The following is a 144,179-nucleotide window of genomic DNA, read 5'->3' on the forward strand; positions in this document are numbered from 1 at the left end:
CTAAAAAGTTAGAGCTAGACTTTTTGGGAATGAAATTGGAGAACAATTCTTCATGCATAGGCTGATAGAGGTTTAGATCCTGTGTTCTTAATTTCCTAATATTGTGTAAGGTTTAATTTGAATTTATTAGAGACAAAAATAACTGAAATTGGCATTTAAATTTGCTTAATTATTCCTGTACTGAGTAGGGTGCCTTGATCACTCTCTAGGAAATACAATGGTTCTTACAAACACTTTGAATGGTTTGTGAGGTGCATTCCACAAAACACAATGGCAGAAACAACTTATGGTATGTTATGGTTCGAGCTGATGGTACTAGTGGTCAAGTCAGAACCCAAAGTAAAACCAAATCAAATCTTTTGCTTTTGTTTAATTAATTAGCATGGCGATTAGTCATTGAAACATATTCACACTGGACTCCAGAAATTCTTTCACAACAGCACAGACGTTTATTACACAAAAGAAAAAAGAACAAATGATATAAATACAGACGTTAGTTGAAATTATATTAAAACACGCAAAACAAATGTATTTCCAAACATGATGCAATATAGAGACTCAAAAAAATTACATCTCTATCTCAAATATAAGTTTCCACTGACTTATTATCGCTTCTTTGAAATGGACTGTGGAGACAATCTGATGAGACCTTCCCAAGTCTGCTAGCATGAACTTTTCAGAAATCTGAGCACCTAAACTTTCTCAGTTTCTAATAACCTGTAGATTTCTAACCAAACACTTCTAGTTCAGAAACTTCACAAATCAGCCCTTGCCTGAGGTAACTGGTTCCCTGATCTGCCCAGTACTCCTCCCATAGAGAAAGTAAACTTGCTTCTGAACTCGACTCTGGTATTTTCTAAACTGAATTGAAAAGTTTGCTCTATCCTAGATTCTTCTCAACTGAAAACAAAGCAAATGATCTCTAGCTAACACAAACCAACATGTTTCCATTAGTATCACAGGGGTCTGCAGTCATTACCTTTTTAACAAAGACAGGTTTAGATCACTATTCTGAAAAGATTTTCTGACTTTTTTTTAATCTGTATCTATTTTGAAACCAAATTCAAAAACTGCAATTAGTATATATAAATTACGCATTTTTATCACAAATGCCTTTGGCATACTAGACCATAATTCATGTTCTCTATCAGATGTTCCTACGAGATGCAATGTTTTGTGACCAGCAAAAAGAGAATTTAAAAAATCTAACATATTCTGGTACAAATATGTTATAACTTTGAAGGGGCTCACTTTCAAGGTAGAAGCACATGAAAGGGTGCATTTTCCTCACTACTAAAACCTCTGACTTTACGAGCAATAGGTCAGGAAATCAATGAAATTATCTTTACAGGTTACTCCCAGAAAGAGTTAATTAAAAGTCAAGCCACAATTTGGTATTCAACGAGCTAAACTGAAGTTTTGCATGTATGGTGATTTTTACTTATAAAGTAAATCAGTTTTATTGGAAATCATACAGACAGGAGAATTCTTTTAAGAATTCCAGGTTCACACATGTATCTTTATGACAGCAAAGGTAACAGCAAATTTTCACATACAAAAAAATTAAAACATTAATATAAAATTTGAATATGTTGATGCACAAAACTGAAATGTAGGTGATCAGGTTTACTTTATTTGAGATGCATATTTCCTATCATATTTTTGTCAAGAGATATTTATCATTATTTACTTTTGAGGAATTATATTGGTTGTAAGTGTGTGAAGGACCAGTTCATAATTAAAAAGAGGAATGCCTACTTACTTCTTTTGAGATCTTAACTTAGAGAGAAACTATTATAAAAATAATTCAGCTGTCATCCATCCTTCAAAGTCTGGAAATAGGATTAACATTATCATAACCAAGCATAAATATTTAATGAAATCTTATTCAGTTGTCATGTTGGGGCAGCATGGTGGCTTAGTATTTAGCACTGCTGCCTCACAGCTCTCAGGACCTGGGTTCGAATTCCACCTAGGGTGACTGCTTGTTTGGAGTTTGCACATTCACCCAGTGTCTGTGTGGGTTTCCTCCAGATGCTCTGGTTTCCTCCCACAGTCCACTGGTTACAAAGGCACAACAATATCTCTTCTTCCTCAGGCAGCTGTGGAAATTTGGCATGACAGCGAATACTCTTGCCAACCTTTATAGGTGCACCATTGAGAACATTCTGTCTGGATGTATCACTACCTGATATGACAACTGTACCATTCAAGATCGGAGACGGTTATAGAGAGTGGTGAACTCTGCCCGGACAATCACAAAGGCCAACCTCCCATCTATCGAATCCATCTACCAGGCCCGCTGTCAAGGAAAGGCCACCAGCATTCTCAAAGATCCTTCCCATCCTGACAATGTTTTTCTACAACCTCTACCATCAAGGAGAAGGTACAGAAGCCTGAACACACACACACACCAGCTGGTTTCGAAACAGTTTCTACCCTACTGTTGTTAGAATACTGAATGGACTCAAACTCTTAATATTCGCCTGTATCCATGTTTTTGGTTTTGCCGCTGCTTATCCATTTACTTATCTATGCTACTTAACTCTGTGATCTGCCTGTATTGCTTGCAAGACAAAGCTTTTCACTGTACTTTGGTACACGTGACAATAAATTCAATTCATGTGTAGGTTTGGTGGATTGGCCATGGTAAATTGCCCCAGAGTTTCCAGGGATGTGCAAGCTATGTGGATTAGCTATGGGAAATGCATGGTTACAGGGGGATGGGCTGCTCTTTGGAGGATCGGTGTGGACGATGGGCCGAATGGCCTGCGTTCACACTGTAGGGATTCTATGATGTCCTTGGACGTATTTTTCAGTGTGCAAAAAAGGAAAAAAGCAATGGTCTTCCATCAAAACTTAACAGGTCTGATGTACAAGAATCAGATGCTGAGTAAAGTATCTTTGTTTATTACAATAACAGGAAAGAAAACCTAAAACATCAGTGCAGTAATGTTCTATTTCTGACGTTAGCCTCTTTTGACTGACATTTCCAATTTATTTGTTGAATACAGATCACTTTTTGAACGGTACCCATTCTCAATAAGTACTAGATTGGTACTTCCCAAATACTTTAATATTAAAATAATGAAAGTGTTCATTATATTTAGAGACTTAATATTTTGTGTTAAGGTCTAGAGATGTCTCGTTCAGCATTAAAAGTGTTATTGCTTTAGTATCTTAGATTTTGATATTTTACATTTTTCCAGTATATAGCTTTCATTGATCTGCTCAAGTTACAGGGGCCAACAAGTCATGTGAGAATACTACGTAAAATTTTCACGTTGGTACAAAATTAGAAAGTATTCCTCTTGTACAATGTAAACAATTTGGAGTATATTAAATTTGGGCAATATTAAAAAGGAATTATGTTGTTGAATTGCTGCATAATCAAAACTAAATGCAACAAAATGCTTGTACAATTATTAACATCAATTAACAATCCCTTGTCACTCTTATTTTGATTCACAAATTTGAGTTTGCGACCTCCTGAAATAAATACTCTCTGTAGAACTTCCTCCTCTGCAACATTAAAAACTTCGATCAGCTGTTATCATCAACGGAAAAGGTTCCCACTGGGATTTTTTATGAAATCAGGGAATGATACAGTACAGAAGAAGGAGGCCATTCAGCCCATTGTGTCACACCAGTTCTTTCAAGGAACTCTCTAGTTAGTCCATACCCTTTACCCATATTTCTCATGTATTTATCCTATGCCCTTTGAATCCTACTACAGACTCAGCATCTATCACCCTTTCAAACTGTGCATTTCTAATTCCTAACTTCCGTACTTAGTGCATAGTAAATGTTTATTTTGTCTCTGATTCTTTTGCTAATACTTTAAACTGTTCTATTTTACAACCAACCTTTGAGCTACCACGAACAGTTTGTCTTCATATAGCCTACCTAAACCAGACAAAATTTCTCCTTTCTCTGGTTTAAGGATTTTTTTTGGCGTAAATTTAATCCCTTGAATCATTCCAGTAAATTTCTTCTCTAACCTTTCAAAACCTTACCAACTTTCCTGAAGTATGATGTCCAATTGGGATGGAAGTAGTATTCATGTTGTCATAGAAGAAACTCTACATGCTATTTGCTCCTAAGGTAGATTAAACCGAATTAATCATCAAAAAATTGAGCAAAATAAAGGATTAATGAATACCAGTTGCTGTATGATTATCTCCCTTACTTGATTTAAAATTATAGGGCATTTCAGTCAAACGTATTCCCTTCTGAAAGAACAATAAAGTAACTGGATTGATCATGCACATAATCATTTTGTAACAATTAACTTTCTATTATGACTGCATTGAAACAATGGTTTGACTTACCTCATTGTAAAGATTTGAAGTTAAATCTACTTAGTATACCAATATACTGTATCGCAGAATAGGACACTCTAGGTTTACATCTGGTTTCAGCAAGTCTGCATGACACAGTTGGAGATAATGAATGGCCTTCACATTCTTCTTGGCAGCTGCTTATAGAGAACAGTATTTGTAAAATTCTAATAAAAAATAAAACACATCTGTGCAAGACTCAGGAAGATGTGAGAGGTAGCTTTTGTAATGCAGCAGTCACTTACAATGAACTTGGATTAACGACTCATTTAGTCAAGATTAAAGTAATGCCTTAGTAACTGTAGTAAAATATATACTAGATCTCAGAAATGTAGCATAAAACATGCACAGTGCAGAGGAGCATTGATTTTTCAGGGAAAATACCCAAAAATGTTTCTGTTGCAAACCTTTGTTATAGTCAATAACCAACTCAGCGGCAAGTACAGGCTTACATCACAAAGATCAAGAATTCTGTTATGATCCATGAATGTTAGCTGTGTAATTCAGAGAATTGCAAGCACTACAAATTAATGCCATCATCAAAAGCTTTTTCTGAATCTTGACTTAATGTAGATCCATGCTGATCATATTCAAGTTCACAGCTTTCCTTAACGTCAACAGTATGAAGAGACACCACAAGATTATCAACCTCTGTCAAATCTGTTGTTTCATCAAGATCAGTGCAACAGTCGGGGGAATTGTATGGATGGTCCACAGACTGTAAATCATCAGGGTTTTCTTCACTATTTGTAAACAGGCAATGATCTTGTTCTGTGTGTAAAACATCCTGGATTTGCTCTCCATAAATTGCATCAAGGTATGTGGTTCCAGCAATGCTACGGTCGTAACAAATACTTGCACTAGAATTCCCAAGCACTCTATGATTCCATGATTCTTCATTTTCATTGTCAATTGAAAGGTTAACAATAGTACCAGTATCTTCCTTCCAATTCTGTGCAAACTTAGGATTTTCCAAAGAATCAGATATTTTTAATTCTAACAGTTTAGTATTTGTTAATACTGGTTCACAACCACTGGTCCTCCAGTCTTTTTCTGGTTTAAAGCCCAAATCTTCTTTTAAAGCATCCAGCATATGACGTAATTTCTGCTGCAAAATTAAGACAAAGAAGTAGATTATCAATTTTAGTATTGAAAAATTTTAGATCTGTTTAATTTAGTAAAATAAACACATTAGCATCTATATGGGGTGGGATTTTATTGGGATGATGCTGGTCCTGACAAGCTAGAGTTCAAAAAAAACAATTCCTAGCAATTTCTGCTTTTGAAGCTGGAGTTAATCCTGCCTCAGCTGTTTGGAGAGCACCAGTAACATCTTATATCCATTTTCCAGCTGAGTTGCTGTCAGATTCCTGACCTTCAAGAGCTGCAAGTCAATCAGAAGGCTAGCAGCTCTTCAGTCCCAGTTGTGTCGTTAGGAGCAGTAAAGCAAATGGAGTCAGAGGCCACTGTGCTCAGATAAAGAGGTCTCAGCAACGCTGTATGATGTTTGATGATGACAGGGAGTTGAATTGCCATGGGGCAGTATTTGCCACGGGGTCAGTATTTGCCACAGGAGATTTCTCTGTGAGCCAGAAATCACAAATTAGGAGGCAATAGTCTCATTCCTAAACCCATAGGTAGGCTGCTAGATTTTAAAATGCAGTTTACAAATGTGGCAGAGCACCCATCTGCCACAACAAAAATGCCAACAATGACAGGACAGATCCTTAAGTGGCCACAAACACAATTGGTCACTAGGAAGGAATGCCATTCTTTATGTTCCGTGCTGCTATCAGAATATTGGGGTAGCAGAAAATTGAGGAACATGCAGACTTGCACCCTCTCCCAATTTTTTGTGGTCTTTCCTCCCCCTATATTGCAGCTTTCATAAAAGTCAACCCACTGAATTAGCAGGTATAGGAATGTAATTAAGTGTGTTAAATGTTCCTTGACTAATTCCAGCAATTATAACTTCTAGATTATTACAAGATACTACTGGATGTAGGTTTGCTTGCTGAGCTGGAAGGTTCATTTCCAGACTTTTCATCACCCTAAGTAACATCTTCAGTGCGCCTCCAGGCGAAGCACTGTTCACGATTCCTGCTTTCTATTTATATGTTTGGGTTTCTTTGGGTTGGTGATGTCATTTCCTGTAGTGATTTCATTACCTTTTTTTTCTCTGGGGTGGTAGATGGGGTCTAACTCGATGTGTTTGTAGATAGAGTTCCAGTTGGAATGCCATGCTTCTAGGAATTCTCATGCATGTCTCTGTTTGGCTTGACCTAGGATAGATGTGTTGTCCCAGTCGATGTGGTGTCCTTCCTTATCTGAATGTAAGGATACTAGTGAGAGAGGGTCATGTCGTTTTGTGACTAGTTGGTGTTCATGTATCCTGGTGGCTAGTTTTCTGCCTGTTTGTCCAATGTAGTTTTTGTTACAGTTCTTGCATGGTAATTTGTAAATGACATTAATTTTACTTGTTGTCTGTATAGGGTCTTTCAAGTTCATTAGCTGCTGTTTTAGTGTGTTAGTGGGTCTGTGGGTTACCATGATGCCAAGGGGTCCGAGTAGCATCTGTAAGGGTGATGAAACGTCTGGAAATGAACCTTCCAGTTCAGTGAGCAAACCTACATCCAGATTCTCAACCTGAGCTATAAATCTTCTCAAGACTTAACAAGATACTACTGCTCAGGAAGTAGCATTGTAATATGTTAATTTTTCAATTTGCTTTCAAGAGGTATTACGAAGTGCTGTAAATAAACATCTTTATGAAAATCCAATCAAGAAAGTTTTTTTTAATTAAAAAGAAAACAATTCTGAAGCTATAAAATTACATTCATATATTCAAAATGTAAGTTGGTTTCAATGTGGAGAATTAAAAAGAAAACACCATAAAACATCAGATACATGATCTTTGAATGTTGGTGCTTGTAAGATATATGATGTAAATTTAGTTGTTGTAACAGCACGTTGGCTCAGTGGTTAGCACTGCTGCCTCTCAGCGCCAGGGACCCAAGCTCGATTCCACTCTCGGGCAACTGTCTGTGTGGAGATTGCATTTTCTCTCCATGTCTGCATTAGTTTCCTCTAGGTGGTCTTGTTTCCTCCCATAGTCCAACAATGTGCAGGTTAGGTGAATTGGCCATGTTAAGTTGCCCATAGAGTTCAGGGATATACAGACTACGTGGATTAGCCATGGGAAATACAGGGTTACCGGCATAGGGTGGGGAGATGGGTCTGGAGAGGTGTGGACTCGATGGGTCGAATGGGCTGCTTCCACACAGTAGGGATTCTATGATAAACTTTGTCATTCAGTAATGGCTAAAGTTAGAAAAGTTTGCACCAGGGTTGGGTTACATTAACAAATGAGCAATTGCATTCCATCAAATGTTTCATAGAATCAGCTTGGAACATTGACAAAATTCGAGCTTAACCTTAAGATCTGAATTTCCTTGATTTTTTGAACTAAAAATGGGAGTTAGGTCATTCTCATACCACTCAAATAATGCAAATGTTCAGTGAATAAAAAGAACAAAGTAAAGCAACGGTATGACCAAAGTATATTGTGCATTGTGAAGAAATTATCTGATTTGCCCTCACATTCTGCTGTAAATGCAGTGAAGGGCAATACTAACATTAGCTCCCTTAACATATGAACTAGATGTGGTTACATAGTACTGAAAGATTTAAAATTATTCCAGCTATGGTATCTACACATATATTGATATCACAGGCACTGCTGTATCTAGGCTAGTACTGAGCAATCCAATGACCAACTGTGTTGCATGTTTTCCTCGGCAGGTCATATTGCACATGCCCCTAGTGCAAAGGGGACTAAGACCTTTATACCTTCTGGTCACATGTTATGATACTGCGTTTGATATCAAGATCAAGTCTCTTAAAGGTATGTTCCATACTTGCTGTGAGACATGACCTTCTGTTATAAACAACTGATAGGGAATGCAGACGATTGGAAAATTGCAAATGTATATACCCTTCTTCAAAATGTGAAGGAATCAAAAAAATGCTAACAAAAAGCCAGTTAGCTTAACATCTGGCATTAGGAAAATGTTAGAGTCTATTATAAGGGATGCAATAGGTCTACATTTAGAAATACAAATTGTAATCAAGCAGAAGCAACATACCTGACAAATTTATTAGAACTCCTTGACGAAGTAACATGCAGGATAGGTAAAGGTGTAATATATTCAAAAGTCATTTGATAAAGTATTAGACAGAAAATTATTTAAGATGATAAGAAGGTATTGGAGGTCTTATATTGTCATGGATAGAGTACTATTCAGAATGGAAACGTGTAAGTAGTAGAGTGCCTTAGGGATCAGTGCAGAGGCCACAAATATATGCAATATATACATTAATGACTTCACACTGAAAGTGAACATATTGTATCCAAATGTGTGGACAACATAAAAATAGGTTGGAAAGCAAGTAGTAAGGATGCCACAAAGAATCTGCTGAGGGATTTAGACAGTGAGTGAGTGGGCAAAAGTCTGGCAGAGGGAATGTGGGAAAATGTGAGTTTATGCATTTGACAGGAAGAATAAAGAGGTGAATATTATTTAATGAGGAAAGATTGCAGAAAACTGCAGCACAGAGAGATTTGGTGAGTTCATACATGAATCATAAAACGCTAGTAAATAAGTTTAGTAGGTAATAGGGAAGGCAAGTGGACTACTGGCTTTTATTTCAAAGGGAATTGAGTATAAAACAAGGAAGCTCTCGCTAAAATAAAAATCAGAATTGTGGATGCTGGAAATCTGAAACAAACAGATTGCTGGCAAAACTCAGCACATCTGACAGCATCTGTGGGGACAGTGGAGTTCACATCTTGGGTCCGGTGACTTTTCATCAAAATCTTACAAAAACTGCATAAGTATGGTTTTGATGAAGAGTCATCAGACCAAAGATGTAAACTCCACTTTCTTCCCACAGATGGTGCCAGACCATACTTAGAATATTGTGAACAGTTTTGGTCCTTTTATCCAAAACAAAATTTATTGGTATCAGATGCAATCCAGAGAAGGATCATTAGATTGATTGTAGGTATGGGGGTTTTACTTATGAGGAGAGATTGAGTAGGCTGGATTTGTATGCAATGGAGTTTAGAAGAATGAGGGAAGATCTTAATAAAATACAAAGGTTCTTAGGGACTTGACAAGGTAGAAGTGGAGAGGTTGTTTCTCCTTGAGGGACAGTCTAGGACCAGAGAGCATAATCTCAGATTAAGGGGTTGCCTATTTAAAACAGATATGAGGAGGAATTTCTTTTTTCAGAGGGAAATCTGTGGAATTCATTATCGTATAGAGCTGGGAAAGTTAGTTTTTTTAAGTGTATTCAAGGCTGAGATGGACAGATTTTTAATTAGTATGGGTATCAAAGATTATGAGGACAAGTCAAGGATTATCAGATCAACCATAATCTCACTGAATGACTCAACGGCCCTAACAGGTTATTTCTGCTCTGTGTCTTTTGGTCTTACTTTTTCTTTACTTGATTTCTTCTTTCCTTAAACAGGACAAGCTTTTGATTTTGTAGGGATTGGCAGATTTTGTAATGAAATTAGTTATTAGCTACTTTGACATAGTGATACTTATTTCTCTAAACGGAAATACAGATAATTAAACAAAAAGGGGGTAGAAATTGGTTTCCTTTGCACCCTATCTTTGAGTTTCGAATGTACACAAGCACACCAGTTAAGCAGTGAGTGGCCTGTTACTGCTATTCCCAGGGATTGGTCCTAATACTAAAATTGCAGCACAGAGTTTTCAGGTATTTAGTGTAAGCGTCTAAAGGTAGTTATTAACATATTCAAAGAGCTCAAAGCCCATTCAAAAACAGCTTTAGGTATTTTAGGCCTCGGGATTCTTCATCAGCAGCCAATTAAAGGCAAATCTTTTCTTTAAGAAATATCCAGCAGAATCAGGAGGAGAACTCCCAACTTCATAGACATAAGAAAAATGCAACAAACATTACCCACTGCTATATACAGCTTTATTTTGACTTCACAAAAGCCTTTGACTCTAAACAGCAAAATCTTTGGAATATTTGCTTCAAATTTGGCTTTCAATAGTTTTTTTTGCCATTCTCATCTTCTCCTCAATGTCTTGCAAGGCATGATCCTCACCAACATGAACAGCACAGACCCATTACAATGAACTGAGCCTATTCTCCACAGTTTCAAAAAGTTAGAGGAGATCTCACTGAAACTTACAAAATTCGTACAGGGCTGAATAGAATAGATGTGTAATAAATCTTTCCCTTGGATGGTGAACCTAGAACTAGGTGTCCCACTTTAAAGATAAGGAAAGGCTATTTAAGATTGAGATGAGAAGGAATTTCTTCTGACGGGGTGGTGAACCTTTCAGAATTCTCTCCCTTCAAGACCTGTACAAGCCTAATCTTTGAACATGTTCAAGGCAGAAATCAATAAGATTTCTGCATACTAATAACATTGAATAATTTCGGTATACAGAGGCTGAATGGATTACACCTGCTCCTATAACCTATGCTTTTTCTCAGAAAAAATAAGAAAATGAACAAACTGCTGAGAAAGCTATGGTCCTTGTTCAACCTACTCTCACAGCACAAAACCTCTCTATTGACCAACATCAATGATGAGATCTTGCAAAACAGACCATTTTCCATATACTGGGAGCTTCTTTTTAACAAAGGTGAATATAGTGAATATATACCCTGTGAATATATACCCTGTTTCTTCTCATATGATAACCCTGCCATCCCAGGAAACAGTCTGGAGAATCTTAGCTGCATTTCCTTTCCTTTCCTAGGTATGTAGACCAATACTACATACAATACTTCAGGTAGATGGAAAATAAATTCATTATCATCTCCAAAGTGCTCAGTCTTCAGTTGATTGAGGAAAAGCATTTGAGAGTGAGAATTTCAAACTTTGAGACAGTCATCAAACCATAGAAAATAAAAGTATGGTACATCCCACCATGGCTGATGGTGGAATTTGAAATTCAATAAAATTTGAATTCAATGAATGTGGAATTAAAAGTTAGCCTAATGGCACCAGGTACCCTTTGCCAATTGTCATGAAAACCCATCTAGTTCAATAATGTCCTATAGGGATAAAAATCTAACACTGATACCTGACTTAAGACATAAGTCTTTAGGCCCACAGTAATGTAGTTGATTCGGAACTGCCTTCTGGGTAATTAAGAGTAATAACTGCTGACCTAGCAGCGACACCCATATCCTTTGAATGAATAAAAATTAATTTTTAAAAGTTGGGTATTGGGCTCATTGAGCTGCTCTACCATTCAATATGGTCCTGGTTAAACCTCTATTTCAATGTCATATTCACGCTTTCTCCCTAAATTCAATGACTTGGCCTCCATAGCTTAATATGGTAGTGAATTTCATAGGTTCATCACCTCTGAGCAAAAAAAAGTTCTCCTCCTGAGACTGTGGCCTGTTGTTCTGGACCTCTCCCTCAAAAAGGAAAACATTAGCCTGAATCTAGTATTTAAAGCCTTGCCTGAGTTTGATACATTTCAATAATAGCTACACTTCTAAACTCCAGTGAATATATACCCTGTTTCTTCTCATATGACAACCCTGCCATCCCAGGAAACAGTCTGGAGCATCTTAGTTGCATTCCCTCTATGACAATTATGTCCTTCCTTTCCTAGGTATGTAGACCAATACTGCATACAATACTTCCGGTGCGGTTTGAAGTAAGGCTCTGTGCAGCTTCAGCAAGAAATCCTTGCTTTTGTACTCAAATTCTCTACCAATGAAGATAAATATACTACTTGCCTTCTTAACTGCTTGCCACACCAGCATCTTGCTTTCAGGTGACTGGTGTACAAAGAAAATCAGGTACCTTTACATATCAAAATTTCCTAATCCATCACTATTTAAATAATCCTCTGCCATTCTGTTTTTCCTACTGAAGTGGATAACTTCACACTTATCACACACTGTAAGCAAATTTTGCCACATATTTGTCCTCTCATTCAATTTGTCTAAATTGCCTTCCTGACTCTTTACATCCTCCTCACCATTCATAATCCCATATGTTATCTACAATCTTGGAAACATTTCAGTTGATATTCTCATCCAAATCATTGACATATATTGTGAAAAGTTGGAGCCTAAGCATTGATCTCTAAAGTTACGGTTTACTCTGCACTCCTACATGGATAACTCAGGGGTATAAGAATTTCAGGAACGCAAATTTCAAAGGAATGAGAAATAAATTGACCACAATAGTCTAGACTTAACTGTTAACTATAGAAAACTTTAGACTAACATTAGGATGTATTAAAAAAATTTTGTACCATTGCTACATACTAAGTATACGCTCCTAAAAAGCAAAGTGGACACTTGTAGTTCTGCAGCCATCATTAATAAATGAGGGAAGAGTCAGTAACAAGCTAAAATAACAATAAGTGTAAAAGGAAAGATGCAATCCAGTAGATTAGTAAAGCCATTAAAAAAAAACAAGGGAGGAGAAAATTAAGAAATAAGGTGCAGAAAAAGAACCAAACATAATTTGGTAAAAAGGGTAGCATGGTGGCTCAGCAGTTAGCAGTGTTGCCTCAAAACACCAGGGACCCGAGTTTGATTCCACCCTCGAGCGACTGTTTGTGTGGAGTTTGCACGTTCTCCCCAAGTCTGCATGGGTTAGCCATGGGAAATGCAGGGTTACAGGGATCGGGTAGAGGAGGTAGATCTGGGTGAGATGCTCTTTGGAGGATTCAGTAGGATGAATGGCCTGTTTCTATACAGTAGGGATTATATGAATTCAGACTCTGGCCTTTTTAAATTCCCAGTCTAAATTGTGTGGAGACAGCCTAGGATAGTGTTCCTGGCACACATGTTCAAACCCCATCACAGTTGTTAAAACTTGAATTCATAGAACATAGAACAATACAGTGCAGAACAGGCCCTTCGGCCCTCGATATTGCGTCGACCTGTGAACTATTCTCAGCTCGTCCCCGTACACTATCCCAAAATCATCTATGTGCTTATCTAAGGATTGTTTAAATCTCCCTAGTGTGGCTGAGTTGACTACATTAGCAGGTAAGGCATTCCAAGCTGTTACCACTCTCTGCGTAAAGAACCTGCCTCTGATATCTGTCTTAAATCTATCAATTCATTAATTAAATCTGGAACTATCTGGGCATGGTGTAGAATCTTGCACTGAATAAAACAATGTTTTGCATATATAGAAAATCTGTGCAACCTTTGTAAAATCTCATACCACACATCACACGGAATTACCTCTTCCAGATCTCCTCCTAGACAGCTTTAATAGAATCAAGTTTTTTTAACTTGTAATGAAAACATAAGAGTTGAATAGCATGCTGACAAGTTGTCATGGATCACGTGTGTTTATTTCATTGAAATACAGTGAGTAACTAATAGCTTCTGTAGCCTAGGATTGTCTTAATACTAATAGCTATAGAGGAGAAAGGAAAATAAACAAGCATATGAAACCTACAGATTTTTTGCCCTTTTGATAAAACATCATTGTATGTTTTAAGAATATTGACACCTGGAGGTATATACTCACTTCATTTAGTCGATGTCTATTTTCTTCTATACGTCGTTCAAATATTCTTTCCAAAACACTGAATAAACAATGAAAATACCTTATGTTAATTAAGATCTGTGTTTTATCACCCCTGATTCAATCTGAAATTATTTACAACATTTTAAGTTAAAAGGTGATTTTAACACCAAGTTTTATTTTAAAAATATTAAACTAGCTGAACTAGATGAAAAAATTAATTACTATCCTGTTTTAATATCAATGCTGAATTTTTTTTTCTTTATTCAATCACATGATATGGGTGTCGCTGGCTAGGCCATCCCTAATTGCCCAGAGGGCAGTTGCTAGTCAACCACATTGCTATAGGTCTGGAGTCACATGTATGCCAGACCAGGTTTCCTTCCCAACCAGATGGACTTTTCCTGACAACTGACAATGTCATGGTCATCATTGGGTGCTCAATTCCAGATTTTCATTGAATTCAAATTCCACCATGGCAGGATTCAAACCCAAGTTACCAAAACATTACATGGGTCGCCTGATTAATAGTCTAGTGATAACATCACAAGGCCATTGCCTCCCCATTGTACACATTGGGACATTTTACAAGGAAGCTTCCAGAAATGCTATTGAAACAAAGCTACTTGTTACAAGTTTAATGTTCATTTATCAATAGTGCAGTACTTTTCACTTGATTGATGTCAGAAATGCTGCAATTCATGAGTTGTTGTTTCTCTTAGTCTTACTGCTACATTGGCATAGGCGATGTGGCTGGCTTCAAGTTAAAAGAATTCTATCACCAGGTATCCAAAGTGTCCATCTTATTCAGGCTATCTGTTTAGAAATGGAATTGTGGTCTTATGATTATTTTCGCTGTAAAATTTTACTGCTGTGTATAGCAGTCTTTCCAATACTTGGTACTTCAAGAAGAAGGGTTTATGCCCGAAACGTCGATTCTCCTGTTCCCTGGATGCTGCCTGACCTGCTGCGCTGTTCCAGCAACACATTTTCAGCTATGCTCATACACAGCTTAGCTAAACCCTGCTTTTGATGCAACTTGGAGCACAATTGATGTTTTAGGCTTCAATCAGTTCCATTAGCAATGGAAGAGAATAGGTCTTCTGAAGGCAAATGCATTCTGGTTTTCCAGGAATCACAAAAATAATCTGGATTGCTGTCACTTAAGGAGCCTTGCCCTCCACCATCACAACAATCCAACCTCTTTTCTCATCCCTGTAACTTGCCTTCCAATTCATGAAATGACAAACATAAATTACCTGGTTGTGTACCTATATCTTCCACTGTATTTAGCAATAAACTGAATCAGATGAACCTTGTTCACTATCAAAGGTCTCAAATTTGTTATCTCCTCTTATGGCAGATACCCTTTATGTTTAAAAAAAAATAGAATATTTGCTCCTTGCACTATTTTCCACATAGGCTATTTTATATGTTTATCAACCTCTGCATGAACAGGTTATGCATCTACTTTACTGATGTCCTAGATCTTGTGTTAGTATTGTATATCTTTCTAGTAATTTATCAATTCCCTGCAATAACTCCAATACTTCAGTCGGATGTTCTCAGTTGCATTTTATCAAAATACAAATTCTGAGAATTGTTAAGCATTTCCTCATGGTAGACACGACAATCCTACTTATTAACTTAATTATCCTTAGCCCTCCCTCTCAATGTCTCCTGTAATACAGCACCTAAAACTGTACATTATACAATTTAGCTGACATTTCAATCCATACTGAGGAAGTGCTGCATAGTTAGTGTGTCTTTTCACCTTGGTTGTAAAATGGTCCTGTCAACTGAATGTTAAATATGCCATTGCACTCATTTCATTCAATTTGAAGTATTATGATACATACAGAATAGCTATGACATTCTTTTACACAGGAAGGGGAGATGGTGGTGTTGTGGCGGTATCATTGGATTAGTATTCAAATAAAATTGGAATTATAAGCTAGTATCAGTAATAGTGACTATATCATCAATTGTTGTAAAAGTCAGTCTATTCACTAATGCCCTTTACAGAATGAAAATGTCCTCTTTTTACCTGGTTTGGCCTATATGTAACTCTATATCCACATTGATGTGATTGACTGTTGACTGCCTAGCAAGCCATCAAATTCAAGAACAATTAGGGTTGGGTAATAAATGTTGGCTTTGCCACCAATATCTACGTTCAATAGTAGAATAAATTAAAAATAAGCTGTTAGACTGGACCTGTGGCATGTGGTGAATGAATAAACAAGAGGGGAAAATATACTTGCCCTTACCTTCACCAACCTATCTGCTGAAGCCCCATCATCACATTGATGATACCCTCCATTGTGCTGTGGTACAAAGCTAAAGGTAAAATGCATAGGGCTGCTCTCTCACTAGAGAGACAATGGTGGTGGTTTAACCTGAGGGTTACCATGCCTCAGACAAGGGGACAGGTTCATGTTAACCTCAGCTGGTACTGGAATCGAACTCAAGCTGTTGGTACCACTCTGTATCGCAAACAAACCATCGAGCTAACCGAGCTAAATGGGATATATTGTGAACAGATCTCGTAACTCAAGACTGGTCATCCATGACAAGCTGTGGACCATCAGCAGCAGCATTTTTATACTTCAGTACAATCTGTAACCTCATGGCCTGGAATTTGCCCCATTCTACCTTTACCATCAAGCCAGGAGATCAACATTTATTTAATGAAGAATCCTGAAGCAGCACCAACCATTCTTAATAATGAGGAATCAGTCTGGTGATGCTACAACTCAGGACTACATGCATACATAAAAGCATAAACAACAACTGATATATAGGGCTAAATGATTCCATATCATAGGATCAGATCTAAGCTATGCAATCATTCCACATCCAGTTGTAAGTGGCGGTTGACAATTAAACAACTTACTGGAGAAGGAGGCTCCACAAATATTGCCATGCTTGATGACGGGGAGCCCAGCAGAAGTGCAAAAGATCAGGCTGAAGCAGCTGCAACAATCTTCAGCCAGTAGTGCTGAGTGGATGATCCAACTTGCTCTCCTCCTGAGGATCCCAGCATCACTGCATGATATCAAATGCTAAATGCACTGCACACTGTAAAGGCTAAGCCCTGACAACTTTTTAAAAAAAAAAATTCACTTGTGGGATGTGGATGTCGTTGCCTGGTCATTTATTGCCCATCCCCAACTGCCCTTGAGAAGGTAGTATTGAGTGGCTTTCTTGAATTGCTACAGTCCCCAAGCTGTAGGTTGACCCACAATGCCCTCAGGGAGGGAATTCTAGATTTTGACCAAGCAACAGAGAAGGAATAGCGATATACTTCTAGGTCAAGATGGTGAGTGACTTGGAGGGCATGTTGCAGGTGGTTGTGTTTCCTTGTATCTGCTGCCTTTGTCCTTCTAAATGGAAATGGTCATGATAGAGTTGTCGAAGGATCTTTGGTGAATTTCTAAAGTGCATCTTGTGGTTAGTACACATTGCTACTACGGAGTGGAGGCTTAAGGATGTGGTGCCTATCAAGTGGGCTGCTTTATCATAAATGGTGCCAAGCATCTTGACTATCAACGTCCTGGGGATTACCATTGACTAGAAATTCAACTGGATTTGCAGTATAAACACAGTAGCTTTCAGAGCAGGTCAGAAACTAGGAATACTGTGGCAAGTAACTCACCTCCTGACTCCAAAAAGCCTGTCGACCATCTACAAGGCACAAGTCAGGAGTGTGATGGAATACTCACATGGATGAGTGCAGCTCCAACAACACTCAAGAAGCTTTACATCATCTATGACAAAGCTGCCAGTTTGATAAACACCACACCCACAAACATTCATTCCCTACATCATCAACACAAAGAAGCAGCAGAGTCTACTATCTACAAGATGCATCACACAACTCACTTAGGCTCCTTAGATAGCACCTTCCAAACCCCTGACCACTGCCATCTAGAAGCACTAGGACAGCAGGTAAATGGGAACACTCCTCAGAAATTCCTCTTCAAATCACCCATCATCCTGATAGAAATATATCATGTGTACTTCAGTGTTACTGGGTTAAAATCCTGGAACTCCCTACCTAACAGCAATGTGGACATACCTGCATTGAATAAATAGCAGTTTTCAAGAGGGTGGCTCAACTCAAGGACAACAAGGGATGGGTAGTCAATGATGGCCCAACCAATGAAGCCCAAATTCTATGATGCATCTTATTTCTTTTTTTCAGAGATCAAATGGAGCATCTAAATAAATGCAAATCATTTCAAAATAACTTTCAACTTAGTGACTCTATCAATTTGAAACTACCTACATTTACCTTTAAAATTATTTGAACCTACAGTGCTTTTGATAGAGAGTGAACCTACAGGCTAGCTAAATTATGATAGATTTACCTGTTCGAAAATAATCCTCGAGTCAATATTTCACTGGTAATATCAGAGATGAACTCAAGATACTTCAATTCCTCTTCTCTGCAGGGAAATGCATATGGCAGTAAGTAACCTGTAAGTACAATCTAGTGTGACAGTTTTGGAAGACTAGAGGAACCAGTTAATTATTTATCACTCCAACTTACAAGATTTTGAGAGATTTCAAATTAAGGGGCTAGATACTGAGATCAAACATTATTATTTTTAGTATATTTCGCTCTGAATATTACCTATAAAATGTTAGATTAGATTACTTACAGTGTGGACCAACAAGTCCACACCAACCTGCCGAAGCGCAACCCACCCAGACCCATTCCCCTACATTTACCCCTTCACCTAACACTACGGGCAATTTAGCATGGCCAATTCACCTAACTTGCACATTTTTGGACTGTGGGAGGAAACCCGCGCAGACACAGGGAGAATGTGCAAACTCCACACAGTCAGTCGCCTGAGGCAGGAATTGAACCTGGGTCTCTGGCGCTGTGAGGCAGCAGTGCTAACCACTGTGCTACCGTGCCGCCCACGGTTTGCTAGAAAATTAGCACAGTTTTACATCCCCAAAAGTAGTGTCAACAACCCAAAGGAAAACAATGTAATTAATGCAGCATACATAGCAAGAACAACAAATATGAAAGAAAAACAGAACTCTGACTATGACAGACAGAAAATCAGATGACTTCAAGAATTCTGAGAGTTCTCAGTTTGAATAACTTTGCCATTAATAACAACCATAATGAAATAAAGTACAGTACTTACTCAGCCTTAACTTTCTGCATAATTGATGACTTGATTTTATTTGAAGAAGATAATCTGAAAATAATTGGTTTGAATAGACGATCATAGGGGTTACAATGTAAACAATGGATGTCAAAGTCAACCAAGCAACAAGCAAAATTTGATTACGCTTCTTGAAATATCTTGAGTTGTAGCTACTTGTGAAATTTCTTCATTCCATCACCATCAGTTCTCATGTAACTCATGTTTATTTTGAAAACCCACTCTTACAAGTTTAAAGACTTAATATTGCAGATGTATACTTTCACTCAAGCAGTAATATCTACCATTGTACTTCACTGCATTCCTAGAAACAATCCTTTCGATCATGCGGAATAGAAATGACATTTTTTTCTATGGTGTTCCTGCACATCAAATTATCATTGCACATAAGTTAAACCCAAACACTGGAGTTCTCTACACAATACTAAAAAAAAATCCTGCAACTTTTGCCTTTGCATACGTGTAAGCTAACACAATTTAGTGACCACTACTTGGAAATATTTCCAACTGCATCAGAAAACTGAGATTTGTTTTTATAATTATTGCCAGAGGTTTATGAGCCATGTAATTCAAGATTTAATCAAAAAAACCATAAGACTTATCATAAATATAGACATTTAGCCCCTCAAATTCAATGAGATTATGGCTGATCTAATAATCCACAACTCCATTTTCCTATCTTTTCCCTATAATGCTCGATTTGCATACCGATTAAAAATCAGTCCATTTCAGAATTGAATAAATGTACTTAATGATCCAGTCTTGACAGCCCTATGTGGTAATGAATTCCACAGACTCCCCCTCTGAGAGAAAAAATTATCTTCATCTCTGTCTTAAGTGGGCAACCCCTTACTCTGCCATCTGGACTTAGACACTCCCTCAAGGGGAAATAACCTCTCCATATTTACGCTGTCATACTCCCTAAGAATTCCATTTCCTTCAATAAGGTCTCCTCTCATGCTTCTAAAATCTAATGAGTACAACTTCAGCCTACTCAATCTCCCCTAAGAAAATCCCTCCATACCAGGAATCAATCTAGTCAATCTTCTCTGGACTACCTCCAATATTAGTATATCTTTCCTGAGACAAGGGGACCAAACTTTTTACAGTATTCCAGGTATGACATGAATAATGCTTGATACAGTTTATCAAGACTTTTCCCTATGAAATAAAGGTTAACACTCCATTTGCCTTCTCTATTACTTTGAACTTGGATGCAAGCTTTTTATAATTAATGTACAAGAACCTTTAAATCCCCCTGTGCCGCAGTTTTCTGCAGTCTTTCCATGCTTAAATAATATTCAACTTTTCTACTTTTCTGCCAAAATGCATGACCACACATTTTCCCACATTATATCCCACCTACCAAGTTTTGATCATTCACTTGACCTGTCTCTATCCCTCTGTAGAGCTTTCATCATTCTCACTATCTCTCTTCCCATGTATATCTTGGTATATCTGCAAACTTGGCGATAATACATTTACTCTGCCATTCAAACCATTAATAAGTACTGTAAATAATTATTTCCTCAGTAATGATACCTGTGGCATTAGTTCCAGGTTATCATCCTGAAAATGCCATCTTTACCTCAACTCTCTGTCTCCTATTAATTAGCTAATCCTTTATCCATGCTAATATACCACCTCCAACACAAGGGGCTCTTATTTTACTAAGTAGATTTATGTGAAGTACCTTATCAAATGTGTTTTGGAATCCAAATGAATTACATTTATTGGTTCTCTTTATCTATTCAGTTTGTTACCTCCTCAAAGAACTGTAATAAATTTGTCAGGCATGACTTCCCCTTCCTGAAGCCATTCTAATCCTGCTCCATCATATTTTGCATTTCTAACCAATCTGCTATAATAGTCTTTATAATAGATTCTATCTTTTTGCCAATGTCAGATGTTAGGCTAACTGGCCTACAGATTCCTGTTTTTTTGTCAAGCTCCATTTTAGAACAAGGGTGTTAGACGGATCTTCCATATTACTAGAGCTATTTAATAAAATAAGTAGAAGATAAATAATTAATTTGGATATGAAACCAAATAATAGAAGAGGTATTTCATTGGCAGATGGAAATTAATGTGCCTTAACCTTTTATTTGGAAATGGTGGTTTGTAACTAACATAGCTCTATTTATCAATTTGTTACTGTCATTGCCAAACCTCAGTCAATGTATGTTCTTGTAAATATAATCACTAGTTTTAGCAATATTTTAAATTCCTAACAAAATAATCAGTAGATTCATTGTGACATTAAAATTCGAGAAAGCTTGACTGAAATATAAATATACCAGCCGGGCCAAGGCATGTGTTTCTACACAGTAGGCAGGCTGTAATTCCTATCTGTGAGGAACTATGCATTTATGTATGAAAAGGTCTTATCTTCAAAAGAATATTAACAAGAAAATTAAATGTGTAGATGAAATTCAACATAGCTAAAGAAACCTTGAGATGATGGACACAATGACTGATTACTTCCCATATTAAAGCATGTCTCGTTCTTTGTACGTACACCGAGTGATTTCTATTAATTCACATGGTAACTGCCCATGTACTGTTTGCTTCAGAAAGTTGGCAGTCCATGATTATGATTGTGACAAAGCTATGGCTTTAAGGGGTGTGTTTTGTCCTAATTTTTAAAATGAAGTGTGATTGACTCAGAGGTACCAAGCGTCTTGTTCCAAGCCAATAAAATAAATAGCTCATGAGGCTTGGGCTTTTTTCAAAAAGTTGGAAGAATAGAAGTGGCCTGAATGGGTGGGATCAAACTCCCATAAAACCAGGATAGCATTCAGCAGCAGTTGCTTGAGTCTTGAAGCTGGATGTAGAAGCTTTCTTTCCTCCCACTGTTACAGCTAAAAGCTGTGGTTCTCTTCCTAAATCTAGAATTACATATGAGACAATCTATTTTATTGACTTTGCCTTTGCCAAGGCTGTACCTATGAAATGTTACTATGTTGGAACAGTTAATGATTAGTTTATAATTTTAAGTATTTCGATAGAGTTTTACAGTTAAGTTAATTCTCTTCTTTTATTTTGTCTATATTTTAACTACAGTATATGAATAAAGTGTGTTTTGCTCCAACCCTAGTAGCTTGACCAATTGAATTGCATTCGGAATGCAAAGCCTGGCACTTGTCTTTAAATTAAGAAAAAGTTAGAGTTTAGGCTCTCTCCTGGACATGTTTTTTAGGGGGGGAGGGGGGGGGGTGGTTGACTTCGTCCATAACAGTTGCAAATAGACCTCCACGTGAGACTATTTTTTGTTGTTATCTACAGATAGTTATGAAGTTGTTAATCACTGATAAGTTAAAAGTTGTATACAACTTTGTACTAATGTCACATCTTTGCTGATTGCATTTTTCTTCTGCTCTTAATTGTTTTTACTGTTCTACTCAATACCAACTTCCATTTTCTTGTCTAAATTCTCCTGTTCTTCTGATCATCCTGTTAGTATATTCTTGCAGTTTTGCACATTCCAGTGAATGATTTCCCTTTCTTCTGGCAATATTTGTACAGGTTAGACTTTTGCTTTGCCTAATTTTCAACTTGTTATTGATGCACATGGAATGTTGGTTTAATTGAGCTCTTGCACATACATTTATCGCACATGTTCAACAATATACCTTTAAATGTACTGCAGTTGTATTAAGCTAACATAATATTGATCAACCTTCCTCAATTTAGTTACTTTATTGGTTGCCTCATTCTATTAAATTTAATCCTTTCAGGTATTGGGTCCTGGTTTTGGATGTTCTTGATTCCAAAATTATTTTTATAACTTTATTACTTTAATATCATTATTCACTCAGCACAACTCTGATTTCCAGAACCTGCATGTTTTCTGAGTCTTTAAAAAATGCATATTGCAATAAGAAAGCTGCAAGAGATACTACGCAAAGAAATAGTTATGCTTTATATTCAGTAACACTGACACTAAACCATTTAGATTTTCCCAGTTTATCTTGGGTTGATTAAAATATTCCATTAAAATAATAGGCGTTTCATATACTTTCATTACCTTTTAATTGATCAAACTCCCCAGCCCGCACTCCACTCCACCTCTTTGCTGACTGGGTGGTCAATAGAATAAACCTAGTGATAGCTTGGATTTTTTAGCATCTGATATCAAATTAGGGTAGTTAATTCTCAAGAAAATGAAGACTTTACAATTTCTAGCATTATTGACAAATTTAATCACTTATGGTGATGTTTCTTTTTTCAATTGTGATATAGCCAGGTCTGAACATTAACAGTATTGTGGTTAAGCGAGGGATTGAAAGATTATCAGGCTTGGCAAGAATGTGTATTTAAGTTAAATTAGCTCAGTTATGAAGTCATTGAATTGTAGAGTAGGTCAAAGGGATGAATCACCTAATCCTGCTCCAAATTTATTTGTTTATACAACTTGCTACCAGTCATGGGTACTATGATTGGAACCTTATTTGAAATATGGCATGAACAGGGAAATTGTGCACTGGAGTCAAAGATGATGATAAATGCTAGCATAGGAAGAAGGATGAAGAGCTTTCAGCTAGGGTCCTTATCCATCTAGAGAATTAGGATTTACAGGTAACAACTCTTACATTGCCACCTAAGCCAATAGCACATGCATGTCACCTACACATTATGAAAGTAGTGCTCAGAGAATTCTGCCATCTCTTTAGGCCATAAGCTCAGTCTCAGAACACCCCAAGGAATCTAAAATGTAGAATTTTTATTTTGTGCTGTTGAAAGCATTTGATGATGGTTAGATTTTTAATGATATGGTTAAACATTACTATAATTTGTCCAATCATTTGCATGTGCTCTCAGTAACCACATTTGCCAGCTATGATTCTGGACATCTTGGATGTTTGTTAGATTGAGAAAAGGGAAACAAAAACATAACTTTATGAATGGATTATTTTTGGACAGAAAAATTAATACATAATCAATGACCCAAAACACTGTTATGTGAACTCTAGGGAAAAGATCTGCTTTATGCGAAAGTGAGTACTGCTGGAAATTAGAGTCAAGAGTGTGGTGCTGGAAAAGCACAGCAGGTCAGGCAGCATCCGAGGAGCAGGAAAATCTACGTTTCGGGCAAAAGCCCTTCATCAGGATCTGCTTTAGTCAAACATTTGGTGAGTGGTACTAATAATGACATTTATTTTGAAGACTAGAAAGTTAGAGAGATAACTGAAACAGAAATGGAGAACTAAAGGGAAAGAGAAAGAAATCAAAAACGGCAAATATGACAGTCTAGCCATAACAACAGGAAAGTATCAGAGAAGAACAAAATATGTACAAGACATTTAGACTTTTATTTGTATACATACCTTTCTACACAGTAATCATAAGGGTGTTCAAAACTTTCTTGTAGCTCTTTGCAATGGGAATTGAGAGATAAAACATCCCTGTCCTCTTTATCATCAGAGCGAATCTGTTTATTATAAACAGCCGACCAGAAAAACTTTATACACCTTATCGTTCTACTGAATATACATGATATTTAAAATGTCACCATACTATTCTAATTGACCAGAACTCGATGAATTTACAACTAACATACATCAATATTAAAATTTACAATGATTATCATTTTTAAAATACTCATTCTGTAGATAGCGGCAACATTTGGAAGGCCAATAGCTTTAAAAAACATCCCTAGTTTGAAAAATGATATTGAGCCTTCTTCTCCAGCTATCACTGTGCATGAGATGAAGATAAATAGAGAAACCTAATGAGAATTAAGTAATGGCTATATATTTCCGAGTCAGGGGGGCATTTGAGGGGAAACTTGGGACTGATGGTGTTTTCATGAACTTTTTGCCAGTGTCCTTCAGGTTATGGAAATTGCAGGTTTAAAAAGAGTTTAAAAAAATCTAGGTGAGTTGCTGTAGTGTATTCTGTACATAGTTGACACATAGGGGCTAGTGGTGGAAGAAATCTATAGGTAAACTGATGGATGAGTTCCAAATCAGTGAAACTACTTTGCTCTGAATAAAGTCTAGCTTCTTGAACATTGTTGTGCCTGCACCCATCCAGGAAAGAGAACAATATTTCACCACGCGCTTGACTTCTCTCATGGAGGTGGTGGTAAGGTTTATGGATATCAGGAAATGAACCATTGGTTCCAGGATTCTCAGTGGCTAACATACTAGTAGTGGCAAGATTTGATAGGAAATTCAGCAATATTAAACCACTGGAAATGATTGGGTAAACTTCATGTTGCACCTGTATGGAAATGACTTGACTAAAATCATGAATACTTCTAGATTCTTCAGCAATAAAGCCATGGTACTGTTGGAACTCACACCCTTTGTTGTAACCTGTGTATGCAGCTGTTTCTTTGGTGTTACATGAGGTTCATCAAAATTGCAATCTGTGATGATAAAGGGACCACAAGAAGTGATCACGAAGGATTATCTATCCTGAATTTATGTCTGAATGCGATCCCAAGTGCTTCAGCTTCAGCAATCACACGTCACATTCCAAAACTTATACACATTAATTTACATTGTAATTTCTAAAACTAAAAATTTTAAAAGCATTTGGTCATATGAAGAACATTAATTTTATCATAGAATATGAATTATACTTTGTGTAAAGAATATTCAGTCTCTTTCATTACCACAATACAAAGATTATTCGTTTAGTATATCATTTAAGATTGCCTACAGTAGAAGTGAATTATCACCTAACCTGTGATGAAGTAAACTGTGAAGGATCCTTCTTGTTCTTCAGTGAAGGTGCATCTCGAGAGCTATAAATCATGAATATATCTTTATGAACTATAGTTTTAATTCAACTGCTTGAAGAACATGATAGCATTTCAGTATTGTTTCTAAGAAAAGGAAGAGAATGGTCCTTAATCCACACTTATAAAATATTAATAATTTCTACAATTTTATAGATTATATAAAATGTGCACAATAGTTTTACAGAATGAATTAAAACTCTTCAGTTGATCTTTGAAATTAAGATCTTAAAATTATTGTCACTAACTGACATGTTTCAAACTGAAGCTATGTCTAACAGACTTGCTTCAGATTACCTGCAGGCATAATCTTATATTTTAAACTCTAGGATACTTCAAGATCATTTCTAATTGGTAATTTCAGCAAAGTTCAACAAAAGCATTTAGGCAGGAAACTAAAAGGGGTTATTTTGGCGAGATGGGTGATATGCTAATACCTTACAGGGATGAGAACAGTCAAACCTAAAAGAGAGCATGCATTCTGGGATATACAGCTAAGTTTGGAAATAAATGTCTAAAAATTCCAATATAATGAATTCATGAGTTGATTGAGCAGTTGCTGTTGGGACTGTGTTTCAACGTTAGTAATTTTGAAAAATGTAAATTTCTAAGCTAATACAGGGAAAGAAAGAATCTATAGGCACAGGAGATTGAGTTGATTTGTGAATGATGGTGAAAAATTACTCCTTTAACTAATCTCCAGTTTATTTAGTTAACTGCACAAGAAATAGGATAAAATGTGTTCAACCAATTCAGAATAATGAAAGATAAAGTGATTCTCTCAAATATGTAAGGTCAAGGCATGGCAGAACAAGTTGGCCAAGTGGAATGCTCATCCTGTGGCATTTGGGGAGGCCTGGATGCTTCTCATGATCCAGAAGAGTCTATTTGCAGCAAGAATCACTAGCTGCACAAGGTTGAGCTTCAGTTTTCAAAGGTCAAGCACTAGTTACAGTCACCGGCACATCCACGAAGCAGAGAATTACATGGATAGCATGTTCAGAGAGGTGGTCATACTGCAAGTTAGGGGAAAGCAGTAGATATGACTGCCAGGCAGTCCAAGAGAACTAGAAAGGTAGTACAGAAGTCCCCAGAGCTCCAACTCACTAACCAGTTTTCCATTCCAGATATTGATGAGGGTGATGGATCCTTGGAGAAGTGCAGAAACAGCCAACTCCATGGCATCACCAGTATTCCAGTTGTATAGGGGCGGGAGCAGAAAAGTGTGGAGGGACATTACTGATAGGGGATTCTTTAGTTACAGGACTGGGCAGGTTTTTTCTGCAGCCATCAAAGAGACTCCACAATATCTTGTTGCCTCCCTGATTCTAGGATTAAGATACCATAGATGGCTGCATGGCATTCTTCTGCAGGAGATCAAATGGCCAGAGGTTACGCTCCATTTTGATACTAATGACAGAGGTTAGAAAGATAATGTAATCCTGAAATTGGAATTTAGAAAACCAGGTAGAGAAATTAGAAAAGGTGACCTCTAAAATAGTAATTTTCAGATTATTCCCAGTGCCTCTTGCAAGTGACTACAGAAATAGGAAAATAATACGGGACTGGTAAGATGCTTGGGGGGGCGGGGATGGTGGGCTTTAGATTCATGGGACATTGTGATCTGGGTGTGCAAAGTGCTGGGAGAGATACATAGCACTAAAATAGACAACAACAAGTTAATAGGATGAGTTGGAGTAAGGAGTACTTATTTCGAGTTGGAGTAATTAAAGCATCCCAAATCAGTGTTTTACTGCATGTATATGACTGCACACAGTCTTATTAATACAATTAGGGAGGTACATGCACAGATTGTCTTGTGGAATTATGATGTATGGTGATAATAGAGACCTGGCTTAAGGAAAGGCAAGTCTGCATGTTAAATATTCCTGCTAACTTGTTCAGACAAAATAGACAGGAACCAAAAAAATGAGGAGTGACAATTTCAGGTAAGGAGAACAGTGCAATACAGGAAAAAAGAGCATATTCACAAGGGATCAAGGACAGAATTGGTTACCTAGAGCTAAGGAATAAGGAAAGTGCAGTTACATTGCCAGGTGTAATCTACAGATCAGCAGCTTGTGGGGAGGATATAGTGCAGTAAATCTACAAGGAAGTTAGAGCAAGGTGTTAACATCATAGAATAATAATAATGGAAATATTATTTATCCGTATAAGACTACGATAATCGTAGTGTGAAAGGCAATGAGGGAGAAGTGTTCCTAAACTGCATTCAGGAAAACTTTCTACAGCAGTATGTGACCAATCCATAGCAAAAAAGGAAATTTCAAAGTCCTCTAAAAGCATAGCAATAGTATAGGTGTGTTAAAAGGAAGAAAATGGCTAATTAGGAACCAAAACAGGAATTTACATATTGGAGCACGAGGCATGATGAGATGTTAAATTAGTAGTTTGCTATCTTTGCTAACAAGGCAGATTCAGCCCAGACCTTGGTGACAGGGGAGAAAACTCAGTCACTTGAACGGTTTAAATTTGAAAAGGAGATACCGAATAAGCTGTTGATATGTAAACTTAATAAGGCATCAAGACTGGGTGAGATGCATCCATGGATATTGAAGAAAGTGAACAAACATTGCAGAGACACTGGCTATAATCTTTACTCTTCCCTGAATTTGGGGCAATGCTGGGAGATTGGAGATTTGCAAACATTACGCCCTTGTTCATTAAAAAAAAGTTGTACAGAGAGGCCCATCAACTATAGACCAGTCAATTTAACTTTAGTGGTGGAGATACTTCCAGAGACAATTATTTGACATAGAATTAATAGTCACACAGAAAAATCTGAGTTGATCCGGTAGTGTCAGAATAGATTTGCTAAGGGAAATTTGTGTCTAACTAACTTGAAGTTTTTTAAAGAGGTAACAGAGAGGATTGATGCGGGCAAGGCTGTTGATATGAAGAAGGCCAACAGGACATCTGATACAGATTTTCAAAATCATGAAGAGGCTGGATAGAGTAGATAGTCAGGGAACACAGTTTTAAAGTGTTTGCAAAAGAAGCAAATGCAAGGTGAGAAAAAAACTATTTTATACAGTGAGTGATTAGGGTCTGGGACATGTTTTCTGGAAGCTTGGTGAAGCCTGGTTCAACTAAGTTATTCAAGAGGGCACTGGATGATTACTTAAATAGAAACAATGTGCAGAGTTACAGGGAAAAGGACAAAGATTAGTACCAAGCAACTTCTCAATAACGGAGTCAGAAGGTTCGGGTTCATGGAGATTGCCCAAACAAGCTGATCAAAAGTATTCGTTTCTAAAACCTCAAAGCACCTCTTCCACCATTTCATTATACACTGACATACAGACAACTTACAATATTTTATTATTCACAGGCAACATTCACACCCAAGGTGCATGTCATGTTAGATTAGATTAGATTAATTACAGAGTGGAAACAGGCCCTTCGGCCCAACAAGTCCACACCGCCCCACCGAAGCACAACCCACCCATACCCCTACATTTACCCCTTACCTAACACTAGGGGCAATTTAGCATGGCCAATTCACCTGACCTGCACATCTTTGACTGTGGGAGGAAACCGGAGCACCCGGAGGAAACCCACGCAGACACGGGGAGAACGTGCAAACTCCACACAGACAGTTGCCTGAGGCGGGAATTGAACCCGGGTCTCTGGCGCTGTGAGGCAGCAGTGCTAACCACTGGGCCACCGTGCCACCCATGTGTGGTATGTCTCTCTCTCGCACAAGCGCACAGAAAAGTATGCACATGATCAACTTTCTTCTGTCACAACTCATTGGTTTAGTGTGCTGAAAATCAAGTCACACCACTTCCAGAGCCATCAGCAATCTGAAAAGATTTATTCAAAATATCCAAAGACGCCATTTACCTGACTGACAAACTCGGTTAAAAGTAAATACTCATCAGGTTTTTGTATTTGACCACAAAGTAACTATTTGTTAAGTAAAGGTAAATTTACTGTAGTTCTACAGACCATAGGCTGCTCTCTCATTAGAAAGATGACCGGAAGTGGTTTAATCTGAGGGTCACCTTGCTCAGGCTAGGGTAGAGACTGAGAAAGAAGGTCCTTCATGGTAACCTCAGCCGGTTTGGAAAATGAACCCATGCTGTTGGTCTCACTTTGCATTGCAAACCAGCTATCCTGCCAATTGAGCTAACAAACATCCCCACTTATTATGAACAAATTGTCTTTACCCAATGGCAGAAAAGAAATACAAATTGCGAATTTATAATTCTACAGCTTAAACTTTACCTCTTCTTAAATTCTCCCTTTACAAACTGACACACACAAAGAAAGCCAAGGACATTAAGACCATAAGAATAAGGAACAGGGGTAGCTATTCAATACGATCATGGCTGATCCGCCCAAGGCCTCAACTTCTCAATTTTGCCAGCTCTTCAAAGATCTCAATTCCCCAATATTTAAAAAAATTTATCTACCTCCTCTAAATACTTTCAGTGATCCAACCTCAACTACTCTCTGGGGTAGACAATACCAGACATTCACGACCATCTAGGAGAAAAAATTCCTTTGCATCTTAGTTACAGAATAAAGGGACACTTATGTAAAACTATGTTTCTTAATTTGAGATTCCCCCATGAATTGAAACGTGTCAACATTTATCCTGTTAATCTCCCTGGATTGGGCAAGGTCAAAAATGACACGACACCAGGTTACAGTCCAACAGGTTTATTTGAAAACACAAGCTTTGGGAACTTCGCTCTTTCTTTAGGTGCGAGTCTGAAGAAGGAGCAAAGCTCCAAACCTTGTGTTTTCAAATAAATCTGTTGGACTATAAACTGGCATCGTGTGATTTTTAACCTTTCAACAAGGGAATTTATAAAGAAATAGGCAACAGTTGAATGTTACTGGAGACTTTTTTTATACTTCCACTGAGGAAACAGACACACAAAGAGAGCTTTCTCTTTGCAGGCAAGGTATTTCTGCTGCACTGGCCTCACACATGCCATGGTTACCTGGGGAGATGCCAATCAAAATGTTGTTGTCAAGCAATTGTTTCCTAGTTCAGAATCGATTGGCTCTGTTTTGTTTGCATTTGCTCTCTCAGTTCCAGAAAGAAGCAACATTATATACAGCTCACCATGTGCTCCAAGAAACATGACTTTTAAAACTAAAGCCATCTTTTTGTACAGTTTCCTTGGTTTAAAGCAGCATCTCCATTTTCTAGTCCACAGTCCAAAAATGAAGAGAAGAAAAATATTTAATCTTTATATTTTCTTTCAGGGCTAGTTAGCATCAGGACCAAACTGTAGAGGTCAGGCACACTACACTTTCATTGAAGAAGTATGATCAGAAGGGAAGTGGAAAACCCAGAGGCTAAGGCAGAACTAGAGTAATCAAGATACATGGTTCCTTCAGGTTTCTTACAGATGCACAATTATTTCTGATTCTAATCCACAAAGCTACATTTGTTCCCATGCTTCACATGCTCTCACGAGTTATGGCCTCCTATAGGTTTCAACCTTCAACTTCTAGCTTTATCATTATAAGCTCTCAGGAACAAAAAAATCCACTACACATACTTGGAATAAGAGCAAAATAAGCAACAGCCACCTTGTGCTCCCCAATTCGGAGAGTGAGGACAGCAAAAATAATGGATTGTATAAGTAGCAACCAATTTAGAAACTGGGACAATGCATAACTTACCAGCTAGATCAGAAAGAGTTTACAATGGCGGCATGGTGGCTCAGTGGTTAGCACTGCTGCCTCACAGCACCAGGGACCCAGGTTCGATTCCAGCCTCAGGCAGACTGTCTATGTGGAGTTCACACATTCGCCCAGTGTCTGCATGGGTTTCCTCCGGATGCTCTGGTTTCCTCCCACAGGTCAGGTAGATCGGCCATGCTAAATTGCCCAGAGTGTTAGGTGCGTTAGTCAGAGGGAAATGGGTCTGGGTGGGTTACTCTTTGGATGGTCAGTGTGGACTTGTCGGGCTGAAAGGCCTGTTTCCACACTGTAGGGAATCTAATCATGGGTTCAAGTGGGCAGCAACCACACCATGGCAGGAGTACCATTGACTTAGTTCAGGTCATTGCTGAGGACTAAGTTCGTTTTGTAAAGGAGTCAGACCAGGCCCTCACAGGCTGAGATCCAAAGAAGCCTGAAAAGTGGGAGAAGCCGATAACAATGCTTGGTGCACTGGAGGGTCTGTCTGAAAAGTACAGGTCACATTAAGGGTTTAGAAGAATCTGTATCCATTTTGGTCTTTACTTTTGTGTACAGCTTGGGACTCATTGCCTTTGACATGAAGAAGTTGGCAATCTGTATCTGATGACGGAGGTCACAATTTCTAATAACGTCATTGCAACTTGCACAGAAAATAAAGTGCTGTAATCCAAATGGTAACCTGCAGGAAAAGACTTACACAATACCATTTTTTTTTGTAACTGGCCAAGAAGTTAAAAAAGGCTGCTAAAGTCACCTGACCTTTACCAATGCCAACTTTATAAGTTGCAGAGAGACATATCCAGACATATAAATAAAACTCTTGAACATGACTTAATGAAATTCATTAATGACTTATTATGAGAATTTAAATTGTGCATTGACAAGAACAAATGCTACAAATCCCAGGTGGGAAATGAACTGTCTCCAAGATGCTAATGACATATGGAAAATGACTTAAGTTTTAACAACATAATGTCAGCTAAGAATGATTTAATGATTTCTAGATAAAAAGAGACTCCATCCTCAACCAATCTGGAATAACAAACACCTTTTCAGGTGGAGAGAAGATGAGAAAGAGAGAGAAAAAGTGTGACATCTTAAAATAGCGAGTGGTCCGCTGTAAAGCAATCGGGCAGTTAACAGAGTTACCCCTGCAGAACCTGAAGCTTCTCTCCCAAAATCTGCAGTTCTAAGAAACCGATCTGTACAAAAACATTCATAATCTCAATACAAAAGCCATGCCAGCTGCTAGATCTGATTTCCCACTTTAGAATCTCAGCAGTTATCACCCCCCCCACCACCACCACCCAACTCCCGCCCAATGCACCATGCACATCATATCATGGCTCAAAATGTAAGGGACAAATGAGTGTCTCATTAAAATCAACTCCATGGATACCAGGCATTCAGCATTAGAATTAGGTTTATTGTCACACGCACTCACATGAGGACAATGAAAAGTTTACAAAGTTGCCACTTTTGGCAGCATCTTAGGGACAAAAGGTATCTCGGTACAAAACCTTAGGAATTCTTGATGATCTACAAGTGTTTGCACAAATGCGGCTTCTTGACGGGATAGATTGTTTTCCTCCAAGTTTAAACAAGAACTCATATAGGGCCATGAGCAAATTGCTCCCTGAGCATTGAAAATCCCACAATTCTGAAAAATCCCAATGCTCTCTGCCTCTTGTCTTCTCTGGAGATTCTGGTTTGAGATTCCTCAGAGGGTCAGAAATGCAGGTGCTCAGAGAATCATGACAATAGTATATATGATCCATGGTAATTTCTAGTAATTGGCTCCAGTCAGGGATGGCATGGTGTTGTGACATCAGGGCCAAATAACTGAGCCTGAAGATCGAAGGGGCCCACTCTTCTTGGGTTGGGTATCCGAGCTTCTGCAATTGGGTTGGGGATCGGGTCAGGAGCTGCACGGTGATTTCTGTGCATTAAATATGGGCAAAACCATTATTGCACTCAAGACTTCACTTTGGCCACTTCAGAGGCTTTTTATGCATCTAAAATATCTGGGCAAAACTGATATCAAAATATCATACTAGTGGTATTGAGATTAGGTGTATTTTGTGGCCAGGTAATAGAAAGTCTGGGTGCACAAAGAAGAAAAAAGTACCAATTTCCAGAACTAATTTCTGCTCATCTCGGTGAACAAAAATGTCACCCAAATTACAGTTTCCAACGAACCATGTCCACGTCCTTTGTGCATTTCAGTAGAAATAATCACTTCACAATTTGGAAAGTATCAGCAGGACAGCATGAGTTGGCTAGAGCTCTTTCTTGAGAAAAGACCAAACCAAATGATGCCCTGATAGAAATGTTCTAAAATTACAGAAGAATATGATGTTTCCCCTTGTCAGTGAGACATCTCATTGCCATACGGATTGGACAAAGTAAATAACACAGACATATTTAAGACAAAGTTGGAATTAGCATATTAGGGAAAAAGGAATAGAAGGATTTGATAATGTGGTTAGAAGAAGAAATGTGGAATGATATTGTTCTGGAGCATAAGCAAAGGCATGGATCTATTAGGCCAATTGACCTTGCTGCAATAATTTGTAAAAAAAGGAGTAATTTAAGCTGAAATATAATTCTAATCAACCCAATACATAATTCAATTAAAATCAAAAAAATAAGAAAATTCTTTAGAACTAAAACTTCAGTAACTAGATGTGCACAATATGATTCCTAAATCCAGTAAGACCATTTTTTAAAATGTTTGTGCTAACTTGAATACAAAGATATTGAGTACTGAATTTAAATATTTCTGGAGTTAATCAATCAAAGTATTGTTATAAATAAAATCGGCATGAATTTATAATCTTTCTCTCAGTCCTTCATAGCTGTAAAATTGCATTTGAATTTATACTGAGGGGTATGACTTTTCACACACTCAGATGAACAACCATGGCCTGGAGTTTCTGAAGCCAGAGTCCTTTTTGCAGAGTAGATGGGAGTTTCACACTGGGACCCTGCAGAAACTTCAGCATAGCAGACTCCAAGGGAGCAACCCAGGAAATTGAAGATACCACTGGGCAATTTCCCGATGCCTAAAACCCTCCAAAACGGAGTCTGAGAATCTAAATCAGAGAGGTTGAAGGGTTCCCCTGCAGTTACGTAAATTTACTTAGGAAGTTAGACTATTAATAACTTAATAAAACTTTGTGAGAAGATTTGTAGCTCGGGTGTTCGTTGTTGTGGTTCTGTTCGACGAGCTGGGAATTTGTGTTGCAGACGTTTCGTCCCCTGTCTAGGTGACATCCTCAGTGCTTGGGAGCCTCCTAAGAAGCACTTCTGTGTTGTTTCCTCTGGCATTTATAGTGGTTTGATCTTTGCATTACAGCTTCTGCTATGAGTCCAGAGATGGGTGAGCCCATGGTATGCCGTTGATTTGTTCATATATTTGGTTGTTGAATGTGAAGTGTGTTGTGAGGCACAGGTCCAGTAGTTTGAGTATGCAGTCTTTGTTGATAAGTTCCCTGTCTTGTTGTCTGTTCTGTATGTCCAGCAGGTTGGCTATTGTTTCTCTGGCTAGGGTTTTGTCGATAGAGGTGAACAATGCCGTTACATCGAATGAGGCCATAGTTTCTTCCTTGTCTATGTGTATATTTCTGATGGTGTCCAAGAATTCCTGTGTTGACTGTATAGAGTGTCTGGATCCGCTGATCAGGTGTTTCAGTTTCTGTTGTAGTTCTTTAGCCAGTTTGTGTGATGGTGTCTCTGGTAGAGATACGATGGGTCTGAGTGGGATGTCTGGTTTGTGCACTTTAGGTAGTCCATAGAATCTGGGGGTGGTGTTACTTTCAGGATTCATTCTCTGTAGGTCAAACCTGGTTATCTGTCCATTTTTTTGCAGGTTCCTCAGTGTGTTGTTTATCATATTGGTGAGCTGTGGGGTGGGGTCAAACTCCCTCTTTTGGTAGGTGTTGGTATCTGCAAGTAGTTGTTGCGCTTTCTGGATGACTGTCATTCTGCCTTTGTCTGCTGGTAGTATGATTATGTTCTTATCATTTCTTAGTGTTTTTAGTGCTTTCCTCTCCTTGGTGTTGAGGTTGTGTGTTTGTCTTTTCCTTGTTATCAGGGGTACGATACTTGTCTCACTGTTTGTTGTGTCTCTTCTGTCAGTCCATTGTTTCTGAGTGTGCATTCTAGTGCTGCTAGGAAGTCTGCTGTCTTGGCGTCCCTGTGGTTGTAGTTGAGTCCCTTGGCCAGTATTGTTCCTTCCGTGTCTGTGAGAGAGGTTTCTCACCCAGGTATGTATTGTGGTGTCCTCTCTGTTGTGTGTTAGTTTGGCCATTTTTTCTTTTAGTGCCGTTTTTTTGCGGTGTGTGGTCCTGTTCTGTCCTATGGTGACGGCCTGTTCTATGGTCCGGGTCCATATGTGGCACTTAGGCGGTTGGCACAGGATTCCCATTTCCAGGCTTGTCTTAGCGTCCCTCGCCCGTGGGTGTTCAAAGTTTGTGAGAAGATTTATAGCTCGGGTGTTCGTTGTTGTGGTTCTGTTCGCCGAGCTGGGAATTTGTGTTGCAGACGTTTCGTCCTCTGTCTAGGTGACATCCTCAGTGCTTTGGAGCCTCCTGTGAAGCGCTTTTGTGTTGTTTCCTCCAGCATTTATAGTGGTTTGTTGCTATAAACCACTATAAATGCTGGAGGAAACAACACAGAAGCGCTTCACAGGAGGCTCCAAAGCACTGAGGATGTCAGCTAGACAAGGGACGAAATGTCTGCAACACAAATTCCCAGCTCGGCGAACAGAACCACAACAACTTAATCAAGCTTCTCAGTATCTATTCAATGGGTCCCATAATGTACTTTACACATCCTGATTACACTTCTTAGACACTCCTTACCCCCCCCGACACACACACCCACCCCAGCAAACAGTGGCCCAACACCTCTTCCTTTAGCTCCAGGACCTGACAATCACTGCTACTGGATTCGATACCATCCCCCCCCCACCAATCAATATCCTGTACACACCCCTTTCCCACCAGTCAACCCAAACCAGCTCCCAAACATAGCATTTCCCCCCCCCCCCCCCCCCCCCCCCGCCAAAACTACAGGTAGAGTCATAGAGACATAGAGAGGTACAACATGCAAACAGACCCTTTGGTCCAACCCATCCATGCCGACCAGATATCCCAACCCAATTTAGTCCCACCTGCCGGCACCTGGCCCATATCCCTCCAAACCCTTCCTATTCATATACCCATCCAAATGCCTCTTAAATGTTGTAATTGTACCAGCCTCCACCACATCCTCTGGCAGTTCATTCCATACACGTATCACCCTCTGCGTGAAAAAGTTGCACTATAGGTCTCTTTTATATCTTTCCCCTCTCACCCTAAACCTATGCCCTCTAGTTCTGGACTCCCCGACCCCAGGAAAAAGACCTTGCCTATTTACCCTATCCATGCCAGTACTAACTACCCTTTCCCCTCAGTCCTTCCAGTACCCCTTCCAGAACCTGAACCTCATGTCCTCCATTGTTGATGGACCTGCAAATCCCCACCCACCTCAATCCAATCTGCGCTCTGATCATGACACTGGATCTGACCCTGCCTTTCCCCTGCACACAGACCCAATACCACCCCTTCTCCCGTAACCCAACCCAATAGTATCCCCGTTATCCTGGGACCCCGCTGTCCAGAATCCAACATTCTCAGCCACTCTTGCCTGACTCAATTTCTCCTATTCACCATGACCTAACCTAAAACTTCAATTGCATGCTAATGAACTGGCATCCCACTTGCACATACCTGGCATCATAACTACCTGGCACTCTATCCTCACACTTATCTTATGTACTAACTTTTTCAAAAGAGCTGTCAAAGTAGTTGTCTGTGACGCTGGACCTCTAAATCATAGATTACAGCAATTGATTGCATGAAAAAGGGAGCTTTGCTTGTCTTTGCATGACTGTGCTTCACAATAAAGGATCTACCAGAATGAAAGTATGGCTCTGCATTCCTTAAGGGACTTTTTTCGCTGGAGTATAGGAGGCTGAGGAATGACCTTACAGAGATTTATAAAACCATGACAGGCATACATTGGGTGAATAATCAAGGTCTTTTCTCCAGGGTAGGGAAGTCCAAAACGAGATGGCATAGGTTTAAAGTGAGAGGGGAAAGATTTAAAAGGGACCTGAGGGGCAATGTTTTCACACAGAAATTGGTACATATATGGAACGAACTACCAGAGGAAGTGGTCAAGGAGAGTACAATTACAACATTTAAAAATTATTTGGACAGGTACATGAATAGGAAAGATTTAGAGGGATATGGGGCAAATGCAGACAAATGAGATTAGTTCAGTCTGAGAAACCTGGTCAGAATGGACAAGTTGGACCGAAGAGTCTGTTTCTGTGCTGTATGACTCTATATGCCCTGACTAGAATCTCCTGTCAGAAATGAGAGACTCTTTTGTTTAATTAGAAAGGAGCAGAGTGGCAATATGCATCTGACTGCCACTCCTTGGAAAATCCAGCCCTATATCTCAATGGAGAGCAGACTGTCGATTTTTGTTTGTTCTATTTAAAGATGTACTTTAGCTGAAAGTACTTCTCTCAAGAGAAGTCACCTCATTTATATCAGTATATTACAAATATAACTAAAATTTGGGCAGAGAAAGTCATTGATATTCTACATAGCAATAATTCTGGAAACACAAAGCAAAAATACATTCTTGCAACTCAAAGTACCTGGTGAAATCAGTCTGTGTTTCCTGTGTCATGTGTTTCTTTTTTGAAAGTCTTTTCTTCTTCACAGGAGTATAATAATTGTAATGGATCAAGGAAGACTGTGCTTCTTTCTTTAGAATGCGAGGAGTGAATTGTTGCCCACCTGTAAAACAATGAGCATGTTTCTCCAAAATATCACCACTATATGTCTTCTGACGTGCATCCTGAAATAATTTGTAACAGTGTTGGCTATTTGCAAAGCTAGATGATGAACTGTAGAAAGATCTATAACATTGCCTGGGAGATATAGAAATCCTGGAGCTCAGATCTGAGTAGCAGCGACTGAAGTTTTTCTGAGTTGTTTCGTTATTAATGTCGGCAGCAGAAGTCAACACTGAAAAATTCCCTTTGGGAGTGATAAACGTTTGCTCAGGAGTCATGGATCCATTTGCTAGCTGTCTGGGTTCCTTACTGTGTTGTAGCATAGAAGGATTCTGTTAACCAAAAATGAAAATGCAGTAAGTATGTAAAAATGTTATTTTTAAAGCATTGGAACAAGTCATCGTACCAGAAACTATGTACAAATTCCTGATAAGGAGACACTGAAGAATAATGCTTTCTCATATACAGTTTTCCCTTAGAAGATGCATTCAGGAGAGATCACACATGAATGAGAGCATCTAAAAACCATTCATTCAAAAAGACAACATGCCAATAAAAGTTTACTGATGGGACAGGATTGCAGGATAATGTTTTCAGATGCCTGCACCACAAACATGAATTGAAGACTAAAGCTTCCAAAAATGACAAAGGAAATCAACCAGTTACACTTGGATAGTAATTACTTAAGTAACTAGTTCATTAGGCACTAGCACTCATGAGACACCGAACAGATTTAACCAGAGAGCACCATGGGTATGTAAAACTTAATATCCACTGACAATGATTGAAAACCTTACCAAGAAAAATCTTTAATTGGAAAATAATGCTTAATTAATGCCAAATGATTTAAATGTTGTGTAGCTCAATAGTTTGAAATTAAACAAGGCCAACCTGTACTATGTGGTGATAAGAGGTGGAGACAACACTGATATCCTAAATTTAAAGGAAAATTTCACTACTTATCAATTTTTTTTTTAGCAGGTATAAGAATTAGCATCATAGTTAACTCAAACATAAGGATTGTGACCCATTACTCTGGCAACAGTAAAGGTCAACATTCCTTTATGTGAGCATTGAGCTAGTACTAACATCTTAAGGACTTAGAACATTTAAATACCTCTTCAGCACTAGGTAACTTCAAAGAGCACAGTTTTCGCTAGTTACCTGATGTCCAGTCAAAAGTGCTCAAGACAAAAATGCAGTACTTTCAAAATAGTGTCAGAGGAATGAGGATTACCTTCCACTAGTTTCAATATCAATTTTAACATTCTCAATGTCTGTAAACAAATTACTTATTGCTGAAGTTGTGGCAGGAAGAAATAGATACAGCAAACTTTGTTCTAACTGCCATGTTATCAAACAGCACTCTTAAAAAAAATCAGCAAACATTATATACATTAAATACTGTGACCTACCATAATGTCTGAATATTTATGCTGTAAATAAAATATAACAGTGATGTATATACTCGCTGAGTTACATTTCTATTACATTCTATGTGATTTTACATCAATTTTAGGAGATATGTTGATGTTTTTAATTACATCTTTTGAGGGATCTTGATGTCTTGAAACTTCACTTGGTCAGGGTTTACTGCGAGAAAGTGAGGACTGCAGATGCTGGAGACCAGAGTTGAAAAGTGTGGTGCTGGAAAAGCGTAGCAGGCCAGGCAGCATCCAAGGAGCAGGAGAATCAATGTTTTGGGCATAAGCCCTTCTTCAGGAATGAGGCTGGTGTGCCAAGCGGGCTGAGATAAAATGAGATAAAAGGCTGGGGAGTGGGGGGGGGGGGGGGGGGGCGCGCTGGGAATACGATAGGTGGAAGGAGGTGAGGATGAGGGTGATAGGCCGGAGAGGGGGGGGGGCGGTGGCGGAGAGGTTGGGAAGAAGATTGCAGGTCAAGAGGGCAGTGCTGAATCCGGGGGTTGGGACTGAGATAAGGTGTGGGGAGGGGAAATGAGGAAGCTGGAGAAATCTACATTCATTCCATGTGGTTGGAGGGTTTCTAGGAGGAAGATAAGGCGCTCTTCCTCCAGGCGTTGTGTGGCCAGGATCTGGCGATGGAGGAGGCCAAGGATCTGCATGTCCTTGGCGGAGTGGGAAGGAGAGTTAAAGTGTTCAGCCACGGGGCGGTTGGGTTGGTTGATGCGGGTGTCCCAGAGGTGTTCCTGTCTCCCCAATGTAGAGGAGATCACCGGGTGCAGCGGATAAAGTAAATGACGTGTGTGGAGGTGCAGGTGAATTTACGACAGATATGGAAGGATCCATTGGGGCCTTGGAGGGAGGTGAAGGGGGAGGTGTGGGCGCTTCTTGCGGTTGCAGGGGAAGGTGCCGGGAGTGGAGGTTGGGTTGGTGGGTTTACTGCAGTCAAGAGTGTGGTGCTGGAAAAGCACAGCAGGTCAGGCAGCATCTGAGGAGCAGGAGAGTCGACATTTTGGGCAAAAGCCCCTCATCGAGAATGAGGCTGTGAGCCAAGGGGGTGGTGGGATAAATGGGAAGAGGGTGGGGCTGGGGGTTAGGTAGCTGAGAGTGCGATAGGTAGATGGAGGTGGGGTAATGGTGATAGGTCAGAGGGAAGGGTCGAGCTGATAGATGGGAAGGAAGATGGGCAGGTAGAACAGGTCATGAGGGCGGTGCCGAGTTGGAAGGTTGCATCAATACCCCTCATGATTTTATAAACTTCTCTAAGGTCACTTCTCAGCCTCTGACACTCCAGGGAAAATAGCCCCAGCCTATTCAGCCTTTCACTGTAGCTCAAACCCTACAACCCCGGCAACATCCTTGTAAATCTTACCTGCAACCTTTTAGGTTTAACAAATAAATTTTTTAGGAATCTATGAGATCACCCTGTTATTCTTCTAAACTCCAATGAATATTGTCCTAACCGATCCTGTTCCTCTTCATACATCAGCCCTGCCATCTCACGAATGAATCTGACAAACCTTTCTTATACTCTGTCCACAGCCAGAAGATCTTTCCTCTGATAAGGTGACCAAATCTGCGCACAATACTCCAGCTGTGGTTTCACCAAGGTACTATACAGTTGTAGCAAGATGTCTCTGCTCCTGTACTTGAATCCTTCATTATGAAAGCCAACATACTGTTTGCCTCCTTCACTACCTGCTGCACCTGCATGTTTACTTTCAATGACTGGCGTTCAAAAACACACAGGTCTTGTTACACCACCCTTTTCCCTAGTCTATCATCATTCAGATAATTTGATTTCCTACTTTTCTACCAAAGTGTATAGCCTTATATTTATCCACATTATACTTCTTCTGACATTCATTTGCCCACTCATCCCTATTGTCCAAATCACATGGAACCCTCTCTGCATCCTCCTCACAGTGCACCCTCACCCCCAGCTTTGTCATCTGCAAACTTGGTGATATTACAAAGGCCAGCCATTGAGGGTTGTAATCAAATGGAGGATGGTGTTCATGCTCAGTAAATTGCCTCCGAGGAAAATGAGATGCTGTTTGTCCAGCTTGCCTTGTGCTTCACTGGAATATTTGCATGAGGGCAAGATGGTGCATTGAAATGGCAACAACTGAAAGGTCAGGGTTATTCTTACTGACAAAGAGTAGGTGGTCTGTAAAGCTGTTACTCAATCTGCATTTGGTTTTACCAATATAGAGAAGACCACTTAATGAACAGCAAATACAGTAGGCTAGATTGAAAGTAGTACAACTAAATCAGTGATTCACGTGGAAGGTGTGCTTCGGGCCTTGGACAGTGAAAATACCGGACAAGTGGTACACTTTCTGTGATTGCATGGGAAGATACCATAAGGAAGTGAAGAAGTGTTAGGGGTGATAGTGGAGTGGACCAGGATGTCTTGCAGAGAACAGTTCCTACAGAATACTAACAAGCAGGGGAAGATGAGTTTGGTGGCAGTATCTTGCTGGAGAATAAGTATCAAGGTTATTGCAGGAAGACAATGAATTTTTGTCTTCCCAGTATTGTGGAAATTGGAAGTCCTCCAAGATGGATGCTCTATCGGGTTTCTGGCAATAAAAGAGAATCAAGAAAAACAGTGCAGGAGTAGATCTGAATCCTGTCTAGATGAACGCACAGACTGGGTGTGAGAACAGGAAGATTGCAATTACATTTTAAATGGAACAAAACTTCAGATCTGCTGGATGACGCCAGAAGGGGTGCAGAAGGGATTCACCAGGATGTTACCTGGGTTGGAGCACTTTATTTATGAAGTCAGGCTGAATAGGTTCAGACTGTTTTCTTTAGAGCAGAGAAGTCTTGTGGGGAGGGGGGAGCATGACACCTAACTGACATATAAAATTATGAGAGGCACGAGTGGCTGGATTGGAAGCTGCTTTTCTCCTTAGTTGACGGGTTAATAACAAAGATCATAATTTTAATCTGAAGGGCAGTAGGCTCAGAGAGGATTTGAGGAAAATGTCCTTCACCCTGAGGGTGGTGGGAATCTTGAATGGATTACTTGGGAAGGTGGTATAAGTAGGAATCCTCATAACCTTTAAAAGGTACATGGATGAGCACTTGAAATGTCATAACATTCAAGGTTTTGGGTCAAGTGCTGTAAAGTATGATTACTGTAAGTACATCTGCACAGACTCGATAGGCCGTTGGGCTATGCTGCATGAATCTATAAATCTATGACATTGTATATCACTCCCAATCACAGTTATTTTATAAGCTACCTCAGTTGTTCTGTTTAATTTGGGCAGTTTGTGATTGTGCTCAGAGTATCACAGGATTCTGCCACATTAAAGTAATAAAGCACAGAATACGATTCAGTCTGTTGAACCTCCCTTGGAGTTACAGCAAGACGCTGGCACAATGGCCAAGTAGATTTGATTCCCATTTGGTTTAGTTCAAGAACACTGCTGAAAAATGAAGTATATTGCCTGAAAAAGAAAACTGAATGTTTCAAGATACCTACGTCTAAAAGAAAAAATCATTTTTATTGCTAATTGTAAATCCATTCTCAATTGCAGAACTTCCATATCACAACATTACAATTCTCCAACCAGCAAAGATCTTGCAGTGAATCTGAAACAATTATTAAATAACAACTTTTGCTCCAGAACAGATTTTTTAAAAATCACGTTCACTGCAAACAAATAACATTCAGTAGCTAGAAATATTAAGAGCAGTAAATTTTTGCAGGATGTTTAAAAATAATTGTTCATGGCATGTGAGCACTGGAAGGAAGGCTTGTATTTATACCCAATTCTGAATTACAATTGGTTCTGAGATAATGCCATAGTTCCGTTCTCATGCGATCTTGTGTTATAAGAAAATCATGCAATAGCACGGCATTTAAGCTAATGGGGCTGGAATTGCATTATAGCCAATTCAGTAAGAAAAGTTCATGTTCTGTAAATGACAGTCTAAATTCTTGAATCACGTTAAAGCCAATTCACATTGAAGAAATATGCATTGTAGCAGAACTGACTATACCTTCAAGAACGTGTTGGCGAACTGATTACTGTTATAATGCATGCTGTGTAGATGTACCCAAAATGATAGTAAAGAGTCGCAAGATTTTGAGCCAGTGACAATAAAGGAACAACAATATACTTCCAAGTCAGAATGGTTATGAGACTTGGAGGGAACTTGCAGATGATAGCATTCCTATGAACTGTTGTTCTTCCAGGCAATTAAAGTCAGAGGTTATGGAAGGCAATGCAGGACTGCACACCGCAGACAGGAACACTGCAAACCATGGTATGCTGACGCTGGAGGGAGCTGTGAATTTTTAAAGGTTGACGCTATTTTCCCTGGAGCGTCAGAGGCTGAGGGGTGACCTTATAGAGGTTTGTAAAATAATGAGGGGCATAGATAGGGTAAATAAATAAGGTCTTTTCACCGGGGTGGGGCAGTCAAAAACTAAAGGGCATAGGTTTAAGGTGACAGCTGGAAGGTTTAAGGGGCACCGTTTTCATGCAAAGTTTGTATGTAATGAGTTGTCAGAGGAAGTAGTGGAGGCCTGGTACGATTACATTGAAAAGACATCTGGATGGGTTTACAAATAGGAAGGGTTTAAGAGGAATATGGGTCAAATACTGGCAAGTGGGGCTAGATTTATTTAGCATATCTAGTTGGCATGGACGAGTTGGACCAAAGGATCTGTTTTTGTGCTGTATATCTCTATTCTTATATGAGACTAGGCTGTTTTGTCCTAGATATTGCTGAACTTTTTACGGACGGTTGAATTTGCATTCAATCCAGCAACCAAACGGTGTTCCATCACACTCCTGAGTTGCGCTTTATCGATACTTGAGAGGTTTTAGGGGGTCAGAAGGTGAATCATTTCCCATAGAACCACCCAGCCTCTGACCTGCTGTTATAGCTATAGTATTTATGTGACTGGTGTAGGTCAGGTTTTGGTCAATGCTGACTACTCTACTATCCCAACCTCACAAACTGTTGATGGTGGGGAGAATTCAGTAATGAGAAGGTTGCTGTATGTCATAGGAAAATAGTTGGACTTTAATTGCAGATGATCATTGTCTGGCATATTGTAGTCTAAATGTTATTTGCCACTTGTCCAGGTCCTGAAGTATGCATGCATAAACTTCATTTTCTGAAGAATTGTGAAAAGAATCAAATACTATGCAATAATCAATGGATACCTCAAATTCTGACCTAATGTTAGGGGGAAGGTCATTGATGAAGGAGTTGAAGATGTTTGGGCCTAGGATACTAGCCTGACGAACAATGACATTTGTAAGACTGAAATGAATTGACCTCCAATTGGCATAAAATCTTATATTGTGCTATATAAAGGTCTTCCATGTGGCCAGCTTTCCCAAAATTCCACAAAGTTCAATTTTGCTGGGCTCTTATGCCATACCTGGTCGAATCGCAGTGACTTGCATCTCAGTTCTGGAATTGTTTTTTTGCTCACTTTTGGACATTGTTAGGAGTTGAAAAGTCTTGGTGCAATGCAAGCAGAGCATTGGAGAGCAAGTAAGGAAGGACTGGAGTTTACATCCATAAATCAAGCAGGCCAACCCCACTGCGTGAACATAAAACAGGGTGAGAGAGGTCAGGTCAGCCATCCAACATCATGCCAGTCTCCAAAATTATTGCAGTAGAGTGGGTGCAGAAATTGGCAGGCCATTTGCCATTTTAAAATTAGTAATTAACAAGATTGCTAATGATTCAATTGTCTGAAAATTTTCACGTTCCATTTCATTTCTCGGGCATTGGATGTGAAGAACTTGGGAGTGTTTTACAGCAACTATGCTGTAGTGGGAAGGTGGAGACAAAGAATGTATTGGAAAATTCTGATGGCAAAGGTAACAGCACCTGTATGCTTTAAAAACTCACTTTCTCGCTTTCTGTGCATTCAATGAAAAATAAAAACACAATCAAAGAGCATAAAGCCTTTAAAGCTGAGAATGACTTCCTGTTTGTGGCATGAATTGTCATTCTTAGCCATGATTATATTGAATGGCACAGCTGGTTTGAGGGTTATATGGTTCGTACAGTGTACTCCTGCTCCTATTTCTTATGGTTTAACGTTCTGTAAATGGAGAATGGATGCCTTCATCCTTGGTCCCCTCCACAATCTGCACACCCTTGCTGTAAACTTGATTCCTTTTCTCAGCCACTATCTTAGACTGAATAAAGTATTTACAAGCTTGGTCAATTTGGAGTTTTAAATTGCATGTTGTATCTGTTACCAAAATACTTCTACTACACAACCTTGTTCATCTCAGCCCCTCTACTGCTAAACTTGTGCAATTCCAGAATTAATTTAAATTGCTTCTTCTTAACCTTTAACCTTCTTCAATGATAACTTACGTTTTCCTCAACAACTTAAACACAGAAAAAAGACACCAAACAACTACTGTGTTCATCAAACCTCAGATTGAGTCCTGTTTTCCTGAAATCAATTTTTCATTGAGGGCACGCAAAGCCTAAAATATGTGGCTATTAAAAATGGCAGTCGAGAGTGTGGTGCTGGAAATGCACACCTATCCCAGCTATCTTCCCCCCAGCCCCACCCCCCGCTCCCATTTATCTCTTAGGCCCCCGGCCCACAAGGCTCAATCCTGATGAAGGCTTTATGCCCAAAATGTCAATTCTCCTGCTCCTTGGATGCTGCCTGTCCTGCTGTGCTTTTCCAACACCACACTGTCGACTCTGATCTCCAGTACCTGCAGTCCTCACTCGCCCTATCAAAAATGGCATGCAATTAACATTCTTCAAATACTTCCAAGACCTGCTCTACTCTAAGTATGCATCTTTTTCTAGTCACTTATCTGCTCCCAAAACTCCTCTGAAACTAGCTTTAATGCATCCATCTCTACACTGACTTCATTCCACCTCATGGTCATGGCAATGAGAGCGTTTGTCTTACGCTCTGAAGGTTCCTCCCTCATCCATTCATTTTGAAGTCTCATCCTCCAATTTTAAAAGCATTCTCAAACAAAGTATTACCATAAGTGGAGCTGAATATCATACCACCAGCACCAGTGTTTAGAAGGCTGTGACACTTAGGCAGCTGGAGTTAAATAGCAGAATTGCAGAACTAGCAGAGATTGAAGAGATAGGTGGGATGAGGCTTTTGGACTATAGCACCACAGGCTATTTTAATTTTTAAAAATCTGTCTTCCAACTTCTAATTAAAAAATGCAAACAGATTTTGAGAGCTCAAGGAGGGTCAGTAATTGATTAAAGACTTTAAATTCTATAGTGATGTCTATTGAACCATAAGTAAAATGTTACATCTCTGAAGATGCGTTCACATTTATCAGAAGTGAACATACCTGAATAGATTCTGTTACAGTTAACCTTCCACTGCTACCAGAGCTGGACCAAGATTCTGATCTTGTAGGAATGAATCCTTTTTTGTATTTAGTTTGTAGATTTTGCTTCTTCAGTTGGTCTTTATCTTAAGAACAAAAGAGCAATTTACCATCAGATTGATGCTTTACTATATTTTCATATTCACTTCAAGATGTGAACTTAGAATAAGGTGTGAAGCACTAAGCCAGTCAAATTGCACTCCAACTTGCTTTTTCATTTTCTAGAGTGACCACCTATGTTTATTGGCATTAACTGTCCCAGTTATAGTATTGGTATGGTATCATATTTGTGCCAGTAAACAGAATTAAATCGGGCAGCCAAAATAAACTGGATTTGTTGGATGCTCTGGTTTTCTTTTGAAAGTCAAGATCTATATTAAATACAAAAGAGTAACTATGGAGAGAATAGGACCCCTTAAAGATCAGCAAAGCCACCTATGTGTGGAACCACAGCAGATAGGGGAGATACTAAACGAGTACTTTGAATCAGTGTTTACTGTGGAAAATGACATGGAAAGTAGAGAACATAGGGAAATAAATAGCAACATCTTGAAAAATGCCCATGTTACAGAGGAGGAGGTGCTAGACGTCTTAAAATACAAAGGTGGATAAATCCCCAGGAACTGATCAGGGTACCCATGAAAATGATTGCTGGGCCCCTTGCTGAGATATTTGCATCATAGATGGCCACAGATGAGGTGCCAGAAAACTGGAGGCTGGCTAATGTGGTGCCACATTTAAGAAAGGTGGTAAGAAAAAGCTATTGACTTATACACCAGTGAGCCTGACATCGGTGATGGGCAAGTTGTTGGAGGGAATCCTGAGGGGCAAGATTTACATGTATTAGGAAAGGCAAAGACTGATTAGGGATAGTTAACATGGCTTTGTGTGTGGGAAATCATTTCTCACTAGTTTACTTGAGCTTTTTCAGCAAGAATCAAAGATAATTGATGAGGACAAAGTGGTGGACGTGATCGATATGGTTTTCAGTAACGTTTGACAAGGTTCCTCATGGCAAACTGGTTAGCAAGGTTAGATCACATGGAACACAGGCGGAACTACTCAAGGTAGTTGCTCGAAGGTAGTTGCTCGAAGGTAGAATGCACAGGGTGGTGGGGGAGGATTGTTTTTCAGACTGGAGGCCTGTGACCAGCAGTGTGCCACAAGGATCGGTGCTGGGTTTGGATACGAACATCAGTTCACAAATGGTTAGTAAGGTTGCAGGTGACACCAAAATTAAAGGTATAGCACACAGCATAGAAGGTTACCTCAGAATATAATAGGACCTTGATCAGATGGGCCAAGGAGTGGCGGATGGAGGTTAATTTAGAGAAATGTGAGATGCTGCATTTTGGAAAGGCAAATCAGGGCAGGACTTATTCACTTAATGGTAAGGTCCTGGGGAATGTTAATGAACAAAGACACCTTGGAATGCAGGTTCATAGTTCCTTGGAAGTAGAGACCCAGATAGACAGAATAGTGAAGAACACGTTTGGTATGCTTGCCTTTATTGGTCAGTGCACTGAATTTAAGAAGGATGTTGTGAAACTTGAAGGGGTTCAGGAAAGATTTACAAGTATGTTGCCAGGGTTGGACAGTTTGAGTTATCAAAAGAGGCCGAATAGGCTGGGGCTTTTCTCCTTGCAGCAGTGGAGGCTGAGGGGTGACCTTATAGAGGTTTATAAAATCACGAGGAGCATAGATAGGATAAATAGACAAGGTCATTTCCCTGAAGTGGGCGAGTCCAAAACTAAACAGCATAGGTTTAAAGTGAGAAGGGAAAGATTTAAAAGGGACCTAAGAGGCAACTTCTGCAAAATTGGGTGGTGCGTGGATGGAATGAGCTGCCAGAAGAAGTGATGAAGGCTGGTACAATTACAATATTTAAAAGGCATATGATTAAGAAGGGTTTAGAGAGGTATGGGCCAAATTCTGGCAAATGGGACTAGATTTATTTAGGATATCTGGTCAGCATGGACAAATAGGCGGTTTTGTGGGAACGAGAGAGACTCACGCTTGGTATGTTGCCTCCCAGGTGCAAGGGTACGTGATGTCTGATCGTGTTTTCCGGGTCCTGGAGGGGGAGGGGGAGCAGCCCGAAGTCGTGGTCCATATTGGCACCAACGACATAGGTAGGAGGAGTGCCGAGGATGTTAGACAGGCTTTCAGGGAGCTAGGTTGGAAGCTCATAGTTAGAACGAACAGAGTTGTTGTCTCTGGTTTGTTACCCGTGCCACGTGATCGAGAGTCGAGGAATAGGGAAAGAGAACACTTAAATGCGTGGCTACAGGGATGGTGCAGGAGGGAGGGATTCCGGTTTTTGGATAACTGGGGTTCTTTCTGGGGACGGTGGGACCTCTATAAACAGGATGGTCTACACCTGAACCTGAGGGGCACCAGTATCCTTGGGGGGAGGTTTGCTAGTGCTCTTGGGGGGGGGTTTAAACTAACTCTGCAGGGGCATGGGAACCCAGATTGTAGCTTCAGGGTGCAGGGCCTGGAGTGTAGGGAGGTTAGGAACATGGCATCAATTTCCAAGGAGGGTGTCTGTAAACAGGAAAGTGGCTTGAAGTGTGTATACTTCAATGCAAGAAGTACACGAAATAAGGTAGGTGAACTTGCAGCGTGGGTTGGTACCTGGGACTTCGATGTTGTGGCTATTACGGAGACATGGCTAGAACAGGGACAGGATTGGCTGTTGCAGGTTCCTGGATTTAAATGTTTTAGTAGGGTCAGAGGTGGGGGTAAAAGAGGGGGAGGTGTGGCATTGCTTGTCAAAGATAGTATTACAGTGGTGGAAAGGACGATGGATGAGGACTTGCCATCTGAGGTAGTTTGGGCTGAGGTTAGGAATAGGAAAGGTGAGGTCACCCTGTTAGGAGTCTTTTACAGGCCTCCTAATAGTCCTAGAATCATTGAAGAAAGGATAGGGAAGGTGATTCAGGAGATGAGTGACAGTAATAGGGTGGTTGTTATGGGGGACTTTAACTTTCCTGATATTGATTGGGAAAGCTATAGCTCAAGTTCGTTAGATGGGTCAGTGTTTGTTCAATGTGTGTAGGAGAGTTTCCTGACACAATATGTAGACAGGCCAACAAGAGGTGAGGCCATACTGGATTTGGTTCTGGGTAACGAACCAGGCCAGGTGTTAGAATTAGAGGTAGGTGAGCACTTTGGGGATAGTGACCATAATTCGGTGATTTTTACTCTCGTGATGGAGAGGGATAAGTGTGTACTACAGGGCAAGAGTTATAGCTGGGGTCAGGGAAATTATGATGCGGTGAGGCATGACTTAGGATGTGTGGCTTGGAAAAGTAGACTCCAAGGCAAGAGTGTAAATGATATGTGGAGCTTGTTCAAGGAGCAACTATTGAGTGTCCTTGATAATTATGTACCTGTCAGGCAGGGAGGAAAGGGTCGTGCGAGGGAGCCGTGGTTTAATAAGGAATTGGAATCCCTTGTTAAATGGAAGAGGGCGGCCTATCTCAAGATGAGACGTGAAGGTTCAATTGGGGCGATTGAGAGTTATAGGGTAGCCAGGAAGGACCTGAAGAGAGAGCTAAGAGCAGCAAGGAGGGGACATGAAAGGTCCTTAGTCGGTAGGATTAGGGAAAACCCTAAGGCTTTCTATAGGTATGTTAGGAATAAAAGAATGACTAGGGTAGGAATAGGTCCAGTCAAGGATAGTAGTGGGAAGTTGCGTGTGGAGGCGGAAGAGATTGGGGAGACACTGAATGAATACTTTTCTTCAGTATTTACTCAGGAACAGGGCATTGTCGTCGATGTGAATACTGAGTCACAAATAAGTAGAATGGATGGCTTTGAGGTATGTAGAGAAGAGGTGTTGGAAATCCTGGAAAAGGTGAAAATAGATAAGTCCCCTGGGCCTGATGGCATTTATCCTAGGATTCTCTGGGAAGCAAGGGAGGAGATTGCAGAGCCATTGGCCTTGATTTTTATGTCCTCTTTGTCTACAGGAGTAGTGCCAGAAGACTGGAGGATAGCAAATGTGGTTCCCTTGTTCAAAAAGGGGAGTAGGGATAACCCTAGTAACTATAGGCCGGTGAGTCTCACTTCTGTTGTGGGCAAAGTCTTAGAGAGAATTGTAAGGGATAGGATTTATGCACATCTGGATAGGAATAATGTGATCAAGGATAGTCAGCATGGTTTTGTGAAGGGCAGGTCGTGCCTCACAAACCTTATTGAATTCTTTGAAAAGGTGACGAAGGAGGTTGATGAGGGGAAAGCGGTAGATGTGGTATATATGGATTTTAGTAAGGCGTTTGATAAGGTTCCCCATGGTAGGCTACTGCAGAAAATACGGAGATATGGCATTGAGGGTGAGTTGGAGGTTTGGATTAGGAATTGGCTGGATGGAAGAAGACAGAGGGTAGTAGTCGATGGCAAAGTTTCTTCATGGAGTGCCGTCACTAGCGGTGTTCCGCAAGGATCTGTTTTGGGACCATTGCTGTTTGTCATTTTTATAAATGACCTGGAAGAGGGGTTAGAAGGTTGGGTGAGCAAGTTTGCGGATGATACAAAAGTCGGAGGAGTTGTTGACAGTGAGGAAGGATGTGGCAGGTTACAGCAGGATATAGAGAAGCTGCAGAGCTGGGCAGAAAGGTGGCAAATGGAGTTCAATGTAGCTAAGTGTGAGGTGATTCACTTTGGGAAGAATAACAAAAAGATGGGGTACTGGGCTAATGGTCGGATACTTGGTAGTGTGGATGAGCAGAGGGATCTTGGTGTCCATGTACACAGATCTCTGAAAGTTGCCACCCAGGTAAATAGTGCGGTGAGGAAGGCATATGGCGTACTGGCTTTTATTGGTAGAGGAATTGAGTTCCGGAGTCCTGAGGTCATGATGCAGTTGTATAAGACTCTGGTACGGCCGCATCTGGAATATTGTGTGCAGTTTTGGTCGCCATACTATAGGAAGGATGTGGAGGCACTGGAACGGGTGCAGAGGAGGTTTACCAGGATGTTGCCTGGTATGGAAGGAAGATCGTATGAGGAAAGACTGAGACACTTGGGGCTGTTTTCACTAGAGAAAAGAAGGTTTAGAGGTGACTTGATTGAGGTGTACAAGATGATTAGGGGGTTAGATAGGGTTGACAGTGTGAACCTTTTCCCGCGTATGGAGTCGGGTATTACAAGGGGGCATAGCTTTAAAGAAAGGGGGGGTAGATATAGGACTGAAGTTAGGGGTAGGTTCTTCACTCAGCGAGTCGTAAGTTCATGGAATGCCCTGCCAGTAGCAGTGGTGGACTCTCCCTCTTTATGGGCATTTAAGCGGGCATTGGATAGGTATATGGAGGATAGTGGGTTAGTATAGGTTAGGTGGGCTTGGATCGGCGCAACATCGAGGGCCAAAGGGCCTGTACTGCGCTGTATTCTTCTATGTTCTATGTTCTAAATAGACCGAAGGGTTTGTTTCCGTGCTGTACATCTCTATGTCCCTAAGTTATGCACAAAAGACAATTCCTGCACAAGTGAATTTGACAACAAATTTTAAAAAAATTTAAACATTGCTGACCAAGTGATATTGTCAGTGCAAGCGATCAATACTAGAAATTGGTCTTGGGAGTGGTGCAAATGAGCACTTTTATATATATTTTCTTAAATGGATTTTACTAATTGCACTACAGCTGAATATCTGATGCTGCATATTGGTGGGCAGATAGTTAGCTATCACTTGTTTTGTATTATAACTAAAATCAAGTTTCAACACAACCTTGCTTAATGTTTTGCTATAAACTGCAACAGCATAACTTCTGCATATTCAAATTCCTAGAAAAAGTAGCCCAACATCTCTATTTTCCTCAAAATATTCAAACATTTCTAATTATCATAGATTCTATGCTATATGTTTCCCTGGCTTTACTTATAACAAATGAATTACTTACATTTTATGCTTAACAGCATGCTTTTTGGAACAGAACAATCCACTGAAGCTGAAAGGATAAAAAGTAGTTAACTTTTAAAAGGGATTGAATACTCTTTGAGAAGCAACATTTTAGAATTACACAGAGCCACCAAAAAAGGTCATTTGCACAACTATTCTTTGTTGCCATTGATGCTTTATCACGTTTAATTGTATAAAGATAGCCAACGTTAACTGGTGGTTCATCTGTGCTACTGTAAATAGGAATGTACTGAAACTAAGGTTTTTGGGTGGAGAGGTGGATGGTCATAACGTTTGCCTCTATGAATAGAGTCATAGATATACATAGCAAGGAAGCTTTGAAAAACATGTAGAGCTTAGGGTTCACTTCCATCCTTCACCTAGCATTTTGAAGTATAACAACATTAACTTTGTTTCTTTATTCGCTGAATGCTACCACCTTCTCTTTAATATTTCGGATTTTCCACTAAATAGGAACTCAAGCACCTTATCTGCCACAAAATATTGTGATGCTTGGAAGTATTCACTAATACCAGCAGAACATTATTTGGTCTCACTTAATTGCCAATAAAATTTCCTTTTAAATGTTGCAATTGACAAAATGGTTGGCAAAAATGCTCCTGTCATAATAACAACAGATTATAACTTCTGTGACTGCATTCTTACATCTAAATGATAAGATGCAGTTAAGTCTAAGTCCAGAGACTGTATCTCCAAATCTGAATTCTGGGTTGGAGTCAAGTGAGACAACTCCTCCAATGAAAGCCAACATACAACATTTCTTCTTAACTGCCTGCTGCACCTGGGACTTATAGAGTCATAGAGGTGTACAGCACAGAAACAGACCCTTCAGTCCACCCCGTCCATGCCGACCAGATATCCCAACCCAATCTAGTCCTACCTGCCAGCACCCGGCCCATATCCCTGCAAACCCTTCCTATTTATATACATATCCAGATGCTTTTTAAATTTTGCAAATGTACTTTCAGTCACTGGTGCACAAGGATACCCACGTTTTGTGAAACATATCCTCTCTCAATTTAAACTTAAACAGCCATTCAAATAATAATCTACCCTCTTATTTGTGTTACCAAAGTAGATAACCTCACAATTATCCACATTGTACTGCATCTGCCAAGCATTTGCCCACTCATTAAACCTGTCCAAATAATGCTGCATCCTCCTCACAGCTCACTCTTCCAACCAGCTTTGTGCTTCCTGCAAATTTTCAGACATTGCATTTAGCTCCCTCACCTACATCATTAACATAAATTGTGAATAGCTGGAGTCCTAGCACCAATCTCTTATGCACCCCATGAGTCACTGCCTGCTATTCTGAAACAGATTTATTTCTACTCTTTGTTTCCTGTTTGCTGACCAATTTTCTACCCATCTCAAAACACTACCCCAATCCCATGCATTTTAACTTTACACTTACTCTCTTATGCTGGACTTTGTCGAAAGCCTTCTGAAAATTTAAATAATCCACATCCATTGGCTCCCTGTGATCACCTCTACTAGTTACATTCCTGAAGAATTCCAGTAGATTATTCAAGCATTATTTCCCTTTTGTAAATCTATACTAACTGTGCTTCATTCTACCACTGTATGCTAAGTGTTCTGCTATAAAATTCTTGATAATGGACTCAAGCATCTTCTATCAACATCAGACTCACTGGTCTATAATGCCATATTTTCTCTCTATCTACCTTTTTAAAATAGTGGGGTTACATTAGCTATCCTCCAATCTATAGGAACTATTCCACAGTCTAAAGGATCTTGGAAGAAGACCACAAATTCATTCACTATTTCTAGGGCCACTTCCTTACGTACTATGGGATGTAGATCATCAGGCTCTGGGGATTTACAAACCCATCAATTTCTCCAATAAGATTTGCTTCAGCTCCTCTCTCTCACTAAACCCTGCGTTCCTCATCATTTCTGGTACATTATTTATGTCCTCATTTGTGAAGACTGAAGTGAAGTCAGAATTCAGTTCCTCAGCTATTTCTTTGTTCGCTGTTGTAAATTATCCTGTTTCTGACCGTAAGGAATCTATATTAGTTTGCACCAATCTTCTTCTCTTTACAGACCTATAGAAACATTTACAGTGAGTTCTTATGTTCCCCACAAACTGACTGGCAAACCTTATTTTTCCCTTCTTATTCAATCCCTTACTAACTTCTTTACTAACTTCTCCCTAATCCTCAGATCTATTGTTTTTTTCTTGCCAATTTGTCTGCCTCCTTTTTGCATCTAATACTATCTTTAATTCCCTTGTAAGCCATGATTTGGCCATTTTACATGTTGTGGCTAATCAAACAGTTAATCATGCTGTGAATCCCTAATTCACTGCAAAGAGACCAAAGCAACAACTGTGACGGTAATCCCAAATATTATACAATTAAGATAACTTGTCCATTCCTCACAACAAGAAGAAAATTACCTAATTCATTTTGCTCATACTATATTCTTCAGTGTGCTAAATATTAGCAAAATTTTCTAAAAGACTGAAATGAAGTCAGAATTCAGTTCATCAGCCATAGAAATTATAAGAATTCTTAGGGACTGAAACTCTTGATGGCCACATAGATATACAGAAAAGTACATCACACATTACCTTTGGCAGAGAGGATTCTATTGTAATGGGATGTCATATGATTCTGGGTTAGGTATGGGTCCATCAAATTCCTGGAATGACCTGCACTGTAAGCTGCAAGGACAAAGGTTGAATACATTACACACAAAGACAAATAAGGGATGCTTTTAACATGAGGAATTATGATTACAAGGAAATTGGAGGCATCAACGATCAACATATCATTAAATATTAAATTTACATGAAGATTCATGACTAAGATTTTGTAGGTTTTCCATCCTAATTACTTTCACAACAATAATTGTGTTTATATAGCAACTTTAATGTAGTAGAATGCCCAATGGCACTTCACAAGAGCAATGTCAAATAACATTTCTCAGTGGTGATATTAAGGCAGACTAGCTGTATTAGCCACAACATGTAAAATGGCCAGCTAGGATGCATTTTGTTATTTTGAAGGAGGGGGTCAGTAGTTCCCAGCAGGTATCATTAAAAAAAAATCATCTCTGGTCCAAGAGGAGATAGATTTAAAAAGACATTAAGAGGCATTTATTTTACACAGAGAGTGGTTTTCATGTGGAATGAACTCCCTGAGGAAGTGGCAGATGTGGGTACAATTACACTGTTTAAAAGATATTTGGATGGATACACGAATAGGAAAGATTTGGAGAGATATGGGCCCGGACTAGTTTGGGATTATGTTTGGCATGGACTTGTTGGACCAAAGGGTCTGTTTCCCCGCTGTATGACTCTATGAAAAGCAGTTAAGCGATCAGTTGTATACTGAGAATAGAGTTTAGGAAACCAAAAGAGAATCAATTTGAAATTTGCTTGGCAGATTAGATGAATGGAGGAAAGTACCTGAGGCAGCTGAGCTACTGGCCCAATCTTAGTGACAAAGAAGTCCTTTACTAGTTAGGGCTGATGATACAAGAGGTAAGACAAAAGAGATTTATGAAGATAGTTTATTGTGGAGAAGTTATAGCAAAGGAGAGCAGAATCTAATAATTCTTTGCTTTGTCCATCAAATGGTTAACATAACTCCCTAGACACTTCACAAATGGTATTATAGAATAAATTATAGCACTAAACAATGAAAGACAACAAATTAGAGATGTCCAAAGTCTCGGTCAAAGAGATGGGTTATAATGTACATCTCAAGGAAAGAAAAAGAGATACAGAGGCAAAGAGATTTACAGATAAGAGTTCCAGATCTTAGAGCCTAGGTAACTGAAAGAATAGTTGTCAATGGTACAGTAATTAAAACTGGGATGCTTTAGAGGCCAAAATTAGTATGCGTGTTAGAGGGGTTTGTAATTTTTTTTTAAACATGAAAAGGAACTGGAAGGGTGCTCTCTCAGATGCAAAAAAAGGCTGAGAACTCTCCTATTAGATGCAGTAAAACATTGTGCAATCATTAAAAACCACACAGAATGGACGCATTTGGTCCATACTGTCTATAATGGCTCTAAGTAAACTATTCAGTTAGTCCTATGTCCATGCTCTTTCTCATAACACTGTTATTTTTTTCAAGTATTTATGTAATTCCTTTCAGAAAATTATTCAATCTGCTACCATCACCTTATAGTCAGACAACTCCTGTTTGCCCTATATAAGAAGTAAAGTTTTCCTGTCTTCTCTGGTTCCTTTCCTAATTACCTGAAATATGTGTCCACTGATGACTGACCCTTCTGCGAATAGAAACAATTTCTTCAAACTTCTCCATCAAAACCCTCAGATTTTTAACTACTTCAATCAAATCTCCCCTTAACCTTCTCAATTCTAAAATGAACTCTAGTCTGTATCTTGTCTGTCATTCATCTACTGGTAACAAGTAATTCTCGAATAAGTTTCCTCTTATGCCTTGAAATCCTAACCAAAATATACAAAGTATTTTGTTTTAAATGAAAGAGCTGCATGACCCAAATACCTTTCACAATTTTAGGATGTCCGAAAGTAGTTTACAGCCAATGAAGTACGTTTGAACTGTAGTTCCTATTATGAGACATAATACTTCAGCTGTTGCCTGATAAGATTGTCACACATCTCTTAATCTTGTAAATTAACCGGGAGAGGAGAAAAGCTTGGTGCAATTTCTGGTCTGTAGAGAAAATATAACTAAATCAAGTAAAGTTTACAGCATAAATGATGCTCTTGCTAAGAATTCGACTTCTCAGCACCCAGTTATTCAGCACTGCAAATATTATTTTTCCTCCAAGCTTGTTACCTGGTATCCGACATCTTGCTTCTGAACAGGGGATAGTACAAGATCATAATGCACATACTTTACTATGTAAGCCATGTTGCCCTCCATTATGCTGAGAACACAGTGTGTGTACAGAAAGCATCCACCAAAGTATGCAGAATAACCAGACAATGACTTGAAGCCAGAGCTGCCACTCTGGAACTGTGAAAATTAATGTCTATGCTTAAAAAAAGTGTTCAGCAGCTCATTGGTCTGATGCATTATTGCAGAAAATTTGGTGTTTTCCAAAGACTTTTAAAACTCCTTGTCTACAGGGAGGAGTTGTCCTGACTTCAATGATTATATAAACATTACTTGCTTCATGGGTGCAACAGAATATGCTTCCTTTGTACTGCAGGGCAAATGAGCAGAGATGACAAGGTAGGACAAGCTGCCAGGAGCAGGAAGAGCTGTAAGAGGAAGAAGAGCAGAAAGGAAAAAAAAGGAAGAGCTGAAAGAGAAATAAGAACTTGAAGAAGAAAAGGATAAATATCTGGACGAGAAAAAAGATGATAGTGTGAGGCTTGCAGAAGACTAAGCTCTTGAGGATGAAGGAAGACTATATTAGGTATGAAGTTAAAAATCGCACAACACCAGGTTATAGTCCAACACGTTTAAATGGAAGCACACTAGCTTTTGGAGCGACGCTCCTTCATCAGGTGGTCATCAAGTCCTTCATCAGCGACGCTCCGAAAGCTAGTGTGCTTCCAATTAAACGTGTTGGACTATAACCTGGTGTTGTGTGATTTTTAACTTTGTACACCCCAGTCCAACACTGGCACTCCAAATCATGACTATATTAGGGATGAGTTATGATTAGTTGAGTTTATTTATTGGTGAGTGATCAATGTGGTGCATCGAGAAGTGAGTGATAGTAGTAGTGCAGTTGTTCAAAATTGGCTTTTGAAGTTACATTCATTGATCTTGCATACTCAGTCATAGAATCCTACAGTTCTATAGCACAGGCCCTTCAGCCCAAACTGGTCCGTGCCAATCAAAATGTCCATCCACACTAATCCATTTCCTTACCCATAGCCTTCTAAACCTTTCCTATCCACGTATTTGTTCAAATGCCTTTTAAAAATTATTAATTTACCCACCTCAACCACTTCCAATTACGTACCACCCTCTGTGTAAAAAAACAAGTTGCCCCTCAGCTTCCCTTTTCACCTTAAACTGATACCCTCTAGTCTTAATTCCCCAACTCCGGGAAAAAGACTGAGTGCATTCACCTTATCTATGCCTCTCATGATCTTATACACTTGTTTAAGATTCCCCTCTCAGTCTATTACGCTGTAAAGAAAAAAGTCATAGCTCATCTAACCATTCCCTTTAATTCAGATTCGAGTCCTGGCAACATCCTTGTAAATTTCTTCTGCACTCTTTCCAATTTAATAACTTCGTTCCTATAGCAAGGTGACCAAAACTAAACACATACTCTTAAGTACAGCACAGTGGGCTCAGTAGTTAGCCTTGCTGCCTCACAGCACCAGGGACTTAGACAATCGCCCAAGGCAGGAATCGAACCTATGTGGAGTTTGCACATTCTTCCAATGTCTGCGTGGGTTTCCTCCCACAATCCAAAGATGTGCAGGCCAGGTGAATTGGCCATGATAAATTGTCCATAGTGTTAGGTGCATTAGTCAGGGGTAAATATATGGTGGGTTACTCTTCAGAGGGTTGGTGTGAACTTGTTGGGTCGAAGGGCCAGTTCCCATACTGTAGGGAATCTAATCTAAAACCAACATTCAGTATAACTGCAAAATAACTTCTATACTCAATGCCCACACTGATGAAGGAGTTGTGCCAAAAGCCTTCTTCACTGCTGTCTACTTATGTCTCCACTTTTAGGGAACTGTGCAGCTGAACTCCAAGGTCCCTCTCTTCCACTACACTCCTCCAGACCCTATCATTCACCATAAAACTCCTACCTTGATTTGACTTTCCAAAACACTCATATATATTAAACTCTATTTGCCATTTCTCGGCATACTTCCCCTGCTGCTGCATTTTCTGATAGCCTTTCTCGCTGTCCATGATACCGCCCTTTTTAGTGTCACTGCAAACTTACTAATTACGCCTTGTACATTCTCATCCAAATCATTGATATAAATAACAAACAGCAACACGCTCAGCACTGACCCCTGTTGGACACAACTAGTCACAGGCTTACAATCTAACAAGCATCCACCTACAATTACCCTCTGCTTCCTACTATGAAGCCAATTGTGTTTCGAATTTGCCAGCTCTCCCTAGATTCCAGACGATCTAACCTTTCAAAGCAGCCTACCATGTGGAAATTTATCAAAGGCCTTACTTAAGTCCGTACAGACTACGCCTACCGCACTACCCTCATTAACCCTCCTGGTCACTTCATCAAAGAGCTCTAAAAAAGTTGTGAGGCATGACCTCCCATGCACAAAGTATAACCATGGCTTTCCAAATGCATGTATATCTTATCCTTCAGAATCTTTTCAAGTAACTTACCTTGCACAGATATTAGGCTTACTGGTCTATAATTCCCAGGTTTTTCTTTGCAGCCTTTTTTGAATAAGGGCACATGAAATATCTCTGCACTTTTTATGGCACTGCATCCAAAGAACAAAGAAAATCACAGCACAGGAACAGGCCACTCAGCCCTTCAAGCCAGCACTGATTCAGATCCTCTATCTAACCCTATTGCCTATTTTCCAAGGATCTGTATCCCTCTGCTCCCTGCTCATTCATGTATCTGTGTAGATACATCTTAAATGGTGCTATCATGCCCGCCTCTTCCACTTCCATTGGCACCCACCACCCTGAGTAAAGAACTTTCCACGCATATCTCCCTTAAACGTTTCCCCTCTCACCTTGAACTCGTGACCCCTAGTAATTGAGACCCCACTCTGGGTAAAAGCTTCTTGCTATCCACCCTATCTACACCTTTCATGATTGAGGTTGACACAGTCAGGTCCCCCTCAACTTCCATCTTTCTAATGAAACTAATCCTAATCTACTCAACCTCTCTTCACAGCTACCATCCTCCATACCAGGCAACATCCTGGTGAACCTCCTCTGCACCCTCTCCAAAGCATCCACATCCTTTTGGTAACGTGGCAACCAGAACTGTATGCAGTATTCCAAATGTGACTAAACCAAAGTCCTATACAACTGTAACATGACCTGCCAACTCTTGTACTCAATACCCCGTCCGATGAAGGAAAGCATACCACATGCCTTCTTGTCCACGCTATCGGCCTGCATTGCCACCTTCATGGTACAATGGACTTGAACACCCAGATCTCTCTGTACATCAATTTTCCACAGGGCCATTCCATATAATTCACTCTTGAATTGGATCTTTCAAAATGCATCATCTCACATTTGCCCGGATGGAACTCCAGCTGCCATTTCTCTGCCCAACTCTCCAATCTATCTTATTTCTGCTGCATTCTCTGACAATCCCCTTCACTACCTGCTGCTCCACAAATCTTAGTGTCATCTGCAAATTTATTCGTCATGGCTATCTTTTGCCTTTGCAAAGTCTGAATCTTAAAAAAAAAATACATTCATAGCTTCATCAACCAGAGCAGCATTTATTGCCCAGCTGTGGATGACCTTGAAAAATTGATGGTGAGCTGCATTCATCAACTGTAGATAGTACATTCTGCTACTACTGTTCATTAATGGTAAGTAAATATTTGTGCATATACTGCCAATTGAGATGGATACTTTGTCCTGGATGGTGTCAAGTTTGTTGAATTTTGTTACAGATAGACTCATCTTGGCAATTAGGAAGTCTTCCATCACACCTCTGACATGTACCTTGTAGATGGTGGACAGGCTGTGGGGATTTGGTGGGCAAGTTATTTGCTGGAGGTTCCTAGCCTCTGGCCTGCTCTCCAGTTCACTTCCTAGTTAGCAGTAACCCCCACGCAGCGTGTTAATAGTAGGGGATTCAGCAATAGTCATGTCACTGAGTGTTACAGGGTGATGGGTATATTCTTCTGTTGGAGATGGTCACTACCATAGCGGTACTGGTCCTTCCCCTGAGCCAAGAGGCCCAAGTTCAAGTTCCACCTGCTCCAGAGGTATGTCATAACATCTCTGAAAGATGGATTAGAAAATATTTAGGTCTGGCTCAAAGGGGCAACTGCAGAGTGATCCCCACGCTTGTTTTCAAACCTGCTCCAATCATGTGGTCTGTAATTTCAATCTTTCGTTATGCCAGTTTAAAGAAAAGGAGTGAAAGAAGCTGAAATTAAAATTTAACTTTAATATGCTCTTATTGTGAGCAAATCATGCTTGCATAATGATCATGAGCTCCTTCAAGATTTGTGCACCAACCTCAAATCAGATGAAACGCTGCCAACTCAATGTGCTTAATCAGTGCCAATGCTCTAACATGGATATTTTATGAAAACCCAAAGTGTGCAAATGTGAACAATGTAGAGCAGAACTACACAAAAGTGAAAATAAAATCAATTTAAGATTCCTTACATTAGCAACAAATAAAGAAACAAGTTTTAAATGCTTTTCCTTAATTGAAAGAAGTTTTATTTTCTATTGTTCAATAGTTTAAGTAGGGCAAGACATCGTGAATGTCTATTACTCAAAACATCAAAGCAGTTCGATATGTTTACCATAAAGCCTGAAACAGCAGCAGTCCTTAAAGTCTACAATATAGCCTGCAAAAGAAAAAGCTCCTTTGTTTTCAACACTAATTTTGTTCAACATTTGTAAAATTATGCTGTACATTTTACTTAAGGGAATTACACTGAAAAGTGAGATTATCACATACTTTAGATATGTTTGTATCAGGTTTGGTTTTATGAATTTAAGAGTAAGAGGTTTTAAAAATTCAATCTTGAGATGTGAGTGTCTCTGGCAAAGCTAGCTTTTATTGCACATCCACTTGCCCTTGAGCCACTGGTGCTAGTAAGCTGCCTTCTTGAACTGTTGTGTGCATACTCAGTGCTTTTAGGAAGGGACTTGCAGGTTTTTGAACAGCGGAATATCCCTTCAGGATAGTGTGGGGCTTGGAAGGAAACGTGCAGTTTATGGTGTTCCCAATGACTGCCCTGCCTGTGTCACGTGCACATGTGAGGTATCAATGAGATGGCTATAAAAGGTTGTCATTGAGGACTGTGGGTCTGTACTTGACAAAGTTTAGATGGATGAAAGGAGATCACATTGAAACTTACAGAATACTGAGAGACCTGGATAGATATAACATGGAGAAGATGTTTCAACTAGTGGGATAGACCAGGACCCAAGGGTACAGCCTCAGAACAAAGTGACAATCCTTACAACTGAGATTAGGAAGAATTTTGTCAGCCAGAGAGTGGCGAATCTATGGAATTCAAGGTTGGAAAATGGGTTTGAGAAACACATCAGCTACATTGAATGATGGAGCAGACTCGAAGGGCTGAATGGCCCAATTCTCCTTCTATACTTTGTGGTTTTATGGGTGGTGGAGATAATGTTCAAGATGGTGGAAGAAATGCTAAACAATCAGGCTGTTTTGCCTTGTATGGGGAGACAGTTGGATTTTCCCTTGTTAGAGATGGTCATTGTCTGGCATTTATTAAATCACGATCTGTGCGAAAAGGTTCAAGGTGGTGACACAAAAGTGAAGTCTTCAAATGTAAAGTTGATTGAACAATACACATGCCAAGAGGACAAATTAAGTATTGTTACAGCCCAGTGCAATGGGATAATTGAACATCTGAAATTTGAGATCACTAACATTAAGGAAAATCTGCTCATGCTGGTTGAAGTAAATTGAAAGCTTAGACTACTAATCCTACATGTTGCATTGCCCATAATGGGCTGTGTTTGTAAATATTCAAATTCATGGGTGTTTTTACTGGTGGCAGTTGCTAGTTAAAAAAAAATAACTTTATAAGTGCCAGATCTGCAGCATTTCATAGGCAACATTGACAGCATCAAGTAGATTGTGATCTTCCTAGAGTCGAAGGGCATACTGGTTGCTTTGCAGGTCTGTGCTTTTGGAAACATAATGCAAGAAGCCATCATGGATAACAAACAGAATTTAATGCACCTGCATTATGAATATAGCGTTATTCAGTTTGTGTTAATGCCCTGGATGCAGTTGCATCAGGTTATCCTTGCTGCATAAAGTTTGCTCCAACACTTGCGTTTCTGACATCAAACTGGAAATGACTTCAACTTTGCATTGCAGTATCTGACCACAGGTGTTATCACTAGTTATTTGGTAAAAAGTGGAAGCTCAACAAGAAAAAGATAGAATTGAAGTTGTCTGAAGTCATGTACTGACAGTATAAAAGGACTTCACCAATATCTTGACAAGGTGAGATCTATGGAAGAAATGGAATGACTGATAGTTGTGAAAGCAATGAAATGAGTTGTGGTTTTTTGGAAACTATTCAGCACAGTCCTTATCCAATTTGACATTACAGAGTGTAAATCTCTGCACAGCTTCACTACCCAGAACATGCCAGGAATTAGGGCAAAAAACACTTTTTACCAAATAACTAGTGATAACACCTGTGGTCAGATACTGCAATGCAAAGTTGAAGTCATTTCCAGTTTGATGTCAGAAACACAAGTGTTGGAGCAAACTTTATGCAGCAAGGATAACCTGATGCAACTGCATCCAGGGCATTAACACAAACTGAATAATGCTATATTCAGATTCAGAGTGTGCTTGGTTGCTGCTTTTGCTTGGGAGTATTTTAATCAATTTCCTGATGAAGGGCTCCTGCCGGAAACGTTGATTTTCCTGCTCCTCGGATGCTGCCTGACTTGCTGTGCTTGTCCAGCATCACTCTAATCTTGACTCTAATCTCCAGCATCTGCAGTCCTCTTTCACCTAGTATTTAATTAATACCTATTTTGGAGAAACAAAGTGACAGTGGAGTCCTACCACAAAGACATTTCAAAGCAATTACCTCAAATTGTTTCTATCTGCTTTAAAGCACCTGCAAAGAATGTTAATTCAGCTGCAGAAACATCATGTAGCTGTGAGATACAAGCAATGGTAATAGCGACGCACTGCCAACATACTGTCAAGAACAGCACTCCACTTGAAGAATATTGAGAATTCTAAGATAGTGTGTGAAATCTTCTGAATTTGAAGAGACGGTGTGCTTTGCTTGATGTGCTCTGAAAGTCATCAACCCTGAAGAGGGCTGATGAAGGGCATATGCCCTAAATGTCGATCCTCCTGCTCCTCGGATACTGCTTGACCTGCTGTGCTTTTCCAGCACCACACTCTCGACTCTGATCTTCAGCATCTGCAGACCTCACTTTCTCTCAACCCAGAAGAGACACTGAATCTGAAAGATACATATCTTACTCAAATTAAACAAACTATGCTATAAAATGCTACTCTCCAGGTGACACAGGACATCGTGATGAAGGGGTGGACTGAAAGCATCAGGATATGCTTGATGCTATAAAGATAGTACTGGGCACATAGGTATAGCCTAAAGATGGCTTCTCGTACAAAGGAAACAGTCATATCCCTAAGGAGATTATGAAAGAGATATAGAGGCATATCCACATAAGTCTTCAAGGAATTGAGCCAAGTCTGAAGAGGTAACAGAAATGCTCTATTGGTAAATATGAGCAATGAGACTGAGAAATGCTTATCAGTGATTTTAGCGAATACTGAGCTAAGCAAGCTAAAGACCTGCTTTAGATATATTAAATCCAAAACAGACCATGGATAAAACTTGGAGTTGACCTCTTCAGTCTTACAGTAACTGATTATCTTGTCACCATCACTTATTATTCAATGTCTGGGAGATTGGTCAGCTGACATCAATGAGTATCAGTGAGACTATAGAATATTTGAAAGCACACTTCAGTCATCATGGCATTCTGGACGTTGTGTTGAGTGACAATTGCCTTTGATTCAAGAGTGAAGAGTTTAGCTGCTTCACAAAGGAGTAGGAAATTTAACACCATATATCATCTTTACAGTATCTCCAGTCAAATGGGAAGACAGAGGCAGCAGTGAAAAATTGTCAAAGGGATCAGACAGAGAATCAAACAAACTTGTACAAGGCAATCCTTGAGTGGAGACATAAACCTACTGAAGGCATCAGATGCAATCTAGTCCAAAGATTAAGGTCATACCGCACTCAAACTACTCTTCCAATACCAAAAAACTGGTTCCGTTAGAAGTGTTAATAGGTTTGAGTGACAAAATCAAGGTGAAATAACAGAAGGCAAAATTTCATTTTGATGAAACTTTGACGTGATTGGTTCTCCAATGCTCAGCTTTGGCAATCACAATGCAAACAGTGTGCTCAGCCACGTTGACGCGACATTCAAGAAAGCACAACAATACCTCTACTTTCTCAGGAAGCTAAGGAAATTTGGCATGTCTGTAAAAATACATGCACTCTATCTGGATGGATCACTGCTTGGTATAGCAACTGCTCTGCCCAGAACCACAAGAAACTACAGAGAGTTGTGAACACAGCCCAGTCCATCACGAAAACCAAACTTCCATCCATGGCATGGACCTCCAGTCCCTGCACACATCCATCCGCCATGATGAAGGCCTCCAAGCGTTCCATTTCTTCCTGTCCTGCTGAATGAACCAGTACCCTTCCACCCTTCTATCAACATACTCATTCGATTGGGTGAACTGGTCCTCAACCTCAATAATTCCTCCTTCGAATCCTCCCACTTCTTCCAGACTAAAGGGGCAGCAATGGGCACCCACATGGGCCCCAGCTATGCCTGCCTCTTTGTCGGGTACATGGAACAGTCCATCCTCCGCAGCTACACCGGCACCATTTCCCACCTTTTCCTCCGCGACATCAATAACTGTATCAGCGCCACCTCGTGCTCCCACGACAAGGTTGAGCAGTTCATCAACTTCACAAACATCTTTTACCTTGACTCAAGTTCACTTGGACCATCTCAGACACCTCCCTCCCCTTCTTGGACCTCTCCATCTCCGTTTCCATTTCTGGCGACCGACTCAACACAAACATCTACTTCAAACCCACAGACTCCCACAGCTACCTGGACTACAGCCCTTCCCACCCTGCCTCCTGTACAGAAGTTGAGAGGTCATGTTGTGTTGTACAGGACATTAGTTGGGCCACTTTTGGAATATTGCATGCAACTCTGGTCTCCTTCCTATCGAGAGGATGTTGTGAAACTCGAAAAAGTTCAGAAAAGATTTACAAGAATGTTGCCACAGTTGGAGGATTTGAGGTTGAATAGGCTGGGGCTGTCTACCCTGGAGCATCGGAAGCTGAGGGGTGACCTTATAGAGGTTTACAAAATCATGAGGGACATGGATAGGATAAATAGTCAAATTCTTTTCACTGGGGTGGGGGAGTCCAGAACTAGAGAGCATAGGTTTAGGCTAAGAGGTGAAAAATAAAAAAAGAGACCTATGGGGCAACTTTTTCACGCAGAGGGTGATATGTGTATGGAATGAGCAGCCACAGGAAGTGGTAGAGGCCAGTACAACTGCAACATTTAAAAGGCATAGGAAGGGTTTGGAGGGATATGGGCCAGGTGCTTGCACGTGGGACGAGATTGGGTTGGGATATCTGTTCGGCATGGATGAGTTGGACCGAAGGGTCTATTTCCGTGCTGCACATCTCTATGACTCTAAGTCCTGGGCCTCCTCCACTGCCAAATTCTAGCCATCCAGTGCTTGGAGGAAGAACGCCTCATCTTCTGCCTTGGGATCCTCCAATCATACGGGATCAATGTCTATTTCACCAGTTTCCTAAGCTCCCCTCCCCAACCTTATCCTAGATCCAACTCAGCACCATCCTCTTGAACTGTCCTCCTGTCCATCTTCCTCCCTACCTATCCGCTCCACCCTCTGCTCCGACCTATGAGCGTCACCCTCCACCTTCATCTTCCATCGCATTCCCAGTTACCTCCCTCCAGCCTCACCCCCTCCCATTTATCTCTCAGCCCCCTTACACCCGCCCCAACTCCCCACATTCCTGATGAAGAGCTTATGCTCAAAATGTTGATTCTCCTACTCCTTGGATGCTGCTTGACCAACCATGCTTTTCCAGCACTGTACTTTTTGACTCTGATTTCCAGCATCTGTAGTCCGCCGCTTTCTCCACAGTGAACCATATCACAACAGACATTGACGACCTATGCTGTCTTGACTACAGAAAGCAGATCAAAAGTAATGATCTCCTCACATGCACAGCATTCTGAACAACCGATAATCCCAGAAGTCCATTGTTCCTCAACAACTGATGTGGATCAGCAAAAACACTAGTCATGTGAACTACGCTCACCAGAGAGGAAATATCACTCGAGTAATGAGCAAATAAAAAAAGAGAAAGCAAACTACAATGCACATGTATATTATTAGGAAACTTGCACAACTTAAAGTCTATGATTACAATGCATGTGCAGAAACTAACAAAAATGGAATTGACTAGTTAACTATTTTTTGTTATAAATGATCATTTTCATTGTGACCATGGACATTGGGTCATTTGCATAACTTGTAGCTGCAAATATGTGCAGTCTGTTGAGGTGGGAGTCATTAACATTATTGTCACACTTGAAACAATGGCAAACAGTAGAAGTAGTAGTGCATATCTAACAAATCAGACCTAAGCTCTGCAGTCCTACCACATTCAGTTATGAACGATGATGAATAATTACTCAACATTCAAGGGGAGGAAGCTCCACAAATATCCCCATCCTGAACAATAGTGCAAAACGTATGTGAAAAAGACAAAGGTGAAGCATTTGCATCTATCGTCAGCCAGAGGTGCCATGAGGATGATCCATCTTGGCCTTTTCCTAGGAGGCCAGCATCACAGGTTTTCCAGCAATTTAATTCACTTCCGATATCAAGAAATGGCTGAAGGCATTAGATACTGCAAAGGCGATGGGCCCTGACAACATTCCGTCTGCAGTACACAAGAGTGTGCTCTTGAACTAGCCATGTCACTGGCTAAAGTGCTGCATACTTGAACAATCATTCCACTATAATTAGCAGATATTAGTGTTGTAGCTCCACTAGATCAGCTTGACTACAGGACCAACTAATTCTGGCGCATGTTTTCTGGAGTTAAAGCTAAATTTTACAAGTGCCCAAGCCTACATCCTGGGCAAACAATGATGCCTCATTACAACATCTCTCACTTCATCTTTGTCACCAAGATTAAGTTTATCCGATATCTTTTACCACCACTACATCTGACAAACAACCCAAATTGTGCAGCTGTAATGATAGCAAGATAGTTATATTTGCAATTGTAAAGATTGTGAATGCTATCAGCAACTTTTGGCATCTGTACATAACCAATTAAAAGTGGAAATTGTCAATGATTCTTGTTGGAGCTGCCTGTTTTTAGAGACACAAAATGGCCGGAATTTAAACGCCTGCTTCAATTGCATGTTTTTAAAGGGACACAAAGAATGGCTGGACTTTAAAAAAAGCTTGCTTCAGCAGAAGCAAAAACAAAACAATGGGCCTCTGAGGACGGAGTTATTCCAAGGCAAAAGAAAGCATTATCTGAATGGCAGGATTCCAAAGAATGCAAACAGAGTGATAAAGAGTCAAAACATCTTTGAAGACTTGCAACAAAATAAAATTGAAACTCAAACTTTGAAAAATTGCTACAATAAGTAATTAATTCTAGTCTCATTAAGGATGTTTTCAGCCATAATTACAGCAGCTAAATTAATCTTGCAGAAATTAGCTGGGTCTTTGAAATTATTTGCAATATTACTAAGTTCAAGTTAAAGATTCTTTAAAAAATTACAACACAATTATAAAACATTAAAGCAATGCTTAGCATATGTTGTCTGATTAGCTAAAAAATGTCAGCAATAGAAAAGGATTATAAAACTATTAAGAATATTATGAGTTTTTAATAACAGAATCAAGTTTTTTAATGGAATTTGATGAGATAGCCATTACAATGGACAGAGTTCAAGCAGTCCTTAGAGACTGAGGGACGTGAACAAGAAGAGGACAGTCAGTAACTTTGGGGTGAAACACAGAAAGATCCCAAGGGCCTAGAGATTACAAAGTTTTTTTCTGATGTTTAACAATTTAAGAACCTTGGGCTGTCCATACGAGTGTTCATCATCGATCAGGTGTTTTACAAGACTGGTCCTACAGAAGGGAAGGGGACGATACAGTAACCACATTATGTATGATCATTGTAATACAAAATGTATAAAAACACTGCTTTTTACTGTGAAATCAGAGTGTGTCATCTTCCAATCTGAACTGAAGATTAAGAAAACGATTGTTTTCACGTTGAAATCAGATTCGGGGAAGATCTTTTGACTCTCTCACTGCGTTAACCAGCTTTTGCTTGAATAAAAGTTCACTATATTTGTGTCCTGTCTACCTCCTGAGCCTTTGTCCCCAGTTGGGGTAATTTCGCTCCTACAATTCTTTACATCGATAAAGTGAGGTGCTGAAGTCACTGGAGACAGAGATCTTTTTGAAATCATTATTTTCTCCATTTTATTGAAATACTGTCAGTAAAAATCTTTATCATGATGCTTTGTTAATAAAATTAGTACAGGTTTTTAAATGAGATAGTAAGGAGATGGTGAGGACTGCAGATGCTGGAGAGTCAGAATATATAGAGTGTGGCGCTGAAAAAGCACAGCATCTGAGTAGCAGGAGAGTTGACGTTTCAGGCAGGACCCTTCATCAGGACTGGGAAGGGGAAGGGGACTGAGAAATAAATCGGAGGAGAAGGATGAGGCTGGGGGAAAGATAAGTGGGACGGCAATAGGTGAATGCAGGTAGGAAGTGAATCATGATAGGTCAGTGGGAAGAAAGGTGCAAATAGGTGGGAAGGAAGATGTCAGGTAAGTCAGGTCAAGAGGGTGGTGCCGAGTCAGAGGCTTGGATCTAGGATGGCGTAGAATGGTGGGGAGGTTTGGAAACTGGTGAATTCAATGTTAAGGCTATGTGGTTGTAGGATTCAGAGGCAGAATAAACCATACCTACTTACGAAGAGCCTCTCAGTTCCAGAAAACTGTACTTGTGTAATTTCAATATTTTCTCATACAGTCAGAGTCACAGAGATGTACAGCATAGAAGCAGACCCCTCCATCCACTCGTCCATGACATCCAGATATCCTAAAAAAAACCTAGCCCCATTTGCCAACATTTGGCCCATATCGCTCTAAACCCTTCCTAATAATACACCCATCCAGATGCCTTTTAAATATTGTAATTGCCCCAGCCTTTACCACTTTCTCTGGCAGCTCAGTCCATATACGCACCACCCTCTGCATGAAAAAGTTGCCCCTTAGGTCCCTTTTAAATCTTTCCCTTCTTATCTTAAAACTATGCCCTCTAGTTTCATACTCCCAAACACCAAGGAAAAGACCTTGTCTATTTACCCTACCCATGCCCTTCATGATTTTATAAACCTCTATAAGATCACCCTCAGTCTTCAACACTCCAGGGAAAACAGCCACAGCCTATTCAACCTCTCCCTGTAGCTCAAACCCCACAATCCTGACAACATCTTTGTAAATCTTTTCAGAACCCTTTCAAATTTCACAACATCCTTCCTAAAGCAAGAAGACCAGAATTGCATGCAGTATTCCAAAAGTGCCCTAACCAATGTCATGTACAGCCACAACATGATCACCAACTCCCACACTCAGTGCACTGACCAATAAAGGAAAGCATACCAAACATCTTCACTATCTCATCTACCTAGAACTCCACTTCCAAGGAACTATGAACCTGTACTCCAAGGCCTTTGTTCAGCAACACTCCCCAGGATTTTACTATTAAGTGCATATGTCCTGCCCTGATTTGTCTTTCCAAAATGCAGCACCTCATATTTATACTCCATCTGCCACTCCTCAGCCTATTCAGCCATCTTATCAAGATTCCGTTGTAATCGGAGGTAACCTTCTTTGATGTCCAACATCTCCAATTTTGGTGTCAACTGCAAATGTACTAACCATACCTTCATGATCACACCCAAATCATTTATATATATGATGAAAAGCAGTGGACCCAGCACCAATCCTTGTGCACCTCTGGTCACAAGCCTGCAGTCAGAAAAGCAACACTCCACAACCACTCTCTATCTTCTACCTATGAGCCAGTTTCTGCATCCAAATGGCTACTTTTTCTTATATTCCATGTGATCTAACCTTGCTAACCAGTCTGCCATGGGGAACCTTGTCAAACGCCTTACTGAAAACCACATAGATCACAATTAACATTCTGCTCTCATCAATCCTCTTCATTATTTCTTTAAAAAACTCAATTAAATTAGTGAGACATGATTTCTCACCCACAAAGCCATGTTGACTATCCATAATCAGTCCTTGCCTTTACAACTAGATATAAATCCTGTCCCTCAGGATTCCCTCCCACCACCGATGTCAGGCTCACTGGTCTATAGTTCCTTGGCATTTCCGTACCACCTTTCTTAAATATTGGCATCACGTTAGCCAACCTCCAGTCTGCTGGCACCTCACCTGTGACTATCGATGAAACAAATATCTCAGCAAGGAGCCCAGTAATCACTTCCCTAGCTTCGGATACACCTTTATGCGCTTTAAACTGCAGCATCTCCTCCTCTCTAATATAGATATGTTTTCAATATGCTACTATTTATTTCTCCACGTTCTATGTCTTCCATATCCTTCCCCACTGTAAACACTGATGCAGAGTACTCGTTAGTATCTCCCCCAAATCCTGCAGGCCCACATGTAAGAGGCATTGCTGACCTTTAAGGGGCCCTATTCTCTCCCTAGTTACCCTTTTGACCTTACAGTATTTAGAAACCCTTTGGATTTTCTTTAACCTCATTTGCCAAAGCTATCTCATGTCCCCTTTTTGCCCTCCTGATTTCCCTCTTAAGTATACTCCTACAGCCTCTTCTAGGGATTCACTCAATTTCTACTGTCTATACCTGACATATCCTTCCTTCTTTTTCTTGATCAAAATCTGAATTTCTCTAGTCTTCCAGCATTCCCTACACCTACCAGCCTTGCCCTTCACCCTAACAGGAACATGCTGTCTCTGGACTCTCGTTATCTCATTTTTGAAGGCTTCCCATTCTCCAGCCGTCCCATTACCTGCAAACATCCACCCCCAATTAACTTTTGAAAGTTCTTGCCTAATACCGTCAAAATTGTCCTTCCTCCAACTTAGTATTTTAACTTTTAGATCCAGTCAATCCTTCTCCATCACTATTTTAAAACTAATAGAATTATGGTCATTGGCACCAAAGTGCTCCCTCACTAGCATTTCAGTCACCTACCCTGCCTTATTTCCCAAGAGTAGGTCATGCTTTGCATCTTCTTTAGTAGGTACATGCACAATGGCAGTCCCAGTCTGTTTGGAAAATTAAAATCCCTTATCATAATCACCCTATCATTCTTAGAGCTAACTGAGATCTCCTTATTAGTTTCTCAATTTCCTGTGTGTCTGTGTGTGTGTGGTCTACAGTACAATCCCAATAAGATGATCATCCTTTCTTATTTCTCACTACCACCCAAATAACATCCCTGGATATATTCCTAGGAATATCCTCCCTAAGTACAGCCGTACCATTCACCCTAATTAAAAACAACTCCCCGTCCTCTCTTGCTCCCCCATTCTATCCTTCCTATGGTATTTATGCTCTGGAGCATTAAGCTGCCAGTCCTGTTCATCCCTGAGCCATATCAGTGTAATTGCTACAATATCCCAGTACCATGTTCCCAACCATGCCCTGAATTCATCTGACTTACCTGTGAGGTCTCTTGTATTGAGATTTTATCAGTTCTACCTCATTCTTTGCTTTGTTCCTGCCTACTTAAAATGTCTGAGGTTTCCAACTATAACAGTCTCAGACTTATCTCTTTCCTCAATGTCTCCCTGCTACCCTCACACACCCTGATTTCTTATATTCCCTCCTCAGAATTTCATCCTTTTCCTCTTCCTACGTTGTTAGCTCCAACGTATACAAAGACCTCCTCTCTCCCTTTCCCCTTTGAGAATATTCTGTACCGTCTTCGAAATGTCCTTCATCCTGGCACCAAGGAGGCAAGACACCATCCTGGTATCTCGCTGTCGGCCACAGAAACGTCTGCCTGTTCTTCTGACTAGACAGGCCTGTATCACAATTGGTTGCTTGGAACCTAATACACCCCTCATTACATTGCAGCCAGTCTTGGTACCAGAAACCCGTTTCCCCCTGAGAGTCCATCACCCCCTACATTTTCCAAAACAGCATACGTGTTGTTTGAGATGGGGATAGCCATTGGAGACTCCTACACAACCTGTCTCCCTCTCCTGGAGATAACCCATGTACCTGACTGTATCTTCAGTATATCTCCCTTCCTGCAATTGGCATCGATAACACTCCATAGCTCTTGTAAATTCCTCATTGCCTCTAATTGCTGCTCCAACTCATCCATGCAATTTGACAGGATTCGCAATGAAACACACTTCCTGCAGACAGAATGATCAGTAACATGGAAACTCTCTCTACTCTCCCATAACCGACAGGAAGAGCACATCACCCTACTAAAGGCCAATTTTGCACCTTAACAATCTGCAGACCCAGAAAGAGATATAGTATAAAAGGCAGTGATATTTCATCTATGCCTCTATATCCCAATTCTTCCTTCTCTCAAACAATTATTTTTAAAAAGTGAAGGATAATCAGTGCATTATACTTCCTGGTTTGCTGTCTGTGTTTCACAATTTTTGAATGCTTAGACTGAGCAGCAGACTCAAATTAACTTTGGAAAAGGTGAAATTCATGTCACTAAAATTGCTAGATCTTTGACAGCAGCCTTCTGTGAAGGTCAGTGGCAACTGCTATCCAAGCATATTTGCTACACCACTTTTAGAAGGAATCACGGTGATAGGTGTTAAAATCAAAAATAATGTTCCCCTCTCCTAAATGCTTTTTTTTGCACTGTAGGTACAAATCAAATTAAATCTCATATTTCCGTGATTAACTAATTTGATTATAGAAGGAACATTGTGTAGATAAAATGGCATTCCAACAGTGATAACTGGTTTTACAAAATTCATTTCTAGCAAATTTTTACTCTTGGAAAGTGTCATGTAATTTAAATCCATCATCATTAAATGAAATCATTTGAGAGATTCTAACTCCAAGTGACATGGTCTAAAATTAATCACAACATGATTTGCTAAATCAAAATAATGTTCCTTGTGAGCCTTCTGAACATCTTAGCACTGTGAGGAATATTGTTTTGATATAGTATTTTTAAAAACTGAATCTAATAGAATATTCAATGACAGTTATAATCACTGTTCACAAAGTCAACCTCACAACGATGCTATAAATCACCATTGTCGAAGAAGTTTCTGCCACATTCCTTACAGTAACTGCTGGGAATCCAGTGGAACCTACAAAAATGCAACACAAATACAATTGTGTCAATCATACCAATGTGAAAGAGGGTGATCACAAGGACTTTAAAGATTAAGGTTGGGGGCTGTTCAGAAGAGGTTAGTGAAGGTTGCGGAACAAGTAATAGGACAGAGAGTATAGCAGGGTCAGGAGTCTAATTTCAGGCAGAGTAGATAATGGGACAACTCTAAGAAGGGGAGCATTCTACAGAGAATTGAAGGTGTTGTACTTAAATGTGTGCAGCGTACAAAACAAGATAAATGAGCTTGTAGCACAGATTGAAATTGAAGGGTATGATGTTGTGGCCAACACAGATGTGGCTGCCATAGAATCAGGCCTGGGAACTAAATATCCAAGGATACACATCCTATCGAAAGGACGGGCAGACGGGCAAAAGGGGCAGCATTGCCTTGTTGGTAATAAATGACATTAATTCAATAGCACGAAGCAACATAGGTTGGAAGGCATAGAATCTGTGCAGGTAGAATTGTGAAACTGTGAAGGAAAAAAGACCCTGATGGGAATTATGTATAGGCCTCCGAGCAGTAATTATGGTGTGGGGCAAAAAATAAATTGTGGATAGAAATGCATGTCAGAAAGGCAATGTTTGAATACAGGGAGAACTAGACATTTGCATACTGAACAGGTTCGAAGATAGAAGACAGAGAGTGGTGACGGAGTGTTGCCTTTCAGACTGGATGCCTATAACCAATGGCAGTGCTGGGTCCATTGCTTTTCATCATCTATATAAATGATTTGGATGTGAACAATAGGAGGTATAGCTAATAAGTTTGGAGATGACAACAAAATTAGTGTTGTAGTGGACAACAAAGAAGACTACCTCAGAGTACAATGATATCTTGTATAGATAGGCCAAGGAGTGGCAGAAGAAATTTAATTTAGATAACTATGAAGTGCTGCACTTTGGAAAGGCAATTCAGGGCAGGACTTATGCACTTAATGGTAAGGTGCTAGGGAATGTTGCTGAACAAAGAGACCTCAGAGTACAAGTTCATAGCTCCTTGAAAGTGGAGTCGCAGGTAGATAGGATAGTGAAGAAGGCTTTCTTTTATTGGTCAGAGTATTGAGTACAGGAGTTGGGAGGTCACGTTGCAGCTGTACAAGACACTGGTTAGGCCACTTTTGGAATATTGCGTGCAATTCTGGTCTCCTTTCTATTGGATGTTGTGAAACTTGAAAGGGTTCAGAAATGATTTACAAGGATGTTGCCAGAATTGGATGATTTGAGCTATAGGGAGAGCCTGAATAGGCTGGAACTGTTTTCCATGGAGCGTCAGAGGCTGAGGAGTGACTTTATACAGGTTTATAAAATTATGAAGGGCATGGATAGAGTGAATAGATAAAATCTTTTCGTGGGGATGGGGGAGTCCAGAACTAGAGAGCATAGACTTAGGGTGAGAGGGGAAAGATATAAAAGGGACCTAAAGGCACCATTTTCATGCAGAGGGTGGTGTGTGTATGAAATGAGCTGCCAGAGGAAGTGGTGGAGGCTGGTACAATTGCAACATTTAAAAGGCATCTGGGATGGGTATATGATCAGTGTTTTGCTCCCTGGAGCTCAAGATCCAGGAATGTTAATTTAGTTTGCATTCTGGGAATCTAAGATGACTTTAAAAGAAAAGGCCATTTGTAGGACAATGATGTTGGGCATTTTAGATGAGCAACGTTACCTAATGACTTTTTCCATATAGCTTAGACTAGTTCCTTGTTATGACGTACTGTTAAAAGGGAAGGCTATGTAGCCAAAGAAATTGGCCATTCGGCCTGGCTTTATCAAAGTTCCCACTTCGATGTGCATGTAGCTTAATTAGTCAAGCATACTCAGACCTATCCATGAGTTTCTCTTTCTCTGCAAACTTTTACCATTTTATTGTTGCTTGTCTGATTAAGGACATGTGGTGTTTTTGTAATTTTAACACCAATTTCTGTATAAAGACAGCTGGTTTGCGGCAATAAAGGGAGTAGCCTGAGAGAGTTCTTAGTGGTAAGAGCTGGCACCGCTACTCTGCTAATGGGTTTAGAACCTTAGCTCATGCTTGGCTTATAGGTATCTATGTTATAGTATAACATTTAAAGGTAACAATTTAAACTAAACTGTCAGTAAGAGTTTTATATTCCAGACTATCACAGAGTACGATCACTGGGACGAACCAAGAGAGGCTTACAGGTAGAGTCCATTAGGGATTCTCTGAGCCATCTCGAATAGGTACTTTAACAATTTCATGCTGTGAGCAGGATTCCAACAAGGGATATGTGTGAGGGATACTGGAAAAGAGGAGCTTCATCTAAAGATCGGGCTTGAGACCAATGGCAAGGTAAGGTTATACCTCGGTTGCTCTCTGTCTGCATTTTTGTGTGCTGCTTTCCCCATTTCACTTTCACGCACCCTGACAGAACCCCAAATTAGACCGTTTAAATACGTACTAAAAATAGAGACCTCGTGAAGGTAAGAGATAACAGTAAGAATTTTGAGAAGGTATACAATAAATAGGATAAATATGGGTGCGACCCTAGATGAGACAGAGGGCAAATGTCCCTTAACAGAGATAGTGAATATGTATCCTCATTATATGAAACAATTAAATGGAATATCAGATGCAGCTGCCCGACAGAATAAGGACCGGCCTCAGGGAGGCACACATGAACTAAATCTACTTCTGAAAGTTGAACGAGAGATATGGAAAAAAGGTTGTGGGAGTAAAAAGAAAGAAATAATATATGTGGAAAAATATAGCTAAAGGAAAATGGGAAAAATTCATGCAGATATCATGGAGACAAACTCTATTAAAAGGCGTATCATTAACTGAGGAAGGACTTGAATTAGATTGGATAGACCTAAAACGCAAATGTGAAGCACATGATTTAGAAACAGAATTGGAGTTGGCCAAAGGAAAAAAATAGCAAAACATAAAGAAGGCAGAGAACCACAACCTAATCTGAAATTTCAGGGGCCCCAAAGAAAAGGGAAACCAGTAAATAAAAATCAGGCAGCAGCTGTAGCCACACGGGACCAGACAGACAACAAGGACAACTCCTTCGACTCCAGCTATCCCAAAGACCCATTATTAGAGGACAATGATTCTCCTGCAAGTGAGGAATTTGAATCGGATTCAGAGGAGAAGACCTTTTATTATGCTCCCTCTCCTGTTAACTGACCTCTTCCAGTTCCCCAATAGGGACTTCCTCGAAACCCACCCGTAGTACAACCAAAGCGAACACGCGCTACAAAACAAAAGCACCTGAACCTCCCCCCTTTCTATTCTGAGGACGAAAGTGCCAACTAAGATTAAGGCATAAGGGAACCTGGAGAAAGCACCTTTGAGTGCCATTGCCCCACCACAAATGAGTCCTGAAGACATTGATGAATTACAATGAAAGTTTAGGGACCTTAATGTTAGTCCTCGCACTCACCCTGATATGAAATGGCCAAGGGGAAATGTCCCGAATAGAAGAATCCCTAATTCACTTGCCTAGAATCAGGGACAAAATCCATTTGTTAATCTTTATCAACCTTGGAAACCTCATGAACTCTCTAGCATTATCAATAAGGCTCCAGACTATGGAAAAAAATCCCGAAGGATTTGTTAATTATATTAATAGGACTAAGGCCATTTACAATGCAGCCTCCCAAGACTTGCTCCTGGAATATGCTCTTTCCCCAGAAAAATGGACTAAGCTCTTAGAAACTTTACAATGTAATAAGCATACCCAAATCGCGCTTATGCATCCAGGTGAATCTAATAGGTCAGACTGGGTTATTACCTGCCTCCGACAAGCTGTGGGCCGTGCAATCGACGCGAGTAAAATCTTCACACTTAAACCTCGCTCAAGCGAAGGAGCTGAGGAGTTCCTTGTCTGCTTTAAAGACTGCTTTGGTGCTTACTCTGGTGAAAATCAGTACCCACAAGGACAATCACCCCAATTTAATGCCTTATTGTATGATCATCCTTCCTCACTAGGTACAGAAAGCTATTAAAACCCATAATATGCACTGTCAAGATGCTGTTTGAACAATTCAGCCGAGAAGTACGTTACGTCCGGGAACTTAGAATCCCTACAGTGTGGAAACACGCCCTTCAGCCCAACAAGTCCACACCGACACTCCAAAGAGTAAGCCACCCAGATCCATTCCCTTACATCTCTACATTTCCCCTGACTCATGCACCTAACACTATAGGCAATTTAGCATGGCCAATCCACCTTACCTGCACATCTTTGGATTGTGGGAGGAAACCGGAGCACCCAGAGGAAACCCACGCAGACACGGGAGAATGTGCAAACTCCACACAGACGGTCGCCCGAGGCTGGGTCCCTGATGCTGTGAGGCCGCAGTGCTAACCCACTGAGCTACCCCGAACTAAAGGATCTTGACAGTAAGGCCTCTACAGCTAAGGTCAAGACTGAATTTGCCCAAACTGCAAGGGCTAGACCTAAAATCAGAACTCCAACTAGACATTCCTGTCTACAAGGCCAGCTAGGTTATTGAATGGAACCCTCATACTGTCATCCAGTATCTAGATTAGAGTGGTGCTGGAAAAGCACAGCAGGTCAGGCAACATCCGAGGAGCAGGAGAATCAACATTTCGGGCAAAAGCCTTTCGTCAGGAATGAAGGGCTTTTGCCCGAGACGTCGATTTTCCTGCTGCCTGACCTGTTGCGCTTTTCCAGCACCACTCTAATCTAGACTCTGATTTCCAGCATCTGCAGTCCTCACTTCTGCCTGTCTTCCAGTATGGCAAAACAATAGGGCCGGTACTGTAAATCAACAACATCCTTATGGACCTTGGGGTCCTCCTCAATAGTCCATGATGCCCCTTACTCCCTATAAATTCTCCCTATAAATCCTCTTACTATTCCTGTGCGCCTCTCCCACCCCCTACAGCCCCCAAACAACTCTAATCAACCAGGACATTGGTCCAAGAACTGCCCTTCCCCTAGGCAGCCCCCTGTTGATCACCAGAATGGAGGAAGCCAGCAATCTTCTGATACCCCTCCCCAGGGACCCCAGCAGTTTGTCCCTCTTAGTGCAGAGAACCCTTTCCGAACCTGACTCCCTGATGTAGGTCATCATCCTCCTGTGAAGCTTCCTGTGGTTACGCTAGCCCTGAGGATAAACCTATGCCAACCCTTAACATTAATGGTCGTGATACTGAATTCATGGTCAACATGGGAGCCACTGTTTCATCGCTTCCCACTAAGCTTGTAAATGACATTGACTTTCAAATCTCAGACAATGCTGAAGGCCTACAAGGTTTAGATGGTTTCTCTAATTTTTATGTAAATACATGTCAGGATATGCGATTGTCACTTTGATTCAAATGATAGAATCTTATTCCATCGATCCACCTTGTTCTGCCCAACAAGCTGAGCTCCTTGCTCTTATCCATGCCGGTATACTTGCTGAAGGGAAGTCAGCTAATATTTACACTGACTCTCACTACGTCCAAGGTTTTGGTCAACTCTGGCAACAGCATGGCTTTCTTACCTAATCAGGAACCCCAATCCTCCATGCTGCCTGCGTTGCTAATCTCCTCTGTGCTAATCAACCTCCCTCTCAATTGGTAATTATCAAATGTTCCGCTGACTCCTCTAATGCTTCTGATGGCACTAAAGGCAACTATGCTGCTGACGCAGCTGCTAAGAAGGCAGCTTTTGAACAAAGAGATGTGATCACTCAAATGACGAACAGGAAACCAAAGGTAGATCCTCCTTTTTCCTCTTCTGATACCCCGACCATGAGCTGACCTAGTGCAAATATGGACCCATCGGGGGATGCCTCTGATGAGGAAAAACAAGGGTGGATAAACATTGTTGTCATGTAATTAGTTATACTGGACTTTTGAGTTACGCCGGTAGAACAGACATGTCTGTCAGATTTGCTTTTGCCTATTCTACATACGCCTACATACGCATGTAGGTAAGGAGGGAATGATGGACAGAATTCTCCAAACTTGGTGGAATCCCCACTAACAAGAAAAAGCAAAACAAGCTGCAACTTGCCTAATTTGTCAAAAACATAATCCCGGGAAAGGAGTAAAGTGTCCACCAGGTGCAACTCCCTTGCCAAGTGCACCTTTTGATACTATCCAGTTAGATTTTATAGAATTACCTAGATGCTATTGCTATAAGTATTGCTTAGTGATAACTGATGTATTTAGTAGATAGATTGAAGCTTATCCCTGTACTGACTGCACAGCAAAAACTACCTGTAAAATTCTAAGGGAAATTCTAGATTTGGAACACGAGTAATGGTCTCTTCCAATAACGGCCCCCACTTCCGTGCGAATCTCAGAGTCTGAATATGAATCAGAGATTCCATTGTCCCAAACATCCCCATGCAGCAGAAATTGTAGAAAGAGCAAATCGTACTTTAAAAGACCAGATAAGCAAGTTGGTAGAGGCAATGTGCCTTAATTGACTGCTAGTACTCCCAACTGCCCTTTTTAATTTGAGAACCATGACCCAGAAGGAAACAGGATTCTCGGTGACTGAACTAGTATGTGGAAAGCCCCTAATGACTCCCTGGCCTGCACCACTGCTGGCCCATCATCTTGTTGAGGTGCATCTAATGGCAGAAAAAATCCACAGACCCCTGACTAAGCTAACCAAAGTATTGCAGTCTTATTATCAATAGATCAAAGAAGCCTTTTGGGTACCAGGGAAGAAAGAAGAAAGAGCTCCAACGTTTAAAGACATCAACCCTGATGACTACGTACTATTGAAAGACTTTAATAGGGAAAAAAATGGACCCTTGCTGGAAAGGTCCTTATCAAGTTCTTCTGACAACTGAAATTGCAATAAAAATAGAAGGACTTTCAACATGATTCTACAAAGGATATTGGAAACTTGTATCACCCTCACAATCCTCGTATTAGTACGAGTGCAATCATCTGATGAAAACCCATGTACATGCGCCCAGATGCAATCTGCCCATCTGTAATATCTCTGAACTGGCTAAACCTCCAATGTGACTGTATGAACGGAATTTGTGTCAATGCTAATGAATCAAATGGAGAAGCAACTAAGGTGGTATGTACGTTTGTTGGTATGAACAGTATCACAGGAATTAATTTTATCAATCTAAACGATACTTCAGAGGATACCACATGCCAAAACAATGAGACCATCAGATACCCATCAATGACTCTTCCCCTTACACTGACGACTATATCATCACCCACCACCATCACTATCACTGACGTCGTTACTACCACTCATGATAAGACAACCCTGATGACCACAAAACAGCAGAAATTAACAACACTCACTCCGCCAACCACTAGCTATTTTGCTACCCCTGTGATTCTGAACACTACCCTTGATACCATGAGAACACTAATGTGTCCCACTTGTCACCCCAATGCCACTTACAGAAACAAAACCAACAATTTAGGTGTAGAATGCCAATGTAATCACAGCTACACTGGCAATGGCACTGGTGCTTTGGGATGCTCTGACGACGAAGAATATATTATTTCCCTACTGCTGCCCTTGAAGATAGAATTTGTCAGCTCCATGAAACTTATACCAATACTTCTGGAAGCTATGAATGCAGCTGTCCAGCTGAAACTCATTTAAGCTATTCACATTGCACATCAGAACATCACTTTCGACATTATTGTCACCCTTACAATACATCAGTGCCAGTTGTCATGAGATGGCATGATTCCATAATTTCATCCACTCCATCACCCGAAAACTGTCACTTTGAAATGTTTGTCTGTTCCCCTCCCAAAAGGAACCATTCCAATTGCAATATTGAACACATAGTACTGAAGTCAAGAACGCTAAGGCATCTATTGCTCTGAGACAGTCAACCTATACCTTCTCAACAGAACCTTCTCCTATCTGACCTACGCCTACTGGCAGAAATACCTTTATACAGCTTCTGCTTTCAGAGCTACTGTAATTAGTAAGACAAGCTGGAAAGGTGAAGAAAGACCAAAAATACTATGCACCCCTAATCCCCCTTCTGTTGCAAATGGTTTCTTTATTCAAGCTAAACACTCTGATCTATGTGTCGTCTGCTCACTCTTCCATCATTCTGATGTACAATGTATGAATAAGACTCACCCACTTATGCAACCCCTCACCTGCGATGACAAAACCCATTCGGTAGAAAAAGCATGTCGCTGTGTAAAGTGCACTAACAAACCTAAAGGATCCAACATTAACATTGGTCCACTGTTAGAATGGTGCATTGAAAGAACATGAGGCAAGTGAAGCAAATACTGCTTAAAAATGTTATAAAAGACACTGGTCGTACTCCTACTCTCCATCCACTAATACATTTGGATAAGCAAACTTTTGATAACACCCACTGTTTGCAAGATTCAGCCCTCGTTCTGAGTGGACTCATCATTCACTCACAGAAGTGCGCCCTCGGAACTCTGTTTAACTTTCACTGGCTATGTGAAAACAAGGCTTACCTATATTTACCCAAAGACTGGTATGGATGTTGTGCTTTTGTGCACACCTTATCACATTTTACCCTCCACCATAAAATAACTAAGTTAGATAATGAATGGAAAGCCCACCAATATGTGAATCGCTACGGAACAAAAATTAGAGGAAAAACAAAACAAGACTTGCATGACTTCTTCCATCAACAAACATGGTGGTCTAGGTTCATGGGAGGTCTTATTCCTGGCCAGGGTGTTGAGATGACCCTAGATCAGATAGGTGACCTTGCATATGACTTTGAAAAACTTACCAACTCAACTGCCCACATGTTGAAACTATTGAACAAAGAACTACAGGAGACCCGGATGATGACACTTCACAATCGATTAGTGCTAGATCTCCTCCTTGCGAAAGAAGGAAGCGCTTGTTCTGTCACTGGCCCACAATGTTGCACCTACATAGACGACTTCTCTAAAGACATTGTATAGGACACAGATGTCATCAATAAAACGGGTCAAGACACAGGAAAGATACCTGCCCCACCATCATCCGACTGATGTGGATGGATTCACTGTGTGGATAGTTCGTGTGGGATGCACTGATAATCCTTGGTCTCATCTGAGGAATGTACATTGTTGTCTGCTTATGCTTGAAATGGACCATGCATTGCTTTTCACCCAAGCTAAAGAAGAATCTTTTTAATCGACCAGTGTTCACTCCTGTACCTCCATGTGTGAACTTTTATGCCAAATCAGGTATCTTTCCGAAGAGGTGCTCGACTTGCTGAAAATACAAATGGACTGAATGGACTAATTATACTTGTATATGCTGTATTGTTATCAGAAAATGATAAATGGAGGGAATGAGAAAGCTGGTAGCCTTGCACATTAGCAAAGGAGATGCTGGAAAGCGTTTGACCAGAGGTGGGGGGGAGGTGAGCATTTGTTCAGAAGAATTAAGGACATCTATTCTTAGTCTCAATGGACTGGTGTAAGAGTTTTATATTCTGGATGACCACAGACAATGATCTCCGGGACAAACCAAGAGAAGCTTACAGGCAGAGTCCATTAGGGATTCACTGTGCCATCTCGAATATGTATTTTAACAACCCAAGTCCTGTACTCAATACTCCGACTAATGAAGGAAAGCATATCAAATGCCTTCTTCACTATTCTATCGACCTGGATTCTACTTTCAAGGAGCTATGAACCTGCACTCCAAAGTCTCTCTGTCCAGCAACAGTCCCTAGGACCTTACCATTAAGTGTGTAAGTCCTGCTCAGATTTGCTTTCCCAAAATGCAATACTTCGCATTTATCTAAATTAAACTCCATTTGCCACTCCTCAGCCCATTGGCCCACCTGATCAAGATCCCATTGTAATCGGAGGTAACCTTCTTCACTGTCCACTACACCTCCAATTTTGGTGTCATCTGCAAATTTACTAACTATACATCCTATGCTCACATCCAAATCATTTATATAAATGACAAAAAGTAGTGGATCCAGCACCGATCCTTGTGGCACTCCACTGGTCACAGGCATCCAGTCTGAAAAACAACCCTCCACCAATACCCTTTGTCTTCTACCTTTGAGCCAGTTCTGTATCAAAGTGACTAGTTCTCCCTGTATGCCATGAGATCTAATCTTGCTAACAGTGTCCCATGGGGAACCTTGTCGAATGCCTTACTGAAGTCCATATACATCACGTCAACCACTCTGCCCTCATCAATCCTCTTTGTTACTTCTTCAAAAAACTCAATCAAGTTTGTAAGACATGATTTCCCATGCATAAAGCCATGTTGACTATCCCTAATTAGTCCTTGCCTTTCCAAATACATGTATATCCTATCCCTCAGGATTCTCTCAAACAACTTGCCCACCACTGACGTCTGTAGTTTCCTGGCTTGTCCTTACCAACTTTCTTAAATAATGGTACCACATTAGCCAACCTCCAGTCTTCCAGCTCCACACCTGTGACTATTGATGATGCAAATATCTCCACAAGGTGCCCACCAATGACTTTTCTAGCTTCCCAGAGTTCGAGGGTACACCTGATCAGGTCCTGGGGATTTATCCACCTTTATGCATTTCAAGACATCCAGCACTTCATCCTCTGTAATATGGACATTTTTCAAAATGTCACCATCTATTTCCCCACATTCTATAGACAGTCATAGAGATGTACAGCATGGAACAGACTCTTCGGTCCAACCCGTCCATGCCGACCACATATCCCAACCCAATCTAGTCCCACCTGCCAGCACCTGGTCCATATCCCTCCAACCCTTCCTATTCATATACCCATCCAAATGCATCTTAAATGTTGCAATTGTACCAGCCTCCACCACTTCCTCTGGCAACTCAATCCATACACGTACCACCCTCTGCGTGAAAAGGTTGCCCCTCAGATGTCTTTTATATCTTTCCCCTCTCACCCTAAACCTATGCCCTCTAGTTCTGAACTCCCTGACCCCAGGAAAAAGACTTTGCCTATTTACCCTATCCATGCCCCTCATAATTTTGTAAACCTCCATAAGGTCACCCCTCAGCCTCCGACGCTCCAGGAAAAACAGCCCCAGCCTGTTCAGCCTCTCCCTATAGCTCAAATCCTCCAACCCTGGCAATATCCTTGTAGATCTTTTCTGAACCCTTTCAAGCTTCACAACATCTTTCTGATAGGAAAGAGACCAGAATTGCACACAATATTCCAACAGTGCGCCTAACCAATGTTCTGTACAGCCGCAACATGACCTTCCCAACTCCTGTACTCAATACTCTGACCAATAAAAGAAAGCATACCAAACGGCTTCTTCACTATCCTATCTACCTGCGACTCACTTTCAAGGAGCTATGAACCTGCACTCCAAGGTCTCTTTGTTCAGCAACACTCCCTAGGACCTTACCATTAAGTGTATAAGTCCTGCTAAGATTTGCTTTCCCAAAATGCAGCACCTCACATTTATCTGAATTAAACTCCATCTGCCACTTCTCAGCCCAATGGCCCATCTGGTCAAGATCCTGAGGTAACCCTCTTCACTGTCCACTACACCTCCAATTTTGGTGTCATCTGCAAACTTACTAACTGTACCTCTTATGCTCACATCCAAATCATTTATGTAAATGACAAAAGATAGAGGACCCAACACCGATTGTTGTGGCACTCCACTGGTCACAGGCCTCCAGTCTGAAAAACAACCCTCCACCACCACCCTCTGCCTTTTACCTTTGAGCCAGTTCTGTATCCAAATGGCTAGATCTTCCTGCATTCCGTGAGATCTAACCTTGCTAATCAGTCTCCCATGGGGAACCTTGTCGAACGCCTTACTGAAGTTCATATAGATCACATCTACAGCTCTGCCCTCATCAATCCTCTTTGTTACTTTCTCAAAAAACTCAAGTTTGAGAGACAAGATTTCCCACACACAAAGTCATGTTGATTGTCCCTAATTAGTCCTTTCCTTTCCAAATACATGTACATCCTGTCCCTCAGGATTCCCTCCAACAACTTGCCCACCATCGGGGTCAGGCTCACTGGTCTATAGTTCCCTGGCTTGTCCTTACCACCGTTCTTAAACTGTTCTCTAGCTTCCCACAGGGTACACCTGATCAGGTCCTGGGGATTTATCCACCTTTACCCTTTTCAAGACATCCAGCACTTCCTCCTCTGTAAGCTGGACATTTTGCAAGATGTCATCATCTATTTCCCTACAGTCTATATCTTCCATATCCTTTCCACAGTAAATACTGATGCAATATTCTCATTTAGTATCTCGCCAATTTTCTGCGGCTCCACATAAAGGTTGCCTTGCTGATCTTTGAGGGGCTCTATTCTCTCCCTAGTTACCTATTTGTCCTTAATGTGTTTATGAAAACCCTTTGGATTCTCCTTAATTCTATTTGCCAAAGCTATCTCAAGTCCATTTTTGCCCTCCTGTTTTCCCTCTTAAGTATACTCCTACCTCCTTTATATTCTTCTAAGGATTCACTTGATTCTATCCTGTCGATACCTTACATATGCTTCCTTCTTTTTCTTAACCAAACCCTCAATTTCTTTAGTCATCCAGCATTCCCTACACCTACCAGCCTTTCCTTTCTCCTTGACAGGAATATACTTTTTCTGAATTCTCGTTATCTCATTTCTGAAGGCTTCCCATTTTCGAGCCGTCCCTTTACCTGCGAACATCTGCGCCCAATCAGCTTTCGAAAGTTCTTACCTAATACTGTCAAAATTGGCCTTTCTCCAATTTAGGACTTCAACTTTTAGATCTGGTCTATCCTTTTCCATCACTATTTAAAACTAATAGAATTATGGTCGCTGGCCCCAAAGTGCTCCCCCATGGACACCTCAGTCACCTGCCCTGCCTTATTTCCCAAGAGTAGGTCAGGTTTTGCACCTTCTCTAGTAGGTACATCCACATACTGAATCAGAAAATTGTCTTGTACGCACTTGACGAATTCCTCTCCATTCTAAACCATTAACACTATGGCAGTCCCAGGCTATGTTTGGAAAGTTAAAATCCCCTACCATAATCACCCTATTATTCTTACAGATAGCTGAGATCTCCTTACAAGTTTGTTTCTCAATTCCCCTCTTGATTCTCAATTTCCCTCTGAGTATTAGGGTCTTCCATGTCCTTCTCCACAGTAAACACTGATGCAAAATACTTGTTTAGTGTCTCCCCCATCTCCTGCGGCTTCACACAAAGCCGCCTTGCTGATCTTTGAGGGGCCCTATTCTCTCCCTAGTTACCCTTTTGTCCTTAATGTATTTGTAAAACCCCTTTGGATTCTCCCTAACCCTATTTGCCAAAGTTATCTCATGTCTCATTTTTGCCTTCCTAATTTCCCTCTTAAGTATACTCCTACTGCATTTATACTCTAAGGATTCACTCAGTCTATCCTGTCTATATCTGACATAGGAGAAAGTGAGGACTGCAGATGCTGGAGATCAGAGCTGAAAATGTGTTGCTGGAAAAGCGCAGCAGGTCAGGCAGTGTCCAAAGAGCAGGAGAATCAACGTTTCGGGCATGAGCCCTTCTTCAGGAAAGCCTGACATATGCTTCCTTCTTTGTCTTAACCAAAGCCCTCCATTTCTCTCATCATCCAGTATTCCCTATACCTACCAGCCTTTCCTTTCACCCTCACAGGAATATACTGTCTCTGAACTCTCATTATCTCATTTCTGAAGGCTTCCATTTTCAAGCCGTCCCTTTACCTGAGAACATCTGCGCCCAATCAGCTTTCGAAAGTTCTTGCTCAATACCATCAAAATTAGCCTTTGTGCAATTTAGAATTTCAACTTTTAGATCTGGTCTATCCTTTTCCATCACTATTTTAAAACTAACAGAATTATGGTCGCTAGCCCCAAAGTGCTCCCCCACTGACACTTCTGTCACCTTATTCCCAAGAGTAGGTCAAGTTTTGCACCTTCTCTAGTAGGTACATCCATATACTGAATCAGAAATTTTTCTTGTACACACTTAACAAATTCCTCCCTATTTAAACCCTTAACAGTATGGCAGTCCCAGTTTCTGTTTGGAAAGTTAAAATGCCCCACCATAACCACCCTATTATTCTTACAGATAACTGAAATCTCCTTACAAATTTGTTTCTCAATATCCAGCTGACTGTTAGGGGGTCTATAATACAATCCCAATAAGGTGATTATCCCTTTCTTATTTCTCAATTCCACCCAAATAACTTCCCTGGATGTATTTCCAGGAATATCCTCCCTAAATACAACTGTAATGCTATTCCTTATCAAAAACACCACTCCCCCTCCTCTCCTGCCTCCCTTTCTATCCTTCCTGTCGCATTTGTATCTTGCAACCTTAAGCTGCCAATCCCATGTTCCTAACAAAGCCCTGAATCCATCTGCCTTCCCTGTTCAGCCTTTTGCATTGAAATAAATGCAGTTTAATTTATCAGTCCTACCTTGATCTTTGCTTTGTCCCTGCCTGCCCTGACTGTTCAGAAAACAACATACACACTAAAGTTCCAGTTGAACTTTTCAGTAAACATATGATTGGTAACTTTTTCAAACAGTTTTTTTTAAAATGTGGTGCTACCATTGTAGTAACTTCCATTATGGGATCAACATTGTGTATTTACAGCCTAATAAATTAATACATCACATTAGGGGAAGTATCCTCAAAAATATTACTCCATTTGTATTGATTAAAAGTATATGTATCAACAGATGTTTCGGGTCATTTATCTCAAGAATAAATTTTTCTAGGACTGCAGACATGAAACTTTCAGAACTTGGTTGGTTGACACAAGCTGCAGATTTTAGATAACAGTATAAGTGAAGTCTACTCCAGTTTGGAGAGTACACAGTGCATAAGTGCACAGTAATGTCACAGCTGTATCTTTACGAATAAGACACAGATTGCAATCATCTGTACGATTTGATGGTAATAGAGGTATTACTAGTCATTGTTGATACTTTCATGAGTATAATTTACACAGGCATTGTGACATCATCACACATTCTCATAATGCAAGAGCATTACTTCACTGGTTTAAATCCAAAAAGAAAGTTTAAAATTTGAAGGTTTACTTTGTGTCAGTTAAAAAAAACACTTGGAAGCAAATGATTTGTTTGTTCTGATTTTGTTTAAGAATACATATATCCAACCAACCACATACACACATCTTATCGACTCTGAAAATATGCTATATGTTACAATGCCATGCTAACAGTTCTAAGTATGTGATGACAAAGCTATTAACTTAAAATATATTTTGATTAAATTAAATGCAATTAAATATTTTGATAACAACCACCAGAATTATTTTATTTTGAAAAGGTGGCATATGTTAAAATAATTTAAAAATACGAGGAGTTCACCAAGCGTCGAGGTCCTTCAACTTTTAAATCGCATCAATGTTTGGGTTATAAAACTCCACTGTAGATTAGTTAAATTTACCAGACATTAAAGATGTGTAGGCGAAAAGGGAAAAGTGTAGGCGAAAAGGGAAAAGAAGGAACAGCGATTCTCATGGCATTAAACCAGTTACAAGCCAAAATCCAAAGCAGAATTGCATGCATGTAATTCGAGAAGAAAACTGAAACATTTAAGATGAATGTTGAATGCTGTGTTGAGGGCAGATGTTTCTGTCTCGTGCCCATTTACACTGATGGAATAAAGTACAGCCTCAGTTTTCTCCATAATCGCCCGGTTTCAGATTAAAGCCTGACTCAGCACCACTCGCTGTTACCACACAAAGCTCAGCAGCCAGCACCTACCTTTCTTGTTGGCCATGTTAATAATGATCTTTCCCATGCTCTCTCTTGGGTATCACAGAGTCAGGTTTATTCTGAATTCTAGTGCGGGCACTGCCCAGGCCCATAACCGCCTCACCTCCGTCCGGCCGCCATTGCCGCTAACCCCAACCGCGATCATCAACCAATGGGCGAGCGGCGGGGCCCGGGGCCCGGGGCTCTCGCGTCACCGTTACCTTGGAGACAGAGCCTCTGACGAAGGGGGAGTGTGAACAAGATGCGGTGAGGGAGTTGAGAGGCGAAGGGGTCAGGGAGGGAAGAGAAAGGATGGAATCGGCGGATGAGAAGGAAGGGGGGGGGGGCGGTTCAGAAGGAGTTTGGGGGAGAAAGGGAGGAGAGAGAGATGGAAGACAGAGAGAACAGGCGAGAGAGGGGGGAGAAGACAAACAGGGCGATAACAGCGGTTGGGGGGGGGGAGATAAGATGAGGAGGAAAGGCGTGGGGAGGAACCATGAAGAGAGAGAGGATTGGGGTAGAGAGGGGAGGCAAGGAGCGGACAGGGAAAGGGGGACAGAGGAACAGAGAGACAGATGGAGATGGGGATGGGGATGGGGATGGGGATGGGGGGGGGGGGGGGGTCAATGGCAAAATGAAAGAGGGGATGGGGAGAGAGGGGAGATTGGAAAAAAGAGGGAGGAGGACCAGAGGAGAACGGTGCGCTGGCAGGAAAGGTAGGGTCAGGAGGAAGGAGAGTGACAAGAAGGATGAGGGAGGGGTTGAGTGAATGAGGGAGAATAAGGAAGCAAAGGAGGGACCGAAGGAGTATAGGTAAAGGGACAATTGAGAGAGGAAGGAAAAGAAAGGTAGAGAGGGAGCTGGAGTGAGAGATGAGCTCAGAAAGACAGTAAGTGGAAATGGAGGGTAAGGAATAAAGAGAGCTGGGTTATACAGGAGTATGGAAAGAGAATGTTGAGAGAAGGAGAAGAAAGAAAGGACTGGATTAAGAGTTAAAAGAGAGAGGGGAGAAGAGACAGAGAGAAGGAGGGCAAGAAGGCGAGAGATGGAGGACAGAAAGGCACACAGAGAAAAAGGAGAGAGGAAATAACAAAGGAGATAAGAGCAAGAGTTAAGATAAGTGAGAAGAGAATTGAAACAGGACCACGAGAAGAGAGTAAAGAGACAAAACACAATGAAGAACATGAGTAAAATGAGAAAACAGAGTGAAATGCAGGAGAGAGGAATAAATAGTGGGAGAAAAGAAAGGAGAGAGAAGAGACATAGAGCAGAGATTGAGAAAGACGTAAGGGAGGGAGAATAAGGGAGGAGAGAAGAATGAGGAGGGACAACACAGAGGAAGAAGGAGAGAGAAGAAAGACCACCAAAGAAGAAAATCCTTTTCACCCAGAGATTGATGAGGGAGGAGAGGCAAGGGAGATGGGCTCACTGCCTGGGAGGGTAAATGAGATGGGAAACCTTACAATCTTTAAAAAAAAACTTGGATGAACACCTGAAGTATCATAATATTCAGGGCTATCAGCCTCATGCAGAAGAGTGGGACTAATGTAGGTCCCTTCTGTTCTATATAATTTTAAGATTCTATAGAGAAGAAAGATAGCAGAGAAATAGTGAAATGAGAGAAGAATTGGAAGAGAGAGAGAGAAATCAAGGGATGAGAAAAGATGGAGAGTAGGAGAAGGAAAGAAATGAGTGAAGAAGAGATGAAAGACAAATGAGAAAAGAGAAAGATGAGGAGAGCGCTTGTAGAGGCAGAGAGATGGAGGGAGGAGAAGAGGTGAAAGAGAGGAGAAAATAGAAAGGGAGAAGGAGAATAATATGAGAGAGAACAATGAGAAAAAGGACCAGTAAAAAAAGAAAAGGAACACAGAAGAAACAGAGAGGAGAAATAGTAGAGTGAGAAGAAATAGGGAGATAACAGATAATGAGAAGAGAGATGTGAGAGAACAAAAAGAAAGCAAGAAACAGAAGAAAAAAAGAGTGAGAACAGATTGAAAAAGGAGAGAGGAAATAAGAGGAAGAAACGAGAGAAGCCGGAAGGAACAGTGAGAGTGAGCAATGAAAAAGGAGACAGTTGGAGATGAAACAAAGAGCAGAGAGATGGAAGAGAACAGAGAAGAAGGTGCAGACATAGAAAGTGCAAGTAAAGAGATAGAGAGAAGAATCCGAAGAAAGAGAAGTGTGAGAAGAGAAGTGAAAAAAGTGAAAGATGGAGAAAGAGAAGTGATAGATGAGAGAGAAAATTAAGAGTAAAGAAGAGAGAGAGAATGTGACAGGGAATAGAAGAAGAGGTGATGAGAGGAGAGACAGTGAGAAAACAAAGTCAGTCAGAACAGAGAGTGGGAGATGAAGAGAAATGGAGTGTGGAAAGATGAAGAGAAGAGTCAATAACAAGAGGGAACAAAGTGGAAATTAGAGGGATGAAACAGAGAGAGAACAGGACGAGAGAACAAGAAGAGAGGGAGGAATGAGAGAGTAAAGGCAGAAGCAGAAGAAGAAGAGAGATAGAATGGAAGCAAAGGAAGACGTGAGAAAGCCCTTTCCAGAAGGCTGCACAGCTGAAAGCAAAATAAGACAAGAATCCATGGTGTTAAGGGCAAGGTGTTGGCATGGATAGAAAATTGGCTGACTGGCAGGAGGCTGAGAGTAGGAATAAAGGGGCCATTTTCTGGAGTTACACAGGGATCTGCATTGGCATCACAACTTTTCACGTTATACATTAATGATCTGGATGAAGGGCATTATTGCTAAAAGATAGTTGGAGGGCTAGGTAATGTTGAGAAATCAGGGAAGCTGCAGAAGGACTTGGGCAGGCTAGTAGAGTGGGCAACAAAGTGGCAGATGGAATACAGTGTGGGCAATGGAATACAGTGTGGGCAAGTATGAGGTTATACACTGTAGAAAGAATACAGGTATAGCCAATTTTCTAAATATGGAAACGCTTCAGAAATCTGAAGCATAAAGGGATTTGGGAGTCCTGGTTTATCTTAAGGTTAACATGCAGGTTCAATGGGCAGTTAGGAAGGTAAATGTAATTTTAGCATTCATTTTGAGAGGGCTAGAATACAAGAACAGAAATGTACTGTTGAAGCTTCATAAGGCACAGGTAATGTGCCATTTGGAATACTGTGAGTACTTTTGGGCCAGAGGAACTAAAACTTAAGGAAGGATATGTTAGCATCAAAGGGGGTCCACAGTAGGTTTACAAGAAGGTGAACGGCTTGTCATTTGGGGAGGGGTTGACGACTATGGGTCTGTACTCAGTGGTGTTTAGAAAGATGAGGAAGGATCTAATTGAACCTCACAGAATATAGAGAGACCCGGATAGAGTGGATGTGGAGAAGATGTTTTCACTTGGCGAGACTAGGACACGAGCATGGCCTCAGTGAAACAACAATTCTTTAGAAATGATATAAGGAGGAACTTCTTCAGGCAGAGGGTGGTTAATCTGTGGAACTCATTGCCGCAGAGGGCTATGGAAGCCAAGTCATTGAGTGTTCTGAAGACGGACATAAATAGATTCTTCATTGGTGAGGGTACCAAGGGTTATGGGGAGAAGGCTGGAGAATGAGGTTGAGAAACATATCAGCAATGATTGAATGGGGGAACAGACCTGATGGGCTGAATGGCATAATTCTGCCCCTATATGGTATGGAGAGAAGAGAAAGAAGAAAGATAAGTGATTTGGATGTGAACATAGGAGGTATAATTAGTAAGTTTGCAGATGATACCAAAATTGGAGGTGTTGTGTACAGCAAAGAAGGTTACCTCAGAGTACAACGGGATCTTGATCAGATGGGCCAAGAAATGGCAGATGGAGTTTAATTTAGATAAATGTGGGGGTGCTGCATTTTGGAAAGGCAAATCAGGGCAGGACTTATACAATTAATGGTTAAGTCTTGGGGAGTGTTGCTGAACAAAGCGACCTTGGAGCACAGGTTCATAGTTCCTTGAAAGTGAAGTCACAGGTGGATAGGATAGTGAAGAAGGCGCTTGGTATGCTTTCCTTTATTGGTTAGAGTATTGAGTCTAGGAGCTTGGGGGCCATGTTGCGGCTGTACAGGATATCGGTTAGGCCATTTTTGGCATATTGTGTGCAATTCTGGTCTCCCTGCTATTGGAAGGGTGTTGTGAACCCTGAAAGAGTTCAGAAAAGACTTATAAGGATGTTGCCAAGGTTGGAGGATTTGAGCGATAGGGAGAGACTGAATAGGCTCTGGCTGTTTTCCCTGAGCATCAGAGGCTGAAAGGTGAAGTTTATAAAATCATGAGGGACATGGATAGGATAAATAGACAAGGTTTTTTTTCCCGTGTGGGGGAATCCCAGAACTAGAGGGCATAGGTTTAGGGTGAGAGGGGAAAGATATAAAAGGGACCTAAAGGGCAACTTTTTCACATAGAGGGTGGTACATGTATGGGATGAGCTGCCATAGGAAGTGGTGGAGGCTGGTACAATTACAACGTTTAAATGGCATCTGGATGGGTATCTAAACAGGAAGGGTTTAGACTGGTATGATCCAAGTGCTGGCAAATGGGACTAGATTCGTTTAGGATATGTAGTTGGCATGGACGAGTTGGACCGTTTCTGTGCTGTACATCTCTATGAGTGAGGGGGTGAAGCAACAGAAAAAAAACAGAGAGAAGGAGAAAAAAGACAGAAGGAGGGATAGAAAAGGAGAGTGAAGGAGAGACAGAGAGGAAGAAGCAGGAAAGAGAAGATAATTAGGGACCAAGAGAGTGGCAGAGAGAAAGAGAAGAGTTGGAGGGAAAAGAGCAATGAAGCATGAGAGCAGCAAGAAGAGAAGTAGGGAGAAGGAGAAGAATGAAAGAAGGTGATGAAGTGAAAGATGACAGAGGAGAAACTGAGAAAACAAGCAGCAAAACAGAGAGAGAGAGACAACAAAGAGGGAGAAAGAAGAAACAATGAGAGAATAGGATAGAAGTAAGAGAGAAGGAAGAGAACAAGACAAAAAAGCAAGAGAGAACAGAAAGAGTGGGAAATTAAGCAAAGAGAAGAAAGAGGCACAACAGAGACCGTGAAGTATAAGTATGGGGCAGAAACAAAGAGACAGAGCGGGGAAAGAACAAGTGGGAGAGACGGGAGAGTCAGAGAGAGAAAAACAAAGAAAAGTTTGAGAGAAGGGAGAAGAGAGAGAGCAAAAAGGCAGCAGCAGGAGAGTGAAGAATGAAAAAATGTGAGATAAGTAGAGAAAAAAGAAGAACTCAGACTAGAAAAGGGGAGAGAAGGGGAAGAAGAGACTGAGAGAAGAACAAGCAAATAGAAGAGAGTGAGGAGTTAGAGATGAAAGAATGGGAAGCATAAGGGAAGAGCAAAAAGGAGACAACAGAAAGAGGGAGAAGCAGCAGAATGAAAGACAGAGAAAAAGTAAAAGATGGGACACGAGAATAAGAGAAAAGACAGGAGAAATAAAAGGAGGAGAACAGAGACTGAGAAAAGAGTAAGAAGGGAGTGAAGAAGCGGAGAAGAAAAAGATGAGAAAGAAGAGACATCAAGAAAAACAGTGAGCAAAAGAGAGAAAACAAGGAAAGAGACTTGTAGTGAGAATGACAAAAAAAAATGAGAGAACAGAAAGAAACAGAAACAAAGTGAGAGAAAGAGGAGTGAAATGAAGAAGGAAGAGGAAGAGAGAGAAGAGACAGAGTGAGAACGAAGAAACAGAAGACTCAATAACAAAAGGATACAGTTCTAAAGTGAAAGGAGAAGGTTTAAAGGGGGTTTGAGGAAAAACCTTTTCATCCACAGAGCGGTGGGGGCCTGGACTGTGATACCTGAGTGAGTAGTTGAAGCAGGAAACCTGGAAAAATGAAGATTTAGAGGCAGAAAGAGACAGGGAACAGAAGAAGAGAATACGAGGAATACAAGAAAGAGAGGAGAGACAGGAAGAAAACACACAGAGAAAGCAAAGACAAGAAGAAGACGAGAGAAATGGAGAGAGTCGGAGGTAACGAAAGAGAGAGAGAGACTTATAAGGTGAATGTGTGTATAGAAGAGGAAAAAAAGAGATAGATGGAAGAGTCAGAGAGTGGAGAGAAAGGCAAGGATGAAAGTCTGAGGTGAGGAGTGAAAAGAAAAAATAACAGAAAGGGGAGGAAGCAGAAGAATGAGAATAAGAGAAAGCAAAGACAACAGAGTAAGAGAAAGAAGCGAATAGGGGAGAGAGAAGGAGAACAGAGATAGAGATGTGAGAAAAAACACAAGACCAACAAGAGAGAAAAGAAACAAGGAAGAAGGAACAAAGACAGAGACAGATAGGTGAAAAAGATGACCAAAGAAGGGAGAGTGGCAAGACTGAAAAACAGTGCAGAAGAGAGAAGAATAAGAGGTAGAAGAAAGGTATGCAGGTGGAGAGAAAAGAAACCATGAGAAAACATGAAGAAACAGGAGAGAAGTGAGTAGAGAAAGAGGAAACTGAAGAGGAAGAGAGAATGAGGAAAGTGAATGAGAATAAAGATTTAGAAGAGTCAATAACCAAGACTGCACAATTTTAAAGTGAAAGGCAGGAGATTTAGAAGGAATTTAGGGAAAAATCTTTTCACCCAGAGGAGAGTGGATGCCAACACTGCATTGTTTGGGTGGTAGTTCAGGCAGAAACCCTCACAACCTTTAAGAAGAACGTAGATGAACACTTGGTGTCATAATATTCAAGACCTAGTGGAGGACCTCTTGTAGGTAATAATATATTTTTGGTGGTACAGACTTGATGAACTGAAATGTCTCTTTTGTACAGTATACTTCTAAGATTCTTTAGAGAAAAGAGATATTAGAGAGGTTGTGGTGACAGAGAAGAATCACAGGGAAGAGAGGAAAGAAGAGACGGAGAGAAGGGAGAATGAGAGAAATGAGAAAGTGAAGAAGAATAGATATGGGAAATGAAGAGTGGTGCAGGAAGAGACAGAAGAGGAAGAGAGAGTGAATAAGAGAATAGATGAAGTGAGTGAGGGGGGAGAGAGAGAAGAGTAAACAGGAGAGACAACAGAAAGGTGGAGAAGCAGAAGAGTTAGAGAAAGAGAAGATATTTAGATTAGATTACTTACAGTGTGGAAACAGGGCCTTCGGTCCAACAAGTCCATACCGACCCACCAAAGCGCAACCCACCCAGACCTATTCCCCTACACTTAACACTATGGTCAATTTAGCATGGCCAATTCACCTAACCTGCACATTTTTGGACTGTAGGAGGAAGCCCACGCAGACAGGGAGAGAATGTGCAAACTCCACACAGTCAGTTACCTGAGGCAGGAATTGAACCCGGGTCTCTGGCGCTGTGAGGCAGCAGTGCTAGCCACCGTGCCACCCAAGATATGAAATATGAGAGAGAAGAATAAGAGAAATGAGAAGAGAAAAGAAAAAAGGGAAAGAAGGATAACAGACAGATGTGAAAGAAGAAACAAGAAGGAGAAAGAAACAGAAGAAAGTAGTAAGAAAACAGACAACTAAAGAAAGAAGAAATGAGAGAAACAGCAGAAAGATGGAGAAGGAGAGAGAAGAAACACCGAGAGAACAAGAAGAAACAACAGAAATGTGAAAGATTTGATTTATTGTTGTCACATGTACCTAAGTATAATGAAAAGTTTTGTGAGCAGTGAGGGTAGATCAGAGATAACAAGGACGTATAGATCATAGAGTGCTTAGACAGAGAGAAGCATGTACGGTTACAACTGCATACAAGGTGCACAAAAATAAGGTCAACATCAAATTTGAAATTAGAGTGGTCCATTCAGCAGTGCGATAACAGCAGGAAAGAAGCTGTTCTTGAATCTGTTGGTGCATGTGGTCAAGCTTCTATATCTTCTGCCTGACAGAAGAGATTGGAAGAGTATTACTGGGGTGGGAGTGATCTTTGATGATGTTGGCAGCCTTTCTGCAGCAACAAGAAGTGTAAATAGAGTCCATAGATGGAAGGTTGGTGTCCGTGATTGTCTGGGCTGTGCACACAACTTGCTGTAGTTTTTCACAGTCCTGGGCAGAGCAGTTGCCATACCAAGCCGTTACGCACCCAGATAAGAATGCTTTATATGGTTCATCTTTAAACGTTGGTGAGGATCCCCATGGACAAGCCAAATTTCCTAAGCCTCCCGAGGAAGGCACAATGTGCCTTCTTGACAGTCGCATCAACGTGGGAGGCCCATGACAGATTGTTGGTTATCGTCATTCCTAGCAACTTGACTCTCTGTACCCTTTCCACCTCAGTGCTATTGATGTAGATAGGGGTGTGTCCTCTTATTCCTGAAGTCAATGATCAGTTCTTTTGGGTTGCTGACATTGAGAGAGAGATTGTTGTCATTGCATCACTACACCAAGCACTCTATCTCCTTCCTGTATTCTGATTTATCATTGTTTGAGATCTGGCCTACATGGGGGTATCAAGAGCAAACTTGTGGATGGCGTTCATATGAAATTTGGCTACACATTCATGGATGTACAGGGAGTGCAGTAAGGGATTGAGTACGCATCATTGTGAGGTGCCATGGTTGAGGATTATTGTGGAGGAGGTGCTGTTGTCTGTTTTCACTGATTGTGGCCTGTGGGTCAGGAAGCTCAGGATCCAGAGGATGGAGGTGAGATGTAGGTCTCGGAGTTTTGAGATTAGTCTGATAGAGATTATGGTGTTGAAGGCCTAATGTAGATGGCCTTGTTGTCCAGATGTTCCAGGGATGAGCGTAGGACTAGTGAAATTGCATCTGCCGAGGAACTGTTTCACTGTTAGGCAAATTGCATGGGATCGAAACAGGCTGGGAGACTAGAGTTGATGTAGGCCATAACTAAGCTGTCAAAGCACTTCGTGTTTATGGAGGTCAGAGCCACTGGGCAGTAGTCATACATTGCATAATACACAATGTAGGTGACCCAATTTGTGGTACTGGGATGATGGTAGTCTTCCTGAAGCAGGTGGGGCTTTGGCTTGTAGGAGGGAGAGTTTGAAGATATCAGTGAATACTTTCACCAGCTGGTCTGAACAAGGACTCCGTCTGGGCATGGATAGGCTGGTACCTTTTTCACAGGAGCATAGGAAGTTGAGAGGCAATCTGATTGAAGTTTATAAAATAATGAGAGGTGTAGATAGAGTTAATGGTAGTTGTCTTTTCCCTAGGTTGGGGAATTCAAGATGAGGGGGCACATTTTTAAGGTGAGAGGAGAGAGGCTTTAAAAACACATGAGGGCAAATCTTTTACACAGAGGGCGGTTTGCATGTGGATTGAACTTCCCGAGAAACTGATGGATGTGGGTAGAATTACAACATTCAAAAGACATTTGGATAAGTACATGAATAGGAAAGGTTTGGAGGGATTTGGGACTGGTTTAATTTGGGATTATGTTCAGCATGGACTGGTTGGACTGAAAGATCTGTTTCTGTGCTGTACGACTGTAAGAAGATCAATCTGACGTCTGCAGTGGTGACAGAGGGAAGAGGTGCATCAGGGGCTGTCGGGGCAGGTGGCACCACGCCATTGGCAGTCTGCTTGAACCAAGCATTTTGTAACCCATTATGTTATGTAGGCCTTGCCACAGGCAGCAGTGTCTGTGTGATTAGTTTGAGCCTCTAGCTTGGTCCGGTACTGCCTCTTGGCATCTCTGATGGCCTTGTGGAGGTCATACCTGGATTTGCTCTTTAATCTGGGTCGTCCGCTTTGAATGCTGCATGCCTGGTCTTTAGTTCAACCAAGGTTTCTGGGGATAAAAACATGAATTGGCTTCTTTGGCACAGTCCTCTATGCACTTACTAATGGAGTCCAGAATGGTGGTGGCATACTCGTCCAGGTTGTCCAGTGAATTCTTGAATATGGTCCAGTCCACCGATTCAAAACAGTCCCAACGAAGCTCTTCCATTGCTTCAGACTAGCATTGTACTAGTTTCTGAGAAAAATCCTCTCATTTCAACTTATGCGTGTAAGCTGTGAGGAGAAACATAGCGTTGTAATCTGATTTTCCAACCTGCAGGCAGGGTATAGAGTGGTCGACGTTTTTGATGGTTATGTATCGGTGGTCAAGGGTGTTTGGTTCTCTGGTAGGGCAGGAGACATGTTGGTGATATTTTGGTAGCACCCTGTTGAGGTTGAGAGTGTGTTGCTGGAAAAGCACAGCAGGTCAGACAGCATTCAAGTAACAGGAAAATCAACATTTCGGGCTGGAGCCCTTCATCAGGAATGAGGCTGGGAGCCTCAAGGGTGGAGAGATAAATGGGAGGGGGGGTAGGGGTAGTGGGGCTGGGGAGAAGGTAGTTGAGAGTGCAATAGGTGGATGGAGGTAATGATGGTAGGTCAGAGAGGAGGGTGGAGCAGATAGGTGGGAAGGAAGATTGACAGGTGGGAAGGTCATGAGGGCGGTGCTGAGGCTGCAAGGTTGTAACTGGGGTAAGGTGGGGGGGTGGGGAAATGAAGAAACTGGTGAAGTCCACATTGATGACCTGGGGTTGAAGGGTCCTGAGGCAGAAGATAAGACGATTTTCCTCCAGGAGTTTGGCCATGTTGAAGTCTCCAGCCACGATGAATAGGACCTTGGAGAATTTCATCTCCAGAACATTTGTCGCACTGTAAGTTTCATCTTCTTCACCTCTGCCTGGGATGGTGTGTAGACTGCTGTCAGGATGATGGAGGTGAACCTGCACAGTAGGAAATAGGGTCGGCATTTCATTGTACGATATTCTAGGTCCAGAGAGCAGTAGCTGACCAGATTAGCCATGTCTGAGCGCCAGGAGGTGTTGATTTGGAGGCAGGATTAGAGGAGAAGAGGGAAGAAGCAAGAGAGAACAGAGAATATGGGAGATAATGGAGGAGAGCATAGGAGATGAAGGAAAGAAGAGAGGGAGGCAAAACAAATGAGAGAAAAAGGAGATGAACAGAGAGAGGAGAAGCAAAAGGAGGGGAGAGAGAACAAATGAAGAAGGAGAGAAAGTGGAAGACAGAGTGCAGAGACAGAAAGAAGAATCAGATGGAGAATAAGAAGCAAGCACAAGAAGAGAAAACAGGAGGGATAAAATACAGGGGGAATCCGAAAAATGAAGGAAAGAGAAGAGAAAGGTGAGCGAGGGGTAAGGGGAAATAAACAGACAAAGAACAGAGAGATGTCAGAGACAGAGGGAGAAGTAGAAGTAGGAGAGACAGAATGAGAAAGAAAGTGGTAGCAAGAGAGTTGAAGGGATGAAAAGAAGAGTCAGTGCTTGAAAAAATGTAGCAAGAGAGGAGAGAAGCAAAAAGGAGAGAAGATAGAAATGAGAAGCAGAATTATGAAAAAGTGAAAGGTGAGTAAAATAGAGGGAAAAAAGGTGAAAAGAAGAGAGAGAAGGACAGAGATAGTGATGTGAGAGAAGAGAGGTAGAAGCAGGAAGAGGGAAGAAGGAGACAGAAAGGGAAAGAGAGTGGGAAAGAGAAAGGGAAAGCGAGTAGCAGAAAGCATGAGAGAAGACTGAAAAAGAGCAAGAACAGTAAGAGGAGAAAGCAGAAGAATTAGAGATGGCAAAGACATGAGAGAAGCTTACAAGAAACCAGATAAGAAAAGAAGAGAATGAGAGGGGAGAGAGAGCAAAGAAACAGAAGAGACAGGGTGAAGAAGAAGCGATAACAAGGAAGAGAAAACTGTTGAGAGAGGGGAAACAGTGAGAAAGCAGGCACAGAGCAAAAGAAAGATGAGAGAGAGAGAGAGACAACAAAGAGGGAGAAGGGGAAGAAACAATGAGAGAACAAGAAGAAATAGGATAGAAGTGAGATAAGAACAAACGAGAGAACAGTGAGTTGGAAATGAAGAAGGAAACAAAAGAAGGAAGGAGGCAAAACAGAGAATAGACAGCCAGATGAAGGAGAATAGAGAGAGGGTAAAGCATAAAAATGAATCTGAAGCAAGGAGACAGAAAGAGCGAGTGGAAGAGAATGTGAAGAGACAAGAGGAGAGTCAGAGAAGAAGGAAGAGAAGCATGAGAGAAGATGAGAAAGGAGAGAGAACAGAAGGAGGAGCAGTAGATGAATGCCAGAAAAACATGAGAGAAGAACAAGAAATGAGAGGGAGAAAGAAGGAGAACCGAGATAGAGATATAAGAGAAGAAGAAAAATGAGCAAGAAGGTAGAGAAGACATGGAAAAGGAAAGTGGGAGAGAGACAAAATGGACAGTGAGCAAAGAGGAGAAGAAAAATGAGAGACAACAAAGGTAGGGAGAAAGAGAGAGAAGAAATAATGAGAGAATGGGACAAAACGGGAGAGAAATATAAGTGAAGTAGAAGAGAGAAGCAAAGGACGTGAGAACATAGGAGATGGAGAAAAGAGAGGGACGCAAAACAGATGAGAGAATAGGGAGCTGAACAGAGAGAGGTGAAGCAAAAGGAGGGAAGAGAGTGGAAGACAGCGTGCAGAGACAGAAAGAAGAGTCAGACGGAGAATAAGAAGCAAGCACAAGGAGAGAAAACAGGGATAAAAAAGAGGGGGAATCAGAAAAATGAAGGAAAGGAAGAAGTGAAAGGTGAGAGAAGAATGAGAAACGAGAAGGGAAGGAGAACAGAGATAGGGATGTGAGAGAAGAGAGAGAGAGAAGAAACAGTGACAGAGAAGAGAAACCAATATAAGCGAGTGAGATGAGAGAGGAGACAGCAAACAGGGAAAACAAAACTGAAGAAAAACACGTGTGAAAGAGGAGAAAGAAGAAGTGAGAGTAAACAATGGGAGATGAAGATGGAGAGAAATGTTTTAGTAGGGTCAGAGGTGGGGGTAAAAGAGGGGGAGGTGTGGCATTGCTTGTCAAAGATAGTATTACAGCTGTGGAAAGGACGATGGATGAAGACTCGCCATCTGAGGTAGTTTGGGCTGAGGTTAGGAATAGGAAAGGTGAGCTCACCCTGTTAGGAGTTTTTTACAGGCCTCCTAATAGTCCTAGAAACGTAGAAGAAAGGACTGCGAGGATGATTCAAGAGAAGAGTGAAAGTAATAGGGTGGTTGTTATGGGGGACTTTAACTTTCCTGATATTAATTGGGAAAGCTATAGCTCAAGTTCATTAGATGGATCAGTGTTTGTCCAATGTGTGCAGGAGGGTTTCCTGACACAATATGTAGATAGGCCAACAAGAGGTGAGGCCATACTGGATTTGGTTCTGGGTAACGAACCAGGCCAGGTGTTAGAATTAGAGGTACGTGAGCACTTTGGGGACAGTGACCACAATTCGGTGACCTTTACTCTAGTGATGGAGAGGGATAGGTGTGCACTACAGGGCAAGAGTTATAGATGGGGGCAGGGAAATTATGATGCTGTGAGGCATGACTTAGGATGTGTGGCCTGGAAAAGTAAGCTTCAAGGCAAGGGTGTAATTGATATGTGGAGCTTGTTCAAGGAGCAACTATTGAGTATCCTTGATAAGTATGTGCCCGTCAGGCAGGGAGGAAAGGGTCGTGTGAGGGAGCCATGGTTTAATAAGGAATTGGAATCCCTTGTTAAATGGAAGAGGGCGGCCTATGTAAAGATGAGGCGTGAAGGTTCAATTGGGGCGATTGAGAGTTATAAGGTAGCCAGGAAGGACCTGAAGAGAGAGCTAAGAGCAGCAAGGAGGGGATATGAACGGTCCTTAGTTGGTAGGATTAGGGAAAACCCTAAGGCTTTCTATAGGTATGTCAGGAATAAAAGATTGACTAGGGTAGGAATAGGTCCAGTCAATGATAGTAGTGGGAAGTTGCGTGTGGAGGCTGAAGAGATTGGGGAGGCACTGAATGAATACTTTTCGTCAGTATTCAATCAGGAACAGGACATTGTTGTCAATGTGAGTACTGAGTCACAATTAAGTAGAATGGATGGCTTTGAGGTATGTAGAGAAGAGGTGTTGGAAATTCTGGAAAGGGTGAAAATAGATACGTCCCCTGGGCCTGATGGCATTTATCCTAGGATTTTCTGGGAAGCAAGGGAAGAGATTGCAGAGCCATTGGCCTTGATTTTTATGTCCTCGTTGTCTACAGGAGTAGTGCCAGAAGATTGGAGGCTAGCAAATGTGGTTCCCTTGTTCAAGAAGGGGAGTAGGGATAACCCTAGTAAATATAGGCCGGTGAGTCTCACTTCTGTTGTGGGCAAAATCTTAGAGAGAATTGTAAGGGATAGGATTTATGAACATCTGGATAGGAATAATGTGATCAAGGATAGTCAGCATGGTTTTGTGAAGGGCACGTCGTGCCTCACAAACCTTATTGAATTCTTTGAGAAGGTGACTAAGGAGGTGGACGAGGGGAAAGCGGTAGATGTGTATATGGATTTTAGTAAGGCGTTTGATAAGGTTCCCCATGGTAGACTACTGCAAAAAATACGGAGGTATGGCATTGAGGGTGAGTTGGAGGTTTGGATTAGGAATTGGCTGGCTGGAAGAAGACAGAGGGTAGCAGTTGATGGCAAATGTTCATCTTGGAGTGCCGTCACTAGCGGTGTTCCGCAAGGATCTGTTTTGGGACCATTGCTGTTTGTCATTTTTATAAATGACCTGGAGGAGGGGTTAGAAGGTTGGGTGAGTAAGCTTGCGGATGATACGAAAGTCGGAGGAGTTGTAGACAGTGAGGAAGGATGTGGCAGGTTACAGCGGGATATAGATAAGCTGCAGAACTGGGCAGAAAGGTGGCAAATGGAGTTCAATGTAGCTAAGTGTGAGGTGATTCACTTTGGTAAGAGTAATAAAAAGATGGGGTACTGGGCTAACGGTCGGATACTTGGTAGTGTGGATGAGCAGAGGGATCTTGGTGTCCATGTACACAAATCTTTGAAAGTTGCCACCCAGGTAAATAGTGCGGTGAAGAAGGCATATGGCGTACTGGCTTTTATTGGTAGAGGAATTGAGTTCCGGAGTACTGAGGTCATGTTGCAGTTGTATAAGACTCTGATGCGGCCACATCTGGAGTATTGTGTGCAGTTTTGGTCGCCATACTATAGGAAGGATGTGGAGGCACTGGAACGGGTGCAGAGGAGGTTTACCAGGATGTTGCCCGGTATGGTAGAAAGATCGTATGAGGAAAGGCTGAGGCACTTGGGGTTGTTTTCATTGGAGAAAAGAAGGTTTAGGGGTGACTTGATAGAGGTGTATAAGATGATTAGGGGTTTAGATAGGGTCGACAGTGAGAATCTTTTTCCACGTATGGAGTCAGCTATTACAAGGGGGCATAGCTTTAAGTTAAGGGGGGGTAGGTATAGGACAGATGTTAGGGGTAGGTTCTTTACTCAGCGAGTCGTGAGTTCATGGAATGCCCTGCCAGTAGCCGTGGTGGACTCTCCCTCATTATGGGCATTTAAGCGGGCATTGGATAGGCATATGGAGGATAATGGGCTAGTGTAGGTTAGGTGGGCTTGGATCGGTGCAACATCGAGGGCCTGTACTGCGCTGTATTCTTCTATGTTCTATGTTCTATGCAGAGGTTAAAGGGCCTGGACTGCACTGCCTGGTCTGGTAGTTGAGATGGGAAACCTGAAGAGGTGAAAGATAAGACAGAAGCATAAAAGAGAGAGAAGGCATAGAGAAAAGTGAGAGAAGAAAGAGACAGGCCCAAGAAGAGGAAATGAGGAAAATACATGCGAGAAGAGGGATGGAAAAATTAGACAGAATGCAATAAAGAGAAGTGAAAAGAGAGACATGAGGGAGAGAAGAATTGAGAGAATGGAGAAAGTAGATGCTGAAGAAGATAGAGAAGAGCTGGAAAAGGAAAATGAGAGTGTGAAAGAGAGCAAAGAGATGGAACAGAAGCTTCAGAATGAAAGTGAAAAAGTGAAAAGGAGAGAGAACAGAAAGAGGAAGAAACAGAAGAATGAGAGAAAGGAAAATAGAAAATGAGAGACAGGACAACAGCAATAGTAATGTGAAAAAGAAACAGAAGAGATAGGTAGGAGAAGAAGATTTAACAAGGAAGAAAGAGGGCAGACAATGAGAAAACACAGCAAAGGAGAGAAGAAAGAGAGTGACAGGCAGAGAGAAAAGAGACATTCAGTGAACAGGGAAAAAACAGGAAAGAAATGAGTAAAGAAGGAACAGGAAAAAGACAAAGAGATAGTGAAGAAACAGAATGAGACAGAAGAGTCAATAACAAGAGAACACAATTTTAAAGTGAAAGGCAGGAGGGTTAGAGGACATTTGAAGACAAAACTTTTCACCCAGGGGATGGAGAGGACCTGCACTGAGTTGCCTGGATGGGTAGTTCATGTAGAAAAGCACAGCCTTTAAAAATTATTTGGATGAGCACTTTAAGTTTCATACATTCAAGGCTATTGGCATAGTGCAGGAATGTAAGATTCAGGATGACGCGGTGGCTCAGTGTTTAGTACTGATGCCTCGTAATGTCAGGGATGTGGGTTTGATTCCAGCCACTGGTTACTGTCTGTAGGTTTTTGCACAATATCCCTGTGCCTGCATGGGTTTGCTCCAGTTTCCTCCCAAAGTCCAAAGATATGCAGGTTAGGTGGGTTGACTGTGCTAAATTGCCCATAGTATCCAGGGATGTGCAAGCTAGGTCATTTAGTCATGGGAATGCAGGGTTACATGGATAGGGTAGGGAGTATGCCTGGGTGGGATGCACAGGGTTGGTATGGACTTGAGGGGCCGAATGGCCTGCTTCCACACTATGGGGATTTTATGATAGAGTGGTAGTAGTATATTTTTGGCAGAACAGACTTGATGAATGGAAGGGCCTCTGATACTATATAATTTTAAGGTTCTGTAGAGAAGAAAGAGAGCAGGGTGGGGAAGAGAGCAGAATCAGGGAGAGAGAGGAGGCAAAGAAGAGGGGGAAGGAGAGAGATGAAAGAGTGCAGAATAATACATGATGAGACTTAAGAGAGGCAAAACAATTGGGAACAATGGGGAAAGTGGAAGAGAGTCAACAGAGAACAACTGACAAAAAAAGAGAACAGTGTGTGGAGACTCATGAGAGAAAGAGAATGCAAAGATAGAAAAGAGAAAAGGAGAGAAGAGATACAGAAGAAGGAAAAAGACAGAAGAAACCGAGACACACAAAAATGACAAGAGACAGACAAAAGAAGAAATAACGAGAAAAATAGTGAGATTAGAGAAAAGAGAAGAGAAGGATAATAGAGATAGAGATGTGAAAGAGAAACAGAAGTAGAAAGAGAGAAGAGAAGAAGATTGAGGAGAGACAGGAAAAAAGATGAAAAAGTAGTGAAAAGAATAGGGAGACGAGAAGAATAAGCAAGAAATCAGATACATCGAGAGAGAGAGAGAGACAGAAGAGAGAAGAAACAATGACAGAACAGGAAGAAAAAGAAAAGCAGGAGAGAAGAAGCAAGAGAGAATAGGGAAAATGGGAAATGAATGAGGAGAGAAGGAGATAAAACAGACAACAGGCAGATGAAGGAGACAGAGAGAGAATCAGAAGGAGAAACAAGAGGAGAAAGAGAAAATGGAAGTGAGAGTGTGAAGAGACAGAGAAAAAAGTCATAGATATACTGCATGAAAACTGGTCCATGCTGACCAGATATTCGAAATAAATCTAGTCGCATTTGCCAGCATTTGGCCCATACCCCTCTAAACCCATCCCATTCATATACCCATCCAGATGCCGTTTAAATATTGTAATTTGACCAGTCTCTATCACTTCCTCTGGCAGCTCATTCTATACACCCCCCATCCTCTGCGTGAAAAAAATGCCACTTAGAGCCAGTTTAAATCTTTCCCCTCTCACCTTAAACCTATGTTTTGGACTCACCCACCCCAGGGAAAAGAGGGAGAAAAGAGAAAAAACAATGAGAGAATTAGAAGAAACAAGATAGAAGTAAGAGAGAAGGAAAGAAGAAGCAAGAAAGAACAGAAAGAGTGGGAAAGCAAGGAGACAGATGAAGGAGAATAGAGAGCGCGAAGCGTAAGTATGGGTCAGAAGCAAAGAGAAAAGGGGAAGGAGCAAGTGGAAAAGAGAGAGAGAGTGAAGAGCTAGAGGAGAGTCAGAGAGAAAAACAGAAGCATGGGAGAAGAGAACAGAATAGAGGGAGCAGCAGGAGAAAGCGAAGAATGGAAAGCTGTGATAATAAGAGAAGAAGAACTCAGAATGGAGAAGAAGACGGAGGGAGAAGAGACTGAGAGAAGATGGAGTGAAAAGAGACAGAAGGAGAAAGAAAATGGAAGAGTGATGAGTCAGAGACAGAAGAAGGGGAAGCATAAGAGAAGAGGGAAAAGGAGACAAAACAGAACGATGGAGAAGCAGAACAATGAAAACAAAAGGTGAAAGATGAGAGACAAGGATAAGAGAAAAGACAAGAAAAAAAGTAGAACAGAGAGACAGAAAGAGACGTGAGAAAAGAGTAAGAAGAGAGTGAAGAAAAGAAGAATGGGAGGAGACAGGGAGAAGAAAAAGGCAAAGAAAAGAAGAAAGAGACAAAGAAGAGTCAGAGATAAAACAAAGTGGGCAAAAGAGAAGACAGAGAAAGAGACTTCAGGTGTAGTGAGAAAGACAAAGAAGGAACAATGAGCGAACAGTATGAATCAGAAGCAAAATGAAAGACGAGGAGAGAAAAGAAGAAAGAAGAGAAAGCGAGAATGAGGGAACGGTGAGAATGAAGAGACATAGAGAACAATTAATAACAAGAAGATGCAATTCTAAAGTGAAAGGAGGTTTAGAGGGGATTTCAGGAAAGACCTCTTCATCCACAGGGTGTGAAGGCCTGGACTGTTATACCTGAGCTGGTAGTTGAGGCAGGAAACCTGTAGAAGTGAAAGATGAGAAAAGAATAGCATGAGAGAAGGAATTGAGATAGAAAAGCGACAGAGAGGAAAAGAAGAATTGAATACAAGGATTACAAGAAAAAGAAGAGACAGAGAGAAAATAGAAAGGAAAGAGAAGAAATCAGGAATGAAAGAGAGAAGAAAAGTGAGAGATTTGAAGAGATTAGGAGATGAAGGAGAGAGAGAAGAGACTAACAAGGTGAATGAGTGTGTAGCAGAGGGAGTAAAGAGACAATGAAAAGTCAGAGAAGAAGAAAAGGAAATGCAAGAATCGAAGATTGAGGCGAGTAAAAAGAAGACAAAACAGAAAGAGAAAGTAGAAGAATGAAAGAAAGAGAAGAGAAAGACGAAGAGTGAGAGAATGTAGAGAGTAGGAGAGAGAGAAGGAGAACAGAGATAGAGATGTGAGAAAAGAAACAGAAAAAGGAGAAGAAACAAAGGGAAGAGACAGGTAGGAGAAAAAGAGTTAACAAGGAAAACAAGAAAAGAGAAGAGACAGTGAAAAACAGACTGTGTAAAAGACAGAAGAAAACAAAAAAGTGCTGGTGAAAGAGACCTTGGAGTGCAGCTTCCTATTTCCTTGAAAATGGAGTCAAAGGTAGATAGAATAGTGAAGAAGGTGTTTGGTATGCTTTCCTTTAATGGTCAGTGCATTAAGTACAGAAGTTGGGAGGTCATGTTGCGACTGTACAGGATATTGGTTGGGTCACTGTTGGAATACTGCATGCAATTCTGGTCACCCTGCTATACAAAGAATGTTGTGAAGCTTGAAAGGATTCAGAAAAGATTTACAAGGATCTTGGCCAGAGTTGGAGGGTTTGAGCTATAGGGAGAGGCTAAATAGATGAGGGCTATTTTCCCTGGAGCATCGGAGGCTGGGAGGGTGACCATATAGAAGTTTATAAAATCATCGCAGATGATTTTATAAAATACTTTGACTGTTTGTCCTGAGGGCACAGATTTAAGGTGAGAGGGGAAAAATTTAAAAGGGAGCAAAGAGTTAATATTTTCATGCAGAACATTGTGTGTGTATAGAATTAGCTACCAGAAGAAGTGGTGGAGGTTCATATATTTACAACATTAAAGATATCTGGATGGGTATATGAATGTGGAGGGGTATCAGCCAAATGCTGGCAAATGAGACTAGATCGATTTAGGATTTCTGGTTGACATGGATGAATTGGACTGAAGGATTTTTTCTCTACACTGTATATCTCTGACACTATGACTGATCTCAGCGGGTCAAGCAGCATCCATGGAGAGAAAGCTGCTTGACCCGCTGATCTCCAGCATTTTTGATGAAGTTAAAGAGCAAGAGTGAAAAGCCAGATAAGAGATGGAGTGAGAGGAAGTGAGAGAAGAGAGAGAAGAGGAACAAACAGGAGAACAGAAAGAGGGAGAAGCAGATGAATAAGAGATGTGAAAGATGAAAGAGAAGATTAAGAGAAAAGAGAGGCGAAAACGGAGAGAAGGATAACAGACAGATGTGAGAGATTGAGAGAAGAAAAACTGGTGAAGAAACACATAAGTGAGAAAACTGATGCAGCAAAAAAAGGAATAAAGAGAGAGAGAGAGACTGCAAAAAGTCAGAGAGAACACAGAGAACAGGAAGAAACAAGCAAAAAAAGGAAAGAAGGATGAGAGAAGAAGCAAGAGAACAGAGAAAATGGAGGATAAAGGCAGAACAAGGAGAGACAGAATGAGAAAGAGTGTATGTGAGGGAGTGAAGAGTGGAGTCAGTGAAGAAAATGACGCAAGAGGAGAGCAGCAAAAAGGAGAGAGGATAAAAAGAAGCAGAAATATGAAACAAAAAGTGTAAGAAAAGTGTAAGAAAAAAAGAACAAAGGTGATGTGAGAGAAAAAAGAGGGAAGACAAAGTTGGAAGCAAAAAGGGGGAAGAGGAGACAGAAGGAGAAAGTGTGAAAGAATGAAGAGACAGGGAAAGAGTCTGACAGAGAAGCAGAAAAAAATCGTGAGAAGCAAAAAGATCAAGAACAGGAAGAAGAAGTAGCTGAAGAATTAGAGACAGCAAAGAATTGCAAGACATGAGAGAAGCTTAAGAGAAAATTAGAGGAAAGACAAAAAGGAGAGGGGAGACCAGGTTTAGGTGGAGTCAATGGAAGTAAGGCTGGTTAACGTGAGGAACTGAGCTATGTTCACGACTCTCCGTAACTTCCTGTGGTCTTAAGCAGAGCAGTTGCCATACAAAGCTGTGATGCATCCGGGTACGATGTTCACTATGATACATCTATAAAAAATAGTAAGAGTCATTGTGGACATGCTGAATTACTGTGAGGATGTAGAAGGATTGGTGTGCTTTCTTAACCGTAGTGTTGACATGGATGGACCAAGACAGATTGTTGGTGATCTTTACTCCTCGGAACTTGAAGCTTTTGACGATCTCCACCTCAACAGCATTGATATAGACAGGAGAGTATTCCTCCGCCTGCTTCTGGAAGTCAATGAGCAGTACCTTCATTTTGCTGACATTGAGAGAGAAATTGAAGTCTTTACACCATTGCACTCAGCTCGCTATCTCTTTCCTGTCCTCCATCTCATCATTGTTTAAAATCCAACTCACAAAGATGGTGTCACCAAACTTGTAAATGGAGTTAGAGCAGAGTTTGGCCACACAGTTGTGAGTGTACAAGGGGCTGAGTACATAGTCTTATGGAACACCAGTATTGATGTTTACCATGGAAAAGATGTTGTCACTTATCCTTACTATTGAGGGATGAGGGTCAGAAAGTTGAGGATCCATTTGCAGAGGGAGGAGCAGAGTCCTAAGTCTTGAGGTTCAGAGATGAGTTTACTTGGAATTATGGTATTGAAGGTGGAGCTAAAGTGAATAAATAGGAGTCTGAGATTAGAAAAAAAAGTGGAAGAGAAAAGAAGTGAAAAGGATAGAAAACAGAGAAGAGCAGAATGAAAACTAAAAGTGAGAAATGGGAGGGAGGTGAAGAGAAAAGGAAGAAGAAGGAGATCTGAGATAGCAATGTAACAGGAGAGAAGAGTGAAAACAGAGAAGGAAAAGAGAAAGAGCAGACAGAAGAGACAGGAAACAGAAGAAAGGAGAAGCAAAGTGAGACAACACAGAGGGAGAAGGGGAGAGAAACAATGAGAGAAAATGATAGGAGAAAGAAGCAAAAGAGAACAGTGTAAGTGGGAGATGAAACATGGAAGACGCAGAGAAAGAGAAAGAATGGACAAGAGAGAGTGAAGAGATAGATGAATTAGAGAGAAAAGGGAGAATAACAAGGGAAGAGGAGCAGAAAGGAGCTAACAGGAAAGATGGAGGGATGAGAGAATGCAATATGAGAGAAGAATAAGAGAAAAGAGGAGAAGTGAAGAATTGAGAGAAAGGGAACAAGTAGAGATACAAGAGAAAATCAAGATGAGAGGGAACAGGTTAAAGAAAAGGTAATGAGAAAAAGGAAGATGAGAAAGAAGGGACAGTAAGAGAAAGCAGACAGAAAAATAGAGCAGAAACAGAGGGAGAGAGAAGAAACAAAGAGAGAACTGGAAGAAACAGGACAAAAGTGAGAGAGAGAAGGAAAGAGATGCCTAAGATGCATGAAAAAATTGCCCCTTAGGACCTTTTTATATCTTTCCCCTCTCACCCTAAACCCTATGCCCTCTAGTTTTGCCCCCTCCCCCACACCAGGGAAAAGACTTTCTATTTATCGTATCCATGCCCCTCATGATTTTATAAACCTCTACGAGTTCACCCTTCAGCCTTCGAGTCTCCACGGAAAACAGCCTCAGCCCATTCAGCCTCTCCCTGTAGCTCAAATCCTCCAACCCTGGCAACATCCTTGTAAATCTTTTCTGAACCCTTTCAAGTTTCACAACATCTTTCCAATAGGAAGGAGACCAGAATTGAACTCAATATTCGTACAGTAGCCTAACCAATGTCCTGTACAGCCGCAACATGACCTCCCAACTCCTATACTCAATTCTCTGACCAATAAAGGAAAGCAGACCAAACACCTTCTTCAGTATCCTATATACCTGCAACACTACTTTCAAGGAGCTATGAGCCTGCACTCCAAGGACTCTTTGTTCAGCAACACCCCCTGGGACCTTACCATTAAGTGTATAAGTCCTGCTAAGATTTGCTTTTCCAAAATGCACACCTCGCATTTATCTGAATTAAACTCCATCTGCCACTCCTCAGCCCATTGACCCATCTGATCAAGATCCCTTTATAATCTAAGGTAACCTTCTTCGCTGTCCACTACACCTCCAATTTTGGTGTCATCTGCAAACTATACTAACTATATCTTCTTTGTTCATATGCAAGTCATTTATATAAATGACAAAAAGTAGTGGACCCAGCACCGATCCTTGTGGCACTACACTGGTCAGACCTCCAGTCTGAAAAACAACCCTCCACCACCACCCTCTGTTTTCTACCTTTGAGCCAGTTCTGTACCCAAATGGCTAGTTCTTCCTGTATGCCATGAGATCTAACCTTGTGTTTTAAAAAATTCTCAAGGTCAGGTTCGTAGGAGAGTAGTCTGACACAGAACAAACGACCAAGAGGCGAGTCTGCTAGAATATGAGCATTTTATTCCCCGCAGCGTCGCCACAACCAGGTCTCATACTTACAACGGGTCTGGCTTATACTCACTCTACATGTTACCGGAACTGGGAGCCGTCAGTTCTCGTAGAGCGGTTGCCAACAACCCACGCTCGGCGGTTAAACGTAACCCCGGAGCAGACTCCCGGGTCTGGCTTATACTCACTCTACATGTTACCGGAACTGGGAGCCGTCAGTTCTCGTAGAGCGGTTGCCAACAACCCACGCTCGGCGGTTAAACGTAACCCCGGAGCAGACTCACCGAACTGGAGACTTTTCCAGCTGATATACTCTTTTCCAGATATAAACATTCATGTGAACAGCAGAGCAAGGCTAAAAAACACATTCCATTCTGGTTACATACAGATAAGAAGATTCACACGGGGGGGTGTGTAATAAGATTCACACGGGACTAAGCAACACCTCCATTCCGGTTAGATTCACACATGTATTGGGACATAATTTTTAACCGTTTCACCACATTCCACTGCTTGGCCCAATACATGTGTTACATTATGATTCACACATGTATTGGGACATAATTTTACACCACATTCCACTGCTTGGCCCAATACATGTGTTACATTATGCTTAATTCAGTTCAATTCGTTTCAGTTAATTTCAGTTCAGTCAATTCAGTGTAGTTCAATTCAGCTCAGTTCAGGTCTGTTCAGTTCAATTCAATTGTGTTCAATTCAGTTCTGTCCATTTCAATTCAATTTAGCTCAGTTCCATTTTGTTCCGTTCAATTTGATTCACTTCAGTTCCACTCAGTTCAGTTCAGTTCAATCCCATTCAATTCTGTTAACTCCGCTTCAGCTTTTTGGACATGCCCACATCCTCCGCTGTACCCCAGGCAAGGGGTTCTTCGGCAGGACTGGGATCCTCTCAAGGGTGGACAGCAGCGACCCTGGGGTTCCTCCGGTCGCCCCCCACCATTTCTCAAACAAACTGCCACGTACATGCCCACATCCATGCCATCCCGGGACGGTCGGGACCTCCACAGTTTGTTCTTCTGGTTTCTTAGTCTTTTTCCAAAACATTGTTCTGTATCAAAATCTCTCCTCAATTGCGATTGACCCTGCTCGCAGCGCCAAATGTTTTAAAAAATTCTCAAGGTCAGGTTCGTAGGAGAGTAGTCTGACACAGAACAAACGACCAAGAGGCGAGTCTGCTAGAATATGAGCATTTTATTTCCCGCAGCGTCGCCACAACCAGGTCTCATACTTACAACGGGTCTGGTTTATACTCACTCTACGTGTTACCGGAACTGGGAGCCGTCAGTTCTCGTGGAGCGGTTGCCAACAACCCACGCTCGGCGGTTAAACGCAACCCCGGAGCAGACTCACCGAACTGGAGACTTTTCCAGCTGATATACTCTTTTCCAGATATAAACATTCATGTGAACAGCAGAGCAAGGCTAAAAAACACATTCCATTCTGGTTACATACAGATAAGAAGATTCACACGGGAAGGTGTATAATAAGATTCACACGGGACTAAGCGACACCTTCCATTTTCGGTTAGATTCACACATGTATTGGGACACAATTTTAACCCTTTCACCACACCTTGCTAACCAGTCTCCCATGAGGAACCTTGTCGAACGCCTAACTGAAGTCCGTACAGATCACGTCCACCAGTCTGCCCTCATCAATCCTCTTTGTTATTTTTTCAAAAAACTCAATCAAGTTTGTGAGACATGATTTCCTACGCACAAAGCCATGTTGACTCTCCCAAATCAGTCCTTGCCTTTCCAAATATGTGTAAATCCTGTCCCTCAGATTTCCCTCCAACAATTTTCCCACCACGACGTCAGGCTCACCGGTCTATAATTCCCTGGCTTGTCCTTACCACCTTTCTTAAATACTGGTAACCATTAGCCAACCTCCAGTCTTCTGGCACCTCACCTGTGACTATCGATGATACAAATATCTCAGCAAGAGGCCCTGCAATTACTTTCCTAGCTTCCCACAGAGTTCTAGGTTAAACCTGATCAGGTTCTGGGAATTGATCCACTTTTATGCGTTTCAAGACATCCAGCACTTCCTCCTCTGTAATATGGACATTTTTTCAAGATGTCACCATCTATTTCCCCACATTCTATATCTTCCATGTCCTTCTCCACAGTAAACACTGATGCAAAATACTCGTTTAGTATCTCCCCCATTTCCTGCGGCTCCACACAAAGACTGTCTTGCTGATTTTTGAGGGATCCTATTCGCTCCCTAGTTACCTTTTGTCCTTAATGTATTTGTAAAAAGCCTTTGGATTCTCCTTAACCCTATTTGCCAAAGCTATGTTATGTACCATTTTTGTCCTCCCGATTTCCCTAAGTATACTCCTACTGCCTTTATACTCTTCTAAGGATTCGCTCAATCTATCCTATTTATATCTGACATATACTTCCTTCTTTTTCTTGACCAAAATCTTAATTTCTCTAGTCATCCAGCATTACCTACACCTAGCAGCCTTTCCTTTCACCCTAACAGAAATATAATGTCTCTGGACTCTCGTTATCTCATTTTTGAAGGCTTCCCATTTTCCAGCCGCCCCGTTACCTGCGAACATCTGCGCCCAATCAGCTTTTGAAAGTTTTTGCCTAATACCGTCAAAATTGGCCTTCCTCTAATTTAGAACTTCAACCTTTAGATCTGGTCTATCCTTTTTCATCACTATTTTAAGCTAATAGAATTGTGGTCTCTGGCCCCAAAGTGCCCCCCTCTGACAACTCAGACATCTGCCTGCCTTATTTCCCAAGAGTAGGTCAAGTTTTGTATCTTCTCCAGTAGGTACATCCACATACTGAATCAGAAAATGTTCTTGTCCACACTTAAATTCCTCTCCATCTAAACCTTTAACAATATGGCAGTCTATGTTTGGAAAGTTAAACTCCACTGTCATAACCACCCTATTATCCTTACAGATAGCTGAGATCTCCTTACAAGTTTGTTTCTCAATTCACCTCTTGTTTCTCAATTTCCCTCTGACTATTAGGGTCTTCCATGTCCTTCTTCACAGTAAACACTGATGCAAAATACTTGTTTAGCGTCTCCCCCATCTCCTGCGGCTTCACACAAAGCCGCCTTGCTGATCTTTGAGGGGCCCTATTCTCCCCCTAGTTAACCTTTTGTCCTTAATGTATTTGTAAAAGCCCTTTGGATTCTCCTTAATCCTATTTGCCAAAGTTATCTCATGTCTAATTTTTGCCCTCCTAATTTCCCTCTTAAGTATACTCCTACTGCATTTATACTGTAAGGATTCACTCAATCTATCCTGTCTATACCTGACATATGTTTCGTTCTTTATCTTAACCAAAGGCCTCAATTTCTCTCATCATCCAGTATTCCCTATACCTACCAGCCTTTCCTTTCACCCTCACAGGAATATACTGTCTCTGAACTCTTGTTATCTCATTTCTGAAGGCTTTCCATTTTCGAGCCGTCCCTTTACCTGCGAGCATCTGCTCCCAATCAGCTTTTGAAAGTTCTTGCCTGATACCATCAAAATTAGCCTTTGTGCAATTTAGAATTTCAACTTTTAGATCTAGTCTATCCTTTTCCATCACTATTTTAAAACTAACAGAATTATGGTCGCTGGCCCCAAAGTGCTCCCCCTCCCACTGACACCTCTGTCACCTGCCCTGCCTTATTTCCCAAGAGTAGGTCAAGTTTTGCACCTTCTCTAGTAGGTACATTCATATACTGAACCAGAATTTTTTCTTGTACACACTTAAATTCCTCCCTATTTAAACCCTTAACAGTATGGCAGTCCCAGTTTCTGTTTGGAAAGTTAGAATGCCCCACTATAACCACCCTATTATTCTTACAGATAACAGAAATCTTCTTAAAAATTTGTTTCTCAATTTCCCTTTGACTATTAGGGGGTCTATAATACAATCCCAATAAGTGATCATCCCTTTCTTATTTCTCAGTTCCACCCAAATAATTTCCCTGGATGTATTTCCAGAAATATCCTCCCTCAGTACAGCTGTAATGCTATCCCTTATCAAAAACCCCACTCCCCCTCCTTCCTTGCCTCCCTTTCTGTCATTCGTGTAGCATTTATATCCTGGAACATTAAGCTGCCAGTCCTGTCCATCCCCAAGCCACTTTTCAGTAAATGTTATGATATCCCAGTCCCATGTTCCTAACCGTGCCCTGAGCTCATCTGCCTTCCCTGTTGGTCTCTTGCATTGAAATAAATGCAGTTTAACTTATCAGTCCTACCTTGTTTTCTCTGCTTTATTCCTATCTGCCCTGACTGTTTGACTCGATTCTTTGCTCAACTGTACCAGAGAGAGATAGGAGAACAGAGAAAGGGAGAAGCAGAAGGGAGAAAGAAGAGGCAGAAAAGGAGAAAGAGATTGTAAAGAGACAGAAGAGTCAGAGAGAATAAAACAGTGTGAGAGAAGAAGAATAGGAAGATTAATTAAAAAGATAACAAAGAAGAATGAGAGAATGAAGAACTGAAAGATAAGAGAATAATAAGTGAAGAGAGCTGAAAATAGAAGAGGGAGGAGAACAGAAATCAAGATGTGGAGAGAAGAGCAAAAAGGATGAAGAAACAGAAGGAGAAAAGGAGAGAAGAACAGAGAAAAGGAGAAGAGATAATGAGGAAAAGAAGAGTGAGATGAGGCAAGAGACTGTAAGGAAACAGAGATTTTTAAAAAGAAAGTGACAACAGAGAGAGGAGAAACAATGAGAGAACAGGAAGAAACAGGAGATAAGTGAAAGATGGAAAAGAAGAATGAGAGGGTGAGACAAAACAGACAGATGAGACAAGAAGGAGGAGAAGAGAGAGAGAAGAGAATTCAGAGAAGACTGAGGAAGAATAAGTCTGAGATGCTAGGAAGGATAAGAATGAGACAGAAAGAAAACACAGAAAGGAGCAGAGGGAGAAGAGACAGAACAGAGAGAGAAGAAAGAAGGGAGGAGAGAGAGAAAGAAAGAGGTTGAGAAGAAGAGAAATGAGAGGGAGAAGAAGAAGAAGATAAGAAAGAAGAAACAGAGATGAAAACAAAAGCGAATGAAGTGGAAGGACCATGATTCTTTTTAAAATTAAGAAGCTATGGATATAAATGAGCAAGAGCTGTTTTAAAAATCAGTGTTTGAAAGAGTGTTACGATTTTGAAAGTAACCTGGCAACCCTGCCAAGCATTATTTTTTTGAACAAGCAGGTGATTGAAGTTAAGTTGCAAATGATTTGGAACTGAAAGGGAATACTAACGTACTGAGAAGAGACTAAGAATACAAGAAGTAGGAGAAAAGAGAAATAGAGAAAGGAGTCATGAGGAATAGAGTGACAGGAGAAGTGAGAAGAAAAGCATTAAAAGAAAGAGGAACAAGGGGAAGAGAGAGAGAGAAGACTGAGGGAGAGAGGTAAAGTGATGAGGGAGAGGAGACAGAGGGATAGTGGAGAGATGGGAGAGATAGAGACGGGAGAGGAGAGTTAGAAGGAGGAGAGAAGGGATTAGAAGGTGAGAGAAGAGGCAAGAGAGATAAAAGAGTGAGAGAGGATAAGAATGTACAGAAGAAAGAGTGGACAGGAAAAGAGAAGCAATTGAAGAAGAGACAAGGAAGAAAAGAAGAATAGAGAACAGAGCGATGATGGAGGAGGAAAGAGAAGAGAGCAAAACAAAAAAAAAGAAATGAAGAGAGGGAGAGAAAATCAGACAAGGGAAGAGGAAGAAAGGAGCAGCTAGAGAAGAGAAATGAGAGGTGAGGGAGAAGAGAGAAAGACAAATAAGATGACACAGAAAGAGCAAAGAAGAAGAGAAAAGAGAGGAAGGACAGGTGGAGAAGAATGGAAGGTTAGAGAAAGAAAAGAGAGAGGGGAAGAAGAATGCTGAGAAAGAGGAGAGAAGAAAGAGAGAATGAGAAAGAAAAAGGGATCGAGAATAGGGAGAAAAAGACCAAACAAAGGGATGAGGGAAAGAGAAATGGGAACAGTGTGGAGGGGGGAAGAGAGAGTGCCTGAGGGGGAGAAAGAGAGAAAGCAGTAGGAAGAAGAGAGATGAGTCACAAAAGAGAGTGTGGAGAAGAATAAGAAAGAAAGAAATGATAGAGAAATGAGGAGACTGAGAAGATACAGACAGAGAGGAGAAAGAGAAAAAGAAAAGAGAAAGTCTCTTGTAGTTGGCGTTCACACTCATCCCCTGAGATCTGAGGTGATGACCATAGTATTCTGCAGATGAGGAGAATGAGGGAAAATATAATAACTGCAAATAAAACTTGAGTGGCAAATGGAATATTCCTTTAACAACACACACCTTACTAGTGGATAAACAAAGAACAAAGAAAATTTACAGCGCAGGAACAGGCCCTTCGGCCCTCCAAGCCTGAGCTGATCCAAATGTCCTGTCTAAACCTGTCGTCCAATTCTGAAGCATCTGTATCCTTCTACTCCCCACCTACTCATGCATTTATCCAGACACATCTTAAATGAAAATACCGTGCCTGCCTCTACCACCTCTGCTGGCAACATGTTCCAAACTACCCTCTGTGTGAAGTACTTGCCCTCACTTCACTCCATCTTCTCTCCTTGCTGCTCTGTCAAAATGGAGGCCTGACTCCCGAGGTAAGTCCCTTTTTAAATGGGAAAACTTACCTTTCCCACCAGCCCTCGCTTCACTCGACCTTCTCTCCTTGCCGCTCTGTCAAAATGGAGGCCCGACTCCTGAGGTTAGTCCCTTTTTAAGTGGGAAAAGTTACCCTTCCCGGCACTGCTCTCTTCACTCCATCTTCTCTCCTTGTCGCTCTATCAAAATGGAGGCTCGACTCCCGAGATAAGTCCCTTTTTAAGTGGATATGGGAGGTGTATCCACAGTGTTGAAGTGGACACCACTATGTCCGCGTTCCACACATTGACAGCCAGAGTCTTGACAAACATGAATGTTGTCTTCAATTGGAAAACATTTTCTTGCTGATCTCGTCAATTAGTTAACTTTGCAAATCTTGAAAAAAACGTAATATTTGCTATGACTCCACAAATAGCACGACTTGATTTATGGTGCACCACCCCACTATGGCACTGCTCAGATCGAGGGGCATCATCAGAGTTCTGCTTCCAGAATGCTGTCCAGAAATCTCAACTAAATTTGAAAGGTCAGAAGTCACACAACACCAAGTTATAGTCCAACAGGTTTATTTAAAATCACAAGCTTTCATAGGACTGCTCCTTCATCAGGTGAAGTGAAGAGAAACTCACAGGCGCAGAATTTTTTGGGCAGAGAGATCAAAAGATCGTACAAATGGTGTGTGGGGTGTCAACAGGCTTAATAACATGTTTCTGCAGGTGATCAAAAGTGTCAGACGGTGTGAGTAAAATATCAACAGCTGATTTGTAAGTGAAGGGATGACCTAATTATTTGAGACAGACATAATTACAAAACAATGTAAAAATAAGGTGGTTGCGAGGGGGGGCTGTGCAGGGGAGATGTAAGAGAAATAAAGAAAGGTGGTTGACAGAGAAGGTTTGGATGAAAAGGGGCGAAAAATGACAGGAGAGGAAAGAACAGCAAGTGTTAGGGGAGAGAAATGGAAATGTATAAGGGTTGAAGGAAAAACAAATAGGAAGAGAGCAGTGATATATTAGAAAGAAAGAGATAGGAAAAGATTGAAACAGCTTTTTAATCTGGGAGATTTAGACATGAGTTTGCAAATCCATTTCATATTTAAAATTTTTCATATTTTCATGTATATTATGATTCTTTTGTATTTCCTTTTTTAGACTATTTTTGCCAAATGGCAGATTCATAAATTTTCCTTTAGGGGGCCCTGTCATGTTACATTAAATAACTCTATGCTGTCACTAAATAGTGTTGTGTCTACAGATACTGGCACCTACTCACTAATTTTAAGATAAGGTATTGATCCCAACATATTTGGAAAATCCAATGCAAATATAAACAGCAAATGTTTTGTACTTTTGTTATTCATTAAATTTTACCAATAGAGCACAATGAAAAATCAGTGCAATGATACAGAAATTAGAGAATTTGTTGGTAAGTTATTCGGAACTGCACACAAGTTGAAACACAGGATCAGGAGAATTTTTACCCAGAAGCTTGGAAAAAGAGCTGGAAGGGATAGCACGAAAATAGGAAAAGAATAATTTGGGCTATCTCCTCACTGTGTTCCCATCTCCTTACACTTTCACCAAAGACATCTCCAAAACTGTGACTGCAACCAGAATACCAGTGGTGGGAAACAGTTATGGAAGCTGATAGTGGGCATGTTTGGAAGGTTGTTGTATTTTTTATGATGCACACAGCACCCTTGCTTTGTCTGCACTCAGGAACAGTGAGTACAGCAGGACATTGGGATGCTATGAGATTCATATATGATGGTCACTTGAAAAGTGACAATCATCAGGACATCCACAAGCAAACATTTTGCAGGGGGTTCCACCAGGTAATTCTCTGGACTAAAGGTAATTCTGATGCTATCAGCAAAATGACACCTCCATCTTGTGCCACCCTCCTCCAATCCCCAGCCCACCGCCACCCTGGTTCTATATGATCCAGCCAGGGAAGCAACATTTCAGAACCTTATACGTAGAGAATAATCTCATGCGTCCATACATGATGAGTAAAATCAGTGCCATTGCTTAGTGGTTGTCATTGACACAAAGACAGTCCATTTGAGAAAATCAGACAGTGTGGTATGGGCCAGAAAGTGAAGGACTGCTGAGCTTAGGGAGCTCACATAGTTGCCCTGAAATTAAAATAATGTATTAGTTTGTAGTTTGTTTTGAGTGACTTGGGGAGAGACACAAAATAAAAGGAAAAAACATCAAGTGTCTGCAGTTCACCAATTTGCTGTGACCACACCCATGAGATGGTTGGTAAATGTCCACTATCTTTGCAGGAGCTACTTAGCACTTATTCTGTAGCACTTAACCTATGTGTCACCTTAAGTAACAGCATGAACATCCAAACATGGTAAAGAATACCAGCTGTATACATTACTCATGACTTGTTTCCACTACCTGAACAAAAGATGAGAGGCATGCAGCAAACAGGGCCTATAAGAAAGGAATGGCAGTCAGTGTGGGCAACTTGGTCTACCAAACCTTTCTTAGTAAGATAAAGGATGATGGAAGATGGAGTATTGGTAATTTCACTTGACCACTAATGCAGAGCATAGGTTAATGCTGTGGGGATGTGGGACCAAATCCCATCATGGTAGCTGGTCAAACTAAAATTTAAGGGCTGTTGTAGTACAATGGTAGAATCCCTAACTCTGAGCGAGGACGTCATGGTTAAATTCACATCTGCCCCAGTGGTATGTTACAAAATATTTGAACTAAAAATAAAATAACAAGATAATACCTGATCAGATTGTGTTTTAACTTTACCTTCCTGCTGCTCATAAGCCTCAGCCTGCTTGTAGATCAAAATCTGTATAACTCAGTCTTCAATATATTCAGCACCCCCATTGCTTTCTGAGGTAGACAATTCTAAACATTGGACAACCCTCTGAGAGAGGAAGTTTCTCTTCATCCTTATTCTGAAAGTGTGCCTTCCAGTTCAAGATCTCTCCATGAAGGTAATCATCTTCTTGACATATAATTTGTCAATCTCCTCTAGAAGTTTGTGTTTCAATATGATTATCTTTCATTCTTCTGAACTACAATGACTATAGCCCAACCTAGTAAACCTTTCTTCACAAGACAGCTCTTTTAACCTCGGAATCAACCTACTGAATCTTCAATCCAAAACTGTTCACAGTCCTTTTGCCCGAAACGTCGATTTTGCCTGTCCTCGGATGCTGCCTGAATTGCTGTGCTCTTCCAGCACCACTGATCCAGAATCTGGTTTCCAGCATCTGCAGTCATTGTTTTTACCTCGCAGTCTTGCCAATGCCCTGTACAGCTGTGTCAAGACCATTATTTTTGTAATCCATTCTCCTTACAATAAAAGCTAATATTCCATTTGTTTTCCTAATTACTTGTCGTACCTATATGCAGCCTTTGTGATTCAAGTATGAAGACATCCAATCCCTCTGCACTGCAGCCTCCCTCCGTTTAAGCTTTTCTATTTTTCCTTCCAAAGCAGACAATCTCAAATTTTCCAACATCATACTTTTGTTCACTGTGTATACTCACAATTTGCTTTCTCACTCCTTTTTTATTAACCTACTTTTATAATCAACCTGTTCAGAGATGTTATTACATGCCTTTGGAGCAGGTGTGACTTGAACCCAGGCCTGTCAGTCCAAGGGTGGAAACACTACTACTGTGCCACAAGATGGCCCTTATGGACAGCAACTTTGGCTCCAATTCAGATCATCCTTTCATCTAAGTCGTCTTTATATAGATCATAAATAGTTGATACACCAACTCTGATCCCTGTGGCATTCCATAATTACACTTTGCAACTCTGAAAATTAGAGGAGAAAGTGAGGTCTGCAGATGCTGGAGATCAGAGCTGAAAATGTGTTGCTGGAAAAGCGCAGCAGGTCAGGCAGCATCCAGGGAACAGGAGAATCGACGTTTCGGGCATAAGCCCTTCAGGAATGAGGAAAGTTTATCCAGCAGGCTAAGATAAAAGGTAGGGAGGAGGGACTTGGGGGAGGGGCGTCGGAAATGTGATAGGTGGAAAGAGGTCAAGGTGAGGGTGATAGGTCAGACTGGGGTGGGGGCGGAGAGGTCGGGAAGAAGATTGCAGATTAGGAAGGCGGTGCTGAATTCAATGGATTTGACTGAGACAAGGTGGGGGGAGGGGAAATGAGGAAACTGGTGAAATCCGAATTCATCCCTTGTGGTTGGAGGGTTCCTAGGCGGAAGATGAGGCGCTCTTCCTCCAACCATCGTTTTGTTGTGGTCTGGCGATGGAGGAGTCCAAAGACCTGCATATCCTTGGTGGAGTGGGAGGGGGAATTGAAATGTTGAGCCACAGGGTGCTTGGGTTGGTTGGTCCGGGTGTCCCAGAAGTGTTCTCTGAAACGCTCCGCAAGTAGCCGGCCTGTCTCCCCAATATAGAGGAGGCCACATCGGGTGCAGAGGATGCAATAGATGATGTGTGTGGAGGTGCAGGTGAATCTGTGATGGATATGGAAGTTTCCTTTGGGGCCTTGGAGGGAGGTGAGGGGGGAGGTGTGGGCGCAAGTCTTGCACCTCCTGCGGTTGCAGGGGAAGGTGCCGGGAGTGGAGGTTGGGTTGGTGGGGGGTGTGGATCTGACGAGGGAGTCACGGAGGGAGTGGTCTTTACGGAATGCTGATAGGGGAGGGGAGGGAAATATATCCTTGGTGGTGGGGTCCGTTTGGAGGTGGCAGAAATGACGGCGGATGATGCGCTGTACATGGAGATTGGTGGGGTGGTAGGTGAGGACCAGTGGGGTTCTGTCCTGGTGGCGGTTGGAGGGGCGGGGCTCAAGGGCGGAGGAGCGGGAAGTGGAAGAGATGCGGTGGAGGGCATCGTCGACCATGTCGGGGGGGAAATTGCGGTCCTTGAAGAAGGAGGCCATCTGGGTTGTGCGTTTTTGGAACTGGTCCTCCTGGGAGCAGATGTGGCGGAGTCGAAGGAATTGGGAGAATGGGATGGCGTTTTTACAGGGGGCAGGATGGGAGGAGGTGTAGTCCAGGTAGCTGTGGGAGTCGGTCGGTTTGTAGTAGATGTCCGTGTTGATTCGGTCACCTGAGATAAAAATAGAAAGGTCGAGGAAGGGGAGGGAGGAATCTGAGACTGTCCAAGTGAATTTGAGGTCGGGGTGGAAGGTGTTGGTGAAGTGGATGAACTGTTCAACCTCCTCGTGGGAGCACGAGGCGGCACCGATCCAGTCATCGATGTAGCGGAGGAAAAGGTGGGGGGTGGGGCCAGTGTAGTTGCGGAAGATGGATTGTTCCACATATCCTACGAAGAGGCAGGCATAGCTGGGGCCCATGCGGGTACCCATAGCTACTCCTTTCGTTTGGAGGAAGTGGGAGGATTGGAAAGAGAAGTTGTTCAGGGTGAGGACCAGTTCAGTCAGTCGAAGGAGGGTTTCAGTGGAAGGGTACTGGTCAGTACGGCGGGAAAGAAAGAAGCGGAGGGCTTTGAGTCCTTCGTGATGGGGGATGGAGGTGTACAGGGACTGGATGTCCCTGGTGAAAATAAGGCGTTGGGGACCGGGGAAGCGAAAATCATGGAGCAGGTGGAGGGCATGGGTGGTGTCCCGAACGTAGGTGGGGAGTTCTTGGACTAAGGGGGACAGGACGGTGTCAAGGTATGCGGAGATGAGTTCGGTGGGGCAGGAGCAGGCAGAGACAATGGGTCGGCCGGGGCAGTCAGGTTTGTGGATTTTGGGCAGGAGGTAGAAGCGGGCGGTGCGGGGTTGTGGGACTATGAGGTTGGAGGCGGTGGATGGGAGATCCCCCGAGGTGATGAGGTTATGGACGGTCTGGGAGATGATGGTTTGGTGGTGGGGGGTGGGGTCATGGTCAAGAGGGCAGTAGGAGGAGGTATCTGCGAGATGGCGTTTGGCCTCAGCGGTGTAGAGGTCGGTGCGCCAAACTCTGAAAATTACCCATTTGTCCTGACTGTTTCCCATAGATTAGCTAGTCCTGTGTCCATTCTGAGGAAGGGTCAACAAACCCGAAATGTTAACTCTGATTTTTCTCCACAGATACTTTCAGACCTGCTGAGCTATTCTAGCAATTTTTGCATCTGTCCATGCTGATCTTCCCAACACCAGATGTATACTGGATCCTGGACTTTATAAATAGAGACATTGAGTGCAAAGCAAGACAGTCACAGAAAGTCCGATTGATGAATCTATATAAAATACAATCTGCATCACTGGCTTATTGTGCCCGGTTCTTGGCACCACACTTGAGGAAGGATGTGAAGAACTTAGAACAGAAAAGAATCACAATATAGTTTCAGGAACAAGGAATTTAATGTGTTTTATAGGACATGAAGGGAGAAAAATTCAAATGCAGACTTGTATCAAATCTGTAAGGACAGGCAGGCTATTGGACTGCTATGGTCCATGCTGCCTGCCACAGTGAATTCAGGGCGATCTGCCTTGTACCACTGGAAGCAAATGATTTCTTGCCCATAAGTTTCCAGCCTCACACAGCTGCTGAGATGGAGAGGGTGAATTTCATACAGTGAGTTACATTGAGTTTACATAAATGAAGAAAAATTTGTTTGTTTTGGTGGCCTGGACAGATATCGTAGGAGCTTCCTGTCTAAGCTCCATGGATAGTCCATTGGAGGAGTTCTTTATATAAATCCCAACCAAAGCCTGTGTCATTTACACTTCTGCATGACCATTAAAACTTACACACATTTGGACTTTGAGCCTTGCAAACATAAGGCTTCAGCATAATCCATAAAACTGGTTAGGCCATATTGTGACACCAAAAGTAATGAATTCTGCAGCTCTTTTGCAAGTTACCTGATAATGTGCCAGTACTACTATTTTTGTCAGTCAGAAATTATCTCATGACATGAAAATTATGTGGTGGTCAACTTAATTCATAACCATAGAGCAGTGCAGACAGATGACCCTGACTCAAAAATCATTATGTAGTAGGTGTTGAAACTTTTGCTGTTCATGAAAATCACTCTTCTCATACACATCTTAGTTGCAGTCTTCAAATGATTTCTCCTGCAGTCACATTTAAGTACATATTCTCTACATCCGGCTTAGTAACTCCCTGACACTATTTTACTCCAGCCCTTACTGTGCTTTCTTTTTATAAGAAAGAACAAAAATATCTTGCAATTTATATAGCACTTTTCACCTTGTTTCAAAAACTTTACAACCAGTGAACTACACTGTGTTGTCACTGTTGTAATTTAGATATGCAACAGCCAATTTCTGCACAGTATACTTCCACATTCAGCAATGCAATATTGACAAAATAATCTGGTTTTGTGGGACATTCATTAAGAAATGGATATTGACCAGGACAAAGGATGTAACCCCCCAGCTTTTCCTTTAACTGATGCCTTTGTATTTGCCTAGATGAGGCTTCGGTTTCACTTCTCAATTGAAAGACAGCATGTCAGAGTACATTATTCTTCAGCATTGTATTCGAAGGTCAGGTTATGTATAGGATAGAAATGTAATAGTACAAATGTACCTCCTGGCTTGCTGTAGTCTTGTGACCTCTACTATGATGCACCAGCATCTACCTAATTGAATAAAGATACTGTAAAAGCTGGTCTGTTTGTATTGTGCACATTTAACTGTCATGGTGATAATATTGGTCTCACAAACACTCCTCAGGGATTGATTATGGTTAAGTTTAATTGAAATAGTAAAATGTATCATCAGTAGTAAAATAGGCACTATAGCAGACCAGGCAGCATCCAAGGAGCAGGAGAATCGACATTTCGGGCATGAGCCCTTCTTCAGGAAGAAGGGCTCATGCCCGAAACGTCGATTCTCCTGCTCCTTGGATGCTGCCTGACCTGCTGCGCTTTTCCAGCAACACATTTTCAGCTCTGATCTCCAGCATCTGCAGTCCTCACTTTCTCCCATTATAGCAGACCAGCTGGTTTTAATGTGTGCTGCTGCACAGAACTGGTAGGTGGAGTTGCAACCTTAGTTATGCACAACACTTGGGATCTTTAAAATTGACATTTCTTAAAGGCAAAAGATACCTCTATGACATTCTGTCCTTTCCAAAGGAAATTTTAACTACAATAATTGAATCTATGTCATGTAGGTAGTTTGCTGATATGTACAGATTGGTTTTCTTTGAAGCCTGCATCTCTTCAACATGCCTTCTTCAATAATTGTTCAGTTTCTATGACCCACTTGAATTCTCACTACAGCATCATTGTTGGCATTTATTTCTGAAATTCATGTCTCACTAATGGTTTGCATCTCCTCATTATGAGCACTGTACATCTCCACCCATTTTTTGCATTTCCTCCACCCTTATTTTGTGTTCAAGCCAATGTTCTCTATCTGTTCATTCCGAACCCAAATTATCTTATATGTGAGATGCTCCAGGTCTTCCTGTGGAGTGGCTACCTTTTCATTAAATTGGCAATACATGGCTGTGTTCATCCCACTTCCTTTGTTGCTCTCATAACTCTTCATTCATCATTTTGGAATAGAGACATCCCTTAAAGACTTCTCTGAGATGGTATTCTCAGATGTGGATTCATCCTGAGCTAGTTGTTCAGCCTTTTGCTCTTAAAGTTTCATTTTTCTCTTCACAGCTAAGAGTTTAACTCTGCTAATTCGGAAAAAAGAAGGGTGCTCTATTGTTCTTTTCACAGTCAATTAAACAAGTATTTCATAAATACTCTGCAGCAGGTTCTGTTCTATCTCAGAAGCCTGACTCATTCCTTTGATTGTGATTACTGCAAGGTCATGGCACACTGATATACAGCACCTGCAATGACTGGTCCAGCTATGACTATAATACAGAACATTGTGACATCCAGGTAGATAGATTGGACTTGCACTTCAGTCCTGTTTTCCTACATATGGAATTGGTGAACAATATCATGCTGCACACATTTACATTATCGATTTCATCAAGGCTATTCATATCTCTAGGTACATGATTCTTAGAATTATCGGGATAATATTTTGGTACTTGCATCTATGTTGATTTTAGCTGATAACAAATGACAGTTTTCTCAGAAAATGAAGTTTTGAAATTTTACAAACATTTTGAATAGGTTTGATGTTTTCCACAAGTTTGATGAAATGTATTTCACATTGTCAATATTTGTCACATTCTGGGTATTGTCAGCTGCTGGATTGTGAAACAGTTCATGTATGAGCCCGTAGCAGGATACCAGATGGTCTGTATTATAGAGTGGAGGTTCTCCTTGTGAGAATAATATGAGAAGTCCCGCAAGGCCTATTTCAATATTGAGAACAACTGGCTGCAGCTTTTAGCTAAGTTCCAGGTGTTGGGGTAAGATTCTCACTAGGCAGTGGCAAGTTTCCTGTTCACAGGACTAATCTTTTTTCATATTTTTAAATGCAAATCTTTCCTCATTAAAATGCAGCTTTCTATTGTTCCATTCACATGAGCGAAATAGACACCAAGAATTCTTGACATTGAAGTCACAGCTGGTACCTGGCACCTTCAGCCCACTGCTTGACCCAAAAGCCTCCATGTTTGCACTAACATTTCAGGGCACAGTCCATGGACACCAGCAACACACACATCCCATATCCACAGACATTGGCATCTGATATGTGCCAACCTCCAAGAATCCTCATAGCACATCTCCAAACTATGTACATTGTGTCTCTGCATTTCAGTGATGCACAATGGGCAACCTCTGATTCCAGTCCAGGGACTTAGAAACATAAACTACTCAGGGCAATCAGAGTCAGGATTCTGTCCGCATAAAAAATCAGCAGCTGAATGTTGGGCAACCCACCAATCATCATGACTCTTTCCTACTGTGGTCTTCCTACCTCCTGGAATGAGAGTGATGCAGGTGTTAAGGGAGATGAAAGTGGGTGACACAGGTGATTCTTTTGTTGTGGATGGCCTGAGTGTGTGATTAAGGATCATAGAGGGCATGCAGGGTTAGTGATATCAAGGTTGAGGTTGGTGAGAGCAATTGAGTGAAGATGTTGTGAGCAATAATGAAAGTGCTAGAACAAGAGCCTTGGTGAAAAGTGGGTACAATGGCTGAGATAGAGAGTGTGTGAGTTATTGGAGGAAGATGGTGGCATTTACACTTGTGGAGTAGAGAAGGTCATCGACAGTCTTCCTCCATTAGTGCGCATTCCTCCAGATGGCTAATAATTAACTGATCTGGATGGCAACCACAGAATAGCCTAACATTTTTGAATCTTGTGGACATGCTCTTCCTTCAGGACCAGAAGAGGGGGTCACACATCACACGAGCCACCAGGATCTCTAGGTCTCTGCTTGAAAATTGAGGTGCAAATCTTTGCTTGGCTGCCATATTATCCGATTTCATCCAAACTCCACCTACAAGTTCACTGACGAAACCAACATTGTAGGCTGGATATCAAACAATGATAAGACAAATGCATAAAAGAGATTCAATGCTTGGTGATGTGTTGTAAAGATAATAGTCTCTCCCTCAATGTCAGCAAAACTGAAGAGTTGATCATCAACTTCAGGAAGCAAGGTGGAAGGCATGCCCCTATCTACATCAATGGAACCATGGTGGAGTTGGTTTGCAGAGCAGTGTGATGCCAATAGTGTGGGTTCAATTCCCATCACCAGTTTGAGGTTACCATGAAGGACTCTCCTTCTCAACCTCTTCCCTTGCCTGAGGTATGATGGCCCTCAAGTTAAATCACCACCAGTCGCTTCACTCTAATGAGAGAGCAGCCCCTATGGTCTGATAAGTCTATGGCAACACAACATATAGACCAACATGTTTATTTGGAGGTACTAGCTTTCAGAGCGCTGCTCCTTCATCGGGTGGGGGGGAGGGGGGACGTGTAGGCTGAATCAGAAGTCACAGAATTTATAGCAAAAGATCACAGTGTCATGCAATTAAAAATATATCGAACAAACCTAGATTGTTGTTAAGTCTTTCATCTTTTAGGGTGAATTGCAGGTTTTGGTTCATTAATATCTAAATCCCAGAACTTCTTTTAGGTCACATTCTCGAGATAACAAGGTTTTATTTGAAAAAAGGTGGCATCTCAGCTCAAACAATGTATTAAACGTGTGAGGTTAGAGTCTTGTCTGTATCCAATCACAAGTCAGACTGATTCTATTTCCAAAGTAAGAATTTATAAAATGTTATATGGATTGACTGCCTGCAGGTTTTGTGCTTTTTAAGCAAACCTACTATCCATTGACTCCATTTATACTTCCCAATGCCTCAGAAAGGCAGCCAACATAATCAAAGACCACTCTCACCCTGGTTATAATCTCTTTGAACCTTTTCCGCCAGGTAGAAGATACAAAAGCTTAAACACATGTACTAACAGGTTCAAGAACAGCTTTTTCCCCACTGTTATGGGCCTCTCAAATTTCAAATGAAATGTTGATCTCATTTTTTGTGCGCCTTCTTTGCAACTGTAACTTTGTATTCCTCACTCTGTTCAATCCCCCAATAATCTTTGTGTCTTTGCGTATTATGATCTGCCTGTACTAGATGCAAAACAAAACTTTTCACTGTACCTAGGTACATTAGATTAGATTAGATTACTTACAGTGTGGAAACAGGCCCTTCGGCCCAACAAGTCCACACCGCCCCGCCGAAGCGCAACCCACCCATACCCCTACATTTACCCCTTACCTAACACTACGGGCAATTTAACATGGCCAATTCACCTGACCTGCACATCTTTGGACTGTGGGAGGAAACCGGAGCACCCGGAGGAAACCCACGCAGACACGGGGAGAACGTGCAAACTCCACACAGTCAGTCGCCTGAGGCGGGAATTGAACCCAGGTCTCTGGTGCTGTGAGGCAGCAGTGCTAACCACTGTGCCACCGTGCTGCCTACATGTAACAATAACGTATCAAATCAAATCAAATGTCTAGGACCAATGTCAGGAACCGTGTAGGTTCCAAGTTTGGGCTAACATTGCAATTTCAAGTGCACAACAGCTATCTAGAGATACCACTGGTGCCAGGACGCTGGCCATTCTGGGATTTCACTATAGTGGAGAGTTGTTCCCGGTGCACAAGTGGTAGAATGGAGCTCAAATTAGATTTGGGGGTGCCAATATGGCAGGGTAAGTAATTAATTAAGAGAATTTGAAAAATTGTTGAGGGGTCTGTCTAGGCCCCAGCGAGAGAAACCCTCCACAAAACTGAGACTTAATGAAAAAAAATACATGATACAGCCCATGGAACCAGAAGTGAAGCTGAGATTACAAGAAACAAGAATATGGCTACTCAGTCTTTGAACTGTTCTGCCTTTCAATAATATCATGGCTAATCTGATTTTAATTTAACTCTACATTCCTGCATGTCCCAAGTAATCTTTCATCCATTTGGCCATCAAGAATCTATCTACTTATGCTTTGAAAATATATAAAGACTGATTGTTGAAGAACTGCAGAAGGAATGCTTAGACTTCTGAAAGTCACTATAAAAGAACAAAAAAGCAAGCCACAGCTGAAGCATTGGGTACGATACAATGACTGGAGCATTTCTTCTCTTAGCAACTGCCAAAATAAAAACTGTTATGGAACAGAACTAACACTTTTTCTCCATGCACAATGACAAAAATACAAAATTGTGATGAATTTTATTAACAGACCAGGGCAGCCAAGTCATAGAGATGTATAGCACGGAAACAGACCTTTCGGTCCAACTCATCCACGCCAACCAGCTACCTGAACCTAATCTAGACTCATTTTCCAGCACTTGGCCCATATCCATTTAAGCCCTTCAAGTACCCATCCAGATGCCTTTTAAATGTTGCAATTGTACTGGTCTCCACCACTTCCTCTGGCAGCTTATTCCATACACGCACCACCCTCTCTGTGAAAAAGTTGCCTTTTATATCTTTCTCCTCTCACCCTAAACCTATGCCCTCTACTTCTGGACTCCCCCACCCCAGAGAAAAGACTTTGTCTATTTATCCTATCCATGCCCCCCTCATGATTTTGTAAACCTCTATAAAGTCACCCCTCAGCTTCCAATGCTCCAGGGAAAACAGCCCCAGTCTGTTAAGCCTCTCCCTATAACTCAAATCCTCCAACCCTGGCAACATCCTTGTAAATCTTTTATGAACCTTTTCAAGTTTCACAACATCCTTCCGATAGGAAGGAGACCAGAATTGCACGCAATATTCTAAAAATGTCCTGTACAGCCGCAACATGACCTACCAACTGCTATACTCAATGATCTGACCAGTAAAGGAAAGCATACCAAATGCCTTTTTCTGTGACTCTACTTTCAAGGAGCTATGAACCAGCATTCCAAGGTCTCTTTGTTCAGCAACACTCCCTAGGACCTTACTATTAAGTGTATAAGTCCTGCTAAGATTTGCTTTCCCAAAATGCAGATGGAGTTTAATTTATCTAAATTAAACTCCATCTGCCACTCCTCAGCCCCTTGGCCCATCTGATCAAGATCCTGTTGTAATCGGAGATAACCTTCTTCGCTGTCCACTACACCTCCAATTTTGGTGTCATCTGCAAACTTACTAACTATTCCTCCAATGTTCATATCTAAATCAATTATATAAGTGACGAAAAATAGTGGACCCAGCACTGATCCTTGTGGCACTCCACTGGTCACAGGCCTCCAGTCTGAAAAACAACCCTCCACCACCACCCTCTGTCTTCACCTTTGAGCCAGTTCTGTATTCAAATGGCTAGTTCTCTCTGTATTCCATGAGATTTAACCTTGCTAACCAGTGTCCCATGGGGAACCTTGTTGAATGCCTTACTGAAGTCCATATAGATCATGTCCGACGCTCTGTCCACATTAATCCTGTTTGTTATTTTTTCAAAAAACTCAATCAAGTTTGTCAGACATGATTTCCCATGCACAAAGCCATGTTGACTATCCCTAATCAAAACACTTACTATTCCAAACACATGTCAGTCCTGTCCCTCAGGATTCTGTCCAATAACCTGCCCAACACCGATGTCAGCTCACCGGCCTATAGTTCCCTGGCTTGTCCTTGCCACCTTTCTTAAATAATGGTACCATATTAGCCAACCTCCAGTCTTCCGGCACCTCACCTGTGACTATCGATGATACAAATATCTCCGCAAGGGGCCCAGCAATTATTTTCCTAGTTTCCCACAGAGTTCTAGGATAGACCTGATCAGGTCCTGGGGATTTATCCACCTTTATGCATTTCAAAACATCCAGCACTTCCTCCTCTGTAATATGGACATTTTTGAAGATGTCACCATCTATTTCACCACATTCTGTACCTTCCATGTCCTTCTCCACAGTAAACACTGATACAAAATACTCATTTAGTATCTCCCCCATCTCCTGCGGCTCCACACAAAGGCTGCCTTGCTGATCTTTGAGGGGCCCTATTCTCTCCCTTGTTACCCTTTTGTCCTTAATGTATTTGTAACTCCCTTTGGATTCTTCTTAACTTTATTTGCCAAAGCTATTTCATGTCCTCTTTTTGCCCTCCTGATTTCCCTCAAGTATACTCCTACTGCATTTATACTCTTCTGAGGATTCACTCAATCTATCCTGTCTATACCTGACATATGCTTCCTTCTTTTTCTTAACCAAACCCTCAAATTCTTTAGTCATCCAGCATTCACTACACTAGGAGCCTTTCCTTTCACCCTAACAGAAATATAATGTCTCCGGACCCTTGTTATCTCATTTCTGAAGGCTTCCCAATTTCCAGCTGCGAACCCAATCTATTCTTGAACATTCTTGCGTAATACTGTCAAAATGATTAGCTATACTTTTATAATTATTTTAGAGAGTTTATTCCACCTTAAATTGCTCCAAATAGCAGGAAAAAAAGAAGTGGACTTGAGAACGTTTAAAGGTCTTGAAGGCATATTTTAAGCGTGTTCAATATTAGGGTGCAACATGAAATAGAGACAATTGGTAAGTATGTGACTGCATTAAAACAGCTCACTGAATTCTGTGAATTTATGAAATTAAAGGATGATCTAATTAAGGATAGGATTGAATGATGTGTAAGAGCTCTGACAAAGACAGCAGACGTCCTGAGAGAGGAGAAGCTTATTCTCGGGAAATCAGTGGATATTTTGAAAAAGTGCTGAGGTTGTAAACCAGCAAGTAGAGCATATTCATGACAGAACAGAACAAGACTTGCAATACGCAGACAGAAATTACATGCCAAGGGGCTAAATAATCATGGACAAAGGGCAAACTGCAAATTATTGTAGAAAACATCAAACAAGGGAAATGAAGGCATGCCCTGTTTACAAGAAGCTAAATCATTTTTCACATGACTGTATGGCTAGAAGAAAGCACAATAAACAAGTACAGAAAGCATCTCGAGCAATAGGAGCTGAATATTCTGACAAATCACTCGACACCATAAAATAGGTTGGTTCTGTCAGGTGCTAAATGATTTGTGACTTTGAAATGATGACTGCCGTGTCATGTTAACATAAAGTGTCAGATAGACACTGGTGCATCATTTTTCCTTTATTCACTTGTAAGATATGATGTATCTGGCTGACCAACATTTATTGCCCACCCTAGTTACCTTTGAGAAAGTGGTGGTGAGCTGCATTCTTGAACTATTACAGACAATTGCTGTAGGTAGGCCCACAATGCTGTTGGAGAGGGAATTCCAGGATTTTGATCCAGCGACAGTGAAGGAACAGCAAGATACCATATCACAATGGTAAGTGATTTGGAGGAGATATGGCAGGTGCTGCTGCCTTTGCCTTTCTTGATTGAAGTGGTCATAGTTATGGAAGGTGCTGTCTAAGGATCTTTAGTGAATCTCTGCAATATATCTGCAGAAGGCAGTACGCACTGCTACTACTGAGTATTGATGTTGGATGGAGTGGATGTTTGTGTAGATCATACAACATTTGCAAAATGTATCAATGTGATAATCCCAAAAGTATGTTTGAAACTATATGATGGCACCATACTCTTTCCAAAAGCGGAAAGTATTCTAAGAGCCAAACGCAGTAACAAGATCTGGATTTCCAGATCATAGACCAAGATCGATCTTGCTCAAGATATATCAGACAAAAACCACTCACCTCATCTGGAACAAGTCTAGAAACATTGAAAATGAGAAAAGGAATAGGCCACTCAAATCTTTGAGCCTGCCCTAAGACTCAATATGATCAAGACTGATCATTCAACTGAGTACCCCATTCCTGCTATACCCTTTGAAGAACTATATCTAACTCCTTCTCAAGAATTCCATAGGCTCACATCTCTCTGAGTGAAGTGATTTATTCTTATCTCAGTCTAAATAGCCCACTCATATCATTAAAATGTGACCTCTGGTTCTGGACTGTCAGACATTGATAACATCCTTCCTGTGTTTATCCTGTCTGGTCCTGTCAGAATTTTTCTTTGTGATCCCCCTCATTCTTCTAAACTCCAGTAAATAGAGTTTTAACCAATTCAGTATCTTCATACATCAGTCCTGCCATCCCAGGAATCTTTCTAGTAAACCTTCATTGCTCTCCCTCCATAACCAGAAAAGCCTTCCTCAGATAAGGAGACTGAAGCGGCTCGCAACTGTGTATTGTGATGACAGTAAGACAGCACTTGGATCAGCCCTAGTCATCAAGGTCAAGTGGTTGTATTTGCAACCAAGGCATGAACACAAATGGAATGATGTGAAGCTCCAATCAAGAAAGAATGCTGCTTGGTCATTATCTATGTTCGTGAACATTTTCATCGACACCTATTTGAAAGAAACAAAGTCATAGTCTAGATAAGAGACAAGTCACTTTTAGCTGTTACTATTCACTTCAAAGCATTTGTAAAGACATTACACCAGTTATGGAGTTGCCATCTGGACTTGATACATAAGCAAGAGTAGTATATCACTGATGTGGCTGTTGAGACCAGAATTCCCTTTGGGAAAGTTAGAAGATACAATAGAATGTGAAATCCCCCATATCCAATGTGAAACAGCAGCTCACTATGCTGTGGAAGTCATAAACCCAGCAGAGTATTGAATGTTACAGACAAACCCTTGTCAAACCAAGCAGACTACTCTAAAAATGCAGCTCTCCAAGCAGTGCACGGCGATATGATAAAAGAGCATCATGTACATACAGAAATGAATTGACAGACTAAGATGGCATATTGTACAAGGAAATAGAATAATTATCTCTAAGGAGTTGAGAGGAAAGATGGTGAAGTATACCAATACAAGCCACCAAGGAATTGCATCAAGTCTGAGGAAGGCAACCAAAGTGCTCCACTGGCCAAACAAGAGCAATAAAATCAAGGAAAATGTCAGCCAGTACAGTTTGTGTAACAAGTACCAGGAGAAATAAACTGTTGAGCCACTGATAGCACACAAAATCCCAAACAGAACATAGGTGAGGTTCCAAGTAGACTTCTTATTTCTCAAAGGAACTGATCATTATTGGCACAGTTGACGACTATTCTTAGTACAGTATTGGAATGTAGACCAGCTGACTTCCACAATAATCAGTGAAATTATGGAATGCCTGGAAGCATATTTTGGTCATTGCAAACATATGAATAATGAGAAGGAGTATGCCATTTGGCCCCGCAAGCCTGCTCCAATATTCAATAAGGGGTAACTCAGTGATTAGCATTGCTGCCTCACACCACCAGGGAGCCAGGTTTGATTCCACCCTCGGGTGACTGACTGCATGGAGTTTGCACATTCTCCCCATGTCTGTGTGGGTTTCTTCCGGGTGTTCTGGTTTCCTCCCACAGTCCAAAGATGTGCTGGTTAAGTGAATTGGCCATGCTAAATTGTCCAGGGATGTGTTAGTTAGGTGGATTAGCTGTGGGAAATGCATGGTTACAGCATAGGGTATGGTATGAGTCTGAGTGGGATGCTCTTCGGAGAGTTGGTGTGGACTGGTTGGACCAAATGGCCTGTTTCCACACTGTAGGGATTCTATGAGTATCATGGCTCATCTTATTGTATCACAAATTCATGTCCCACCTACCCCTGTGGTCTTTCACTCATTTGCTTTACAAGAATCTGTTTACCTCTGCCTTAAAATATTCAAAGAGTTTGTTTCCATCAGCTGTTCAGAAAGTGTTTCATGGGGTCACTTTACTTTGAGGGAAATAAAATTGCCTCATCTCTGATTTAAATGTATGAAGTCTGATTTTTAAACCTCCAGTGAATACAAGCCTAGCCCGTCTAACTTTGCTTCATAAGACAACCTGCTCATTCCATGTATTAGTCTGGTAAACCCTCTCTGAACTGTGAGCAACACATTTAAATCCTTCCTTCTAAAAGGTACCCAATACTATACATGCCCTCCAGATGTGGTCTCACTAGTGACCTGTAAAACTGAAGCATAATCCCATTACCTTTGAATGCAATTCCCCTTGCAATAAATGATAACATTGCAATAGCTTTCCTAAACATTTGCTGTATTTTCATGCAAAACTTTCATGATTTATGCTCTAGGACACCAGATCCCTCTGCATCCCAGGCCCTGCGATCTCTCACCATTTAGATAAATGCTTCTTTTTTATTCTTTCTGCCAATTTCGCATTTTCCCACACATTATACACCATTTACCAGATCTTTACCAATTCACATAACCTATCAATATCTTTCTGTAACCTATATATATATATATATATATATATATCCTCTTCACAACTTACTTCCTTACCTATTTCTGTGTTATCACCAGATTTGACAACTTTAGGTTCTGTCCTTTCATCAATCATTTATAGAAACTTACAAAACAGTTGAGGTCCCAGCACTGATCCATGTGGCACATCATACATTACATCTTGCCAATGTTTATGTTTACCTTCTATTTCCTGCTAGCCAGTCAATCACCCATTCATACCAGGACACTAACCCTTTCACTGTAAGTTTTATTTTCTGCAATCAAAGGTTGCTTGATTTGACACTTTATCAAATTCCTCTGAAAATGAAAATAAAGTCAATCAACCAGCTCCTCTTAATTCAGAGAGCATATTTCTTCCTCAAGGAACTTCAATTGATGGGTTAAACATGACTTTTCTTTCACAAAGCTATATTCATTCTTCCTAATTGCCTTAAATCTAAATGCCTTCCTATAAATCCTTTAACATTAGCTTCTAAATTTTTCCCTACGACAGATGTTCTGTCTCCTGCCAGTTTGATTTATAAGACATTTATTCGCCATCTTCCAACCTGATTGTACTTTCTCCAAATCAAGAGAGTTTTGGAAAATTAAAATCAATTTAAAAATTACAATGGTGCATCAACTATCTCTTGATTGACTAGGGATGTAGTCAATCAAGATCAAAACACATCACAACCCAGGGCTTAGACAATTTACTCAGTACCTCTTCTCCTGTGATTGTTATTTTCCTAAGTTCCTCCCTTACTTTCAATTCCTGATTTATAGCTACTTCTAGTATATTACTTGTACCATTGCAGTAGATTTATTTAACAAAATAATCCCAGGAACCTCAAAGTACAGGTCATTGCTTAATGAGAAAACATTTGGGAGAGATTACCTGAGAAATTAGTTTTGAGGTAGCACCCTAACAAGAATCTATCAGATATTTATATATTGTATGGTGCTCAGTTGTTAGTACTGCTGCCTCACAGCACCCGGGACCCAAGTTCTATTCCACCCTTGGGCAACCGTCTGTGGAGTTTGCACATTTTCCCTGTGTCAGCATGGGTTCCCTCTGGGTGCTCTGATTTCCTCCCACAGTCCAAAGATGTGCAGGTTGGATGGATTGGCCACGCTAAATTGCCTATAGTGTCCTTGGATGTGCAGGCTAGGTAGATTAGCCATGGGGAATGCAGGGTTATAGGAATAGTGTATGAGTCTGGGTGGGATGTTCTTTGGAGGGTCAGTGTGGACTCAGTGGGCTGAATGCCTTGCTTCCACACTGTAGGGAATCTATGAGGTAAGTCATGTAGACAGTATGTTACTCAAATTTCTAATAGCTTAATGCATAGTGGTCTACCTCACTATGTTATAAAACAGGTAAACAGAACACTGTTTTGAAATAAATGACTATGAATACAGAAATACTTACAAATTAATTATTTGTTTCAGATATTTATAAACCACATAAACCTCTAAACCAAACTTAAAATAAATGATATTTAAAAAAATGTAAGTTACAGTTTATGTTGCAGACAAAAAACACTAATGTCATTTTGCACCCAAATGGCTCTTCCAATAACAAAGGTAGTGAAACCAATAGCTGAATTAGTAATAAGCATGAGTGACAAAATCAAGGTATAATGGCAGACAGGCAAATATTTTAACAAGTCTGCCAAATTACTGTTCCTGAATAAGGGTCCTGCTCGAAACGTCGATTTTCCTGCTCTTCGGGCGCTGCCTAACCTGCTGTGCTTTCCCAGCACCACTCTAATCTTGAAATTATTATCAGAGTTGAGCACTGGAGAACCAGAGTTGAGAGTGTGTTGCTGGAAAACACAGCAGGTCAGGCAGCATTCAAGGAGCAGGAAAATCGACATTTTGGGCTGAAGCCCTTCATCAGGAATGAGCGCAGTAGATCACTGGAGAGCCAGTCAGGATACATGTACTATCAATAAAAATTAGCCCAGTCGGCAGCTTTGGACATTCATAGAGCAGTTGTCACCTCAATTGGCTACCTGTCATAATTACAGGTTAGTACACAGAAATATCAAAGCTGTTTTTCAGCACATGTGGCCAATCAGGAAGATGCTTTGCTTTATGTGTTGGAAATCATGTCTCACTAACTTGTACAATTTTTTGAGGAAGTGACAAAGAAGATTGATCAAGGAAGAGCACTAGATGTTCTGCAAGGTAGACCAGTTAGCAAGGTTAGATCGCATGGAACTGGAAATGTGTTGCTGGAAAAGCGCAGCAGGTCAGGCAGCATCCAGGGAACAGGAGAATCGACGTTTCGGGCATAAGCCCTTCTTCAGGCTTATGCCCGAAACGTCGATTCTCCTGTTCCCTGGATGCTGCCTGACCTGCTGCGCTTTTCCAGCAACACATTTCCAGCTCTGATCTCCAGCATCTGCAGACCTCACTTTCTCCTCATAGATCGCATGGAATCCAGGGGGAGCTAGCCAACTGAATACAAAATTAGCTTGAAGGTTGGAGACAGAGAGTGGAAGTGGAGGGGTGTTTTTCAGACTGGATGCCTGTGACCAGTGATGTGCCACAAGGATTGGTTAAATGAAAAATTAATTATTTTTAAAACTGATTTAATGTGAATATAGGAGATATGATTAGTGAGTTTTCAGATGACACCAAAATTACTTATGTAGTGGACAGTAAAGAAGGTTATCTTGGTTACAACAGAACCTTGATCGGATGGGCCAATGGACCGAGGAGTGACAGATGGAGTATAATTTCGATAAATGTGAGGTGTTGCATTTTGCAAAGCAAGGTTAAGGCAGAACTTATACAATTAATGGGGGGGCCCTGGGGAATATTGTTGAACAAAGAGACCTAGGGGGTGGGTGCATAGATCCTTGGAAGTGGAGTTGTGGGTAGACAGGGTGGTAACGAAGGTATCTGGCACACTTGCATTGAGTACAGGATATCATGTATAGGACATTGGTGAGGCCAGTTTTGGAATACTGTGTTCAATTCTGGTCTCCCTGCTATTGGAAAGACGTTGTTGAACTTGAAATGGTTCAGGAAAGATTTACAATGATGTTGCCAGGATTTGTCTAGAAGGACAGGCTGAATAGGTTGGGGTTCTTTTCCCTGGAATATCAGAGGTGCAGCAGTGATGTTAAAGAGGTTTATAAAATAATGAGGGGCATGCATAGGTGAGTATCCAAGTTTTTTTTCCCAGTGTAGGGGAGTCCAAAGCTAGAGGATATAGGTTTAAGGTGAGAGAGGAAAGACTTAAAAGGGACCTGAGGGGTAGCTTTTTCACAGAGAGGGGGTGTGCGTTGAGCTGCAGAGGAAGTGGCGGAGGTGGGAACAATTATGACATTTAAAAGGCACCTGGATGGGTTCATGAATGGGAAGGGTTCAAATGCTGGGAAATGTGACTAGATCGGTTTAGGGTATCTGGTCAACATGGCTGATTTGCACCGAAAGGTCTGTCTTCCTATTGCACAACTCTATGACTCTACGATTGAGTGTTTTATTTGTGTGTCTTTAAAAAGTGAGGAATTAACTGTTTTAAGAAGTAACTGTTTTAAAACCAGTGTTTGAAAAAGTTGCTGGAGTTTTGAAAGCAAGTGATCTGATATTCATGACAGGCATGTCAACAGCTGTTTGAATAAGTATTAATTGAAGTTTGAATTGTACACGATCTGGAGCCAAGTATGAGTACTGATGCAGTTCTTATTTGCAGTAAGAAATTGATTGGTCTGTGGACTAGTGGCAGTAAAGACTGACAGAGACTTTTGCTTGCCAGCAACTGTTTGATTGGACGATTGGACCTCAGGCATCTGAGCAGCTTGGAGCAGAAATCAAGTTACAGAGACAGAAACAGAGACAAAGAAGTGTGCCGATCTTTTTCCAGCCCAGAACTAACTGCCTGTTCTCTGCAGTCAGAACTCAGTTCAAACCTGAGAAAAAAACAATTACCTTTCCTGCGACCAAAAGTGCTGAAGATCACAGCAGGTCAGGCAGCATCCATGCTGAGTAACGTTTAGAGTCTAAATGATCTTCATTACTTCATCTAGACTCGAAATATTAATTTGCCTTCTTTTCATGGATGCTGCCTGACCCGCTGTGATCTCTAGCATTCTTTTTGCTTTCAGTTCAGATTTGAGGTGGGTTCTTTATGCAGAGAGTTGTGAGAACATGGAATGCATTGCCAGCAGCAGTTGTGGAAGCGAGGTCATTGGGGATATTTAAGAGACTGCTGGACATGCATATGGTCACAGAAATTTGAGGGTTCGTACATTAGGTTTACCTTACACAAGGATCAATGGTCGGCACAACATCGTGGGCTGAAGGGCCCGTTCTGTGCTGTACTGTTCTATGTTCTATTCAAGCATTTGCAATTATTTGCTCCTACTTTGCCTGTAACAGTTGTTGTAAACTATGACAGTTGAAATGATAAATCAGATGTTTGTGAAGTGAATGAATTACTCTGTAATTCCTAAAAACTTATGGAAGCATGAAGAAAAAGTGAACAATAAGGAGTTTGGACAGCTAAAAAAAAGTACCATTTCAACATGTGAACCGGAAAGTAAAAACCACAGAACTGATCTTTCAGGATTTTTTTAACTTCTGTCGGTAATCTACTTACGAGTGTGTGTGTATGTGTGTGAGAGAGAGAGAGACAGAAAGAGTTTAGCAGGGGATTAGAATTTTAGTCTGTAGTCTCATGTGTGAATGGTATATAATTGTTTACCTGTAGCTATACTCTAATTACTTATAATAAATACTAATTATTGTTCAGGACAGGAACAATTACTTTTAATAAATAATAATTGATCCAT

At 41.1% G+C, this 144,179-nt stretch overlaps 1 protein-coding gene across 6 annotated transcripts; it reads right to left on the reverse strand.

The window, feature by feature from the left end:
- Positions 1-420: 420 nt before the first annotated feature.
- LOC122553482 (spermatogenesis-associated protein 7-like) lies at positions 421-91,221 on the reverse strand. Of its 6 annotated transcripts, XR_015757876.1 has the most exons (12): positions 90,970-91,221; positions 55,712-55,804; positions 53,093-53,140; positions 47,148-47,272; positions 38,246-38,718; positions 25,788-25,848; positions 24,422-24,525; positions 19,074-19,127; positions 18,279-18,356; positions 13,909-13,966; positions 4,332-5,448; positions 421-2,102 (listed from the first exon to the last, which is right to left on the reverse strand). XR_015757876.1 is itself a non-coding variant. In XM_043697292.2 (11 exons), exons 1-11 carry the CDS (start codon positions 91,004-91,006, stop codon positions 4,861-4,863), a joined length of 1,716 nt encoding a protein of 571 aa, XP_043553227.1. In that variant the 5' UTR covers positions 91,007-91,221; the 3' UTR covers positions 421-4,860. The 6 variants fall into 6 exon arrangements, 5 of the variants coding, with proteins under 5 accessions (XP_043553227.1, XP_043553226.1, XP_087845849.1 ...); XM_043697292.2 differs by having other exon boundaries at positions 421-5,445; XM_043697291.2 differs by having other exon boundaries at positions 421-5,448.
- Between the last annotated feature and the right edge of the window lie 52,958 nt (positions 91,222-144,179).

Source organism: Chiloscyllium plagiosum, unplaced genomic scaffold (genome assembly GCF_037043375.1).
Source record: "Chiloscyllium plagiosum isolate Xiang-an unplaced genomic scaffold, Cpla_swu_hap1 HiC_scaffold_8, whole genome shotgun sequence".
Classification (NCBI taxonomy): Eukaryota; Metazoa; Chordata; class Chondrichthyes; order Orectolobiformes; family Hemiscylliidae; genus Chiloscyllium; species Chiloscyllium plagiosum.

Excerpts from the sequence above, each read along its gene's own strand:
- LOC122553482 (XM_043697291.2), bottom strand. The coding sequence starts at position 91,006 with ATGGGAAAGATCATTATTAACATGGCCAACAAGAAAG. Across the intron at positions 53,141-55,711 it reads TAGAATCCTCTCTGCCAAAG|CTTCAGTGGATTGTTCTGTT; the intron begins GTAATGTGTGAT and ends TTATCCTTTCAG. Across the intron at positions 13,967-18,278 it reads CGAGGATTATTTTCGAACAG|TGTTTTGGAAAGAATATTTG; the intron begins GTAAATCTATCA and ends TTGTTTATTCAG.